The 144,179-nt window shown below is 34.5% G+C and overlaps 5 protein-coding genes and 1 pseudogene across 5 annotated transcripts; all 6 read right to left on the reverse strand.

Moving 5' to 3' along the window:
* Positions 1-13,586: 13,586 nt before the first annotated feature.
* On the reverse strand, positions 13,587-14,318 carry LOC143654991 (olfactory receptor 4K1-like). Its single transcript, XM_077126575.1, has one exon. The coding sequence runs from the start codon at positions 14,316-14,318 to the stop codon at positions 13,587-13,589; it is 732 nt and encodes a 243-aa protein (XP_076982690.1).
* Positions 14,319-29,414: 15,096 nt separating this feature from the next.
* Positions 29,415-30,350, reverse strand: LOC143654992 (olfactory receptor 4K1-like; annotated as a pseudogene).
* Positions 30,351-49,310: 18,960 nt separating this feature from the next.
* Positions 49,311-57,847, reverse strand: LOC143654993 (olfactory receptor 4K1-like). The gene is made up of 2 exons (XM_077126576.1): positions 57,837-57,847; positions 49,311-50,238 (listed from the first exon to the last, which is right to left on the reverse strand). Exons 1-2 carry the CDS (start codon positions 57,845-57,847, stop codon positions 49,311-49,313), a joined length of 939 nt encoding a protein of 312 aa, XP_076982691.1.
* A 7,950-nt stretch (positions 57,848-65,797) lies between these two features.
* LOC143654994 (olfactory receptor 4K1) lies at positions 65,798-66,733 on the reverse strand. The gene has a single exon (XM_077126577.1). It carries the CDS (start codon positions 66,731-66,733, stop codon positions 65,798-65,800), a length of 936 nt encoding a protein of 311 aa, XP_076982692.1.
* An 18,423-nt stretch (positions 66,734-85,156) lies between these two features.
* LOC143654995 (olfactory receptor 4K5) lies at positions 85,157-86,225 on the reverse strand. The gene has a single exon (XM_077126578.1). The coding sequence runs from the start codon at positions 86,126-86,128 to the stop codon at positions 85,157-85,159; it is 972 nt and encodes a 323-aa protein (XP_076982693.1). The 5' UTR covers positions 86,129-86,225.
* A 15,756-nt stretch (positions 86,226-101,981) lies between these two features.
* On the reverse strand, positions 101,982-102,893 carry LOC143654996 (olfactory receptor 4K15-like). The gene has a single exon (XM_077126579.1). It carries the CDS (start codon positions 102,891-102,893, stop codon positions 101,982-101,984), a length of 912 nt encoding a protein of 303 aa, XP_076982694.1.
* Positions 102,894-144,179: the final 41,286 nt, after the last annotated feature.

Consider the following 144,179-nt stretch of genomic DNA (forward strand, 5'->3'; position numbering starts at 1 on the left):
CTTAAGAATTATATAGATATCCCTTTACAGTTTATGGTATATTGGAGTAGCTGGGAGAAGTACCTGAAACCATTGAGCTGTGTTCCAGTACCCTTGATTCTTGAAGATGATTCAAGAATGTATAAAGATACAACTTCTACAATGTGGCTGTGTGTTTATGAAAACCTTGTGCCTGATAATCCTTTTATCCAGGGTATGGACAGATGAGTAAAAAAATATGGATAAAAAAATAAATATAATGGAGGGGTAAGGTAAGGGGTAAAATAAATTGGGTAGATGGAAATACTAGTGGTCAATGAGAGGAAGGGTTAAGGGGTATGGTATGAATGAGTTTTTTCTCTTTTCTTTTTTTATTTCTTTTTCTAGAGTGACGTAAATGTTCTAAAAAGTGATCATGGTGATGAATACACAACTATGTGATGATACTGTGAGCCATCAATTGTACACCATGTATGGAATGGATGTGTGTGAAGATTCCTCAATAAAAATATTTTAACAATAGCATGGTACTGACACAAGGACAGACATATAGACCAATAGAATCAAATTGAGAGCTCAGAAATGAACATTTATGAATGATTTTTTACAAAGGGGCAAAGACCAGTCATTTGGAAAAGAAGAAACTATCAACAAATATGCTGGGAAAACCAGATCTCCATTTGCAAAGAAAAAAGGAGAATGCCAACCTCACATCTTATAAAAAATCAACTCCATGGGAAAAATACCTAAATGTAAGAGCCTTAACTATTAAACTCCGAGAAGAAAATCCAAGGAAGTATCTTCAGGACTTTTTATTTGATGTTTCTTGGACTTTTCACCCAAAGTACAAGCAACAAAAGAAAAACTAGATAAATGGAATCTCATCAAAATAAAAAAATTTTGCACCTCAAAGGGCTTTATCACGAAAGCAAAACAAGTACACAAAGGGAGAATATATTTGGAATCCACATAACTGATAAAGTCTTAATATCCAGAACATGTAAAGAAATCTTTCAACTTAACAAAAAGACAACTCAATTTTTTAAATGAACAAAAGTCTTGAATGACAGCTCTCTGAAGAAGATAAAAAAAATGGCCAGAAACCACATGAAAAGATGCTCAACATCATTAGACATGAGGTAAATGCAAATCAAATCCACAAATGAGATATCATTTCATATATTTTGGGTATTTTAGTTGTTTTGGGAAAAAAGAGCAGATATAGAACCTGTCACTCCATTTTGTCTGGAAGTTGAAGTCCAAATTTCTTTTTAAAAAAAATGAAAATGAGAAAATAGTCTTTTGTTCCCCTTGCACATTTACCATTTCCAGTAGAGACATTACTCTTTTTTATTTTGAGTTTCCATCTGATATTTCTTCCTTCAGTCTTAAAGACTTCCTTTAATTTGCCATTTTTGTAGTAAAGTTTGCCAACCATGATTCTTCTCAGCTTTTGTTTGACTTTAAAAGTCTCTCTTTCATTCATGTTCAATTTTGAAGGATGTTTTTCTGTATCAATTTATTCTTTGTTGTCAGTTTTGGTTCCTTCTGGCCCTTTATTGACATTATTCCTCTGTCTTCTGATAAGAACTTTTCAGTTATTCTTATCTTGGTTTCTATGTACATGGTCTTTTTTTTTTTCTTTGGCAGTTGAAAGCCTTTATCTTTATCATAATTTTCCAGCAATGGGCTATGGTATATCTTGGTGTGGTTTTCTTTTGGTTTATCCATCAAGAGGTTCTTAAGGATTCTTGAATATTTATGCTAAAAAGTTTCATCAAATTTTAGAAAAAATATTCTTTGTTTCTTAAAATATTTTTTCTTTATCTCTCTTCTCTCCTCTCCTTCTGGGACTCCAATTACATGTATATTAGACCAATTGATAATGTCCTACATATCTCTGTGATTCTATTCATATTTTCCTTTTCTATTTTGACTCTTTTTCTTCTCAGATGTTTTTTTCTCTTGCTATTTCTTCAAATTATTTTACCAATCATTTCTTTCATAATATATAATCTGCTGTTAATCAAATCAAGTGAACTTTTAATTTTAAATAGCAAACTTTTCATCTCTAGAGATTCAATTTTGCTATTTTAATATTTTCTAATTATCTCTTCATTGTGTTCACATTTTCCTCTACATCATTGATCATATTTAGAATAGTTCCTTAAATGTTATTTCTTTCTAATTCCATCATCGATAGGTCATATCTGGGCCTATTTCTTTTTATTTCAATTTATTCTGATTATGTTTTATATTTTCATGATGCACATGTCTAGTAATGTTTGATTGAATAGTGGACATTATAAATTTTACACCTCCGAGTGTTAGGTTTTCTCATTCTTCAAAAGTCACTGTTCTTTTGTTCAGTCCATCAATTAACTTCTTATGGAATCAGGTTATTTATTTAAGATGTATTTTGCAATATTGTAGGGTGGGTTCAAAATAAACTTTTCTAGGCTACTCTAGTCCACATCCTAAGGAATTACCCTTCTGAGGATTAATTTCAAGAAATCATAGGTGTCACATCCCAGATTGAGCTCTTGTAGTTCAGCTTTCAGCATTACAGATTTTTTTTTTGCACAGATTCTTTGAGCCCTAGGATTTGTGTACACATTTTCTTATTCCATAAAACAAAAGATACCCTATATATATTTTGGGAGTTTTTCTTTGGAAAGCTTCCTGTTTTTTTTGGTCCTGGATGCAGATTGCACCTACCTTTCTCTACCTGAACTCTGTTTTTTTATTCTTAATACATCAAGCCAACTGCGAGTTGATTTGTATTATGCTCCCTGCACTGAGGTGAAGGAAGTACCTCCCAGAGGAAAATGGTGTTAATATTGTTCACCTTACTTTCCTTCTTATCAGAATCATGATCTTGTGTAACTTGTAGTTCAGTGTTTAAATACAGTCATTTCATATATTTTGTCCATTTTCTAGTTCATTTGTAGAGGAAATTAATTCCAGTACCAGTTACTCCATCATGGCTAGAAAAGGCAGATCTTGCTTTATTTTTTATCGTGAGTATTGCTTATTTTTTTAATGATATATTATCCATACATAAAATTCACTCTTTTCAAGTATGCAATTCACTGGGTTTTCATGTATTTACAAAATTATTTGACCCTTATCATTATCTAATTTTGGAACATTTTTCCCATCTCAAAAAGAAACCCTATACCCATTAATAGTCATTATCCATTCCCCTGCCCCTGAGCACTTGGTTACCATTCATGTACTTTTTATCCTCTATGAATTTGCCTATTCTGGACATATCATATAAATGGTAACATATAATATGTGGCTTTTTGTATCTGGCTTTTTTCACTTAAGATAACGTTTTCAAGGTTCATTCATACTATAATATGTATCAGTACTTCATTTCTTCTTAGGCTGAATAATATTCCACTGTATGGATATGCCACATTTTGTTGATCAATTCATCAATTGATAGCTATTTGAATTGTTTCCATGTTGTGGCTATTTTGAATAATGCTTCTAGGAACACTTGTGTACAAGTTTATTCATGGGTGAACACTTGTTTTCAGTTTTCTTGGGTATATACCTAGGAATGTTATTTCTGGGTCACATAGTAACTCTTATGTTTAACTTTCTGAGAAATTGCAAAACAATTTTCCACAGATACTTCACCATTTTGCATTCCTACCACCAATGTACAAAGTTTCATTTTCTCCATATCCTCACCATCGTGTTATATTTCCCTTTATTATCATAGCCACATTAATGGGTATATTGTGGTATGTTCTTATGGTTTTTATTTGTGTTTCCTTAATGGCTAATCCTGTGGAGCATCTTTTTATGTTCTTAAGTATACATATATACATACATATAACATACATATACAAGTATGGTTGTATATATGAGTACATACATAAGTACACATATATAGGTCCATATATATATATATATATATATATATATATATATATATATAGAGAGAGAGAGAGAGAGAGAGAGAGAGAGAGAGGGAGAGAGAGAGGGAGAGAGTTGTTTGTTCAAGCCCTTTGCTCATTTTTTTTTAATTGGGTTCTTTGTCTTTTGATTGTAAAGTTGTAAGTGTTTTTTAAATATATTCTGCATATTAGACCCTTATTGAGTATGTAATTTGCAAGGAATTTCTCCTAATCTATAGGATTTCTTCCACCCTTCTGGTTAGCATCATTCAAAGCACATTTTTTTTTGTAATTTTGATGAAATCCTTCTATCTAGTTTTTCTTTGGTTGCCATTATTTTAAATATCTAAGAAACCATTGCTGAATATAAGGTGTGGTAGTTAGATTTAGATGTCAACTTGGCCAAGTGAAGGCACCTAGTTTTGTTGCTGAGGACATGAGTCAATGGTACGTGAACCTCATCTGTTGCTGATTACATCTGCAGTGGCTAGGATGTGTGCCTGCTGCAATGAATGATGTTAGATTTAAGTGGCTGGTGCTTAAATGAGAGACTCAATGTAGCACAGCCCAAGCAGCTCAGTATACCTCATCTCAGCACTTGCAGCTCAGCCCAGACCTTTGGAAATGCAGAAAGGAATCACCCCAGGGAAAGTTGTTTGAACCCAGAGTCCTGGAGAGAAGGCCAGCAGAGATTTCCCTGAGCCTTCCCACATAAGAAAGAACCTCAGCTGAAAGTTAGCTGCCTTTCCTCTGAAGAACTAACAAAATAAATCCCCTTTTATTAAAAGCCAATCCATCTCTAGTGTGCTGCATTCTGGCAGCTAGCAAGCTGGAACACAAGGTTACAAAAGTTTACATCTAGGATTAGATATATTGTGTTTTTACATTTATTTTCCCAAAATATTTTCTAATTTCCCTTATAATTTATTCTTTGATGAACTGTTTGTGAGGTATGTGTTGCTTAATTTCCTTGTTTTTGTGATTCTTGATTTTCTGACTTGATTTCTAATTTCATTCCATTGTTGAACATCTTTGTATGATTTCAGTCCTTTCAAGTTTACTGATATTTGTTGTATGGCCAATTATACAGTCTATCCTTGAGAAGGTTTCATGTGCATTTGAGAAGCATGTTTATGCTGCTGTTATTGAATGGAGGGTTAATAAACGTTTGTTAAGTCTAGATGGTTAATAAAGTTGTTCAAATCTTCTATTTCCTTGGTCTTGTTCTATTATTGAATGTGCAGCATCAAAATCTCCAAATTTTATTGAGTCATGTAAGTTTTTGTTTCAAGTGTCCCATAGTTCTCTTGATAGATACATATATATGCATATATATAGATAGACACACATCTAACATATGTGTATGTATATATATATATATATATATATATATATATGTTATTTTGATGGACTGGTTCTTTTTCTCTACAAAATGTGTATTATTCGCTAGTGACAATTTTTTCCAATTTTTTTTTTTTTTTTACGTCAGGATACAACTCCAGCTTTCATTTTGATTACTGTGGCATAGTATGTGTTTTTTCCATCCATTTCCTGTCAAACTATTTGTCTTTGATTCTAAAGTAATTCTGTTGTAAACAGCAGATAGTTAAATCACATCTCATTTAATCTATTCAGCAAATGTCTGATTTTTAATTGAAGTGTTTAATTCATTTATATTCAATATATGTAGGCTGTATGTCTGCCATTTTGCTATTTGTTTTTTATGTCTTATTTTTCATGTTCTACTTCTCTGTTACTGCCTGCTTTTGTGTTACATATATATGTTCTAGTGTAGCATTTTAATTCCTTTCTTTATTTTACTCTTTATTTTGAATTATTTTCTTAGTTATATTAGGACTGTCAATTATCATCTTAACTTATAACAACTTAGTTTGGAATAAACACATTAACTTCAATACTTTGTTGACAAACATTTTTCCCCAGAATTTTGAATATAGCAACCCACTGCCTTTTCATATCATAGTTTTTTTTAGGAGATGACAGGTGTTAATTGAGTGTGGTTTATAAATATGTCATTTTTTTCTTGTTGGTTTCAAGATTCATCATTTATCTTTTGCATTCAACAGATTGATAATGATGTTTCTCAATGTGGATTTTTTTAGGTTATTTGTCCTACTTGAAGTTTGTCGAGCTTCTTTGATGTGTAGATTAATGATTTTTCATAAAATTTGGGAACTTTGGGGCCATCGGTTCTTTGAATATTATTTGTGCCTTTTTATTTCTCTTCCCTCTTCTTCTTCTGGGAGTCATGATGCATATGTCTGTATAGTTTATGGTTTCACAAAGGACACTGGGGTCCAGTTAGATTTTCTTCATTATTTTTTTTTCTTTTTCTTCTTCAGATCTGGGTAATCATAATTGGCTAATATAAAAGTTTTATGATGATTTCTTCTGCTTGCTCAAATCTTTTTCCAGGACACTACCTAATTTTCACTTCAGTTATTATAACTTTCAAACCAGAATTTCTATTTGGCACTTTTTATAATTTCTCTCTCTTCATTGATACTCTCCATTTTGTGAGACATTATTATTATATTTCCATTTAGTCCTCTAGACATTATTTCCTTTAATCTTTGAACATATTTAAAATAGCTAACTTAAGGTCTTTATTTAGTAGGACTTCTGGGCTTTCTCAGAAAGAGTTTTTATTTTCTTCCCCTGTATATGTGCCATCCTTTGCTTCCTTGCATGTGTCATTTGTTGTTAAAAACTGAATGTTTAAAATAGTATCATGTAGCAACTTTGGGACTCATTTCCCCACTTCCAGGATTTGACATTGCTGGTATTTGTTGTAGGTCTTGTTGTTTGTTTGGTGAGTTTTTAGAACTAATTATGTGACTTCCAGCCATTGTATTTTGTAGTCACTGAAGTTATCTGCTTAGTTTGCTTGCTGGTCAGCTAATGATTGAATGGAGATTTCCTTAACTTCTGGAACCAATCAGTCTCCCAATCTTCACTCTGAATATGTTTTATAGCATAACCTCAGCACTCAAACAGTTAACAAATCTGCATTAGCCCTTACTTCATTCTGAAAAGCCTTAAAATTGGCCAGAGGTTAGAGTTTAGGACTTTCTCAGATATTTCTTAAGCATTCATACAGCCTTGGACATGGTAGCCCTAGATATGATATTTGTATACTCTTCTAGACTTCAGAGAAAACATCAGATTAAAAAAAAAACAAAAAAACACTTACAGATCTGTCACTCCCAAGCTTTTCTTTTAAGTTTTTGGTTACTCTATTGTTTTCCCCAACTGTTACTCACCACTTCAAGCAACCTCAGAGTTAAACAGTGACCTATAATTGTTTTTGATAAACACCCCAAGGGAAAAGTCTTTTCTACAATGCGTGATTAAATACAGGTTTAACATTGCCTTGCAAGTAAGATCTTTATAGCAGCCACCAGACAGGTCAAATAAAGACCTTCCTGTGGAAACAGACTTGTGGAAACTCTAACCATATTCTGTCACTGACAGTGGTTGCCAGGCTACTGGTTTTTACTGTTGACATGGGATATATGTTTCAAGACAACCACAGCCCTGGAAAGCAGGGATGAGGTTATGGCAAGTTAAAACTCTGCAAAGCTTGCTGTTATTACTGAGATTTAACCATATATTGAATAAATATGCTCCTGATTTCCTCAGGTTTTAATAAATTTTCAGAGTACTGAAAAAGTTGATTCTGACAATTTTTGCCAATTTTCCTGTTGATTTCCTGGGAGAGATCATTTTCAGAGGTTCTTACTCTGTCATTTTAGCTGATGCCATTGTTTCTAAATTTCCTGATAAAATTAGAACCAAAGAAGTCCTATCATTTATTGTGAACAGCTTTTGATTTTTTCAAGTTCAAAACGAAATGGGATGTTCAGTTGAACATCTCAGTAAAGGTAGTCTCCAATATCCTTCTGGAGAGGTGGCCATAAAAGTAAATGGACAAGGGAAATTCCTTTTAAAGACAAAACTGAGGTTTACTTTTTCAACTGGTGACAGAATATAACTATTTTTCTTTTTTACATGGGCAGGCACCAGAAAAAGAACCTAGGTCTCCAACGTGGCAGGAGAGAACTCTGTCAGTTGGCCACTGTGGCCCATCCAGGATATACTTTTGAGAGGCTACAAATACCACATCATTCCTTTCTAGAACAATAGTGATATGTGACCATCATGTTTTCCATTATACTATCTTTCTCCTGCATGGGATTTTTTTTATTGTTATTAAACATACCAACATACAAACACAAATATTCTTACCATATGATCATTCCATTCTATGTACATAATCAGTAACTCACAATATCATCATATAGTTGTATATTCATCATTATGATCATTTCTTAGAACATGTACATCAATTCAGAAAGAGAAATACAAAGAAAACAGAAAAAAAATCCATAAATACCATACCCCTTACCCCTCCCTTTCATTGATCACTAGCATTTCAATCTACTAAATTTATTTTAACATTTGTTCCCCTTATTATTTTTTTTATTTTTTATCCATATGTTTTACTTATCTGTTGATCAGGAAGATAAAAGGAACATCAGACACAAGGTTTTCACAACCACACAGTCACATTGCAAAATCTATATCATTATACAATCATCTTCAAGAAACACTCTATGGGAATTTTCAGTCTAATATTTTCCTTCTTACTGATAGCATTGATAATTGTTAGTTTGGTATGTTGTTATGGATAACATCATTTTAAAGCATAGTTATCTGGGATCCAAGATCTGCATTTTCAATGACAACCAGGAGATGGGAATTTATTAAATGCAGTAAAAGGGAAAGATCTTTAGGAAGGAAATGTGTTTTTTTGTGCAACTGGGAAAATTTTTATTAGAGTGTGTATGTGGGAAAGGGCATTTGGACTTGGTTCCAGCAGTAAGAGAAGGAAGATATCTAAAAGGTATTTTTTTTTAATGATTTTCTCATTTTTAACAGCAGACATAAGGAAAAGCGATCACTCCTGCCTTTGGATATAACCCCTGGAACTCCTGCAGTATTCTTGAAACCAAGAAGGGAATCAGCCAGAATAAAACATAGCTTCAAGTTGACAGTATAGAGATGACAGAAAGCTGACTCTTTCATGACTGGTGCTATTAACTGTGATATTTCCACACTGACATTTTCTCTGGACTCTTTTTCATATGATAGGCTATAGTTATATTTATCATTTAAAACAATCTCAGCCAGAATTTTCTGATTCAGTGGCATCCTTTTGAAAATTCCACAGGATATTTTGATATTCCAATTAATTTGGGATCTAGTCAATGAATTGAACTTTAAAATCATTTTGAATCAGATATATTGTAAAACACTGCCTCTTTCTATTCCAAGTTTTCTTTTGTGTAATTTATTATTTTTTTCCCTTTGAACTGGTATTCTAGATGAGTGGAGGAGATAACTGCATCATTCCCAGGTACCTTTATATTACCTGGGCCCAAATAGTAAAGTTTTCAGGCACAGACACTTTTTCTATTCTTAGTTTGTTAAAAGTTATTTTTTTCAACAATGATTGCTAACTAATATCATTTTTTTAACTTATGGAAATAATCATATTTTTTATTTCTTTATGTTAGGGTGAATTATAATGAATCATAACCATGTTAGACCAACCATACCTTCCTGGATAATTTTTACTGGACCATGATTTTCTAACTTTCTATATAAATTACTGGATTCAGTTTCTGTTTTGTAAAGAATTTTTGTCCTTTTTTTGTGAATGTGATCAACGTATAATTTTCCCTTCTTAAACCAGTTCTATCAAAGTTTGAAATCAAAGGTTTGCATGCTTCACTAAGGGAGGGGAGGAAAGTTTCACCACAAAAGAAAATCAATATTATTTTCTATTCTCAGAGATAACTTGAACAGAAGGAATCACAAGTTTTCTTTTTCTTGAGGACTTGCTTTTAAATCCTCAAATATAATATAATATATGCACATATTATTGAATATATTATATTATATATAATATATTATATATTATCCAGATATATTATAGAATCCAGAATTTCCAATATATAAATGAATATTTGATTTTGTGCTACATGATTGAGAGATAAATTACTCAAGCTAGTTTCCCAGCAATAAAATTATTGGTTCATAAGTATGGACATATTGTAATACTATACCATGTGGCTTTCTAAAAATTGTTTAATGATTTTTGATGGAGCAGAGCCCCCATATTTCTAAAATTTCAGTACTATTGTAAATATTTCCCTTTCATATTTTTCTTTATCAATCTGATAGTGAAAAATTTCTCAATTGTTTTGATTTAAATGCTTTTTATGTTAGCTTTAAGATTTTTACTTTGTCTAGAATTTGTATACTTTTTCTTTGAAATTACTGCTCATGATATTTGGCCTTTAAAATGACAACTGTATTTCATTATTTTCAATTCAATGAATGCTCCTGTGCCTTTATCACTTATAGCTCATAAGCAACTAAACTGTTTCCTTTAAATAACCACAAAACTTCCACATTTATCAATAAGCATTGTTTATAAAAGCACACCTGTATTACATTTATAAATTATGCTGAATTTTAAAGACATAGTATACTGCAGTAGCAATGATCGGCTGAGTTTTGCTGCTCTGGCTTTGAAACAAAAAACAACATATCAGAAAATATAACTAAATTCTTAGTAAAATCATAATAGTACTCTTTACACCCTCTGTGAGAAATGTTATAGCACTTATAAGCAAATTCTCTTTATGCTTTACTATAAAACTTCCATTGGTTGAACTTCACTGCAGTATGTCTGAATAAATAGTGATTTGTTTGGTTGATTTTAGTTATAAAGTAGCCACAAAAGCACATATCAGTAATCAGAAAATATATTCCATTCACCTTTCTTTCCTCAAATTTTAAGAGAAACTTCTGAAGCACCTACCAACTTATAGGAAAAGAAAATGGAGAGGAAGGCAAACACATGATTGTTTGGTTCCTTATCAGCCACAGAATCTGTCACTGTCATCACTGGACGATTTAATTCATGCCCAGAGTAGTTTATTCTGTTTGTGCTTCTTTCAATTCAACTTCAATATAATTGTTGATATGAAGATGTGATATGAAGACGTGATATGAAGATGTGAAAATAATGAAATACAGTTGTCATTTTAAATTTAAATTCTATATTAAAGGAGAACAAATGTCAAGTCTGAATGAGAGATTTTAAAAGTTAGTAATGTTTGATTTTAGCCTTCTTAGAGGTATTGAAACACCTAAAGAAAAACTAGACCCAGTCCTGACTACATGGAGAAATAAGAGGAGTCACTAAGACAAATAACAGAGCCCATTCCAACATTGTTCAGGTGGGGTTTACTGCCAAGTAATCACTCTGATGGTCTTACACTTCTCAATTAGGTAACCAAAACTCCTAATTTTAACGCAGATTCATCAAAAACACTTACTAATAATTTGACTTCTGTTCCAATCACAGTGCTGTGATTATTTATTTTGTTGGACAATTATAATTTACAATGCAATTTGACAAATATCTTTTTAGGTTTCTTGCAATGATCGATGACTTGGAGTTTCTGAGTCTGTGATTCTGTGGCTCAAAATTTGAACTGTGGCAAATTCACTCCATTAATGTTAAGTTATAAGGTTTTCTGGTGGTTGGCCAGATAAGTGTCTTTTCCTGACAATAATCTTCTGGGACCCTTATACAAAGGAAGCCACTTTTTTATTCAAAATGTATGTGATTCCTTGATTTCTTAGTATGCAGTCATTTCCATGAGGCCATAGCTCTTCCTTACTCTCATTTACATATCCACAGTACCTGGCATAAACTAAGGATGGAAAATTGTTGAAATGCACTGACTTGCATTGAGTTGAAGAGACTGAACCTTACCACAATAAGATTATTAGCTCAATATATATGTTTAATAATAAATACAATATACTTCACTTCCCTCTATTATCTAATGATTTATGAACCTGTTTATTGCTCAGCAGACTGTTTTGAAGTCTTTTACTTAAAAGAGCACTGTGGAGCAGTGCGGTTGTGACTCAGCAGCTGCCTGCCATGACAGAGATCCGGGTTCGATTCCCAGTGCCTGTCCATGAAGAAAAAAAAAAACATAAACAAACACAAAGGGACTGTGTCTCTTTTTTTCCTCATTTTTTAAACATGTCATTGCCCAGTACAGTGATCCATGTTCAGCCCATTTTTAATTAATGACAGTTTCTTAAAGAGTAATCCAAATAAGTAACCTTACATATGGATACCTACATGTGAAAACAAGAACAGAGTTCTAAGGAACTCATTGAACCATATAAAATTCTGAGACTCAGAAATGGGCAATCTACTTTTCCATTGGCTTTTTAACCCATGACTCTATATGCCTCATTTTTAGGAAAAGACAATTTAACGTAGCTGAAATATCAATATTTAGTGTATTATATCATCCTTATCATATATACTGGATGTAATTGCTTGCAAAACTTTTGGAACATTGATAAACTGCAGTTAAAAATAGAAGAATATTTGCCTTACGAACTTATAAAACACAATCACATCTTCATATCAACAATTATATTGAAGTTGAATTGAAAGAAGCACAAACAGAATAAACTACTCTGGGCATGAATTAAATCGTCCAGTGATGACAGTGACAGATTCTGTGGCTGATAAGGAACCAAACAATCATGTGTTTGCCTTCCTCTCCATTTTTTTTCCTATAAGTTGGTAGGTGCTTCAGAAGTTTCTCTTAAAATTTGAGAAAAAAAAGGTGAATGGAATATATTTTCTGATTACTGATATATGTGCTTTTGTGGCTACTTTATAATTAAAATCAACTAAACAAATCACTATTTATTCAGACATACTGCAGTGAAGTTCAACCAATGGAAGTTTTATAGTAAAGCATAAAGAGAATTTGCTTATAAGTGCTATAACATTTCTCACAGAGGGTGTAAAGAGTACTATTATGATTTTACTAAGAATTTAGTTATATTTTCTGATATGTTGTTTTTTGTTTCAAAGCCAGAGCAGCAAAACTCAGCTGATCATTGCTACTGCAGTATTCTATGTCTTTAAAGTTCAGCATAATTTATAAATGTAATACAGGTGTGCTTTTATAAACAATGCTTATTGATAAATGTGGAAGTTTTGTGGTTATTTAAAGGAACCAGGTTAGTTGCTTATGAGCTTTAAGTGATAAAGGCACAGGAGCATTCATTTTAGAGACTTCATACAGCCTATCATGATGCTACAGATTCTGTTTTTTTAATTGAAATAATGCTAAATTGTTCTCTGTGTTACTCCAATTGAGTCAGATAGCTTAGCAAATCTGATTTAATATAGAGCCATTTAAAAATGTTACAGGAGATATTTTTTAATATTTTAATTCTTTTAGTGTATGAAGTTGCTATGTTTCAGAGAAGATAAGGAAGCCAGAAAATATAGGAATTAATATCATAATAATGAGATACCACTGTATTTACCAAAGTTAGATCACCACCTTCAAGTCTTCTAAAAGCAAAATCCTACTTGTCATACAAACAAAAGGATAACAATCATACACAGTCTCTACAAAAGACTGAGGCAGAGATTTGTGTTTCTTATTCACAGTTGTCTAAAAGAGCTGCTTAGTACCCACATGTCGGTTCCTTAAGTTCCTCATAGCTTCTTTGACATCTTTATTCCACAGTGTGTAAATGATGGGGTTAAGGAGAGGAGTAAACAGTAAAAAACATGGAGATAAATTTATCAGTTGGGAAGCTCTCAAAGGGCCAAATATATATGGAAATCAATGGAGCAAAGAACAGAATCACTGCAGTGATGTGGGCAGAGAGGGTGGAGAGTGCCTTGGACATCCCACCAGAGGCTTGGTGATAGACAGTAGCAAGGATGATAGTGTAAGAAATGAGCAAAAGAAGGAAACAGATAAGTGAGAGCAGGCCACTGTTGGTGAGCACCAGGATCTCCAAAACATAAGTGTCTAAGCAAGCAAGCTTGATGACAAGTGGGAGGTCACAAAAGAAATTGTCCACCTTGTTGGGTCCACAAAAAGGCAGATCAACTGTAAGTGCCAGGTGGCTGCCTGAGTGCACAGTGCCAATGGCCCAGGACACCCCTACCAAAATAGCACACACCTTTTGACTCATGATGGTCATATAGTGCAGAGGTTTGCAAATAGCAATGTATCTGTCATAGGCCATGACAACAAGAAGCACCATCTCAGTACCGCTGAAGACATGCAAGAAAAAGATTTGTGACATGCAGCCCTGGAAGGTGATGGTCTTGTGTTCATTGAGGAAGTCTGAAATCATCTTGGGGGTCACAAATGTGGCCTGGCACACATCAATGAAGGAGAAATTACTAAGGAGAAAGTACTTTGGGGAGTGCAAGTGAGAGTCGGTAATTACTGTGAGGATAATAAGAACGTTTCCCAGCATAGCAGCTCCATAACACAAAGGGAAGAGAAAGAAAAGGAACAGTTGGAGTTCCCGAGAGCTAGACAAGCCCAACAAAATGAATTCAGTAACAACTGACTTATTTCTTCATCCATTAGCTGAATCTGGACTGCTGAAGTTATCTGGAAGGAACAAAAATAATTGAAAAAGATAAGGATAAGCCCTTCATCTTTCATGTAAATGAAATAGATGTTTCAATTTCAAAAACTATAAAAATAATATGTGAGACTGTAAAGACAGTGTTTATTCAAATTAAATTTAGGAAATAAATATTTACCTATGATTATTTAGATAATTATGAGTTTTGCTTTTTTTTAAAAAAGTGACTTCCTTTCTTTTTTGCCTGTTTGAATAACATTACATATAAACTGTTTACTCAAACCAGAAATCTGAGAGTCACTATAGATTCTTTCCTTTCATAGCCACATACTGTCACCAAGCCCTGTGTCTCCTGTCCCATTTATCTCTCATTGTGAAACCCTTCCTTTCGCCTCAATCATTAATTTTTCTACTGGATTGATGCAACAGGATAAAAGCAGGTCTTCCTGCCTGCCTGTGCCCCTTGATTTTTTTTTACCAGACACTTTCCCATGATGAATTATTCTTTACTTTTTAATTTATGCATTGAAAAACTGCATAGATAATAAATAAGTAGATGGATAGATAGATAGAAAACTTTTCTATTTAATAAATAAGTCACTGTGGAAAGAGTGCAGATGAGAGAAAGAAGTATTTGCCATCATATTCTAAAAGTTTTCATGCACAAGCATGAAAATTATCCATAGTAGCTTGAAAGTCAAATTCTATACTTACACATTCAGACTGTGAAGGGTAGAAAATCATTCTAGTAGCTTTAAAAAATCTTAGAGGGAGAGGAAATTTATTCCAAATGTAGAGAGATGGAAATCAGCACAGTTATTTTGGTAAAAGACATCATAAAGGATGTGGCCATATATTTGAGGTACCTGCAGTGATAAGAATAGATAAATTAATTTGAAACAAATTAAGATAGCATGAGCAAGAAATTGTACTCACTTTTTCTATATTAAAACAATTTAGATTTTACAGTGGTGAATTAGATGGGTTAGAAGTGAAAGTAGTAATTTCCTAGAACCTTGGAAGCCTACATTGTTTTTAATAGGAAATGGCTCTTTTAGTTTCACAGTTGCACTTTCTACCTTTCCCAGTTATGATTTCCCTTTATAGCAGTTGTATATAATACTGTTTCATCTGTCTGGCTACCTGTTCTTCAAGATGAGACTGTATGCAAATTTTAATTAGCAACATGTATTTTCTAATTAAATTTATATTTGATCTACTTCTCTTTTCTGAGGCATTCATAATCTCTCCATTCTCTAATAGAGTTAGTTTCGTAATAGCAAAAGTGTTATCCAAAGTCTGTTGAATAGTCTCTGTTGTAACTAATTCATTCCACAAATATGTATTGAACACCTGCTCTGATCCCAGTACTATTATAAACACGAGATACAAAGCAATAAGCAAAAATACAAAACTTCCCCACCCTCAAGTAGCTTGCAGCCTAAGGAGAAGGAGTAGTACCGCAGAGGCAATCAACAAATAAATAAGTAAAATACATGTCATGTTAATGATAAGTATGATGGAGAAAAGCAGGCAAAATGGTACAGACTATATCTTGATGGTCAGAAAAAGCCTCACTAATCAGATATATTTCAGCAAAGACTGAGGAAAATGAAGGGCAAGGTGTGAGGAAATCCATTGCAGAAAAGAAAGAAGTATGAAACAAGTACAATAGCCCTGTAGCTTATTTATGTGAAATGAATGTTCCTTTGGGAAACATTGTAAAACTTGGGCAGATTTATCAGAGATTAAAAATGGATGGAAAATCTAGTGTTTAATTATATTGCAGACTTGACAGAAGTATAACCAGCTTTTCTGAACGTTAGCTTGCTTCATGGGCTTAACTATGTTAATAATGTGGAAAACCATAAATTCAGTCTTAAATAAGGACTCATAAAGAACTAACCATTTTATTTTTGGTAATGAAGTTGCTTTGAAATTTCTCTATTTCCATAAAAATGCATGATTTTACTTTGATAATTGAAAATAAATTTAAAATGATCTGCAAATCCCAGGGAAAGCTCTTTGAGATGAAGTTCATGGACAGCTCTCCCAACCTGAGAGGAATACCCTGTATGTATGCCTGGAGTAACAGTCAATCACAATAGTTGAGGTGTACTATTTAATCATGGCATAACTTAAATATTTAGGTCATTAAAAAACTGTTCATTACTCTTTATGGTATGGAAAGATATCACAGAATCTTATGCTTTTTAAAATGCTTTACTATACTATTGTTTTATGTACACAAGGGTTGACAAGAATTTGAAAAATAGTGAATACATTAAACCAAAACTTTTCTGACTGAAACTATTCTATCTTGTCTACAACTACTCTTCATTGAATTGACTTTATTTAGCTCTATCCATACAAACAGAATTTTTCTAAAATCTTTCAAAAGTCTTATTCTTATTAAGGACAAATCATCATCCTTATTTAGAGCTGTACGATCACCCAGTCTTCATGGAAATTTGCATAGGATGCTCTGATGCAAAGAGCATACAATTTGAGATCAGAAGAGCTGAGTTTAATTCTTGGCTTCACTACTTACTTTTTATGACTCTGTTCATGCATTCATTCAACTTTTTGAGAACCTTCTATGAGTATGTACCAAGCTCCTTGTAGGTCTGGGGATATAACAGTGACCATAATAAATGGTATTCATGTCCTTGTGCAAGACATCACAACTCTCTGATGTTTTGAGTCCTTAACTGTGATCAGATACATTTGAAAGAGCTGTGTAAACAATGAAGAACTATATGATTCTTTGTTGGTTAGCATACTATCAAATCTGAAAATCATATAGTGAAATTTTACTACCACACACAAATAAAACCCACCTAAATGAAAAACTAGATGCTTCTGAGCAGATTCACAATCTGTTAGACCTCAAAAGACCAAAAATAAGATTAAAATGAGATAGTATTAAAAGGATTTTTTTCTATAATAAACATAAGTTTTTTTTTAAATAAAGAGATGGTAATATGACACAAGTGAAATTAGAGAGCTAAGAAAAGCCAAGTAGAATTACTCACAATTCTCTTTGTGCCTACCTGTGGTTCCTTCTAGTCTGTAGAGTTCTTTACCTGCTATCTGTAAAAGAAGGAAAGTGGGATAAACCAAAGCTAGAATTATTTGAAATTTCATAATGAAACTACCTTAGATTTCAAATACAGAATTAAGTGGTTATTGTGCTGAGTTGGACATCAGGGAATCCTAGGGACAGTCTTTTTCAGTCACTATTTTGGAAACTAATTTCCTGTTTCTACTTAATCAAAAAAGCTAACCAGATTTTTATTTTATTCTGGTTTTTATTTTATTGAAAATCAAACCAGATTTTCAATTAAATAATAAAGTGTCATTCATATGTAGTACATACTGGACTCGGAATTGATTTGATTCAGTGAGGAGTTTCAGTTAAAAGCTTTGTAGAAAGCATTGCAAGCAAGCAAAAAGAGAGAAGCAAAATATACAAACCATTAGGGTGAATTGTAGCAGATTTTCCTTTGGGTCAAAATCTAAATTGCTCAACTCGGATTAACAAACAATAATTGGAAGTTTTTCTTGGTGATAGAGATGTGAGATATAGAAAGAATTAAAAAGATATATGGAAAAGAAGAAAGGTAGTTTGGCAAACAAGATTACATTTACATGATTAAACTGACATCTTGTCTCTGCATAATTCATCAATCTGGCTAAAGGCTTTTGTATAAAGAACTTGATTTAGTTGCCTTGCATTCATTGCATGTGTGTGTGTGTGTATATATATATGTCACTCTGATACAAGACAATGTAAAACAATAAAAGCTAGAAAAGTCCTCAAGGGAAGGAAGCAAATTACAGCATTCTATATTTATAAAATGCTGGGAAGAAAAAGCCTCTGGGATTTGTAATTTTAATGACCAGTATTTTCTGAGTTACCTTTATGCAAAGTCTGTGCTAAACCCTTCACACATTATCTCATTTATCTTTAAAAATGTTACAAATGAAGTATTATTTTCTTAAATTTACAATAAAAGAAGCTAAGTCTTGGCTATAAAGTCATTGGCACAAGGCTACATGCTGGGAAATGGAAGTTGCATTCATATACACATATTTCACGATAATGTTCTTAATTAAGAAGGACGTAATTACTGAGAAAGCTGAGGAAGTCTAACTCTTCATTAAAATGACAGTTATGCATCCTATGCTATTCTCTAACTTCACCTCAACTCTTTCTGGACTAAATATTAATATGCTCACCTTTATATGGGCCCCTCAAACAAACACTCTGGCAGTGAAATCTAAACATAGCTTGGCATTTTGTTGTAGAATTTACAATCTCACATGCAAGTTCCAAGTTCTCATAGTTAAGGACCTTGCTCATCTTAACTGGTAATAATTTTATTCCAGAATCCCTTGAACATTGTGAAGTTAAAATCTAGCTTAAATATTTTATTTAGGTGATTAAATTCCACATTCCAGTTTTGAGAAATCCCGAGAGAGAGCAACAGCCTAGAAAACAGAACACTCAAACACGAATTTAAAAAAAAAAAAAAAGAAAAAAAAACCTAAATCAAAGTACCCACAAAACAAATATTTAAATAACAAAACACATAAAAAATTACAGGTCCAAATGGAGAACTTCCTATGTGAAGCGAAGTTATTTTGCTGTGGGAGTTATTAACGCAATTTTGGTTGTTTTTCTCAAAAACGTGATGATGAGAACTTCTAAATTATTGCTTGCAATTGCTAGTGAAGACGTATATCAAGGAAAAATGGAGTGACTGAGAAACTTGCAATATCTATTTTCTCTCATTTCATAATCTATCTTCCTCCATATTCCTTGTTCCATTTGTCTAAAGTAACCATGCCAGTAAGAACTAGCTTGAAGGAAGTCAAATCAGAAGAAATATAAACCTAGCATTGGACCTAACAAAATTAGAATTCTTCTTTATTTCTCCCTTTTCATAGTGATATTTTTGATAAAGAAGTGTTAAAAATTTCTCACTAGATAATATTCTTAAAGAAAAGCATCCCATATTTTAATTGCCATAGCTCAATACTTGACCATATAGCAGAATCAAAAAGAAAGCTTAGTTGAGCATTAAATGTGTGAAGTTACAAAGACATACACATATCTTGCTTTTGGCTCAGGTGGGAAGATATCCCATGAGACTATAGTAGGCCTGAGAAGGTCTATAAAGAAAAAAGGATGACAGAAACATGGTTATGTTGAGGCACAGAGAGTACCCAGGAAATTTAGTGAGCCTAATAGAGGAGCCAGGGTGTCTCTGAGCTGCTGACTGATAGGCCTAATTCCTTCCCAACATCTTCTCTTTAATGTTTCACTGACATTTTAATTCTTCTGTTTCCAAACCTATTCTTCCTTTAGTCTGCCCCATCCCAGGTAACGACATTTTCATTGAACCAGTTGTTTCAACCGGAAACTTAGGTCTTTTCTTTCTCTTAACCATCACCTCACATCCAATCAATCGAGTCCTGTTGTGCCTATCTTCAAAATATGTGCTGATTTATCAATGTCTTCCCATTGCTGCTGCATCAACCCTGTCCAAACCTTCTTTATCTTTTTCCTTAAATGTGTCAAATCCTTCTAATGGTCTCCCACCTCTACCATTGGCTATTTCCAATCAATAACCCCAAGAGTATCAAAGAGACCTTAGAAAAAGTTAGAACTTGTTACTGACCTTTTAAACAGCAAATATCTTCCCATTTGCTCTTGTAATAAAATTCAGCCTCTCTAATAAGTCTTTCCCATTTCTAATTTTACATTTTAATCTGCAAGTTCATCTCTCATTACCCTGCTGCACAGTCACTAAACTCCCGCTTTCATTTCCTAGAATAGACCAAGCTTTTCCACCCTCAACACCCAGAATTGTTATTAGTATTTGCTTAGTGGTTAAGAGAGTGTTTAGATTATTTCATGGAGTCTATTACGTTCTACCTCCTCCTTCCTCCAACAGAGTTAAATCATTGAAGTTGCTCCTACTGGGGCCAGCAAAGTCTTTGACACAGCCACAGTCACCCTGGGATTCAGCAAGGCTCTTTTTAACTGTTTTCCATACCCCAGCCATTTGTTAAATTCCATTAGTTGCTCTTCAGGTTCCACCAGTGCCCCGAGGCTTCAGAGACTGAACCATCAAATTCAGTTTCCTGGAGGCCAGTGTGTGAGATTTGTTTTGATCCTAAGAAGTAACTCCCAGCTGCCCCCCTCCCAGATTCTTTCAGGCAAACCAGCCTGACTATAGTTTAGTATCTATGTCCAATGGCTCCATTAATCTTCTCCCACCTGCATTTCACCACAGCATCTGAAGATTTTGAGAATTCCTTGAAATTTGAACTCTGTTGCAAATGAAGAGAATTTCTCCTGGGAGAGATGAGGAGCCATCTTCATTATGGCCTGCTTCTCGCCTCAGACATAATCTCAAACCAGGCTCTGGAGCTGGAGGTGAGGAAAATGGTGCACTTATCTCTGAGTGCTATCCCTGTCCTAGGACCTGAGTGGTAGGTGAAATGGTGGGTGGGTTGGGGGGAGCAGTAGCCTCAGGTCTTCTTGGCTCCTATGTGGTGGAATCACCTCCTCCTAAGCCAGGACAATGGTGATCAGGGCCCAGTCTTCTCTGTGACCCTGAACCCAAAGCAGAGCCCTTATTCTACCAGCAAGGTGGAAGATGGGAGCACCAGCCATTTGGTTACACTAGCTCTGAACTTAACATCAGCAACCAGATGCTGGGGGCAGGATGTGAAATAAAGATATCCTGCCCTTCCCTGCAAAATAGCCCTGAGGTTGGAAGCTTTGGAAGTGTTCATTCTCTGCATTTTTCTGCTCTGAGCCCCTGTGGGCTGATACTCATAGGCCATATTACACAAGTTTCTTTGCCATCTGGCTTGTATTGGGTTGGAAAATGGAAGGTACTGATAGGAGACTTGAGAGAGGGAGGAAAGAGGTCCAGATATTTCTTCCATTTCTCCTTCCTGCCTCATCGCTAAGATTCTGGCAGTAATTTCATTCTTGACTACAAGATTTTGCAGCATCCTTCATGACTCCAGTACTCTACCTCCTCTCTCTTCTTTTGCCTCTTCAGGAGGCTAAGATGGTAATGGATCATGCTGTTAGTGGTGCCTGGGTGCTTCACTTAATCCTGACAAGATTTTTGAAAATAGGTTACCCTTTATATTGCAATCAAAATCTCTACCTAGCACTATCACTTCTTTGTCTCAACACTTTCTAAATGATTTTAGATCTCATCATACAATTACAACTATGCCCATATATCTGTTGAATTAGTTGTCTGCTAAAACTTGCAAAAAAAATATTAGAAGCTATTTCACTAAATAGGACCTTCTGGTCCTAGGTAGAATTATGTCATTATCTCATGAGAAAAAGGTAACAGAATTAGTTATGATTTTGAATAACTTGTTTACTTTCTACTATGTATTCAGTTATCTATTGAGTATCTCCACTTGGTGTCCTATACACACTTCATATCCATTATATACAAAACGAAACTCAACTTCTTCAAATATAGTGACAAATAAAGAAAACTCAAAAAATTAATGAATAAATTCCCCCTAAGTTAAGTATCATCTTATTAGCTCCCCAAGCAATAAACCTGAGAGTCAATCTTGATTCTCTCTCACTTTAAAATACAGTCAATCAATAGCCCTTAAATTATGAACAATAAAGTTCTCCAAATATGTTGTTTTTTCTATCCTTTCTACCATCATCTTCATCTAGCCCAACATCACTTCACACTGGATTCATGCAATAATAGATTTATAACTGATCACTTTTCTTCATTCTTTCATTTTTCTAATTGTTTTAGTTTCCTAGGCTACTTATAGCAATATACCATGAAATGGTTCAGCTTAAGCAATGGTAATTTATTTGCTTACAGTTGGAGTCTGGGAAAATGTCTCAATCAATGCATCATCAAGCAATGCTTTCTTCCTGAATTCCCAAAGACTGGTTGCCAGCAATCCCCAGTTCCTCTGCCACAAGGCAAGGCGAGGCATTTGCTGATTTCTTTCTCTTTCTCTGTCTCTCTCTCTCTCTCTCTTGCTCACTCACTCGCTCTTGCTGTCTCTCTCTCATTCTCTCTTCCTTTCTCTTTCTCCTCTTCATTCCATTAAAAAAAAAAAAACTCCAGTGAGAGGATTAAGACCCATCCTGAATCATGTTTTAACTGAATTAAGCTCATCATAAGGTCCTAATTATATGTTTACACTTACAAGAATAGATTAATTTTTCAAAACATCATTTTCTGAGATACCTACAGTTTCAAACCAGCACACTAATGTATTCCCTGTAATTAGATTGATCTTTCTAAACATAGAACTTACTAAATCCTCAGCTGCCTTAAATACCACAAAGTGTTTCCACTGCCCTTCCAATGAAGTCCAGATGCCTGAATGAGCTTTATAAGGGTCTTCTAAAGTTGGTTTCTCACCCCAGACTCATTTTCACTCTCTCTGTAATGAAATTTCATGTTTCCTCATGCTTAAACAATACAAAATTATTTCTCTCTTTAGCCAACTATGATTGGTGATAACTGCAGTGATTGAGCAACAAGGATCTTATTGTTTTCTTGCTCTACCATCTCTTGGGGCCACAGAACCTTCTGCATCTATTTATCACATAGGGAAATAGAGGATTAAGTCATACAATGGGCAGCAGGGAAATATCATCCCTGTCTGGGCAGCCATCTTCCAGCAACAACTATGAACTATTGAAGAGAAAGCATAAAATTTTTTGGATATTTACCCAGCTCTGCCCATTCCTTAAAATATAAACTTTGATCATACTGAACTTTTAGTTCTTTTTGTATGGTAATTATTACATTATCAAACCTTTGTAGATTAATTTCTGTAATGGGAAGAGCCTTGTTTTCCCTTTACTAACATCTTAGGTCTCGAGTTTTCTTGCTTGCTTTAGCCATGTGCTTTACAACATTTAATACTTCATCAAAACAATTTACACCCCATAGCTATTATCTGATTAAATATCTGCCTTCCCCTTATGTCTCAGATCTTGTCTATCTTGTTTATCAATGTTTTCCCAATTTTCAGCCTGGGATAAAATAGATTGCTTTGTATCCCAAGTAGTAGTGTGTGGGACATAATAGATGCTTAAAAATATTTTTAATAAATGAGTGCACTAAGTTAGTGAACTATTTATTGAACTGTAGTATACACACAATTATAAGTGTACAGCTTGATGAACTGATGAATTACCAAAACATAAAAACAACCACATGACTGTTTCACAGTTGAAGTAAATATTACCAGAACCACAGAAGCTACCTTCTTTTCATCTACTCACTAGTAACTGCCTTGGCCAAACAATGTCCAGTATCCTGACTTCCAAAACATTGAATTAATTTTGCTTATTTTTGAAATTTACATAATGGGAATAATTCAATAGGTAATATTTTTGTCTGGCTTTTTCTTCAATATTCATACATACTACTACAGACCTTATATTCTTCTTGCTGCGTATTACTCTATTATAAATATGCACACAATTTATTTATTATTATTGGTGGATACATGGCTTATTTACAGTTTGGGACTAATAAGAAGAGTACTGCTTTGAATTTCAGTAGATTTTTTCAACAATTTTTCAAAAACAGCTGTGCAAATTTTGTCCTTGCAGTACTGTTTGAGAGTCCCTGTTGTTCCACATCCTTATCAGTTCATAGGCTGATATAACTTGTATGAGTCAGTCATTCAGTGTGTTTAAAAAGGTATCATGCTATAATTTCAATTTTCAAATCCCTGATCACTAATAAAGTTAAGTAAATTTTCATGTGTTTGATCAAATATTTTGTCTATTTTTCTATTAGATATTCTGCCTATTTCTTACGGATTTGGAGGAAGATTTTAATATTCTCTGTTGACATTCTTTGTTTCATATGTGGATAGTAAATATATTCTCCCTCATTATGATTTGCATGTTCACTCTCTTGACATCTTTTGATGATGACATATTTTGGTGAAGTCTAACTTAACATGTTTTAAGTTTAAAATTATTATTGTCCTATTTAAGAAATCTCTGCCTATCTAAAAGTCATGAAAACATCCACCTACGTTGTCTTGTAAATTTTTTTATTTTTTTCTAATTTTCAAAACATATATACATTATTTTGAACAAATTATTGTGAAACGTGTGAAGTTAGGGCCCAGGCTTTTTACATTTTTTTAATGTAGCTATACAATTACCAAGCACCATCATTTCCCCTGCTCTTCAGCATCACCATTTTCATAAATTAGGTGACTGTACATATACGCTTTTGGATTTATAGATTCAAAGTCATCACAATCAAAATCCCAAGTGTGTTTTTGAGGTAATTGACAGGCTGATTCTAACATGTGTATGGAAATGCAAAGGAATAAGAAAGCCAAGGAAATATTGAAGAAGACATACACTACCATATATCAAGACACCTAATGTTAAGACTGTATTTTCCAAGTATGATGAAAATTATAAACCCAGAGATCTAAGAACCTCAATGAGCCACATCAGAAGAAATTTGAAGAGACCCACATAATAGTCACATTGCTGAGAAGTAATGAAAAACCAGAAACCAGAGAGGATGGAAAACACATTATATGCAGAACTAATGTGATCTTATTTCCATCCCATGCATTTTTTATCCCATAAAAATACCATTGCAATTTTCACCCATAAAAATTTCATGTGTATCTTAGCTCTTCTATTTCTTGCTACATTATTTTCCTGTTGTCTTGGCCATATGGAGTATATTTTGAATAGCTATTTCAAGAATATTCTCCCATATTATCATTTTTGTCATTTCCCAGTCTCTTTTACTTGGTTGTTTTTTCTCCTGGTTGTTGATTATATGTTTCTGCCTCTTTGTATGACTGGTAGTTTTTAAGTATATGCTATGCATTTTGAATTTTGCAGTGCTTCTTTCTTTCCTTTTTGTATTCCTGCAAATATTGTTGGCTTTTATTCTATGTGACAGTTAAGTATATAGAATCAGTTGAATCCTTTCCAGCCTTGCTTGCAAACTTTCATTAGTGCAGGTCCAGATTGGCTTTTAGTTTAGGGCTCATTTTTCAGCACTTCTAAAGAAATACTCTTCTATCACTCTACCAAATACCCAATATTCTACTTTGGCTGGCGGGAACATAAACTATTCCCTATATGTGTAAGTTTAGGTTTATTGTACCTCCCCATTCCCTGCTTCTTTCCTAGTGATTATTTGCTGGATTTCATAGAGCTTCCTCACACATGTGCATAGATTAATATTTAGCCAAATACTTCGAGGTACTCCTCTGCATCTCTTTGTATTTGCTTTTCTGTGCAGCTCCTTCTTCTTTAGCATTTTGTCATGCAAATTCTTGATATTTTGACATTTCTGGATTCCAAATTTTCTCTCCTTTATTCAGGGATACTATCAGGTTCATTTAAACTCCCCTCCCTCTACTGAAGCCTGGAAACTTCCTCAGACTCTAAGCTAGAAAATCAGAAGACTGCAGCTTACTTCTTTCTCATTTCTTAGGTATTACTATTCTTTACTGCCTGTTGTGCAGTGCCTAAAAATCATAATTTAATATATTTTGTCCACTTAGCAATTTATTTAACTTGGAAAGGAAAATTGTATATCTATCTTTCTACTACAGCCAAAATTGTAATTCAAGTAATATTTTAATGTGCCATTTAAGGAGTTACAAAAAAATCTTCATCTAATTCTTATGATCCACTCCAGGCACCCAATTCCTCTCCTCAAAGGCAGCATTCTTCCCCAGACTCCTAATTATTTGCAGAATTAATTCATGTGTATATAAGCAATTACCTCTAAATAATGTTTCAAATACATATATACTGGTTAACAAAAATGGTAGCATACTTTGCCCATGGTTCTGCATTTTGATTTTCTCATCTGGGTATACTTCTTTGTGATACACTTAGCACATAACTCCCTCATTCTTTTTTAATAGCTGGACAACATTGTATTTTACGGATATACCTGCATTTCATGAGTACATTAATGGACATTTGGGTTTCTATAGTGATATTTTTTCAATATTTTGTTCTTAAAAACAATGCTTGAAATAAATATTATGTATATATGTTTACATACATGTAGGTATATCTGTTAGATAAAATGCTAGAAATGGAATTACCAGTTCAAAAATTTTAAATTTTAATATATATTGAAAATTTTCCTCTGTATAGTGTTTCAAAGTAGTGATTTAGCCACAAATTTTGAAAGTCCCTATTTTCCCAGAGTCTTTCAACACAGCTTACTACTAGACTTTTGGATCTTTGCCAATCTGTAGATGAACAAAGACATATCCCTGTACTTCTCCTTGAATTTTGTTATAACTGAGTTTTAACATTTGTGTATACATTCAAGAACCACTTCCACTACAATAATAATAATAAATTCCATGTTCATAGCCAAATTTGCCATGGGGTGTTGAACTTCTGCTGTTGGTCTGTAAGAGCTTTTTATATGCAAAGACATTCATCCTTTGTCTGAGTTTTTTTTTTCACCTATTTTTTCTTTTGACTTCATTTGTGATGGGTATTTTTAAAATCTTCATAGAAAATTGTGCAGTCAAATTTATCATTTCTAAACACGTATGACTTGTAGAATTTTGTCATACATATACTGATAGGTTATAGCCATGGCTGATCACTGAAAACTCAAATATACCCAAAGCTAAAGTAAGATTTAGAAAATGGAAGACCATAACTCCAATGCTACAAAGAAAAGATCAAACCAAATGGTCTTAGGATCCTAAATTTCCCTCCTTTCTCCTCCTTTTGCTCCTCCTGCTTTCCCTCTTCTTCCACCACCACCACTGCAGCTGCCCCTCACCTCCTCCTCCTCTTCTTCCCTCTCTCCCTCCCCCTCCCCACTCCTCCTCCTTTGTTGCCACCGCAGCTGCTTCCTCCTTCTCCTTCCCCTTCACTCTCACCTTCATTCCCCTTCCCTTTCCCCTTCCCCTTTCCCTTCCTCCTTCCCCCTTCCTCCTTTCTCCTTCTCCTCTCCTTCTGTTAATGAAGAAAATATCCATGTTGGAGATTATCTAATTTGTGAAAGTGAGTACAGCAATAGCTACCATGCAGAAAAGATTTTAGTTTGTATTTATCCCTCTTTAAAGCTCCCAAAACTCTTCCCTTTCTTGTCTTCTTGAGGTCAATAACCCACTACTTATTTACATACACTGAGTCTGTGGATACCAGTGCCTACTATTGGTCATTTTCTGAACTTCACTCTCCCACCTCTATGCTTACAAATCTATCTTTTAAGGGCAGATCATGGTGGCTCAGTGGCAGAATTCTCACCTGCCATGCCAGAGACCTGGGTTCAATTCCTGGGGCTGCTAATGCAAAACAAAGAACAAACAAACAAACAAAAAAGCTATCTATTCGGAAGTAATACCAATAATGATATTTGGAACATATTCATAAAATGCTTTTATTTCTGCTATATCCACTTGCCTCACATCTTTCTTATGGAATAGTTATCATTAACAATCTCATTTAATATTAAAATACTGAGGATCAATGCAGCCAATTGTGTTCTTGATCAAGGGTATGATTCACGTCTTTCCATTTCCACCATCAGGGCAGAGTTAAAAGGAAAAAAAAATAACCCCAACCATATCACGAGTGATTTAATATTTATTATATATCTAAAATGTTTGTTGTCACTGTATAAAATATATAGAACAGGTACTTAAAGTTAAAAGATTAGTATTAATATTTAACATTGTACAAATGACACTGCCTAAAAATTGGAAGTTATTAGAAACCTGATCTAAAAATTGCAATGAATAAACAAGAAGGTGTGTTTATATATATAATTTAGCTTAAACTGAATATGTCTGCAGAGTTACTATCTATGCAAAAAATCACAAATTTGTTTTCTTGTGCAGTTAAAACACTGAATTCAGACTGATGATAATTACAGACAATGTATCTTGTATCAAGCAACCCTTTTTTCATTGTTGAAAATATTTAGCCTTTCAGTTACAATGTGTTTTTCATAAAACAATCTCAGGTGGAAAGTATAGGAAAAATTATGTATAGGGAGTGATACAATGTTTAATAGACAAATTGTTTTTGTATTTGATGTACATGCATTTTACATTCTCTTTTCAAGAAATATGAAAGAATATATGGCAAATTTGGTCATCAGTCACCAATATGTGTCAGTGTGCATTTTTCATTTTAAGTTACATTTTTCATTTTAAGTTGCTATGCATTTAAATATTCAACTCCTGACATGTTTACAAGTGATTTCAAAGCCATTTTTAATTTTCTGGGAATATTGCAGATTTCATTGTGACCCATTTTCCTCTTTAAAAACATGTTGCTAATGGCAACAAACAGAAAAACTCTTATAATGTAGAAATGCATTCTGAATAATCCAAAGAAAAACCCACAAAAATTTTATAGAAACATTTATGTGTTATTAATGATAGGTAAGGAAAAATATAAATAATTAAAATAGTCAATAAACAATGAAAAGTTAAAATAATGAAAGTACATCAGTGAGATAAAATCCATGCTGTAAAATCTGATTTTTCTACTATGCAATGTATGGAATAGTGCTGTGATAGATTGGATGAAAACATGAGAAACTTAATTTGCTTATGCATATTGATTACCATATGTGTTGAATTTCTAATATACTCCATTAAAGAAATTGCAATTTTAGTGACATCATTAGCATTTTATACTCATTAATACCCTTTTTCTGTATAAAATATTTAAAAGTATTACTAAACAATTTTAAGAAAATTTGTAATTTAGAAGTATAAAAAATTGGATAAAAATTTATTTACATAATAAACAAGGAGTAATTCCCTTATATTTCGAACAAAATAATTCTATAAATAAATAACCCACATCATTACTGGAGACAGTTGGCATGATGCTGTGATTCACTGAATTTCTTCATTTCCGTGGAGGATCATGCCCTTTCATGATAGCCCCTAGTTTTTCCAGGAGTTCACATGATGGTTTCTTAATTTTCTCATGGCTGATTTAACATCTTCATTCCTCAGAGAATAGATAATGGGGTTCAACAAAGGTGTACACACAGTATAGAACAAAGAAAAGAACTTATCTACAGAAAATCTGCTAAAAGGCCATATATAGAAATAAATGCAGGGCGCAAAGGAAAGAATCACCACTGTGATGTGAGCAGTTAATGTGGACAGAGCCTTGGAAGAACCACTGGAAGACCTGTGTCAAACAGTGATCAAAATGATGACATAAGAAGTGATTAAAGCCAGGAAACAGCACAATGAGATCAGGCCACTGTTAGTTAGTGTCAGGATTTGCATTTCATATGTATCCCTGCAAGCCAGCTCTATCACCAGCGGAAGGTCACAAAAGAAGCTGTCTACCTCATTGGAGCCACAGAACAGCAGACCCACAGCAAAAGCCAAGTGGCTCACAGAATGAAGAATACTCACAGCCCAGGAAATGGACACAAAAATTATACACAGTCTCTGGTTCACAATGGTGCTGCAGTGCAGGGGCTTACATATGGCTATAAATCTGTCATAGGCCATAGCTACAAGCAACATCATCTCACTCCCAACAAAACTGTGAAGAAGGAATATCTGGGCCATGCAATCCCCAAAGGAGATTGTCTTGTGCTCAACAAAAAAGTCCACAAGCATCTTGGGGGTGGCAAAGTTTGCTTGGCAGATATTGATGAAGGAAAGTTTACTGAGCAGGAAGTACACGGGAGAGTTCAAATGGGAGTCAGAGGAAATGACAACAATAATCATGATGTTGCCCAGCACAGATGCCACATACATGATAGAGAAGATCGCAAAGAAGAAAAGCTGAAGTTCAGAAGAACTAGAGAGTCCCAGCAGCACAAACTGAGACGCCACCAATTCATTTGTGTGAGCCATGCATCCAATCTACTGTCACATAAATCAAAGAAAATCAGGGAACTACCACAACAGTTGGCATTCTAATATATCTAGTTTACATACAAAAGATATATGATAAGCTCTCAATTAAGTCAATTTAATGAAATATGGATCACCAGTTGACTAACATTTGGCACCTAAAACTGCAGTGGAAGAAGTGTGAAACAAAGAGCATTAGATATGGCTTCAATTATAATTATAAAGGCAAGATACACATATTAAGAATAAGTAATATACAATAAAAAATGTATGAGGTGATACATTAGTAATCTAATACAGTAAGTTCTAGCAAGAAAAAACAATACTGTATGCCAAAGAGGTAAGATATCATGGTGCATGTATTATGTGAGAAAAATCTTCTATTGAAGTTGGGGATTTGTTAGCCAGAAATTAGGAAAAAGTCTAAGTTAGCAGAGGGGACAATAGGAACAAAGATACAAAAGCAAAAGTACAACGTTGAGTGGGGGTGGGGGTGGGCTGAAGTACAGAGAGTACCTGCTAAGGAGCAGTAAAATGTAACTTGGGAATGGTATATATGAGGGATTTGTAGGTGTAATTATCCTGGAATGAAAGATTAAGTGGTCTGGATTAGTGTGTTGGAAGTGAAAACCATAGAATGACCTGCCGTGCTTTGGTGTTTAATTGAAGCACTTGGCCACATAGCGGATTGAATGGAGATATTCTAGACAGAATGGTGATACTCTGAAAGTTTCTCTGAAGGTTAAGAACATTCCTTTTCATGCTTTTAATGTAGCTTATCAAAGTCTACCTTCTTTCATATAAATATCAATTAATAAAGCATGAAAGATCCATGCATTTTCAATCTTTATCATCTCACTCTCTCATCTGTCTTCCCCTAAAAGCAATGGGCACACATGGATTTATCAAAGTTATAACAGCTTTCAGAAATGGTCCTTGTGGAAATATCCCATGTAAAAAATATGCAGGGTACATTTTGAATACATACCAGTTTCCCAAAAGATAAAAGCAGTGTGTCAATTTCTTGGGATGTTTTTTGACATTTTATATAGCACACTGGACACTAGGTGGTTACTCAATACCAGAAGAAAACGCCACAATATCTCCACCTGTTAGGAAAACAATTTTGATTTTAGCTTCGAATACCCATCAATATACAATAGATATTTATTTGTACTTACACTGGCTGAATTTCTGCAAACGGATTTCTTCAGGTATTAGATATTTAAAAACTAATAAATATGTAAATTTTTAAAATAAAAAATTGTATAAGTAACCACAAAATCAACCAATAAAAAGGAAAGGGCAGACCACTGTGGCTCAGCAGGCAGGTGACTTCTCACCTGCCATGCCAGAGACCTGGGTTTGATTCCCGGTGCCTGCCCATGCAAAAAAAAAAAACAAAAAAAAAAACCTCAACACAAAAAGGAAAAAAAAGTAACTCTTTTCAAGCTTTCATTATATAGCTTAACCTGTTTGTTGACGTGTTAAATCCTACCCTTACAGGGGCTACCATATTTGCATTTGAGTTTTGGTATCTAGTTTAAGAAGAATTCAGACACATAAGTTATTCAAGTATATAAACGGATCAATGAGGCCAAAACTGACCTGATGATGATCTTTCTGCATAGAAATTTATCTCATTGCAGAAAACCTGGGGCCAGGCTGACCTGTCTTCACAAGGAGAGGAGACAAGCAAGCCTTGGAAAGGAAGGAGATGTCCACTTCAAAGATTATGAAATGGGCCCTAAAGAGCTAAAACTTTTATTTTAAAAAGACAAAATCTGATACCATAAGAGACCTCTCTTAGCATCCAATCCACTGTGTAAGTCTGCTAAATATTATGATAATTTAATGGGATAATATTGTAGGGGAGGAAACTCAGAGAAATTTGAGGCTAGTGAAGCAAACATTGTTCTTATTACAAGCATGCAGATACAGCATTAATATAAACCATTAAAGAAATAGTGTAGAATGGAGGTTTTCTTTTATTTTCTAGTAGCATTTGTCACCTAAATGAATCATCTATCTGGTGCATCCTTTTTATCATAACAAAAGAGGCTTTTTTTTTTGCTTGGGTGGGCACCAGAAATCAAACCTGGGTCTCTGGCATGGCAGAACTCAGCTTCCCGAGCCATCTAGCCTGTGCAGAAAATATGCTTGTATTAGTAGTGTAATATTAACATTTACCATCCTCTATATAGCAGGCACTCTGTTCAGAACATTGCATTCATTAACTCACCTAATCCTTCCAATTATCCTGCAAGGTAGGGCTACCTACTCACATAGCCATTTACAGACGTGAAAAGTGAGACAACGGTAAGACAAAAAAATTGCCTAAGATTATAAGTTGTTTACTTATAGTAATGACTCCCATAGTTGTTTACTTATAGTAATAAGTTGTTTACTTATAGTAATGACTCCCATAGTAGACTGGGAGATGATTTTGGACAAATCATGAAAGCTGTATCAGATGATCTGAGAGGCAGAGCAGAATACGGGGACTCTGAAACTGGACAGATTATGTTTACATCCCAGCTTCCCTATCTTGTAACAGAATGATTTAAGAAGTCCCTCAAATAATTCCCTAAAATGTGAAATGGTGATATTACTTGTCCTACTTCATGGAAACCAGAATGACTACAGTGATGATGTATGTTGCCTGATACAGAATAGGTTGGCAGGTTGGGGTGAGGTTGGCAAGAGAGAGAAAGCATCAGGCTTAATATCATGTTAAGTAGTTAATGGTGCCATACACCATCCATCTTATTTCTGAAAAATTTTCAATTGCATCCATCTCATTTTTGAAAAACAAGATTTTTCTAAATAATTCAAATTCCTTGCAGAGCCCATCTTTCCAATATCCTAATGAATGATACGATTTGTCCATCTTCATTTTACAAAATATAGGAAATACCTAAAAAATCCTCTCCAAACTAATTTCCCCATATTTCTTAATGCAAGTAGAATAGATCAGGCTCAATGCTCTATCTCATTTTCTTCTTAATAATTAAGGCAGGAAAGAACTAGTAGAGATGAACAACATTTTTCCACTCCCTAGCTGTGTAACCAATTTTAGAAGATAGAACTAGATTATCTTGTAGATATTTTCATCTCTGACCTTCTAAGTGAGAGGGAGTTATGTAATGGGAACATAGGAATTTGAAAAAGTCACTCAGAATTCCCTGGACTATGCTTAGAACACCCAGCTCCGTTGAGGCTGGATAATAGGCTCTCTCTTTGCCAGTGCACCATTGCAGTAAAAGATTTTTCAGATTTCAAAATACACAATGAGAAAATGTCTTCTTCCTGGCTTCAGATGAAGTCTGATATATAGGAAATTTACATTATATTAATATTCATCTTAAAATGTGTCAATAGATCCCTGAAACATAAGCATATTAAAATGTGCTTTTAATAAGACTTGAAACAAAAGGTAGTAGAGCATCCTTATTGATTATTATACTGCTTTCAGTGGAAACTCATAGCCTCTGAATAGGAAATGTAAGAGGAAGAGAGTAGTATATACCATGGTTGCAGCACAATTCCTTCCATTCATCAGATTCTGATCCTATTCTTATCAGAGCTGCACTGAAACCACTGCAGTGAACTCATATAGACAGAAAAGGAAAATAGGAGTTGACCTCTTCTAGACAGTTTCCAGATTTAATGAGACATCAGTGATGTTCCCTTTGCTGAATTCTAGTTACTGCTTTTGCCCCTACAAGATGGTTTACCTGTTATTTCTCTGGTCTAAAACACATGTTCAAAATACAAAATAATACTTACACTTTTAATAACACCCTTCTGTCCTTAAGCTTTTCCTTGTTTTCCATAATTTGGTGTCTTTCAATTTGTTTGTGAACTCCTTATTTTCTGTTTTGAGTTTTCATGCTGAAAATACATGCAATGCATTCTTGACTTGATGCATTTTAATCTGGCCCCCTGCCCTGTGCTAAAGGAAGCGCCTCATGCCCTACTTGGAGGCTGTGCTCCTCTGGCACACAGCCATAGAAATAACTGCAGTATCTTAAGATAAAGCAATATAAAGGCTTGCATACTGATCCCAAGGAACTGATCTCATTGAAGAAGTGAGACATCACCCTTCAGAGATCTGTGATGTCACCATGCAGTGGGAGCAATTACATTTTACAAAATAATTTTTCCAGAGACAGAGAAGAAAAGAAAAACTTTTAGCAACTTGTTGGTACATCTAAAAATAAAAGATTATTTGATTTCTACTTGGAACTCCTACTCATCTAAGTAATTTTTCTACTCTTTAACTTTCTAACAGGAAGACATTCATGCAGTCTTACAAAAATGATCTCCTAGCCTCATGCATGGTTTCTTCTAATAATGAAGAACCCACTACTTTACCAGAGAGTTTAATCTATCAATGTGCTTACATGGTTGTGCCAACTGATGTCTCATAGAGCAAATCTACTACCACTTCAGTATGATTATCCTTTAAACATTTGAAGGTGCTCTCATTTCTTCTCCATGCCATACCTTATCTTTATTTCCTCAAAATACAAGTTTTTCAACTATAGTTCATGTAAACTTTCTTACTCTCTCCAGAAATCTGAAGCCAGTTTGTAAAAAAATACTTTTATTTAAAATAAAACAACTTCTTATTCCTCCCACCCTCCTCTTATACCTCTACTCTACTCTCTGTCTATCAATTTGCTACTTTTTGATATTTCATGTAAATGAAATTGTACAGCATTTCTCCTCAAGAGTCTTGCCTATTTCACTCAACGTAATGTCTTCAACGTTCATCTACATTGCAGCATAGCTCCAAAACTCATACTTCTTATGGCTAGATAAGAGTTGATTGTGTGTATGAACCATGTTTTGTATATCTGTTAATCTTGTGACAGACACCTGGATTGATTCTACAGTTTGGCTATTATAAATGATGCCACTATGGATATTGGCTTGCAAATACCTGTTTGACTTCCTATCTTCAATTTATTTGGGTATATACCTAAGTGTGACATTGTGAGGTCATATGATAATCCTATTTCCTTTTTGGGAATTGCTATACTGCTTTACACAGTGGTTGTACCCATGATGTAAGTTTTAAATGGTCATTTATAAGAATGAAAATGAAGACAATAATCCCTACCACTTAGCTGTTATATTTTTATGCGTACATGTACAAGAATGTATGAATATATGTATGTATGTATGTATATATGTTCAAAACATAAGTATGCATATCAGCATTACAGCATTGGATAAAAGAGAGAGTAAATGACAAAAACCTGTGTCAAAGTGCTAAATATTGTATGACTCCATTGATAAAAAATGTAAGTGTGAATAAATTTATCGAGATGGAATTAGATTAGTGATTATGTGAGAGCAGTGAAGAATAGATGGATAGAGAGGTGTATGCCAGAGGTATGTTGTTTTCTTTCTAGGGTAATGAAAATATTCTAAAATCGATAGTAGTGATGAATGCACAATTCTGTGATTACATTAAAAGCTATTGATTCTATATTTTGGATGAATAGTATGATATGTGAACATATCTCAATAAAGGTGATTTTAAGAAACTTGTGTCTATAAATTTGAGAATAAAAAAATAATTATCCGTTGTATGAAATAATGCATCAGTGATTAAAAATTAATAGATCATCTAAACATATATGAGATTCAAAAAGATAATGTTAAGAAAAAAGAAAATTGAAGTTTGATAAAATTGTTAGGATCGTATTTTTATAAACCAAAATAATGTGGATAAATTCATGAAAATTTTTTTTAAATAGCCAGAGGAATAATAAGCCTTTGTGGAAGAAAAGGGAAGTGGACAAGAGGTATTTGAAGGAGACCTCAAGTGAATCAATAATATTGCAAATATTTTCAAAGATCTAATGCAGCTAAAGAAAAAATATCATGATTTGCTATATATGGCGTTGAGTTTAGGACAGATTATTTTAAATTTTTATCCCTATGCTTCTCTTTGTATCTCAGATATTTTACATGAAAACTAATCTTAAGTATTAAAATGTACTATTTTAGGTACATTTTAAGGAACACAACTTTATAACAATACCAGGAAAATACAATGGGAGAACAGGTTCCATTCACAACGGAAAGAAAAAAAGATGAAATGAAATGTATTTGGAAAATGTTAAGCATACATCCACAGGTCCCATAGAATGAAAATTTTAAAATTTGATGAAAATATTTAAAAGGACTGAAATATATACTGAATCATGTGTTTTTATTGTTTAGAGAGACCCATTTTGTAAAGAAAATTTGAATTTAAATTTCCCTAAATTATAATAAAAGTTTCATGTAATCTATTTCAGAAACTATGAGGATTATTCTTCAACGTTGGCAAAATTATGCTTTGGTATTTATATATATCGATTATAATTTGGTATATATATTTATCGATATATTTTTGGTTACCTGCTGATACGGTTTCTATTTGGGGGAAATCCTATCTGCATTGTGAGAGTCTGGGTCGGGAGGTGGGCTTCCCTTGCTGAAGCAAATGAACTTGAGACTCGCCCTCGACCCCTCCTGAATAGAATGGGCATTTATGGACAACTGATCTTCCAGTGTCATGCAGAACTTTGAATTGTGAAGGAGTTTGCGGTGACAAAGGGACAGTTAAGAAGATATCACAGCAGAAACATAGTGCTGGATTTCAGCAGCAGTGGTACAAGGAATATGCTGCATCGATGAACATTCTTGTTAACTGGTCAGCCATGCTCTTGGTTGCATTTCATGCTGGCTGGCTCTGGTTTCTGCTCAGTTTCTGAGACAGCCTCTCCAAAATTACCGTCAAATATGTGACTAACCCTAAGTACTTCCGGTAACTGATGCTGAGAACTTTTTATGTTGCCATTCCCCACAGAGACCACATCCATTTGGTGGCCACAGGAAGCACTGGGCAGCATGCCTTTCGTGACTTTTCTTTGCCACATCTTTGCCAGTTTAACCAACTGACAGTGAAAAGCTCCATCTTTTATTTCTCTTCTTGTGTTTATTTTTCATTTCCTTAAATACTAAAAAGAATTTTTTGGTAATCAGATATTTTGACATTTAAAAATAATTTTTATATGTGCTTTAAATAATATCCAACAATACATAAAATATATACTTCTAATTAGAGTCTCATTTACAATGAATAAAAGCGTTTTTTCACCAAATCCTACCAAATTATTCTGAAGCTTTGCCAATATGAAACAAAGCAGTCTCATGATTGTTTCTGCTAAAAAGACCTTATTATATTAATGAATTAGTCGAGAATCTTTATATGTCTGGATCATTTGTAGGTAATTTCTGTAGAATATGATCTGCAAGTGTTTGTCTTTGCTTGATTTTTATGTATTTATTGATGTTACTACATTTTAATTTCTAATAGTATTTTGATATATAAGGAATTAGTCTTTTCTTGTTAATGTGTGTTGTACATATTTTGTAGTTTGCCATTTTATTTAATGTTCCCTATTTTTTATATACTAAATCTAAGAAAACATTATACAATAAAATCAGTCAGTTCCATCCATTATGTTTCCTTTAAAATTATGCTTACAAAGGACTTATCATGTACAATATTTAAAACAAATATTTCACCTACAATTTTTCTAGTCCTCTTATAAATGCATTTTGTTTAATCTTCAACCCAACTGAAATATATGTTGCTGTTAAAACCAATATACAGGGTGTTGCGATGGTGGCTCAGTAGCAGAATTCTAGCCTGCCATGCCAAAGACCCAGGTTCACATTCCCAGTGCCTACCCATGCAAAAAATATATATAAAAGCACAAATAGCAATTTATCTTTTCACACTGATTCCATTTATTTAATAATTAATAATTTTTATTTCCTTAAGTCAGTACAAATAACTTCATTATTACAAACATATTTTATATATAGTTTCTATTTCTAGATGTTATTCTTTTTCATTTATTGTTCTATCCATATTTATTTTTGTACAGAAATATATCAATTCTATACTTTATAATATTTTTTATAACTTAATAAAGTTAATTCTCTCTAACGCTTCACTTTCAAGTATTTCCTGTCTATTCTCACACATTCATTTTCCTAATAGCCTTTACTATCTATTTTATAATCATTTTTACAAGTAAAATAAAATGATTTCTAATATTGAATAATTTTAAGAACTGATGTGAGATATGAAAATCCACACATTTTGTGCTTACACACAAAGTTACATTCTCATTCTTGCATCACCAAAACTCTCTGATATTTTAATTTTGTTCTTTCAGGGCCCCTAACAAACCAGCAAGACCATTTTTCACTGTTTAGAAATCCACTTTTATTTTCACCACTGACTAACTTTCCATCCAAATTTAATAACTAAGTGGCTCTGATCAGTGATAGACTTTCCCTCACCGTGGTCCACTAGGGTCTCTGAGCAGGCTGTCATGTAACAGTTACCCATTTGTGGCATGCAAGACCTAGAACTGGGCTGCCCATAGATACTCACGTGAGACACCAGAATTGAGCTAAAAGAAAAGTATCAATGCAGCAGAAGAAGGTGACATGGAACCCTGGACTACCTACTGATGTTGATTATTTGTGCCTTTGGAAAGCTTCAGCCTGATATCAGATGTAGGAGTTCCAACATATGGTACCACACTGCTGTGACAGCTAGAAATTGTTACTTGTTAAATCTCATAATATTTAGTTCATGAAGAGATATCACAATCTTACATATAAATTATGAGAAGTTAAAAAAAGTCTATACAAAGTGCTGATGAAAAACCTGACAAAAGCATTGTAAAAAATGAAAATTATAGGGCAGTTTCACTTATGAATATAGATATAAAATTCCTAATCAATATGTGAGGAAGATAAGTATTTAATAATTATAGTACCTAATGGCAAAATGGGGTTTGTCCTAGAAATGCTATTTTGTGTATCATTCAAAATTAAGCACTGTAACTCACCACATTACAAAATAAAAGGAATATTTTATATATTCCTTTCAATTAAGATATAAACACATTAAAAACTAAAAAACTCATGAAAACATTAAAAACAATAATTTATGAAAACTTTCTTAAACTGTTAAAAGGTTTCTATTGAAAAAATTCCATGAGATATCATATTCACTATGAAATGTTGAGAGTTTTCCTTCTGAAAGTGTAGAAGTGAAAAGATGTGATTTATCATTATTTCTATTCATAAATAGAAAGACACAGGTCTTTCTGTAGGGGAAGGGAAATACAAGTTGGTCAAGTTCAAATTGCAAGGCAGAGAAACCCCAGTGTCACCAAACTTCAATGCCCTTAATCTTCAGTAGAGCTGAGCTCAGGTTTATGGCCCAAGCTTCTCTGGTTTGGAAGAGTTGACTACATCTGCAGCTCTTGCAAGAGTGTGTTAATTCTGCTCCTCATGATGAAAAAAATATGTATGAATATGCAGTTAGTTTCCACTCCATTGATTTTCTAATTCAGGAGACATTGTAATATATTTAGAAATGAAGCTCCGGAAATTCACACTGGGAGCACAAATCTAAGATGATGTTAAATGAAATATTTCTTTTACTTATGAGATTTTATGGTTCTGTAGAAATCATAGAGCAGGTAAACTGGGTCAAATGTTGCCTGCTTCAAAACTGATCATCTGCCCTGAGGTGAAATGTTTTATAATTTACTAAAATGTTATCCTTAGAATTCAGATGTTTCAGAAGGTTAGGGGGTAAATGTGATTTTTTTTTTTAATTGTAAAAATTTCACCACAAGCTGGAATTGAGAAGCTTTCTTCACAGCAGCTGTTTTAGTTTGCTAATGCTGCAGAAATGCAATATACCAGGAATGGATTGGGTATAAAAGCAAAAGTAAATTTATTAAATTACTAGTTTACAGTTCTAAGTCCATAAGAATATTCAACTAAGGAAATCCTGAGTATGATGACGACTCAAGAAACTTCAATCTGGAAAGGTATGTAGTTTGCTTCTGTTGGTCTTTGGCTTCTGGTTTCAAATGCTTCCCTGGAGACATTTTCTTTCTGTATCTCTAGTCTCTGTTTGTTTCAGCTCTGAAGCTTTCTCCAATGCGATTCCTTCTTAAAGGAGTCCAGTAAATGACCCACCTTGAATGGGCAGAGATGCATCTTCATGGAAACCATCTATTCAACTGGTCAAACCCATAACTGGGAGGGTCACATTTCCATGGAAACAACTTAATAAAAATGATACCCCCCTACAATATCAAATTAAGATTAAAGAACATGGCTCTTCTAAGGTACACAGCAGTTTCAAACCAGCACATTCCACACTCTGGACCCCAAAAGACAAGTTCTTTCCAAATGCAAAATATATTCATTCTATCATAATATCACAAAGCCTTAAACCATTTCAGTAACAATACAAATACAGTATAAAGTCAAAACAGTACAAAATCTCATCAAAGTCAGTTACAGACATGATCTGTCCTAAGGCAAAAATTGTTCTCTGGCTGTTGACCTGTGAAAACTCAGAACAAGTTATCTGCTGCCAATACATAAAGGAATGACAGTCATAGGATAAATACTTCTATTTACATAGGGAGAAATTGAAGGAACACAGGGGTCACTGGGCCCAAACAATTTTAAAAACCTACAAGACAATCTGCACTAGATTTCAAATCAAGTAATTCATCCTCAGAACTATAGAAGGCTGCAGTCCCACCCTTTCCAAGGGCTTACACAGTGGCTCTGCTTTCTGCAAATGCTAGGGTGATGGTTGTAGCCTTTGGGAACCTTGGGGAGGATGTATTTTTCTCAACTCCATCCTCTTCTCCAAGCATCCTCTTCTCCAACTCCATCCTCTTCTCCAAGCATCAGTATTTTGGCTCTCTGCTACCTCTAGGGCACATATTCTACCCCCTCAGAACAATGGGTTGGCTGCTAGGCTCCCCCCAATTATCGAGGAAAGTGTTCCACCCCCTCTGAGGCCTGTGGAACCAAAACTCTTCCTCAATATTGAAATGGAATGCCCGCCCTCTGCCTTGGGGCAAACTCACCCTTGCCAAATGCATGAGTGAGTACACTCTCCTGGCATGAGGTGTCTTGGCTTCAGACCTTAGCTTCCATGATTCTGCCTTTGAAGTTATTTTTCCTTCAATTTGTCCATTTTATAGAAAGGAAGTGGTTCCATTCATACAGATCTCACAAGAAATTTGTTGGTTTGCCATGTAATATACAGGGATTATAGCCATCAGACAATAGGACTTTTGACAAATCCTTTCTGGATAACTCCATCTCCAATCTTCACTTGTCCTGAATGGTGACTGCTTCCATGTTTTGATAAATCCTCACATGAGGCACTATTCTCTGGGTCTTATTTTCTGGAAGCCCAGAAATTTCCAAACCATCAATTTCAGTTTTCTTTATACCCAAGTGTTCAGTTTTTAGCTTATCTCTTTCTTGTTGTATTTTACTATAAGCTTCAAGGAGACACCAGGTTGCATTTTCCACATTTAGTTTAGATATTGCTTCTGATAAATATTCTAGCCCTTGTTTTTTAAATTGTGCCTTCCCCCCCAATATCAGTAGTCATATATTTTACCAAATTATCTGCCACTTTACAGCACGGATCCACCTCCTAACAGTTTGTAATACACAGAGATCATTGTCTAAGGCCTCATTAGAAGTATATTTAGAGTTCCCATTTCTACCAACATTCTCTTTAAAGCAGTCTAGGCTTTCCCTATGTAGCTCCTTTCACTTCTTCCAGGATCTTCCCTTATCCAATTAATAAGCTCTTCCAACATGTTTGGTATTTGCAAACCACAGCACCCCACTTCTTTGATGCCAAAATCTGTTTTAGTTTGCTGATGCTGCCAGAAATGAATATACCAGAAATGAGTTGGTTTTTATAAAGGGAATTTATCAAGTTACAAGTTTATAGTCCTAAGATTTTGGAAAGAAAACTTGACACAAGAAAGGCTGATGTGGAAAGACACATGACTGGCATCTGCTGGTCCTTTGGCTTCTGGTTTCAAACAGTTTCCCCAAGGTTTTTTCTTTTTACCCTTCAAATGTTTCTCTCTGTGTCAGCTCTGAAGCTTTTTCCCAAATGGTTCCCTCTTAAAAGACTCCAATAAGTGAACCACCTTGAATGGGTGGAGAGAGATCTCCATAAAAGCCACCTAATCAAAAGGTCCCACCCACAACTGTGTGGGTCACAGCTCCATGGAAACAACTTAATCAAAGAGATCTCACACTACACTATTAAATCAAGAATAAAGAACATGGTTTTTATGGGGTACACAACAGTTTCTTACTGGCACAGTAACTTTCAAGTTTTTGATCCTGAGTTAAGATATACTGGAATTTTAAGATGTTACAAATATAGCACATATTGTGACAAGAATCTTTGTATGTCAAGAAAGAAAAACACTAAGGTGAATTATTGAATCTACACTCTAATGTCATATTTGCTTTCCATTCCTGACCCTCTAAAGACCATCACAAGTTCCAGTGCAATCATCTTTTTCCTGGATGTTTCTGTTACTCTGCATTCTTGGGAATTGTATTTCCTCTGAGTCCTTTGGCTCATATTATTGCCAAATGTTTAACTCATTGGAAAAAACTTTGTTTACTGTTTATCATAAGTTGGTATTTTAGGCAAACTTTCACTAAACATGTCACTCTCTCTCTGTAGATTCTGGTACATCACATCAACTTCTTCGAACAGTCTCTGAGCTCTGCAGTGTCTGTTCCTTGTCAGATGTACTGCTCATTCACTCATTCACAAATGTAGTAGAACTAACACATTCTGAGAGCTGAAACAAAGAAAAATATTTTCTGACTTTGTTAGCATTTCTTCTTTCCTTTTTTTAATATTCAGGTAATTAAAAACCACTTTAGGAATATATTTACCTTCAATAGACAAAGCCTTTGCTCTCAGGAAATTTATGGTTCAGTCAGGGAGAAATACGTTAATCAAGAGATGTTGTGGGAGTGAGATAATGTAGATAGATAAACTTAGGCAAGACCTTATTAATGAGATTAGAGAGGTTTTTTCTTTCTTTTTTTTAATATCCTAAGAGTAATGGATAGACATTGAAAGACTCTAAAGAGATTGGTGACCTGATCAAAAGTCAAGTAATAACCCAACATCACAAATATAGTAATAAAGTCAATATTCAAATCCAAGTCTTAGTATACCCACTGTCAGACACTTCACACTGTTTCCTATTAACTATGGTTATATTCACATTTATTAAAGTTTAAATTCTTCTTTAATGATTTGGATACAGCTAAATATTTTTCTGTTGGTTTTGAGCTTTCCTGTGGAGAGCTATGAACCCAATCTGAAAAAAAACAACTCTGGATATTGTCATACTATTTAAAAATGTGTGTGAAAAAATTCTATTACCAAATTATATTAAAATTATTTGTTATTTTAAACACAAATATTAACTGCATATAACATTTCAAATCTAATAAAAATTTGAAGATTATGAACCTTGACTATTTTTTCCATAGAGAAATTAATTAAAAACTCCATTATTATTATTATTATTATTATTATTATGGCTATAGTAAGTTTCAATATTTCAAGAAAAAGAAGTTTATGTATTGTTGACTTTGTTTCTATCATTATATGATGCACAAATGCAATGATATAAAGCTGTGCTGCTTCTGAATTTGTGTCTTGACAGTGGCAGAGTAAAGCTTTATCTTTTCCAAAGGGTGGAAAAAACAAGATGGATCTTTTATATGAAAAGCAGATTCAATTATTAATAATTAAAACTTTTATATAAATTAATGATTAAAATGTCACAAATTTGAATTTGCTCCCATTACAGAAGCATGCTACAATGCTTCTTATTATACACTCTCCAAAAAAAAGTAAACAAAACAGTATGAGACAAACAAACAAAAACAGAGCATTAATTAAGCTATGGAAATCAAGTTGACTTGGAGCAGAGAAAGAAAATTAAATAGCACTTCGTATATGCTAGATTTTCTTGTGTTTTGAAGCATGTCAGGTAAAATTCACTTCAGCATGTAAGTATATTAAACATTAGGCATATTTTGGTTCTGTCAACTCATGATGTTCCTCATTATATGTATTGCACTTTATGAGTCACTTTTGGATACTTCTGTGTTTTCAGTATCTTCAACGTACTTCAAAGTCTGTATCAGTCAGAGTCCAGCCAGGAAATGGAAATTATTCCCATTTAAGGCAGGTCTTAATTAGTTTACTAGAGTCCTTTGAAAGAGGAAACATTTTGGAGAAACCTCAGATGCAGATGCTTGGAGAAGAGCTACTTCAAAGCTGACAGAGACACAGACGTTTGGAGATACAGCCATGGGCATGCTCATGGCCCTACATATTTGCATGGTCTTCTAGATTCCCAGGAAAATATTGGACTTTTATAAAACACTTATAGATATCTCACTCCTCAGCTTTTTCTTTTAAGTATTTTGGTTACTTTATTGTTTTCTCCAACTGTTACCACTTCAAGCAGCCTCAGAGTTAAACAGTGACCTATAATTCTTTTTGATAAATGTCCCAAGGAAAAGGCTTTTCTACAGTGGGTGATTAAAAACAGTCTGAATGTGCCTTGCAGGTAGGAACTTTGTAACAACCACCAGACAGGTCAAATAATGACCTTCCTGTGGGAATGGACTTCAGAAAACTACTCTGTCACTGACAGCAGCTGCCAGGTAACTAGTTTTTACTGTGAATGTGGGATGTATGTTTTCAAGACAAACACAGACCTGGAAAGCAGGGATGAGGTTAGGACAAATTAAAACTCCACAAAGCCCACTGTTATTAACAAGATTTAACCATTTTTTAAAAAATAAATATGTCCCTGATTTACTCAAGCTTTTAGTTAATTTCCAGAGTTATGAAAAAATTGATTCTGACAATTGTTGACAATTTTCCTGTTGATTTCAAGGAAGAGAGAATTTTCAGAGGTCCTTGCTCTGTCATTTTTACTGATTTCATTCTTTCTGAAGTTCTTTATAAAATTAACACTAAAAAAGTCATGCTTTATTGATAACAGCTTATGCTTTCTCAAGTTCAAAATGAAGTGAGATTTAAGTTTGAACATCTCAGTCAAGTTATGCTCCAATATCATTTTGGGGAGGTGGCCATGGAAGGCAATAGACAAGGGAAATTCCCTTTAAAGACAAAACGGAAGAATATACTTTCAACTGAACATAGAATTTACTCTTTTAAGAGGCTACAAATGTCAATTTCTCCTATCTAGGACAAGAGAACAATAAACATGACTACCATGTTTTCCATTATACTATCTTTCTCTTGCATGGGAATTTTTTGTCTAATATTTTCTTTCTCAGTGATGACATTGATAATTGTTAGTTTGGTGTGTTGTGATGAATAACATAATTTTAAGGTATAGTTATCTGGGCTCCAAAATTTGTAACTTCAGTGACAACCAAGAGATGAGAATTTGTTGAATGCAATAACAAAGGAAGATCTTTTGGAGAGATTTTTTTTTTCCATGAAAGTGCTGAAAGTTTTAGTAGATTAGTATGTGAGAAAAGGCATTCTGACCTGGTTCTGGCAATAAAAAGAGAGGAAAGTTACCCAAAAAGTGTTTCTTTGGAATGACTTTTTCATTTTTAACAACAGACAAAAGGAGCATTGATCCTCCTGCCTTTGGATAAAACTCCTGGAACTGCTGCAGTATTCTTGAAATTAGGAAGGGAATCAACCAGAATAAAACAGAACTTGAGGTTAGCAGAGTAGAGATGACAGGAAGCTGACTCCTTCATGAAATATTATTAACTGTGAAACTTCCACAATGACACTTTCTCTGGACTCTTCTTCATATTTATCATTTAAAGCAATTTGATTCAGGATTTTCTAACTAAACGGCACACTTTAAAAAATTTCCCTGGAGATTTTGATGATCATATCGATTAGGGATCCACTCAACGAGTTGAACTTTAAAGTCCTTTTGAATCATATATGTTATAAACCACTGCCTCCCCTAATGAAAGTTTAACATTATGTTTATTGTTATTACTTATTTTCCTTTTGGACTGGACTTCCAGATAAGTAGAGTGGATCTTTCTGCTACCTGTGCCCTGATAGTGAAGTTTTCAGGCAAAGACACTTTTTTTTTATTCTTAGTTGGCTAAATGTTTTTATTTTTCCAACAATGATTGTTGATTGCTATCCATTTATTTTTACTCATTGAAATACTTATATATTTTTCTTTCTTTAAATTAATCAGGTGAATTATATTGAATGGTTAACATGTGTACCCATTTGAAATTAAGTACCCCAGAAAAGTATAAAATAATTTTTGACAGAGCAGAGCCCCTGTATTTCTAACACTTCAGTACCATTTAATACTTTCTTTTCATTTTATTCATTATCAATTTGAAAGTGAAAAATAACATTTCTTTATTGATTAGATTTAAATGCTTATTTTCTGTTGGCATTAATTGCTTGTTTTTTTTTACTTTTAGTATTTGTATATTTTTTCTTTGAATTTACTTCTCATGATAGTTCACATTAGACTTAAGAAATAATGAAATTACATTGTCAATTGAAGGCTAAATTCTATAGCCAATAGGAGAACAAATGTCAGCTCTGGATTAGAGATTTCAACATCAGTAAGATTTGATTTTTCTTGATTAGGGATATTAAAACACAAAAAGTAAGAGAAGACTCAGTCCTGAATATATGGAAAAATAAGAGAGAGAGTCACTAAGACAAATACAGAGCCCATCCCCAAATTGTTCAGGTGGGGATTTCCTCTCAGGTTACCAGCTTGATGATCTTACACATGTCAATTAGTTAATCAAAACTTTTAATTTTAACACAGATTCACCAAAAATACTTACAAATAATTTGGTTTCTTTTCTAAGCACAATGCTATGATCATTTGTTTTTATTTCACAATTATAATATTCACTGTAATTTGAAAAAAATCTTTTTCAGGTTTCTTGCAATTATAAACAAGCTGGAGTTTCTTTAGGTATATACCTCAGCCAGAATTTGAACTGCAGCAAATTCATTCAGATACTGTCAAGTTATGACATATCCTGTTGGTTGGCCAAAAAAGTGTCCTCTCCTGGAAATAACTTTCTAGAACCCTCATACAGAGGAAGCCCCTTTTCATTAGAAATTTACATTGATTTCGATTCCTTAATATGGGCTGTCATTTTCATGAAGCCATAGCTCTTCCTTGCACTCTTTCATGTATTCACAGTGTCTGGCATAAATTAAGGAAGGAAAAAAAATTGCTGAAATACATTGAGCTGCATTGTGTTGAAGAGATTGAACTTTATCACAATGAGATTATTAACATATATGTTTAAGAATTAATATAATATACTTCATTACCTAATTACTTATGAACTTGTTTATTAGTCAACTAATCAGTTTGAAATCTTTTCCTTAACAGGGCACTATGATTTTTGCCTCTTTATGTAAAACCTGTCATTGCCCAGTACAGTGTTATTTGTATAGCACATTTTTAATTAATGAGTTTATTAAAGTGTAATCCAAGAAAGAAACCTTACATATGGATATCTAAATGTGAAAACAAGATCAAAATTCTATGGAACCCATTGAACAACATAAAATTCTGAGAATCAGTGATGGACAATCTAGTTTTCCATTGGCTTTCTAACCCATTACATGCCTCATTTATATGAAAAGACAACTTAACTTACCTGAAAATCAATGTTTTGGGTATTATATCATCTTTATGGCACTTACTAGATGTAATTGCTTGTTAAACTTTTGGAACATTGACAAACCATAGTTAGAAATAGAAGAATATTTGCCTTAGGAACTTATAATAATACACAATCACATCTTCATTTCAACAACTATATTGAAGTTGAATTGAAATTAGCACAAACAAAATTTTTTGCATGAATCAAATCATCCAGTGATGAGAGTGACAGATTTTGTGGTTGATAAGGAATCAAACAATCGTGTGCTTGTCCTTCTTCTCTTATTCTTCCCAATATTTGGTGGGTGCTTCTGAAGTTTCACTTTTTTGAGAAAAAGAAAGAATGGGATATATTTTCTAATTCTAAGGTATACACTTTTGCAACTAATTTAAAATTACCCTCCCAAATAAAATTAACCAAACAAAATCACTGACAATTTGGATTTACTTCAGTGAAGTGCAACTAACAGAAGGTTTATTACAAAGAATAAAGAGAATTTTCATATCAGTGCTATAACATGTATCTCAGAGGGTGTAAGAGTACTATCATAATTTTACTAAGAATTATATTTTCTGATGTCATGTACTGTTTCAAAGCCAGAACAACAGTTCTCAGCCTCATGATTGCTATTACCACATCTTATATCTTTAAAATTAAGCACAAATGGTAAATGTAATAAGGGTTTGATTTTATAAACATAATGCATATTTATGAATGTGAAAATTTTGGAGTTATTTGTAGAACCCAAATTAGTTGCTTATGAGCTATAAGTGATAAATGCAGAGAAGCATTCATTTTTAAAGACTTCATATCACCTATCATGAAAATGCAGATTCTGATTTTAATTCAAATAATGTAAATTTGTTCTCTGTGCTACTCCAGTTGAGTCAGATAAGTTAGCAAATCTGCTTAATGGGAGCTCATTTGAAAATGCTTCTAGAGGGGTAGGCCACTGTGACTCAGCAGGCAGAGTTCTTTCCTGTCATGCTGGAGATCTGAGTTCAATTTCTGGTGCCTGCCCATGCAAAAAAATAAAAATAATAAAAACGATGCCTATATGAGGGGGAAAAAATCCTTAGATGTTTAATATATGTAGTTGCCATGTTTCAGAGAAGATAAGGAAGCCAAAAAATATAGGAATTGGTATCATAATAATGAGATACCACTGTATTTAGCAAAGCTAGATCACCACTTTCAAGTCTTCTAAAAGCAAAAAAAACTAATTGTGATAGAAAAACAGGGATAACAATCACACATGGTCTCTACAAAAGACTGAGGCAGAGATTTGTGTTTCTTATTCACAGTTGTTTAAAAGAGCTGCTTGGAACCCACATGTCGGTTCCTTAACTTCCTCATAGCTTCCTTGACATCTTTATTCCGCAGTGTGTAAATGATGGGGTTAAGGAGAGGAGTGAACACAGTAAAAAACACAGAGATGAATTTATCAATTGGGAAGCTCTCAAAGGGCCAAATATATATGAAAATCAATTGGCCAAAGAACAGAACCACCACAGTGATGTGGGCAGAGAGGGTGGAGAGTGCCTTGGACATCTCACCAGAGGCTTGGTGATGGACAGTAGCAAGGATGATAGTGTAAGAAATGAGCAAAAGAAGGAAACAGATAAGTGAGAGCAGGCTACTGTTGGTGAGCACCAGGATCTCCAAAACATAAGTGTCTAAGCAAGCAAGCTTGATGACAAGCAGGAGGTCACAAAAGAAATTGTCCACCTTGTTGGGTCCACAAAAAAGCAGATCCACTGTGAATGCCAGGTGGCTGCCTGAGTGCACAATGCCAATGGCCCAGGACACCCCTACCAAAATAGCACACACCTTTTGACTCATGATGGTCATATAGTGCAGAGGTTTGCAAATAGCAATGTATCTGTCATAAGCCATGACAACAAGAAGCACCATCTCAGTACCACCGAAGACATGCAAGAAAAAGATTTGTGACATGCAGCCCTGGAAGGTGATGGTCTTGTGTTCATTGAGGAAGTCTGAAATCATCTTGGGAGTCACAAATGTGGCCTGACACACATCAATGAAGGAGAGATTACTAAGGAGAAAGTACATTGGGGAGCGCAAGTGAGAGTCGGTAATTACTGTGAGGATGATAAGAATGTTTCCCAGCACGGCAGCTCCATAACACAAAGAGAAGAGAAAGAAAAGGAACAGTTGGAGTTCCCGAGAGCTAGACAAGCCCAACAAAATGAATTCAGTAACAACGGACTTATTTCTCCATCCGTTAGCTGAATCTGGACTGCTGAAGTTATCTGGAGGGAACAAAAATAATTGAAAAGGATAAGGATAAGCCCTTCATCTTTTATGCAAATGAAATAGATGTTTCAATTTCAAAAACTATAAAAATAACATGTAAAATTTTATTAGACAATATGTACATGCATTAATGTTAGGAAATAGATATTTCTCTATGGTTATTTGGATAGTAACATGAATTACTGAATTGAATAACATTACATATAAAGTGGTTACTTAACCAGAAAGCTGAAAGTCATTCAGATGCTTTCCCTTCACAGCCACACACAATCATCAAGCCCTGTGGATTCCACCTCATTTATCTCTCATTGTTAGACTCTTTCTTTTTTTCCCTCTTTTGCTGCCATCATCAACTCTTCTACTGGATGGATGCAATAGGTTAAAAGCTGGTCCTTCTGTCCTACTATACCCCTGATCTTTTTAAACAAAAAACACTCCTCTTTCTCCATGATGAATTCTTTTTACTTTTTGACTTATGTATTGACAAACTAGATAGAGGTAGATAGACAGATAGAAAGATAGATAGAGAGATGGATAAGTGGATAGACAGATAGATACATTTATGCATTTAATACATAAGTCAATATAGAAAGAGAGAAGATGATGGAAAGCTGTATTTGTTATATGTTCTAAAAATTTTAATGCATAAGTGTGAAAATTTAATGCATAAGTTCAAAAGTCTCAAATTCGGTACTTGCACATTCAGATTGTGAACAGTAAAAATTGATTCTAGTGACTTTTAAAAATCTTGGAAGGAGAGAAAATTTAGTCCGAGTGCAAAGAAATGGAAATCAGCACAGTTATTTTGGTAAAAGACATGATAAAGAAGTGGGATAAGGCCATGTATTTGAGGTACCTGCAGTGATAAAAATAGAGGGAAATTAATTTGAAACAAGTTAAGCTAGCACAAGCAAGAGATTGCACTCACTTTTTCTATATTAGAACAATTTAGATATTACAGTAGTGAGTTAGATGGCTTAGAAGCAAAAGAAGTAGTTTCATAGAACCTTGGATGCCTACATTCTTTTTAATAAGAAACAGCTCTTTTAGTTTCATAGCTGCAATTTCTACCTTTCTCAGTATGATTTCCCTTTTTAGAAGTTGTATATAATACTGTTTCATCTGTCCAGCTACCTGTTTTTCAAAGATGAGACTGCATACAAATTTCAATTAGCATCATGTATTTTCTAATTAAATTCATATTTGATCTACTTATCTTTGCTTAGGCCCTCATGAACTCTTCATTCTCTGATTAGAATTAGTGCCATAATAACAATATTATTGGCAATATTATTTTCCAAAGCCTACTGAATAGTCACTGATGTAACTAATTTATTATAGAAATATATATTGTACACCTGCTCTGCTCCCAGCACTATTATAGGCCCTAGATACAAAACAATTAGCAAGAGTGGAGAACTTCTCAACGGTCGCGTAGCTTACAATCTAAGAAGGGGAAGCAGGCTGGCAATGGCAATTAACAAATAAATAAGTAAAATATATAAATATCTTATATATATATATATATATATATACTATGTTAATGATAAGTACGAGGGAGAAAATAAAGCAAGCAAAAGGGTATAGTCTATACCTGGGTGGTCAGAAAAAGCCTCAATAAGCAGATATATTTCAGCAAAGATGGAGGAAAATGAAGAATAATGCATGAGGATATCCATTTCAGAAAAAGGAATATCAGGCAAATTCAATAGCCCTGTAGCTTATTTATGTGAAATAAATGTTCTTTTGGGAAATATCATAATATTGGGGCGGGTTTATTGGAGATTAAATGGATAGAAAATCTAGCTTTTAATTTTATTACAGAGTTGACAGATGTATAATTGACATTTCTGAATATTATTTTGCTACATGGGCTTAGCTATGTTGATAATGTAGAAAACTATAAATTCAGTCTTAAAACAAGGACTCATAAGGTACTAAACATTTTTTTTGGAATGAAATATGCATACAAAATTGCTTTGAAAGTCCTGTATTTTCATGAAAATATATGATTTTACTTTGATAATTTAACATAAAGTTGAAATGATCTACAATTTCCAGGAAGAGTCCTTTGAAATGAAATATATGGCCAGTTCTCCCAAGCTGAGAGATCAATAGTGACAGTGTGTCTATAGTGACAGTCAATGACAATTAGTTGAGGTATGTTATTTATCCATGGCATAATTTTAAATATTGAGGCCTTTAAAAAAACTTGTTCACTACTTTTTATGGTAAGATCTCGTAGAATATTATGCTTTTTAAACTGCCATGCTTTGTTGTAGTTTTGTGCATACAACCTGAAAAGAATTAGAAAAGTAGTAAATGCATAAAACCAAAAGTTTTCTGTCTGAAACTTATCTGCCTTGTCTACAATTATTTTTCATTGAATTGACTTTTTTGTTCTATTCAGAATTACTCTAAAACCATTCAAAAATCAGTTTTCCTTATTAGGACAAACTATGAGCCTTATTCAAAGTTGTGATCGCCCAGTCTTCATGGAAAGGTGATGACTAAAAATTTTCACAGGATACTGCAATGAAAACAGCATACTACTGGAGATCAGAAGAGCTGAATTTCTTTGCTTCACTACTCACTTTTTATGATACTGTTTTTCTTTCATTTATTCAGCTTTTTTAGCACCTCCTATGACTATGTTCCAAGCACTTTGTAGGTCTGGGGATGTAACAGTGACCAAAATCAACAGTATTCCCGTCCTTGTTCAATTCATCACGACTCTCTGTTCTTCGGATTCCTTATCTGTAATACATTTAAACATCAAAGAAGGCTTTCCTTTCTCACAATTATAAATACTAGGAGCATAATTCTAGCTTTGGTTCCCCGTTTCCCATAATGGCACACATTTGAAAGAGCTGTGAAAATAAATAGTGTTATATGAATTTTTGTTGCCTTAGCACACTGTCACAACTGAAAATCACATAATAATAAAGTTTTTTCACCACACAGGTAAAGCCAATCTAATTGGAAAACTATATGCTTCTGAATAGATTCACAATCTGTAGAACTTAAAAGATGAAAATTGAGATTAAAATGAGGTAATAGTAAAGGAATTTTTTCTATAATAAATTAAATTGTGTTGAAATAATGAGATGGTATTTGACAAAAATAAAATTAAGACAAGTAGGATTACTGACAACTACCTGAATGAACTTCTAGTCTTTAAAATTTTTTACCTGTCATCTGTAAAAGAAGGAAACTGTGAACCAAAGCTATAATTATGCTCCTAGTAGTTATAATTGTGACAGAGGAAGCTTTCTTTGATGTTTCATAATGGAAATCTACCTCAGATTTCAAACACGGAGTTAAATGGTTATTGCCCTGAGTTGGACATCAGGGAATCCTAGGAATAGTCATTTTTGGTCTCTATTTTGGAAAGCAATTTCCTGTTTCTACCTAACCCAGAAAGCTAACCCTGAATATGAAACTATCCTTTCAATTAAAGCATAAAATATCTTTCCTATGTTGTACTTTCTGGACTTGGAAATTGATCTGTGGAAGTGTGCAGCATGAAAAGAATCAATAAGAGATATAGAGGAGAAGAGAAATAGTTTGGCAATAAAGATAACTATATTTATATGATGAAACTGACCTCTTGTCTCTTCATAATTCATCAGACTGGGTAAAGGCTTTTGTATATGAAGGACTTGATTTAGTTGCCTTGCATTAATTACATGAATATATATATATATACACATCTGTCTATCTATATATATGTCTGCAGATAGATAGAAAATCACATACATATATCACTGTGATGAAAGAGAATGTAAAAGAATGAAAGCTAGAAAAGCTCCTCAAGGGGAAGAAAAGGTCAAATTACATTAGTCTATATTTGTAAAACGCTGGATGGAAAAGGCTTCTGCTACTCATAATTAAAAAGCCAGCATTTTCTGATACGCTTTTATGCAAAGCCTGTGCTAAACATTTCAGGCATTATCTCATTTATCTTTAAAAATACTATGAAGGAGGTATTATTATCTTAAATTTACAGTAAAAAAAACTAAGCCTTAGTTGTAAAGTCATTGTCACAAAGCCACACTGCCAGTAAATGGAAGTTTGCATGCATAAACACATATTTCATTATAATCTTCTTAACTGAGAACGTATATCTTAGCTGAAGAAATCTACTCATTCATTAAAATGACAATTTCGTGTCTTATGCTAACCTCTAGCATCATCTCAGGTTTTTCTGGACTAAATAATATGCTCACCTTTATCTGAGTCTCTCAATCAATCACTTTTGTTGGTGATGATAAAGTCTAGACATAGCTTGACATTATTTTTGCAGATTTTAGAATCTCACACACAAGTTCCAGGTTCTCATATTTAAGAACATTGCTCATCTTAAACGTGGCAACAATTTTAACATTGTGAAAAATTTTAACAGCATTCCTTTAACATTGGGGAGGTAACATCCCTTTTAAATATTTTCTTGAGGTGATAAATTCTGTGTACCTGTTCTAAGAAATCCCAAGAGAGAGGCACAGCCTAGAATACAGAATCCTCCAATATCCAATTAAAAAAAACATTGAGTCCAAAGCCCACAAAACGAATACTTAAATAACATATCACATCCCTCAAAACCCCAGGTAACCAATCTGATAAACTGCAAGAACCAAATAAAGAACTTCCTTTATGAAGTGAAGTCATCTTGCTATGGGAGTTGTTAATGCAATTTTGGTTGCTTTTTCTAAAAACATGATGATAAGAACTTTAAATTATTGGTTTGAAATTGCAAGTGAATGTATATATCACAAGGGGAAATTTAGTGACTCAGAAGCTTGCAACATCTATATTTTCTCTCATTTAGTAATCTGTTTTCCTCCACGTTCCTTGTTCCATTATTCTAAAATAACCATGCCAGTAAGTACTAGCCTGAAGGAAATCAAATCAGAAGAAATAAAAACCTTGCATTGGGCCTAACAAAATTAGAACTCTTCTTTATGTCTTCCTTTTCATAGTGATATTTATGATTTTAAACAGTGTTTAAAATTCCTCACTAGATAATATACTCATAAAAGCATCCCACATTTTAATGGTATCAACCTCATTACCTTTAATCTGGATTCTTTCCACTTTCTTCGTTTTAAGACCTTTGATTTCTTTTTTTCTCTAATGTAAACTAAACTCTGCCTCATTTACACCCAAATTTCTTATAGAGATAATTGCAGCACTGTCCTCGCCTCCTCACCCCATTCACGTTTTTTGCTGTTTTTTCTCCACTTTCTCCATTTTCAAGACATTTCTTTTTATATGTGTGTTCCTGAAAAGCTATAAATAAACTAAAATCTACCTTAAGAAAATGCAAATTTTCAGCTACTGTTTCTTTGAAAATTTATTCTGCTCCTCTCTCTCTCCCCTCTCCTTCTGGCATTCCTTTCACAAAAATGTCAGTGGACTGTACAAAGTCCCTCATATCATTGAGGATTTGTCCACTTTAATTTGTTCTTTGTCTCTTCGTTCTTTGTTCTTCATTCAATTTTCTTCATTCTTCAATCCTGTTCTTAGGACTAAATTATCTCTAACTATCTGTCTTCAAATTCACTGATTCTTTCTTCTACCAGCTAATAAATCTGCTGTAGAGCCCCTCTGGTGAAATTTTCATTTCAGCAATTGTAATTTCCAAATCCAAAATTTTAGTATGCTACTTTAAAAATAATGTCTCTCTTTATAGATATTCTCTGTTGGATGTGATATTATATTCCTTACTTATTTAACAATGATTGCCTTTAGTTCTTTGAACATATTTATAATCACTATTTTGAAGACCTTGTCTATTAAATCTGACATCTGATGGCTACACAGGCAGTTTTGTTTTCTGCTTTTTTCCCTAATGTATTGGTCATAAATTGGTTCTTTGCATGCCTTATCATTTCTGTTGGAAAGTGCATATTTCAGATAATATGTTGAAACAATTCTGAGTGCTGATCTCTACCCACACCCCATGGTTTGTTATTATTTGCTTAACGGTTAAGGGAGTGTTTAGATTATTTTAATGGAGTCTATTATGTTCTCCCTTATCCCTTCCCCACCACAGTTAAGTCACTGAAGTTGCTCCAGGAAAGTCTTTGACATGGCACAGTCACCCTGGGATTTGACAAGACTCTTTTTAACTGTCTGTTTTCCAGACCCCACCCATTTGTCAATGTTCAGTAATTGCCAGAATATTACTCTGCTCTTTCCATCAATGCCCTGAAGCTTCAGAGACTGAACTATCAAATTCAGGCTTCTGGAGGCCAGTGTGTGAGATTTGTTTTGATCCCAAGAAGTAACTCCCAGGTGTCCCCCTTCCAGATTCTCTCAGGCAAACCAGCCTGACTACAGTTTAGTATCTATGTTCAATGGCTCCATTAATCTTCTCCCACCTGCATTTCACTACAACCTCCACTGGTTTTCAGAATTCCCTGAAACTTGAACTCTGCTGCAAATGAAGACAAATTCTCCTGGAAGAGATTAGGAGCCATCTGCATTATGGCCTGCTTCTCCCCTCAGACATAATCTCAAACCAGGCTCTGGAGCTGGGGATGAGGATAACGGTACACTTATCTCTGAGTGCTATCCCTGTTCTAGGACCTGAGTGCTAGGTGAAATGGTAAGGGGGGGGGCAGTAGCCTCAGGTCTTCTTGGCTCCTATGTGGTGGAATCACCTCTTTCTAAGCCAGGACAATGGGGATCAGGGCCCAGTTTTCTCTGTGACCCTGAACCCAAAGCAGAGCCCCTATTCCACCAGCAAAGTGGAAGAAGGGAGCACCAGCCACTTGGTTACATTAGCTCTGAACTTAACATCAGCAGCCAGATGCTGGGTGCAGGATGTGAAATAAAGATGTCCTGCCTTTCCCTACAAGATAGCCTTGAGACAGAAACTTTGGGAGAGTTCATTCTCTGCCTGCTTCTGCTCTGAGTCCCTGTTGGCTTATCCCCATAGGCCATATTACACAGGCCTCTTTGCCATCTGCCTTGTCCTGGGTTGGAAAATGGAAGATACTGATATGAGATGTGAGAGAAGGAGGAGAGAGGTCCAGATATTTCTTCCATTTCTCCTCCCTGTCTCATCACTAAGATTCTGGCAGTAATTTCATTCTTGACTACAAGATTTTGCAGCATCCTTCATGACTCCAGTGCTTTACCTCCTTTCTCTTCTTTTGACTTTTCAGAAGGCTAAGATGGTAATGGATCCTGCTCTTGGTGGTGCCTGGGTACCTCACTGAAATCTGACAAGATTGCAGTTTCCTTTTATATTATAATCAAAATCTCTGCCTAACACTATCACTTCTATACCTTTCTCAATCCTTTCTAATTTTATTTTAGATCTAATCATTCAATTACAACTATACCAATATATCTGTTGAATTTGTGGTTTGATAAAACTTGCAAAAATATATTCCAAGTTACTTCACTAAATAGGACCTTCTGGTCTTAGGCAGAATTATGTCATTATCTCATGAGAAGAAGGAAATAGAGTTAGTTATGATTTTGAATATAGTTTGTTTTCTTTCTACTATATATCCAATTTTTTACTGAACAGCTCCTTATACACACTTCAAGTCCATTATATACAAAACTAAACTTTTCTTCCCCATATTTGATTCATAATGAATATTCAATAAATTAATGAATGAATTCCCCCTGAATTAGGTATCATCCTGTTAGTTCCCCAAGCAACAAAAGTGAGAGTCAATCATGAGTCTCCCTCACTTTTAAATGCAGTCAATCAATAGGCCTTAACTCATGGACATTTAATTTCTCCAAATCTGTTCAGTTCTTTCTATCCTGTCTGCCATCATCTTCATCTACCCCAAAATCATTTCACACTGGATTCACGCAATAATATATTTATAACTGATCACCTTTCTTCACTCTTTCACATTTCTAATTGTGTTAGTTTCCCAGGCGTTTAAAGCAATATACCATGAAATGTTTCAACTTAAGCAATGGTAATTTATTTGCTTATAGTTGGAGTCTGGGAAAATGTCTCAATCAAGACATGATCAAAGAAATGCTTTCTCTCCCAGTTCTTCCCCAAAGATTGGCTGCCAGCAATCCTTAGCTCCCCTGCCACATGGCAATGAAGCTATTTGTTGGCCTCTCTCTCTTTCTTTCTTTCTCTCTCTCTCTCTTTCTCTTTCTTCCTATCCCTCTCCCTCTCCCACTCTCTCCCCTCTTCTACCATTTATAAAAGACTCCAGTAAGAGAATTAAGACCCATCCTGAATCATGCACTAACTGAAGCAAGCACATCAAAAGGCCCTAATTATAGTATGTTTGCACCCACAAGAACAGATCACCTTTAAAAACATCATTTTCTGAGGTACTTACAGTTCCAAACCACCACACTAATGTACTTCCTGTAATCAGATGGATCTTTCTAAATGTAAAACTTACTGAATCCTCAGCTGCCTTAAATAACTCAAGGTGTTTCTACTGCTCTTCCAATGAAGTCTAAATGCCTGAATGAGTTTTATAAGGTCTTTCTAAATTTGGTTCTCTTCAGGCTTATTTTCTATGAGTTTCCTGGTGCTTAAACAACGCAAAATTATTTCTCTATTCAGCCAACTATGACTGGTGATCCCTGCAGTGATTGAGCAACAAAGTTCTTTCTGTTTTCTTGATCTACCATCCCTTGGGGCAACAGAACCTTCTGCATCTATTTATCAGATAGGAAAAGAGAGGATTAAGTCATACAACGGGCAGCAGGGAAATGTAGTCCCTGCTTGGGCAGCCATTTTCCAGCAACAACCCTAAACCACAGAAGAGGAAGCTTAAAATGTGTTGGGTATTTAGCCATCTCTGATTTTTCCCTAAAATATAAACTTGGATCACACTGAATTTTTAGTTCTTCCCATGTGGCAATTATTGCATCAGGAAGCCTTTGCAGGTTAATTTTTGTGATGGGAGGATCCTTGTTTTCCCTTTACTGACATGTGTTAGGTCTCAGAGTTTTCTTGCCTCTTCTTGGACACGATGAAGTGATTTAGCCATGTGTCTTCCAACATTTAACTCTCCATCAAAACAATTTACACCCCATAACTATTATCTGATTAAATATCTGTCTTTTCCATGATGTCTCAGGTCTTGCCTATCTTGTTCATCAACGTACTCCCAATGGCCAGCCAGGGACCTAATAGGTGCTGTATTGCATGCATTGTATACCAAGTAATAGTGCCTAGGACACAATAGATGCTTTAAAAGCATTTTTTGATAAATTAGCACCTCACTTAAGCCTGCATTTAGTATTTTAAATTTCAAGGAACTATTTACTGAAGTGTAGCATACACACGATTATAAGTGCACAGCTTGATGAACTGATGACTGCCGACAGCATGAACACCGCCACTATTTCACAGTTGAAGAAAGAAAATATTACCAGAACCACAGAAGTTACCCTCTTTTCATCTTCCCACCAGTAACTGCCTTGGCCCAATGACCCAGTATCCTGACTTCTAATACAAATTCATTTTGCCTATTTTTGAAATTTCCATGATGGAATAATTCAATAGATAATATATTTGTCTGGCTTTTTCCTCGATATTATACATGCTATTATAGACCTTGTATTCTCATTGCTGTATATTATTATATTATAAATATTTCACAATTTATTTGTTAGTATTGGTGGGCATATGGCTTATTTATAGTTTGGGACTGATAAGAAGAGTATTGCTATGAATTTCAGTAGATATTTCCAACGATTTTTCAAAAGCAGCTGTACAAATTTATGTCCTTGCAGTAGTGTTTGAGAGTCCCTATTGTTCCACATCGATAATCAATTCATGGGATGATATAAGTTATTCAAGTCAGTCATTCTGGTGTGTTTAAAGAGTTATCATGTTGTAATTTCAATTTTCAAACCCCTGATCACTAATGAAGCTAAGAAAATTTTCATGTGCTTTTTGACCACTTCTTTTGTAAAGTGCCTGATCAAATTGTCTGCCCATTTTTCTATTAGATTATCCACCTTTTTCTAATGGATTTGGAGGCAGTTTTTTAATATTCTATGTTCACGTTCTTTGTTTCATATGTGTATAGTAAATATATTTCCCCTCATTATGATTTGCATTTTCACTCTCTTGAAGTCTTTTGATGATGAAATATATTTTGTGAAGTTTAACTTAACGTATATTAAGTTTAAAATAACTTCTGTCCTATTTAAGAAATCTCTGTCTATCTAGTAGTCATGACAACATTCATCTAAATTGTTTTACAAATGTTCTAATTTTTCTAATTTTCAAAACATACATACATTATCTGGAATGAATTTTTGTGAAATGTGTAGAGTTAGGGCTCAGTTATCTTTTTATTATTTTGTAATGTAGTTATACAATTGGCAAGCACCATCATTTCCCCTGATCTTCAGCATCACCTTTTTTCATAAATTAGGTAACTGTATGTATATATATACATATATATTATGCTTTTCTGATTTATAGATTCAATGTCATCACAATCAAAATCCCAAGTATGTTTTGCAGATAATTGACAGGCTGATTCTAAAATGTATATAGAAATGCAAAAGAATAAGAATTACCAAGGAAATCTTGAAGAATAGCATACACTATCATATATCAAGATTACTAATATTATGACTACCTTAATTCTATTAAGACAGTATTTTCCAAATATGATGAAAATTAAAAACCCAGAGATCTAAGAAGCTCAGTAAACCACATCAGAAGGAATTTGAAGAGACTCACATAGTCAAATTATTAAAAATTTTTGAAAAACCAGAAACCAGAGAGGATGGAAAGCACACTATGCACAGTCTAATGTGATCTTAATCTCATCCTGTGTTTTTTTATCTCAGCCATTACAATTTTCATCTATAAAAAATCCATATGCATCTTATCTCTTTCAATTCTTGCCTCATTATGCCCATGTTTTTCTCTATTGTCTTGTCCATGTAGAGTATATTTTGAATAGCTGTTACAAGAATATTCCCTGATATTATCATCTCTGTCATTTCTCAGTTTCTTTTACTAGGTTGTTTTTTTCTCCTGGTTATTGTTACTGCTTCTTTGTATGTCGTGTAGGTTTTAATTATATGCTACACATTGTGAATTTTGCAGTGCTTCTTTCTTTATTTCTTTTTTGTATTCCTGCAAATATTGTTGTCTTTTGTTCTATGTGACAGTTAAGTACATAGAATTAGTTGGATCCTTTCCAACCTTGCTTGTAAACCTTGTTAGTTCAGGTCCAGATTGGCTTTTAGTCTAGGGCTCATTTTTCAGCATTTCTAGAGAAATACTCTCCTATCACTCTAACAAATACCCAATATTCCACTCTTGCTGTTGGGAATGTAAACTATTTCTGGTATATGTGAGTTTAGGATTACTGTGTCTCCCCATCCCCTATATCTTTCCTAGTGGTTGCTGGCTGGATTTCCTAGGGCTTCCTCACCCATATGCGTAGATTAATAATTAGTCAAATACTTGGAGGTGTTCTTCTGCATCTCTTTGTATTTATCTCTCTGTGCATCTACTTCTTTAGTATTTTGTCGTGCATATTCTTGATATTTTGGCATCTCTAGATTCCAAATTTTCTATCCTTTATTCAGGAAGACTATCAGGTTCATTTAAGCTCCCCTCCTTCTACTGAAACCTGGAAACTTCCTCAGACACTATGCTAGAAAATCAGAAGAGTGAACCTTGCTTTTTTTTTCTTTTAGAATTTCTGTTCTTTATTGTTGTTGTCCAGTGCCTAAAATTGATCATTTGATATATTTTTTCACTTTGCAATTTATTTAACTTTGGATGGAAAATAATACATCTGTTTTTCCACCATGGTTGCAAAGTGCAATCCAACTAATATTTTAATGTGCTGTTTAATGTATTTAAAAATAAGTTTTCATCTAATTCTTATTATCCACTCCAGGCACCCAATTCCTCTCTTCAAAGTAAGCATTTTTCCCCAGACTCTTAGTTATTTCCACAATTAATTTATGTGTATATAAGCAATTGCATCTAAGTAATATCTCTATGCATTTATACTGGTTGTATTACCTAGAGTTCTCTATAGAAACAAAATCAGCAGGAGATATCTATAGATATAAATTTATAAAAGTGTCTCACATAACTATGGGAATGTAGAGTTCAAGGTCTGTAGGCAAGACCAAAGCTGGCAACTCCAAAGAAGGTGCTCAATGAACTCTCAGAAGAGTCTAGCTGGGCAACTGTGGGAATGTAGGGGACAAGGCCTCTAGGGGAGACTGCAAGCTGGCAACTCTGATGAAGGTTCTCAATAATTCTACGAAGAGGCTGGCTGAACAACCTTGGGAATGGAAGACTCCAAAATCCAAATGCAGGCTGTGAAGCTGGGGTTCCAGTGAAGATTCTGGATGAACTCCATAGGAGAGGCTCACCAGCTGAAGCAGGAAGAGTGACTGTCTCTTTGAATCTTTTGTAAAAGCCTTCTACTGATTAGATTAAGCATCACTCATTGCAGAAGACACTCCCCTTAGCTGATTACAAATGCAATCAGCTGTGGGTACAGTCAATGTGATCATGATTTAAGTCCATAAAATGTCCTCATAGAACAGACAGGCCAGTGCTTGCCTGACCACACAACCAGGCACCATCCCCTGGCTAAGTTGACACCTGAACTTAACCATGACACTGGTAAACAAAAATATTAGCATACTTTGCATATGGTTCTGCATTTTGGTTTTCTCCTCTGGGAATACTTCACTGTGATACTCTCAGAACATAACCCCTTTATTCTTTTTTAATAGCTGCACAACACTGTATTTTATAGATATACCTATATTTCAGGTGTATCTTGATGGACATTTAGTTTTTATACTGATATTTTTTCAAAATTTTGTTCTCAAAAGCAATGATTGCAATAAATATTATGTAGAAATTTTTACATATATGTAGTATACTGTTAGATAAAATACTAGAAGTAGAAATACTAGTTCAAAAATTTAAATTTTAATAGATATTGAAAACTGCCCTCCATACATTGCTTCAAAGTAGCAATTTAGCCAACAATTTTGGAAATCCCTATTTTCCCACAGTCTTATCAGCACAATGTATTACTAGGCTTTTTGATCTACCTCAACCTGTAGATGAACAAAGACATATTGATATACTTCTCCTTGAATTTTGCTATAATTGAGTTTTAGCATTTAGGTATACATTCAAGAACTACTTTCACTACAATAATAATAAATTGCACATTCATAGCCAAATTTTCTATAGACTTGCTGAAATTTTGCTGTTGGTCTGTAAGAATTCTTTATATGCACAGACATTTATCCTTCATCTATAAGTTCCATTATTTTCACCTAGATTTTCTTTTACTACATTTCTGATGGAAAGTTTATAAAATTCGAGAAAATTATATAGTCAAATGTATCATTTTAAAAAGTATTATGACTTGTATAATTTTGTCATACTTAATGTGATAAGTTATAGATATGGCTGATCACTGAAAACTCAAATATATCCAAAGGTCAAGTAAGAATTAGAGAATGGAAAACTGTAACTCCAATGTTACAAAGAATAGGTAAAATCAAATGGCCTTGGGAACCGAAATGTCCCTCCATTTCTCCTCCTTCTGCTTCTCTGTTTTCCCTCACCCTTCCACCACCACGCTGCAGCTGCTACTCCTTACACCCTTCCTCCTCCTTCTCTGCTGCCACCATTGCCACTGCCTTCTTTTTCTTCTTCATCTCTCCTTTCCCTTTTAATGAAGATAATATCCACACTGAAGATTATTTTATCTGTGGAAGTGAGTACTGCAATAGTTATCATGCAAAAAATATTTTAGCTTGTGTTTATCTCTTTTTAAAGCTCCCAAAACTCTTGCTTCTCTTGTCTTCTTGAGGTCAATAACCCATTACCAATTTACATACATTGAGTTTGTGAAAACCACAGTCTACTACTGTTCATTCCCTGAACTTCACTCCTCCACCTCTGTGTCTACAAAAGTAACTATCCAGAAGTAATAACAATAACACTATTTGTTTAATGTTAGGTATCCATTAATGCTTTAGTTCCATTATAGCCTCTTGCCTCATGTCTTCCTTGTGAAATGGTTATTATGAACATCCTATTTTACATATTAAAATACTGAGGATCAGAGCAGTCAAATCAGTGTTCGTTTTAAGGGTATGATTCATGCCTTTCCATTTTCACCATCAAGGCAGTGTTAAAAGGAAAAAAAAATACACCAACAATATCATGAGTGATTTAATGATTACTGCATATCTAAAATGTGTTTTGGCACTGTATAAAATATATATAATGTGTATTCCCAAGTTAGAAGATCTTTATTCATGTTTGACATTGCGCAAATAACACTGCCTTAAATTCAGAATTTATTAGAAAACATATCTAAAAAACTGTGGTTCAACAAGACTGTGTGTTTATATCTAAAATTTAGCTTGAACTGAATGCATCTACAGAGTTAATACCTATGCAGAAAATCACTCATTCATTTTTTTGTACAGTTAAAATACTGAATCCAGACTGATGACAATTGCAGACAATGTATCTTGTATCAAGCAATTCTTTTTTTCATTGTTAGAATATACTTAGTCTTTAAGTTACAAAGTATTTTTCATAACAATCTCAAGTGGAACAAATATAGAAAAAATAAGATAGGAAATGTAACAATATTTTAAAGACAAGCAATTTTTATTTTTGATGTACATGAAATTTGCCTTCTTCTGTTTCCAAGAAATGTGAAATAATATTCTTTAGTCACTAGTAATTATTTTCAGTGTGCATTCCTCATTTTGTGTACATATGGAATTATTTTGCTTTGCATTTAAATATTGAACACCTGCCATGTTTGCAAATGACGTCAAAGGCATTTTAATTTTCTGGAAATATTGAAGAATTCATTGTAACCCATATATCCTATTTCAAAAACATGTTGCTGATGGCACCAAATAGAAAACCTTTTGTAATGAGCAGAAATACCTACCAAATAATAAAAAAAAACCCGCAAAATGTTACGGGAATATTTATGTATCATTAATGATAGGTAAGGATAAACATAAATAACCAAAGCCATCAATAAACAATAAAAAGACATGATAACATATGTACAGCAGTAAGGTGAAATCTATGCTGTAAAATATGATTTTTCTTCTATGACAATATATGGAATAATGCTGTGAATAGATTGAATGAAGACATCAGAAACTTAATTTGCTTGTACATATCAATTTCCCTGTGTAAATCTGGCATGCACTCTATTAAAGAAATTACATTTTTAGTGACATTATTAGCATTTTATGCACCTTAGTACCCTTTTTCTGCATGAAATATTTAAACATATGACTAAACAATTTTAAGAAAATTCATAATTTAGAATTATAGAAAATTAGATAAAAATGTATTTACATAATAAATCAGGAGCAATTCCCTTACATTTAGAATAAAACAATTCTATAAATAAATAACCCACATCATTAGTGGAGACAGTTGGCATGATGCTGTGCTTCACTGAAATCTCTTCATTTCCATGGAGTATTGTGCCCCTTCATGATGGCCCCTAGCTTTTCCAAGAGTTCACATGATGGCTCCTTAATTTTCTCATGGCTGACTTAACATCTTCATTCCTCAGAGAATAGATGATGGGGTTCAACAAGGGTGTACAAACAGTGTAGAATACAGAAAGGAACTTATCCACAGAAAATCTGCTAAAAGGCCATATATAGAAATAAATACAGGGCCCAAAGAAAAGAATCACCACCGTGATGTGAGCAGTTAATGTGGACAGTGCCTTGGAAGACCCACTGGAGGACCTGTGCCAAACAGTGATCAAAATGATGGTATAAGAAATAATTAAAGCCAGGAAACAGCTCAATGAGATGAGGCCACTGTTAGTTAGTGTCAGTATTTCCATTTCATATGTATCCCTGCAAGCCAGCTCTATCACCAGGGGAAGGTCACAAAAGAAGCTGTCTACCTCATTGGGGCCACAGAATGGCAGATCCACAGTAAAAGCCAAGTGGCTCACAGAATGAAGAATACCCACAGCCCAGGAAATAGACACAAAAAGTATGCATAGCTTCCGGTTCATAATGGTGCTGTAGTGCAGGGGCTTACATATGGCTATAAATCTGTCATAGGCCATAGCCACAAGCAACATCATTTCACTCCCAACAAAACTGTGAAGAAGGAATATCTGGGCCATGCAACCCCCAAAGGAGATTGTCTTGTGCTCAACAAAAAAGTCCACAAGCATCTTGGGGGTGGCAAAGTTCGACTGGCAGATATCGATGAAGGAAAGGTTACTGAGCAGGAAGTACATGGGAGAATTCAAATGGGAGTCAGAGGAAATGACAACAATAATCATGATGTTGCCCAGCACAGATGCCACATACACAATAGAGAAGATTGCAAAGAAGAAAAGCTGAAGCTCACAAGAACTAGAGAGTCCCAGCAGCACAAACTGAGACACCACCGATTCATTTGTGTGAGCCATGCATCCAATCTACTGTCACATAAATAAAAGAAAATCAGGGAACTGCCACAACAATTGGCATTCTAATATATCTAATTTACATACAAAAGATACATGATAAGCTCTCAACTGCATCATTTAATGAAATATAGATCACCAGTTGACTAATAACACTAATATTTAACACTTAAAGTGGTAATTGGAAATGGAAGAGGTGTGAAGCAAAGAAGATCAGATATGGCTCCAATTACAATTATAAAGATAAGATACACATATTAAAAATAAATAATACATAATCAGAAATAGGCAAATATGAAGTGACACATTAATACATTAATACATTAAATACTAAGGAGAAGAAGAGAGTAATCTATGCCATCAAGTTAAGAAATCATGTTACAGGTATTATCTGGGATAAAACTTTTAAAAAAAAAGTTTGGAATTTGCTAGCCAGAAAGGAGCAGAAAGACTGTTTTAGACAGAGGGGATAATAGGAAGAAAGGTATAAAAGCAAAATACAAAGTTGAGTGCGAGGGCTGGAGTCCAGAGACTACACGCTAAGGAGAAATAAAATGTAACTTGGGAATGGTATACAGGAGGGATTTGTGGGTGTAATTACCGTGGAATGAAAGGCTAAGTGGTCTGGATTGATGTCTTCAAAGTGAAAACCATAGAATTGCCTGCCATGCTTTAGTGTTTAGTAGAAGCCCTTTGCCAGATAGTGGATTGAATGGAGATGTTCTAGAGAAAATGGAGATATTCTGAAAGTTTCTGGGAAGATTAAGAACATTCCTTTTCATCTTTTTAATATAGCTTAACAAAGTCTGCCTTCTCTCATATAAGTCTCAATTAATTAGGCATGAAAGAGCCATGCATTTTCAGTCTTAATCATTTTAATCGGCCATTTGTCTTCTAAACACAACTGGCACGCATGGATTTGTCAAAGTTGTAACAGCTTTCAGGAGTAGTTCTTGTGGAAATATCACATGTAAAAATATACATGATACACTGTGAATACCTAACAGATCTTCAAAAGATAAACAGTGTGTCAATTTCCTTAAGTGTTTTGTGACATTTTCCATAACACAATGGACACTATGTGGTCACTCAATACCAGAAGAAAAACCCGAAAATCTCCACCTGTTAGGGAAACAATTTTGGTTTTAGATTTGAATACCCACCAATACACAATAGATAGCTATTTATCCTTGGTTATGTTCTGCACCCAAAGTTCTTCAGGTTATTTAGATACAACAAAAATAGTAAATACATAAGATTTTAAAAGCAAAAATCATATAAAGAACCATAAAATCAACCAATAAAAAAGAAAAAAAATTAAACTCTTTTCAAATTTTTGTTATGTAATTTAACCTGTTTGTTGAAGTGTTAAATCCTACCCTTACAGGGGCTACCATATTTGCATTTGGGTTATGGTATCTAGTTTAAGAAGAATTCAAAAACATAAGTTACTCAAGTATATAAACGGATCAATGAAGCCAAAACTGACCTGATTGTGACCTTTCTGCATAGAAACCCATCTCTTTGCAGAAGAACTGGGGCAAGGCTGGCCTGTGTTCATATGGACCTGGGAGAGGAGGAGACAACTAATGGCCCCCATAGGGATTGAGAGATGCTTTTGGACAGATCATGAAATCTGTATCAGATGATCTGAGAGGCAGAACAAAGTACTGGGATGCTGAAGCTGGGCAGATTAGGTGTACATTCCTGTGTCCCCATTTTGTAATGGAACGATTTAAGAAGTTCCTTAACTTCTCTCAACCTATTTCCTAAAATGTGAAATGGTAATATGACTTGTCCCATTTCGTAGAAACCAGAAGGATCACAAAGTGTCGAGGTGTGTACAGTGCCTGATACAGAATAGATTGGCAGATTGGAGTGAAGTTGGTGAGAGAGAGAAGAACTCATTCTGTTTAATATTATGTTAGGTAGTTAGGGGTGCTATACATTTTCAATTGCACTCATCTTATTTTTGAGAGACAAAATTTTCCTGAAAATATCCCAATTCCTTACAGAGTCTATCTTTCCAACACCCTAATGAATTATATGATTTTTCAGTCTTCATTTTCCAAAATACAGGAAATACCTAAAAAAATCCTTTCCAACTAACTTCGTGGATTTCTCAATGCAAATATAATAGATCAGTCAATGCTTCAACTCATTTTTTTCTGAATAGTTAAGGCAAGAAAGAACTAGTAGAGATGGATGATGTTTTTCCCCCTTCCAGCTGTGTAACCAATTTTAGAAGATAGAACTAGATTATCATCAAGACTATTTTCATCTCAAAGTGAGAGAGAGTTATGTAATGGCAGCACAGGAATTTGAAAAGTCACTCAGAATTCTATGTACTATATTTAGAACATCCAGTTCCTTTGAGGCTGGATAATAGGTTCTGTCGTTGCCAGTGTACCTTTGAGGTAAAAGAGTTTTCAGACCTCAAAATACACCATTAGAAAATTTCTCCCTCCTGGTTTAAGATCAAATTTGATATATAAGAAATTTATCTTACACTAATATCTATCTTAAAATGTGTCAACAGAACCCTGAAACATGAGTGTGCATAATGTGTCTTGTCCTTAATTTATCTTTGAAAACTTGCTTCTAATAAGACTAAAAACAAAAGGTACAGAGCATACTTACTGATTATTATATTACTTTCCATAGAAACCCCTTTCTTAATTTGATATTCTCTAAATATCTGTCTTAAGAGTTGGCTAAATATACTCCAAATAGAAAACATAAGAGAAAAATTGTGTTGTAGCACAATTCCCTTTATTCATCGGATTCTGATCCTATCAGAGCTTCCCTGAAACCAGTGCAGTGAACTCACATAGACAGAAAAGGAGAACAGAAATTGACTTCTTCTTGATGGTTTCCAGACTTACTGAGACATCAATGCCTTTTCCGTTGCTGAATTTTAGTTACTGCTTTTGCATCTACAAGATAGTTTACCTATTATTCCTCTAGTCTAAAATATATGTTCAAAATGCATACATAGTACTTACACTTTTAATAATTCCCTTCTGTCCTTAAGCTTTTCCTTATTTTCCTCAATTTGGTATCTTTTGATTTGATTGTGAACTCCTTATTTTCTGTTTAGAGTTTTCATGCTGAAAATATGTGCAATGCATTCTTGACTTGATGCATTTTAATCTGGCCCCTTGCACTGTGCTAAAGTAAATGGCTCATGCCCTGCCTGGAGACTGTGCTCCTCTGGCACAAAACCATAGAAATAATTGCAGTATCTTAAGATAAAGCAATATAAAGGCTTGCATACTGATCCCAAGAAACTGATCTCATTGGAGAAGTGAGAAATCACCCTTCAGAGATCTGTGAGGTCACCATGCAGTGGGAATAATTACCTTTTACAAAATGGTTTTCCCAGGGCCAGAAAAAAAAATGTTTACCAACTAGTTGTACATATGAAAATAATAAAAGATTTTTTTAAATTTCTATTTGGAAGTCCCAGTCATCAAAGTAATTTTCTAACCCTTTAACTTTCTGACAGGAAAACACTCATACAGTCTTACAAAAATGATCTTCTAATAATGAAGAACAAGCTACTACACTGGAGAGTTTAATCTATTGATGTGCTTACATGGTTATGCCATCTGTTGTCTCATAGAGCAAATCTACTACCTCTTCAGTATGATTATTCTTTAAATATTTGAAGGTGCTCTCATTTCTTCTCCATGCCATGGCTTATCTTTATCCCCCAAAATACAAGTTTTTCAACTATGGTTCATCTAAGTTTTCTTGCTCTCTCCAGAGATCTGAAGTCAGTTTATAAAAAAAAAAATTTACTTAAAATAAAACAACTCCTTCTTATTCCTCCCCACCATCCTCTTATACTTCTAATCTACTCTGTGTCCATCAATTTACTGCTTTTCAAAATCTCATATAAGTGAAATCATGCAGTATTTTTCCTCATGTGTTTTGCTTATTTCATTCAGTGTAATGTCTTTAGTGTTCATCCATAGTGCAGCATATCTCCAAAACATGTTACTTCTTATGGCTGGATAAGAGCCTGTTTGTGTGTATGAACCATGTTTTGTATATTTGTTAATATCTTGATAGGCACCTGGATTGCTTCTACGTTTTGGCTATTGTAAATGATACTACTATGAATATTGGTTTGCAAATATCTGTTTGACTCCCTATCTTCAATTTTTGGGGGTATATAACTAGGAGTGGCCTTGTTAGGTAATATGATAATCTATTCATTTTTTGAGTAATTGCCAATTTCCACAGTGACTTGTACCATTTCAGATTCTCATGATGTAAGTTTTAAATGGTCATCTACAAGAATGAAAATGAAGACAATAATCACTACCACTTAGCAGGTATATTTTTATGTGTGTGTGTGTAAGTATGTATAAATGTATATGTGTATATATATTCAAAACATAAGTATGCATATCAGCATTGCAGCATTGGGTAAAACAGAGAGTATCTGGCAAAAACTTAAGTGCAAAAGTACTACAAATTGTATTGTACCAAAAAGAAAACAATTGCATGGTTCCATTTGTATAAGATATAAGTGTAAATAAATGTATAGAGATGGAATTAGATTAGTGATTATGGAGGGCAGGCGAACAATAGAAGTATTAAAGGTGACTACTATGAGGTGTGGATCTTTATTTTGGAGTAATGAAAATGTTCTAAAATTGAATGTAGTGATGAATGCACAATTCTGTGATTATACTAAAAGCTATTGATTCTACACTTTAGATGGATTGTATGACGGCATGTGAATATATCTCAATAACACTGATTTTTAAAAAAAACTTGTCTATAAATTTGATAATAAAAAATGATTTTTGTAGTGTGATGTGCGATTAATGAATTAGATTATATAAGCATATATGAGATTCAAAAAGAGTGCTAAGGAAAGAAGAACACTGAAGATTGATAAAATTGGTGAGATCATTTTATAATTTGGTTTATATTTTTATAAACCAAAATATGTTTTTATAAAACAAAATAATGTGGATGAACTTATGAAATATAATTTTTTAAATAACCAGAGAATAATATGAATTTTAAGCCATGTTGGAAGAAAAGGGAAGTAATCAGAGGTATATGTAGGAGACCTCAAGTGAATCAATAATATTGCAAATATTTTTAAAGATCTAATACAGCTAAAGTAAAATATCAATGTTTAGTATATATGGTGTTAAGTTTAGGACAGATTGTTTGAAATGTTTATTCCTATGCTTTTCTTTATGTTTCAAAGGTTTTACATGAAAAGTAATCTTTACAAAAACCCTAAAGTAGTACATTTTAAAGAACAAAATTTTATAAAAGTATCAAGAAAATATAATGGGAGAACAGGTTCCATTCACAATAGAAGCAAAGAAAGATGACATAAAATGTATTTGGAAAAAGTTAAATCATACATCCACAGGTCCCATAGGATGAAGATATTAAAAAATTGTTGAAAATATTTACAAAGACTAAATATACACTGACATATATATATATATATATTATTTTTTTTGTTTAGAGAGACTCAGTTATGTAAAAAAAAATACAAATTCAAATTTCCCTAAATTATACTATAAATATAAGTATTATGTAATCTAAGTCAGAAAACATAAGGATTATTCTTCAAAGTTGACAAAGTTATAATTTGGATATATATATAGATTATAATTTGGTTTATCTATATATTGATATCTATTTTTGGTTACCTGCTGATACGGTTTCTATTTGGGGAAATTCCCACTGCATTGTGAGAGTCTGGGTGGGGAGACGGGCTTCCCTTGTTGAAGCAAATGTACTTGAGACTCTCCCTCGGCCTCTCCCAGATAGAGCGGGTGTTTATGGACAACTGATCTTCCAGTGTTACGCAGGACTTTTTATCATTTAGGAGTTTGCTGTTACAAAGAGACAGTTAAGAAGATATCACAGCAGAAACATAGTGCTGGATTTCAGCAGCAGTGGTACAAGGAATACACCGCTTGGATAACCATTCCTGTTAACTGGTAAGACGTGCTCTTGGCTGCATTTCCTGCTGGCTGGCTCTGGTTTCTGCTCAGTTTCTGAGATGGCCTCTCCAAAATTACCATCAAATAAGTGACTAATCCTAAATTCTTCTGGTAACTGATGCTGAGAACGTTATATGTTGCCATTCCTCACAGAGACCACATCCATTTGGTGGCAGTTTAATTATATTCCACCCCTTGGTGGCCACATGAAGCACTGGGCAGCACGCCTTTCGTGGCTTTTCTTTACCACATCTTTGCCAATTTAACTGACAATGAAAAGCTCCCTTTTTCATTTCTCCTTTTTTTAAATTTTGCATTTCTTTAAATATTAAAAGGAAGTATTTTTTGTAATTGTATACTTTTAATGTTTTTAAAATTAAGAATATTGCTTTTATGTCACATGTGTCTTAAATATACCCAGTAATACATGAAATATATACTTCTAATTAGACTCTCATTTACAATGAATAAAAGCATTTTTTCACCAAATTCTACCAAATTGAAATTTTGAACATTTCCTAACCATGAAACAAAGCAGTCTCATGATTATTTCAGTTAAAATGGACTTAGTTGTGAGTGAGTTGAGAATGTTTATATTATCTGATCCTTTGGAGGCTATTTCTATTCCTATAGGATCTGCTTGTGTTGTCTTTGCTTGTTTTTATGTGTTTATTGATATTACTTCATTTTAATTTCTAACAATATTTTCATTTATAAGACAATCTTTTCTTGGTAATATAGGTTGCATATATTTTCCAGTTTGCCATTTTTATTTAATGTTGTTTATTTTTTTGATATATCATATGTAAGAAAATATTATGCAGTAAAATCAATCAGTTCCATGCATTATATTTTCCTTCTTATTATGCTTAAAAGACACTTATCATCTCCAATATTTAAAACAAATATTTCACCCAGTTTTTTTCTAGTTCTCTTATAAATGCTTTTTATTTAATCTTCAACCCAACTAAAATGTATCTTGCTGTGAGAACAGTATGTAAAAAGCATTTCTTCTTTTCTTACCAATTCCATTTATTTAATAATTAATAATTTGTATTTTCTTAAGTCAGTATGAATAACTCCATTATTACAAGCATATTATGTATATATATTTGTTTCTATTTCTAGATATTATTCTGTTTCATTTATTGTTCTATCCATATTTATTTTAGTACAGAAATATTTCAATTCTATACTTTATAATATTTTTCATAACTTAGTAAAGCTAATTCTCTCTGATAACTCTTCACTGTCAAGTGTTTACTATCTATTCTCACACACACATCTTCTTAATAGCTTTTATTATCTATGATTTTTTTTGCAGGTAAAACAAAATGATTCATATTATTGAATTATTTTAAGAACTATTGTGAGATATGAAAATCCACACATTTTGTACCTACTCAAAAAATTCCTCATTCTATTTCCCCAAAATACCTCTCTCTGATATTCTAATTTTATTATTTTAAGGCCCCTAACAAACCAGCAAGGCCATTTTTCCCTGTTCAGGAATCCACTTTTATTTTTACCACTGACTAGCTTTCCATCCAAATTTAATAACTAAGTGTTTCTGATCAGTAATAGACTTCCCCCTCATCATGGTCCATTAGGGTCTCTGAGCTGGCTGTAATGTAACAGTTACCCATTTGTGGCATGCAAGATCTAGAATTGAACCATCCATAGATACTCTCCTATGAGAATAAAAAATTGAGTTAAAAGAAAAGTATCAGTGCAACAGAAGAAGGTGACAAGGAGCCCTGGACTACCTATTGATGCTGATTATTTGTGTCTTTAGAAAGATGCAGCCTGATATCAGATGTAATAGTTCCAACATATGATGGCTTACTGTTGTGATAGCTAGAAATATTTACTTGTTAAATCTGATAATATTTAGTTCATGAAAAGGTATCACCAATCTTTCATAGAAATTACACGTTAAAAAAAACTACAGTATGTAGACTGGAGGAACCGAGTGTGGGGACATCTGCACACTGGTGTTTCTGGCAGCAATGTTTGTAATCCGCAATGAATGGAGGTGGTCTAAGAGTACAAGGACTGAAGAATGGAAAGGGGAACTATGATGTATACATACAGTGGACTACTGAGCAGCCACCAGAAGGAATGAAGTTGTGACAACTAGAAGAATGAACCTTAAGAGCTGTATGATGAATGAAATGACAGGAACAAAAAGATAAATATTATCATGCCTCAATCATGCCTCAATCCATAGGATGAACTATAATATAAAAAATTCAGTGAACTAAAGCTGAGAGCATGGGTTATCAGGTTGTGACTTATTGTAAAGGGTCCTAGATTGTAAGCTCTTACAGTAGTTACATATATTCAGGAGGTGTAACTGTTAATGCTAAATTCTGATATACTGAGCTGCTTGCATATAAATATGGTCTTTCCCAGAAACTTTGGGTATTTGTGTGATGCCTGAGACTCAGAGTTAGAGCTCTAAAGCTATGAAACTCAGCAGTACCACATACAGGAACTGTTTAAAACCTTGAAAGAGTGACCAGACATCGAGTAGAGATATTAATGAAGCTGATCTGGAAAGGACTAAGCTGTACCAGAAGACTGGATAAAGGATGATATTGTCCATATTTTAAAACTTCAATTTATGTGTGAGACTAAAGGGAGAGATGTTTATTTGGTGAATAATTTATATTTTGGGTAGAGCATTTCCTACTTTAACTTGTATGATCAGTTTAGTTGAACACTATAAGTACAGGGAATCTTGAAAGGGCATGGGATTTTGTTGGTTTGTCCAAGTTAGTACGATGCCCTAATAAACCCCAAAGTGATTTGGGCAGTGAATAAAGAAGTATTTCCAGAGTCTCCTTGGGGGGATGAGGAGAAAGGGGAAAATATTCAATTTCCCCATTTGGAGAATTTCTGATATACTCTCAAGCAGTGGGGACAACCAAATCAATAGGTTGAGCCCTCAACCTTGGGATTCGCCCCAATGAAACATTCCTGCAAAGGATAGGCTAAGCTGACTTAAAATTAGGCCTAAGAGTCACCCCCAGAGAACCTCTCTTGTGGCTCAGATGTGGCCTCTCTCTCTAAGTCCACATGGCAAATGAACTCACTGCCCTGCCTGCCCTCCACACACGCATGTGGGACCTGACTCCCAAGGGTGTAAATCTCCCTGGCAACATGGGACAGAAATCCTGGGATGAGCCAGGACCCAGCAATAAAGGATTGAGAAAACCTTCTTGACCGACAGGGGAAAGAGAGAAATGAGGAAAAATAAAGAGTTGGTGGCTGAGGGATAAAAGCAGAGTCAAGAGTAACATTATCCTGGAGGTTATTCTTACACATTATATAGAAGCCCCTTTTTAATTTATGGTGTACTGGAGTGGCTAGAGGGAAGTTCCTGAAACTGTAGAGCTGTATTCCACTAACCTTGTTTCTTGAAGATGATTATATGATGCGATAGGTCTTACAATATGACTGCATGATTGTGAAAACATTGTGTCTGATGCTCCTTTTATCTAGAGAATGGACAGGTGAGTAAAAAATATGGATAAAAATAAGCAAATAATAGGGGGGACAAAGGTTAAAATGAATTGGGTAGATGGAAATACCAGTGGTCAATGAGAGGGAGAGGTAAGGAGTATGGAATGTTTGAGTTTTTTGTTTCCTATTTCTTTTTCTGGAGTGATGCAAATGTCAAAAAATGACCATGGTGATGAATACACAACTATGTGAAAATATTGTGAGCCATTGACTGTAAACCACATATGAAATGTTTATATGTTAAGACTATTTGTATGTTTGTATGTTGTTTTATCAATAAAAATATTTTTAGAAAATTTAAAATTTTTTTCTATACAAAGTCCTGATTAAAAAGCAGGCAAAAACATGATATAAAAGGAAAACTGTAGGCCAATTTCACTTATGAATATAAATTTAAAACTCCTAATCAATATATTAGCAAAATAAATATCAAATAATTACAGTACCTAATGTCACAATGGAGTTTGTTCTAAAATGATATTCCTTTTAACATTCAAAATTAAACATTATAATTCACCACATTTCAAAATAAAGGGAAAATAGATATTGACTTCAATTGAGGCATAAAAACATTAAAAACTCAAAAATTCAAAAACATTAAAAACAATAATTTTTGAAAACTTCCTTAAACTTTTAAGAGGTTTCTAATGAAAAAAATTACACGGGATATCATATTCATCATGAAATTTTGAGTTTTCCTTCTGAGGTTGCAAAAACAAGGTTTTGTGATTTATCCTTATTTCTATTCATCCTTTTCTATCACCCTCAGGTCTTTCTGTAGGGGAAGGGAAATACAAGTTTGTCAAGCTCAAACTGTCCCACTGTGCCACCAAACTTGGATACTCATAATCTTCAGTAGAACTGAGCTCAGGCTTATGAGCCAACAGTCTCTGCTTTGGAAGAGGTGACTACATCTGCTACTCTTGCAAGAATATATGAATTCTGCTCCTCATGGTGGAAAAAAATATGAAGATGCAGTGAGTTTCATTCCATTGCAATTTCCAACTCAGGAGACATTGTAATATGTTCTAGAAATGAAGCTCTAGAAATTGACACTGGGAGAACAAATCTAAAATGAAGTTAAATGAAATATCTCTTTTACTTATGAAATTTTATGGTTCTGTAGAAATCATAGAGCAGGTAAGCTGGATTAAATACCGCCTGCTTCAAAACTGATCATCTGCATTAAGGTGAAATGTTTTATAATTCACTAAAATGTTATCATAAGAATTCAGATGTTTTGGAAGTTTAGGGGGTTAATGATGTGATTTGTTTTATTATTGTAAAAACTTTACCACAAGCTGGAATTGAGAGATTTTCTTCAACTTTCTTTACTGTAGCTGTTTTAGTTTGCTAATGCTGCCAGAAATGCAATATACCAGAAATGGGTTGGCTATAAAAGCGAAGGTGAATTTTTCAAATTGCTAGTTTACCATTCTAAGGACATAAAAATGTCCAACTAAGGCATCCAGAGAAAGATACCTCAACTCAAGAAACTCCAGTCTGGAAAGGCAGACAGTTGGCTTTTGTTATTCTTTTGACCTCTGGTTTTAAATGCTTCCCAGAGGCACTTTCTTTCTCCATCTCCAGTCTTTGTCTGTGTCAGCTCTGAAGCTTTATCCAAAATGGTTCATTCTTAAAGGACTCCAGTAAGCCACCCACCTTGTGTGGGCAGAGACACATCTTCATGGAAGCCACCTAATTGACAGGTCAAACCCATAATTGGGTGGTTCACATTTCCATGGAAACAATTTAATAAAAATGATACCCCCTACAATATCAAATCAGGATTAAAGAACATGGTTCTTCTAAGATATGTAACAGTTTCAAATCAGCACACTTCACCCTCTGAATCCCAGAAGACATGTTCCTTCCAAATGCAAAATATATTCATTCTATCACAATATCACAAAGCCTTAAACCATTTCAGTGACAAAACAAATAGAATACAAAGTCAAAAGAGTACACAAATCTCATTGAAGTCAGTTACAGGCATGATTTGTCCTAAGGTAAAAATTCTTATCTGGCTGTTAAGCTGTGAAACCTTAGAGCAAGTTATCTGTGCCAATACATAAAAGTGGGACAGTCACAAGATAAACATTCCCATTTCCATAGGGAGAAATTGGAAGGAACACAGGGGTCACTGGACCCAAATAATCCTGAAAACCTGTAGGGTAAACTCCATTAGATTTCAAAGTCTGATAGTCATTCAACCTCAGGGTTTTAGAAAGCAGCAGTCCCACCCTTGACAAGAGTTTATACAGTGGCCCTGTTCTCTCCAAACACTGGGATTGAGAGTTGCAACCTTGGAAAACTTTTATTTGCTCCACTCTCTTATCCAAGCATCAGGGAAGCACTTGGACACTCTGCTATCTCTGGTGCACATGCTCAACACCTTCAGAAGAATGTATCGGCAGCCAGGCAACCCCAAAACACTAAAGAATGTGCTCCACCCTCTTTGAAGCCTGGGCACCAAAACTCTTACTGAACATTGAGATGGAAAGTGGCTCTACCTCTGGGACAAACTCACCCTCTCCAAGTGCCTGAGTGGGTCCACTCTCCTGAACTGAGATCATTTGGCTTCAGACTTTAGCATCCTTGGTTATGTCTTTGAAGTTATTTTCCCCTCACTTTTAGTCCAGACTGGCAGTGGTTCCATTTATACAGCTTCTGCAAGAAATTTATTGGTTTTCCATATAGTATACAGGGTTCATAGCCATCAGACAATAGGACTTTCCACAAATCCTTTCTGTATAACTCCATCTTTAGTCCTCACTTGTTCTGTTATGGCTGACCGTTTTCATGTTTGGGTAAACCCTCACATGGGGCACTATTCTCTGGGGTCTCACTTTCCAGAAGCCCAGAATTTAGTTTAGATATCACTTCTGCTAAATGTTCTGGTTCATGGCTTTTAAATTCTGCCTTCCGTCCAATATCAGTAGTCAGTTTTTCCAAAATCTCTGGTACTTCAAAATAAGGATCACCTTCCTTACCATTTAGAACACATGTATCATTTCTGTCTAAAGTCTCATCAGAATTATCTTTAGAGTCCTCATTTCTACCAACGGTCTCTTCAAAGCAGTCTAGGCTTTCTTTATGTAGTTCCTTACAATTCTTCCAGAATCTTCCCCTTATCCAGTTAATAAGCTGTTTCAACGTGTTTCTTATCAGCAAATCACAGCACCCCACTTCTCTGTTTTAGTTTACTAATGCTGACAGAAATGCAATATACAAGACATGAGTTGGTTTTTATAAAGAGAATTTATTAAGTTAAAAGTTTATAGTTGTAAAGCTATTAAAATGTCCAACTAAGGCATCCAGATAAAGATACCTTGACTTAAGAAAGACTGATCTGATAAGGCACATGGCTGGCATCTGCTGGTCCTTTGGCTCCTGGTTTCAAACAGCTTCCCCAGGGGCATTTTCTTTCTGCACTTCCAAATGGCTCTGAAGCTTTTTCTAACATGGTTCCCCCTTAAAGGACTCCAGTAAGTGGCCCACCTTCAATGGGTGGGTATAGATCTCCATGAAAACCACATAATCAAAAAGTCTCACCCATAATTGAGTGGGTCACATCTCCATGGAAACAACTTAATCAGAAAGATTTTACACTACAATATTAAATTAGGATTAAAGAAAATGTTTTTTCTGGAGTTCACAACAGTTTCCTACTGGCACAGTAGGCTTCAAGTTTTTTATCCTGAGTTAATATATACTGGAATTTTAAGATATTGAAAATATAGCACATATTGTGGCAAGAATCTTCTTCAATGAAAAGCTTTTATGTTGAAATATATTTGCAGGTCAAGAAAGTAAAACACTAAGGTGAATTATTGAGTCTCCACTCTAATGTTAGATTTGATTTTTTTCTTCCTGACCCTCTAAACACCATCAGAAGTGCCTGTGCAATCCTCTACTTTTTCCTGGATGTTTCTGTTACTCTGCATTCCTGGGAATTGCATTTCCTCTGAGTCCATTGTTTACTTTGAATCATATTATTGCCAGTTGTTTAACTTAATAGAACTACAGCTTGTTTACCTTTTATCATAAGTTAGTATCTTGAGGCATATTCTCCACTAAACATTTCACCCTCTCTCTCTCTAAACCCTGGTATATCACATCAATTTCTTCAAATAGCCTCTGAGCTCTGCAGTGAAGCTGTTTTCCTTGTCTGATTTATTGCTCTTTTACTTAATTCATAAACATAACAGAACTAACACATTCTGGAAACTGAAACAAACAAAAATCTCCCCTGATCTTTGGTAGCATTTCTTCTTTCCTTTTTTTTTTATATTCAGGTGATCAAAACCACTTTAGGAATATATTTATCTTCCATAGACAAAATCCTTATTCTCAGGAAGTTTGCAGTTTAGTCAGGGAGAATTATGTTTATCAACTGATGGTGTTGGAGTGAAATAAAGTAGAGGACCAAATCTTGCAGAGCCTTATTAACAAGGGTAGAAAGTATTTCTTTTAAAAAAAATTTTATCCTAAGAGAAATGGATAGATACTGAAAGACTCTGAAGAGATCAGTGATCTGATCAAAAGTCAAGTATTAGCTCAAAGTCACAAACATAGTAATAGAGTCAATATTCAAGTTCAAGTTTTAGCACACCCTCTTTCAGGCACTTCACACTGTTTCCTATTAGCTTTAGTTATTTTCACTTTTACTAAAATTTCAGCTCTTCTTTCATGATTTGGATATAGCTAAATATTTTTTGGTTTATTTTCTAGCTTTCCTTTGGAGAGTTATGAATCTTACCAGAAAAAAAGAATTCTGGATATTGTTATATTACTTAAAAATGTGTCTAAAGAATTATCACCAAATTATATTAAAATTATTTTTTATTTTAAACAGAAATATAAACTGCATATAACATCTCAAATCTAATCAAAACTGTGAGATTGTGAACCTAAACTATTTTGATTCCCTAGACAGAAATTAACTTAAAACCACATTGTTATTATTATTAATATTGGAACTAGAGTAAGCTTCAATATTTCAAGGTAAAAAAAGTCTATTGTTGACTTTGTTTCTATCATTGTATGATGCACAACTGCAGTAATACTAAGTTGTGCTGTTTCTGGTTTTGGTATCTTGACAGTGGAAGAGTAAAGGGGCAGCTTTATCTTTGTCAAGTAAAAGCTCATCAGTACAGATCTTTTAATGTAAAGCAGACTCAATTTTTGATAATTAAAACTTTTATATAAACATCGATGATTAAAATGATATAAATTTGAATTTGCTTCTATTACAGAAACATGTTGCAATGTTTCCTATCACACTCCTCCCCCCAAAAAAAGTAAACAAAACAGTATTAGACAAGCAAACAACCTTTAATTAAGCTATGGGAAACATCAAGATGACTTGGAGCAGAGAAAGAAAATTAAACAGCAGATTTATGAGATGTCATCTACTTCCTATATGCTGGATTTTCTTATATTTTGAAGCATGTCAAAGCTGAATTTCACTTCAGCATATAAGTAGGTTCAACAACAGGCATATTTTAGTTCTGGTCAACTCATGATTTCCCTCATAATATGTATTACATTTTATGAGTCACTTTTGGATACTTCTGGTTTTACAGTATTTTCAAAAAGTTTCCAAGTCTGTATCAGTCAAAGTTAGGCAGGAAATGGAAACCATACGGGTAATTTGAACATGGAACATTTGATAAAAATAATTAGCAACAAATAATAAAATATTAATCACTAAAAGGGGATAAAAGAGAATGCTAGAGAATACCATGGGGCTGAGGAAGACTACCCAAGGAAGGAAGGAATGTGCAAGTGGGGATTGCATTCCCGAGGGTGGGTCTCAGAGTTTCAGGCCTCTTTGGAGAGGGTAGAGGTGAGGGCCAACACAGGGAGAAGATCTCTGGATTGCCTTGGGCTAGAGCTGATATAGAGGGGGTAGGCCACATCTGGTGAGGAGGGAACTTCAGGCTGAGCTTGGCAACAAAAGTTGCAGAAGGTGAACACCTCCAGGTATCCTGAACATACGCCACAGGTAGCTGCAAAGCAGGAGCAAGAGGAGAAGAAGCACATTGCAATAAGGGAGACAAGCCCCTTCTTTCTGGAATACTCATCTACCAACTTCTTCTGACAGTTGGAAAGAACAGAGGTTTACAATGTGCCACTCGGGTATAATAAAGCAGGCAGATGAAGGGTGGATTTGAGGTCAGGAGGCAATACATTGAAACTGACAAAGATTCTCTGTCAAGAAATTATCCAGATTAAAAAATATGATACTCTTTATTAAATGAAGTAATTTAATAAGTTTTCTGCAGCGTGTCTGCTCTTAGTACTTATTGAAGAAAAGAAATGCCACACATTATCATAACCATTGTTTTTTCTCTCGGCATATATTGGCATAAAAATCTGTTCCAAAAACCCTGAAAATTTTATCTACTTCTATGAAAATAGTCAATTTTATCAGCCTTTAAAACATGCCCTTGAAACCACATCATCAAGTGTTTCTAATCAAGAATTAGTAATAGGATGTGTAAAATTCTCCACTATGCAGAAATTTGCTGACTTCCCTGGTATTCTCTCGAAGAACTTAACTGAAATTCAGATAGTACTTTATTTTTTCTTGAAAGAGGCCTTGAAAAGTTACTCTTATTCATTTGTAAGCTACGTATATGAGAGCATGTGAAAAATCAAAGAATCTGGGAGAAATTGTGCCTCTTTGACTCTGGCTTTCTTTTCTCTGCCAATACTAGCTATGGGAGTTCTGACTCATTTCTTACAACCTATCTTTATGCCTCAGGATATTTAATTTTAATTTAATTTTAATTCCATTAAAATAAAAATGCAAGATTTATTGACTATCATAGATAGTATGTGCATTGCTATGTCAAAAATCATGCCATTAATTTTCCTTATTCCTACTAAAAATGAACTGCTTTCATGTTAAAATGCACAACTGAATAGAAATAAAATTTATTTTTTACATGGAAAATTTGCATTTATACAATTTTTCAGAAAGATTCTATTAAGTTTACATAAAAGCTAAAATAAGATACAATTTTTAAATGTTTATACTTGATTCAAATTAGTGAAATAAATAAACTGTATAACACTCTGGTGTGTTTATGCTGTTTCTTTGAAAGGAGAACTATAGCATGTATCATGTTTTCAAAGAAGTTTCTGAGGCAACAAATGTCATGAATATCTGAGTAGTTGATAAACAGTTCAGTTATGCAGTTTACATAATTTCTGAATTTATTATCATGCAGAATCTCATTTTTACTAGATTTAATATAAACTTTTTATATAAAACATGTAAAAAGGGGGCTTAATCTCAAATTAGAGCAATTAATTCACCTAGCTATGAGAAAAGAGAAGATAAAATGAAAAGGCATTTTAGCTAATAGCACCTTTCTAGCACTTTGGTGAACCAGGTTGACTAGGAGAAAATTGTGTGGTTGAGAGTCTTTAATTCAAGAAAGAAAATTTTCCTAAGGCCAGATCAGGATACAAAGCAACCTGCATGGTATAAAGTCAGGATATCGGTAAGATCTCTTCCTCCTGCCCCTGTTCTGGATCCAGTTTCCCAACTCCCTTCTCTCACTATTGATGGAGCTGCATTCTAAATTAGAAAGAGAGATGGAGATGTGCAAGTTACTGGGAAGGTAACTAATGGATTTAAGTTTACACTAAGTGGTAAATTATTCTTATGTTACCCTTACTCTAAAGTAGATTTTGAAAGTAGAAAACAGCAAAAAAAAAAAAAAAAAATACCAGGTGTCAGAAGAACAAGGATGGTATAGAGAGAGAGAGAGGAAAAAGAAAACGGGAGACATGGGAGAAAAGTAGATACCCAAGGCTTCTTCAGTTTTGCTTAATAATGGTTCTCTTAGGGATGAATTCAGAAAAGATTAGCTGGAGTTGGGAGCTTTGTACAACAAAGTACAATCTAGTGTTCCCATCCTCGGCAGGAAGGAAAGATTAATGTTTACATTAGTCTATTAGCTTTTTATGAATTGAGGACTTTGGGAAAGTAAACTTGAAGTCTCTAATCAATACTAACACATCTCTGACAGTCTCTGGAATCCAGGATAGAAATTCAGCTGACAGGCTTTCCAGATAGCTAATTAGGATGTATATTTTAACAATGATTCTTTATCACTGAGCCCTTCATATTTTGGTCCAAATTCAGGATGCTGCACAGCTGCCCACAGCACTGAAAATTTGGTGATGGTTGGCTCAGTTTTCTAGATTCTCAACAGTCTTCTACAATTCATAATTCCAAAGGTAATTTGAGTTATCCTAACTGATTAGTAAAGTCCATTAAATGGAATGTTCAAAATGGAATCTCATGATTATCTATAATTTCATATTCTAACATTTTACCATATGGGGTATGTGTGAGTGGAGAGAGGTTGGTAACTTAATGATCTCCATTTGAGCCACGCATTTATATTAAATAGGAATTGGCTAGCCCTTGAATTTGAAAAAAATCAGTTTTGGATTCTTAAATACTATTTGTCTATATAGATTTTTCAGGCAGGCTAGTTAGGGGACTCGTAAAACCAGAGAAATGTATAAATTTATGCCCCACCAAAAAAACTGTAGTACTCATTCCTTTTCTCTATATATTCATATTTACCTGGAACTAAAGCAATGAATGCATGCATACTACCCATGTGAAATAATTCCACATTTTATTTCTATAACAGGTAATCATTTGAACAGCAATATAATTTTTCATATTTTTTGAGATTTAACTTTTACTTAGGTGATACCCAGCAATACTGGTGAGTACCCAGACTTGTGAGTATCCATTAAATGCTCTTTATGTCAATTTCTTCATTATTTTCTCCACAGTAGAGTTGTGTCCCAAGAATACAATGAAAATCTTGAAGACAGAGTAGTGACTTGAGGAATAGGAAGGAATTGTCTCCTAAAAAAGGGAATTCCTCACTGCTGGTGGCATTTCAGAAACTTTCTGAGACCTGAGGTAATGGGTCACAATTTTTCTCATGGCATCCTTCATATCTCTGTTTCTCAGTGTATAAATAATGGGGTTCAATATAGGGGTGAAAATGGTATAAAATATGGCAAGGACTTTGTCCACAGGGTAGGTGGTGAAAGGCCACACATAAATAAAGATGCAAGGCCCAAAGAATAGTATCACCACTGTGATATGGGCAGTCAGCGTGGACAATGCCTTGGCCATTGCAGCAGAAGACTTAAACCAGACAGTGACAAGAATAATGACATAAGAGCAAATCAAGGCAGAGAAAGTGCTCAGGGAAAGAATTCCACTATTGGCCACAATTAGTATTTCGATGATGTAAGAGTCCAAGCAGGCAAGCTTGGTCACTCGAGGAAGGTCACAAAAAAAGCTATCTACCACATTGGGTCCACAAAAAGGTAGGTTCACAGTAAATGACAACTGACTTAAGGTGTGTACCAAGCCCACAGCCCAGGAAATCATTACCAGAACAGTGCATGTCCGCCAGCTCATGATGACCACATAGTGCAGGGGTTTGCATATGGCCACATACCTGTCATAAGCCATGGAGACAAGTAATACCATTTCTCCCCCAGTAAAAAGGTGAATAAAGAAAATCTGGGCTATGCAGCCTGTGTAGGAGATGGTCTTGTATTCACTCAGAAAATCTGCAATCATCTTTGGGGTAGCAAACGAAGCCTGACAGATGTCGACAAAGGAAAGGTTTCCCAGGAGGAAGTACATGGGGGAGTGCAGGCTGGCATCACAGGTCACAGTGATGATAATCAGAAGGTTGCCCAGCACAATAACCACATACAACACAGAGAAGAAAATGAAAAAGAAAAGCTGGAGTTCCTGAGAATCAGAGAGTCCCAGCAATACGAACTCAGATACCACTGAAGAGTTGACCTTATCCATGGATCCAGTTTGCAGATGTGCAGTGAAACAACCCTAAGGGAGAGGTAATAGAGAGATCAGAAACATAACTTTCACCACGAAGGATTCCAACATCCCAGATAAAGTATGTGTTGACTGAACACAAATGTTTTGAAGACCATATAATAGATCTGAAGAATAGAAAGAATGTCAAAATAATGCTTAATAATTTAATCTTACTCAATACAGCCCCATGAGCTTTGGATATTTTCAATAATCTGTTAAACAGTATTAAACCAGCTCAGCCATGCACTGATTGGTTGTGATCAGAGGAATAATTTAAAGCCCAGTCCATAGGCTTTCTGTGTGGGCAAAAACAATTTAAATGTGTTGGTCTTGTGATCATTTTCCATCGTTAATTATAACACATCTTTAGGTACAACATTCTCTTTAGCTCCCCAAGAGATATTCATGGTTTGATATTCACTGGTTGTGTGACTTTAGGACAATTATTTTTTCTGATCTTTAAATCTCACATCTTTAAAAGGTAGGAGGAGTTAATAAACATACTTTACAAAAGGTTTTAAAGTTTAAACGTGTGAACTGATAACATTTTCCTATTAAGGTAATTGTCACATAATAGATGTTCTTACATTAAATATCCAATATTAACAAAAATCTCTCTTACTCTGGCTGGTGCAACAGACATATATACAATTTTAACAATTCTTTCTCAGCAGATATTGCTGGATCTACATCATCTAGTTCTACAGTAGCAGCCCAGTTTGACAATTATTCACCTGTAAAATTTTGTAAAAGACATATTATGTTTTTACCTTAAGTCCCTAAAACACATTTTTGCCTGACTAGCCCAGAGAAGTACCTAAATTTTCCATTTTCTGTGCTGTCAGAATTAGATATGCATTTATTCATGCCTCCACACCCTTGGGTTCTCCATGACTTAATTAACACTTCTTTATAGATGATGAAAGAATAGATGAGTTGTTGGGGGCTTTTTTTCCCCATAGCTGACTAAAAAAAATGATACAATTATAAACTACCCACATTCCTCAAATGTTTGTCTGAAATCTGATTAACAGTAATAATTACTTCAAATTTGCATATATGTGTTTTCCTGTACAGATATAGCTTTTCTACATAAATCTAGTTTGGTCGAATTTGAAAAACTGTCAGGTGTTCCTATTTTAGGAAACTGTGCTAGTTCTGACAATTAGTTGTTGACCACAACACAGTAAGGAACTTAAGCGGGTGATTCTAGTCTCACTTAGGTAGCAAAATATTCAACCACCTGTTTACTTCATACCAAAACCAAAGTTTTTCCTATTTCCCTAGGATACAAGCATAGCCCCTCATGTAGACAGATGCAACACATTAGGTAAGCCTCGAGTGATTACTGATCATTGCATATACTATTTTTGCAAGAATAGTCTGAGAAGCATTTCAGTTGTGCACACTATAGATGGGACATTGTTATGGACACTGGAGCTAGAGTAAAGATGACCCATAATGATTGCATAAATAGAATTAGCAACAATGACAAAAATGGAACTAGGGTTTATAATATCACATAAGAGAACACTAAATTAAAGGGACTCTGAAATAAAGTGTGAATTATTTTATCACCTTATCCCACATCTGAGTCATTTTCTCTGTTTCTCCATTTCTAAAATAAAGTTGATTTTGCTCAGGTTCATTACACACTTTGCAAGTGTGTAACTTGCAAAGAATTACACAGCTAGAAAGTCATTGAACTAGAATTCAAACCCAGGCCTTTGAGTCTATAGCTAGCTCTCTTCAATACTACATCATGCTGTCTTAAATCTGAATGATGTAAATCCCATACCACTTGCAATATGCTATAATTGTAAAGCTTCTTAATCTGTGTGCTCCCTTCTAATTTTCCAGGAGACATTTGTCCTTCAGTTAAACCAGAGTTTCTCAAACTTGGCACTGTTGACATTTGGGACCAGATCATTTATTTTTGTGAAGGGTTGCCCTGTTCATTGTTAGATGTTCAGCAGATTCCCTGGCCTTTACCCACAGGATATCAGTAGTGCCTTCTCCCAAGTTGTGACAACTAAAAGTGTTTTCAGGCAGTGCCTCCAGCCTAGAATCACTGAGGTAAGACATCTTTAACTTGTATTTGTAGTCTTGTTCACTTTCCTTAACCTTCCCATCTATTGACAATTGCATTCAGTCTCACTCATGAGAGAAACAAGCAAAAGTTCCTCTAAATTCTTCTATTAATTCTAAATTCTTCATTAGTTGTTTTGCTTTTTTAATTTCTCCTCTTTTTGTAAGAATTTTCTTGAAGGAACATCTAAATATTCCCTTGCCATTTCTTTTCCACATATTCAGACCTTACACTTTCAATTATGCCTTTTCCTGCCATAGTCAGGGAAAGTAATTAAGTACCCTCAAAGACCAAGTTACAAAAGCTAATTGACAACTGTTTTTTTTCCTGTCTGAATTTTTACATTGGTTTCCTTCAGCCAGCTACTGTCCCTTACAAACAGATTTCCACCAAGGTTTTAACCTTTCCCCAATTTTTCTTCTCTTCTTTTCCCTCTACTCTTCTACTCCCCTTTTTCTCTTACATTATACTATTATTAGCCTCTTCCCCAACCTCTTCCCCATTCCCCTAGTTGTCTCTCTTCTTTGGCCATTTCCTCATTTCCCTGGCATCTATTATTAGCACTGCATGATGCCACCAATTTTGCAGCACCATTTACTACAGATCTAATGTGTTTTGGACAGTTTTATGGATGTAAATATCACATGGTCATCTCAGATCTTGGCTTAAATTTCTTTCCTGAATCCAGCTCTTTTTTCCTTTAAACTTTTCTTAATCATTCTTCCAGGTTGTATATCTCAAAGTTATCCTGATGCTTCTTTTTTCCTGGAGCTTACTTAAAATCCTTAAGGAGCTAAAATCATTCATATTTTAAAAGATTGAGATTTAAAGTCCTTAGCATGAGAACCAAACATATCTGATATGATTTCATGTGTGTGTGTGTGTGTGTATCATCAGATATGACTATCCAGCAAAAAATAGACTATCCTATACTAATTAAACTTGTGAACACTTCCCATTCCTTTTCTCATGTTCATCACAGAAGATCTATTCCAACTCAAATGCCATCTCCTTCAAAAATCCTTTCCAGAGACTAAAGCTGAAATTTCTCTTTTCTTGTAACATTTCTGTAGCACTTTGCTTGCACATGTATTATATTATATCCTGAGGAATGTTTTTGTGCAGATATTTCCCTACCACACTGAGAATTATTTGAACTCATAAGCTTCTATATGTATAACTCATGTTATTTGCTGTAGAGAATTACATGTCGAGATGTATGCTCTCAATAAAGGTGTATTAGCATTAACTAAACTATGTATCAAATCAGATTTATCATTCACTCAGTATTTCTACTTTGTAATTTTTCTGTACAATGAGACCCTCCAAGTGAAAGGTCTTGAACTCTGACACATAAAGCAACTCAATGAATGAAAAAATTTTACCTCATTAATAATAGAAGCTCATTATTAAGTTATTAAAACAAGTGCAAATTAATCAATCCAGAAAATTCAAAGGGAATAAATTTATAATTTTGAATTATAGCATAGAGTAAATAGTTTACTTCTTTTCTAATCAGTATTTGGTTGCCAAAATTTTAAAAAGTGATAGAAATATTCATTAGATACTTCAAAAAGAAATTGAAATTGTATACTACTTAACTACTCATAGAGTTAATAAATCCTTCCTGCTTTACTTTTTGTTTATTTTTTGGGGGGAGGGGGAGTGCATGGTCCAGACACCTGATCTACTTTTAAGTACAAAGTTACCAAAATAAATTATTAATGCAAAAGTACTCTAACACTATTGCTCTCTGGATGACAGCTAAGAGTGTTATAATGGATTTTTCTGAATACAGAGTTTGCCATAATCTTCCAGAGAACACTTCATGTTATATAACTTCTCACAAATTGTAAGGCATGCTAAGACATATGAATCTTCTTTTTGATTCCCTTTCCTTTACTTGCAAACAATTTTTCTCTCTATTTGTTAAGTCCTCTCTAAGGCACAATTCAATAACTGAATAAAATAAGTAAATGGAAGCAATCTATTTTTTAAGTTTGTTAGGTAAATCCTACCTGATATGATGCATATCAGAGAATTTAACTGAATTCTTCACTTTTTCTATTGTAGGATTAATCTGCTTGGAGTAGTGATATTTATACTTGCTTCTTCTGTTGTCAAACTGGAAAAGTACCATGGTTGTATGTAATGACCAACTGGTAATCCCAATGGAGATTATTAATACCTTCCACGAGATTTTCCCCTTGGAACAAAGTAAATAACACCCCACATTCTCGATATGTATTACAATGTGGACCACAGTACCATAGGAAAAAAAAGGGACTTTAGCCCTTGGGCAGTGGAATGAAGTATCTTCTGTGAATTCTATACAACTGATAATAACACTTTAGCATAAATGAGATATGCTCTGATTTGGTGATGAAGGTGTCCTTGCCACTTGAGCATGTAGTGATTATGGAAGTTAATTAGAACTTAAATGAAAGGGGTTCTTGTTCCCAGTTTTACCAATAACTAAGAATAAGTTATCAAACAAGTCACTAACCCTCTGATCCTCAGTTTGCTTTTGTGTAAAATGACTTTTAAAATTTCAACCATGTAGAAAATAAGGACAACTATTAAATGAATACCATTATATAAAATATTCACATTTTCCAGATCTTACTATTATGGTGTATTTCCTGTATTTTCATCAGAAATAAGACAATGTCATTTGAAGCATTATAATATACCACCTCAAACTCAGCTTCACAAGTTAACTATTTTAGCAGTTTTAGGACAGAGAGATAAATTCACAAAAATATAGAGTCTTGATTTTCACATTCATTTAATTGTACACAAGTGGCATAATCCTCTATGCATTATTTTGTAACATCCCAGTTTACACTCAGTAATTTGTTTTGAACAGTTATCTACATTGATATCATAGTTTTATTTCAATCATTTTAATGCTGTGGCTTTTTCCACTATACATAGGTATGTCCATTCCATTCCATATATTTGTCTGGATTTTTGGTGAATGCACATCTAGATTCTCTCTGACGAACATTTATGTGAAGATCTTCTAATAAATATGTATCAGAGGTTCTTCAAAGTGTCTTCCTAGGAGAGGACTGAGTGGTCAAATCTGACTTATGTTAATCTGATATCTGACCCGGTATCATGATTTACTAGTATTTTCAAAGCCATGAGCCATCAGGAGGCACAGGCAAAGAAGAGAGTTCTGAGACATCCTTCATGGTTTCCCAATTTTTTTTCCATCTCGTTTCTGTATTCCCCAAATTTTTCATATTATCATTATTTTTTAAACAATCAATGTTTGTCTAGATTTATACAAATATACAAATTCTTTGCTCAGCATTTCTTTCCTCATCTAACATTTTCCTTCCAACTTCTATTTCCTTGATGAGAAATAACATTTTAAATTTATTTTTACTATTTTAATAAATTTTTTTTATTTTAGAGATGTTGTAGATTTACAGAAAAATCACGCAGAAAGTTCAGAGTTCCCATATTAAATGCCTCCATTATTAACACACTGAATCAGCATGGTATCTTTGCTACAACTGATAAAAGAATATTGTCATATTTGCACTATTAGCTATAAGTGTTTCTAAGTTAATTCATTCAGCCATGATCCATAAGTAGTTAATTTTTGGGCTTTACATGAAAATGTATTATTTCCCTTACCTTGAGTGTTTGCATAAATGGATATAGAAATACAGATTACTCATTATTTTCTGTCAAGTAATGACAATATTGTTCTATTACCTTCTTGCTTCTAGTCTTTCTGTAGATAAATCATGGTTTGACTGTTAATCACTATTTTGTTGAAAACTGCATTTTCTCTATAGCTGTTTTTATAATATTTTCTTTTTGTTTAGTGTTATATCTTTTCACCACAATTATTTGAGATCTGTATTTATTTTAATTTATTCAGCTCAACATTATTTATGTATCATAGATTTCAAATTCATAATTTACATAAATTTTGATAAATTATCAGCTATTTATTTTCTGAGAATTCCCTTATGCCTATTCTCACCTCCTTTTACTTGTTTACTTGTGTTGGAGCATTTAATCATATCTTCAATATCTTTCATTTCTCTTTGCTAGTTTCCTTCCCTTTAGTTATCAGTGATGCTTTCTATAGAAATACCTCAGATCTATTTTTCAGGCCACTGGTTCTCTCTTAAATTATGTTTACTATGTTCTTTAGCTCATATGTTATTTAGTTATTTCAATAAATAAGATATTTATTTATGTATTTATGCATGTCCAATTTGTTGTTATTTTTTAATTAAACTTTTTTTATTCTGAGACAATTGTAGAGTTACAAGAAGTTGAAAGAAATCACACAAAGGAATGCTGTATCTCATTTGTCCTGTCTTCCCCAAATTGAAAATCTATAGTATCAAAACATAGTACAATATAGTATAGTCTATAGTACAATATAGTACATAAGTAGGATATTGACATTAATGCAGTCAAGGGTGAAACATTTCCATTATCACAAGTTTCCTTTGTGTTGCTGTTTGACAACCAATCCAACATCCCTTTGATCCCACTACCTCCTTAACTCCTGGCAACCACTAAACTGCTTTGCATTTCTGTATTTCATTTAAAAAATGTTATATAACATAGCAACACCATGAAGGTGGTTGAATAAGAAGCTCAAAAAAAGCACTCCTTTCTCCATAGAAACGCTGAAAATAAAGCAGAACAGCCACAACTAACATTCCACCAGCTCTGGAAAATACTCAAGTAAACAGCTACCCAGTGAATGCAGAAACAAGGTGAAACAACTTAAAAATGCTAGGAAAACTGCATGATGCTTATTTGTCCTGGCCCCCCAACCTTATCCAGAGTGGACATTACTATGGGACTGACTACAGCCTGTGTTCCCAGCCAGGCACTCCACATTCCTTTTATGTGTTCCTGGTATCTGTCTCTGGTGGAGGCAGAGTACACCTAACATGCACATTTAGTGCAGTTGTAGGTTGGTCTCAGCCCATTCCCTGAAAATGTAACTCAAGGCAATTGTGTATTTCACCTAAACCAGAACTCACTTGAGGCAGAGAAGCAGTGTGAAGTAGCATGGAAAAGTGACATGGAACAGAGCAAATTGTAACCACCTAGGTGAAAGATTGCAGCTGACACAAAGCACAGTGCCTGGAGCCTAGAAGGAGAGGTTACGGGGAGAGTTTCTTTGGAGGGAGGAGGAAGGGGGCATGAGGACACACAAGAGCATTTTTGATTACTTGGGGAATTATTGAAGGATACTATGCTTGCTAGGGCAAGGCATCCCCTGAAAGACCTGAGAAGATTCTTCTGTTTACCTGGGGCTAATCTACAGGCTCAGTAAAAGCTGGACTAAGGATTGAAGGAGAGCCTCCACACAGAGTCAGTTTATACTGCAGACTTCAAAAAATAATAAATCAGAGGACTATGGAAAGAGAGCAGAGTAGAGAATTCCAGGACTCAGTCCTTCCACCAGAACAACTATTAAACAGACAAGAACCATCTGAGAAAACTATTTGGAAATACTGGAGATCAAAAGAATACTACCCAGAACCCAAGGAAGAACAGTGAATTACTCTTCTGTAAGGCAGCTACCAGCAGCCATTCCCATTCTCAAAGCAGGCTACTGTGTGGTCCAGACTTTTGCTAGCTTACTGGTGACATAAATATCCTCTTCACCAAGACCAGGGATGGGTATGGTCAATCACTGATGAGGGTTTTTGACTAAACCATCATTTTGTACTGATAGCTGGGGACCCAGCTCTAAGAGTGGCCATTGTTTCAAGCCATCTGGGACAAAGTCTATGGTGGAGGAGACTTAACAATGTTCCACTTCCTCATGAAAATGAGGGGACAGTTAGTTGAAGAGCTGCATATTCCAGGCAGGCCAAGAAAGCTTTAGGGAGCCTGGAAGAAGCATTGGCAAGCTTCTTGATGCCTTCCCCAGGGCAATTTAGAGTCAGTCTGCACCACCTTTGCAGGTGGTCCCTGGTCTTGTTTGGATAGGGAAGACAGACTTGGGAAATTCTTACCTGGTATGCTCCTACCAGAATTTTCCCACCAAACAAAAGCAGATTAAGACAATGCAAGGAGTGTAAGAAACTACAGAGGCAGAGAGTCTGGGACAAAGGCTTGCTGGCTTCAAACATCCAGGAGAGGGAGTTCTGTCTCCTGAGAAGAGGGAACAATCAAATTCTTGAAAACAGGGAAACTCCAAAACAACTAAAAAGCAAAAGCCCAAGAAAAGACATAGGTTTAGGAAGGCAGGAAAAACCCTGCAAACTGCATTCACCTTTGGCAGACCTTCCTGATAAGAGGGCTGCAGCTCAAAAAAATCTATCTTATCACCAGTCTGTTGCAAAATGCTGTAACAGACATCTCATGGAATAAATCCCAGAGTTAATGTCTTAAAATATTAAAATATGCAGTCTGAAAGAGGAGAATTCAAGAAAGGCAAAGACACAGGAAACAATGGCCCATCCAAAGGAAGGGGATAAAATTCAGAAAGCTCCTACAAAAATGTGGACATACACAGTGTTTAGTTTGCTAGCTGTCAGAATGCAGTATACCAGAAACAGAATGGTTTTTAAAAAGGGGAATTTAACAAGGTGCTAGTTTATAGTTCTAAGGCCAAGAAAATGTCCCAATTAAAGCAAGTCTATAGAAATGTCCAATCTAAGGCATCCAGAGAAAGATACCTTGGTTCAAGAAGGCCAATGAGGTTCTGGGGTTCTCTTTTAGCTGCAAAGGCACATGTTGAGCATGGTGACATCTTCTAGCTTCCTCTCCAGGTCTCTTGGCACATGAAGCTCCTGGGCAGCATTCTCCTTCTTCATCTCTAAAGATTGCTGGCTGATGGACTCTGTGGTTTTCTCATCATTCCATCATGGTTCTGCGGCTTTCTTCTCATTCTCAGAAGGAACTCTCTCCAAAATGTTTCCCCTTTATAGGATTCCAATAAGCTAATCAAGACCTGTGTTGAAGGGATGGAGTCACATCTTAATCTAATCAAGCTTAATATCCACAATGGATTGAGTTACATCCCCATGGAAACAACCCAAACAAGTTTTCAATCTATAGTACTGAATAGGGATTAGAAGAAACTGTTGCTCCCACAAGGTTGACCAGGATCAAAACACGGCTTTTCTAGGGTACAAAAATCCTTTAAAACCAACACACCCACTCAAGCCTCTAAAAAAATGAACTGAGAAAACAATGCTTAAGGTGATGAAGGAAAATACAGAGAAAGAACTAAAGGATATCAGAAAAATAATGAATGAGCAATATGAGAGCCTTAGTAAAGAAGTAGAAATTTTAAAAAGGAGCCACACAGAACTAGTGGAGATGAAGATCACAATAATTGAAATGAAAAATTGCTAGAGCAAAAATTTCAAGAGCAAATTGGAAATGGCAGAAGAAAGAATTTGTAAACTCGAAGACAAGACAATTGAAATGAGTGAGGCTGAGGAGCAGAAAGGAAAAATAATTATAAAGAGAAAAAACAGCATAAGAACCCTCTTGTACATTCATCATACATACAAGTACATACATTATGGGAGTCCCAAAAGGAGAAGAAAGAAAGAAAGGGGAAGAAGGTATATTCAAAGAAATAACATTGGGGAATGTCCAAACTTAGCAAAAGATGTGAGTATGCATATCCAAGAAGCCCAGAGAATGCCAAACAGTATGAGCTTGAAGAAAAATATGCCCTGACATACAGTGATCACACTACAAAAATGCAAAGAACAAGCAGAGAACTTTGAAAGCTGCCAGAGAAAAGCAGCATGTTATATACAAAAGATTCCCAATTAGATTGAGTGCCTATTGCTCACCAAAATCCATGGAGTAAAGAAGGCAATGGATTTGAATACTTAAAGTTCTAAAAGACAGCAACTGCCAGCCATGAATTGTATTACTATGGATACTTACTTTAAAAAATGAGGAAGACATTAAATATTCTCAGATAAATAAAAGCTGAAGGAATTCATTACCACTAGATCTGTCCTACAACCAATGATAAAGGAAAATTCTTCAGACCAAAAAGAATAGACACTAGATAGTGGTTCAAATAAGCACAAAGAAATAAAGATCTACAGTGAAGGGAATCATTGGAGCAATTATATATACCAGTATTATTGTAGTGCATTGTTTGATATGTAATTCCATTACATATTTCCTACAGGTGCTAGAATGAAATGCATAAAAAGGAATGATAAATCTGTGGTATTGAACATACAAAATATGAATATGTAAGTGATAATTAGTGATAATAAGTACAATGTGGTTTAGAAAAAGTATAAACATATGACAATTGAAGTTAAGTTGGTATCAAACCAATATGAATATTTTATATTGAGAACAGTAATTTTAAGCCCACGTTAACTACAAGAAAAGTATATTCAGAAAAGAGAAGACATTCAATATGACACAACATAGAAAAATAAAATAATTATAAAAGTAAGCATTAAGAGGTATAAGATATACAGAGGCTAAATAGCAAAATTCTAGAAGCTAATCCTGCATTGTCAGTTGTGATTTTAAATGTAAATGGATTAAACTCTCCAGTCAAAAGGCAGAGATTGAAAGAATGGATAAAAAAAAAATGACCCAAACTATATGTTATCTGTAAAAGACTGACCTTAAATTCAAAGGTACAAGTAGATTGAAAGTGAAATGATGAAAAAATAAATAGTGTACAAGTATTTTGCTTACTGCAAAAGATAGCTGGGTAATTCTGACAATATAAGATAAAATATGCCTGAGGTTAAGAACAGTTATGAGGGACAAAGATGATCATTATACACTGATAGAGGGAACAATTCAACCAGAAGACACAACAATTACAAATATATAGGCACCTAACAGCAGAGCCTCAAAAGATGCGAGCCAAGTGTTGACAGATTTGAAGAAATGGATGGTTCTACATCAATAGTAGGACACTCTGATACCACTTAAACTAATGGTAGGACATCTAATCACAGCAATAGAGAAATACAAGAGTTGAATGATACTTTAAACAAACTATTTTTTACATACATATATAGAAATCTACACCCAAGAAAAACACAATATACATTTTCGTGAGTTCACTTGGATTATTTTCCAGGATATACAATATGTTAGGTCACAAAGAAAGTTTCATTAAATCCAAAAATATTGAAATCATACAATGTATATAATCTCCAACCAAACAGAATGAAGCTAGAAATCAAAAACAAAGAAAGAAATGGAAAATTCACAAATATGTAATTAGTTCAAGGAGGGTTTTATTGTCAATTTCTCTAGAATTTCTACATAGACAATTATGTAACTGAAAATACGGATTTTTAAAAATATTTTCCTTTCCCACAAGTATGTCCTTTTGACTTGCTTTATTTTTTTGCTTTACTTTAACTGGCTAGAATTTCCACTGGTATGTGGAATAATACCAGGGAATTATTCATCCTTAAATTTTCCTTCATCTTATATTCTCATCATTAAGAATGATAATAGTTATGAATTTCCATAAAACACTCTTCACAACTGGAAAAAAATTCCCACTATTCCTAATTATCTGAGTATTTTTGTCATGGATGGGTGTGAAATTTTGTCAAATGCTTGGACATTTCCATTGTTTCTACCTTTTTAGCTATTATGGATAGTGCTGCTATGAACATTGTGTGTAAAAGATTTCTCTTGAGTACCTCTTTTCACTTGTTCTGGATGTAAAACTAGGAGAGGAATCCCTGTGTCAGGTGGCATGTCTATGTTTAACTATCTGAGGAACTGTAAAGCATTTTCCACAGTGGCTGCACCATTTTAGATTCCTACCCACAATGTTTAAAGGTTCCAATTTCTCCACATCCTTGCAAACACTTGTAATTTTCTGTATATTTTTTTATTGTAACAATCCTAGTGGATGAGAAATGATATCACAGTAAGATTTATATCTTGCTGATGATTAATGATGTGGAACATCTTTTCATGTTTTTTTTGCCATCTAAATATCTTCTTCAACACTTTGATCATTTTTAAATTGAGTTTTTTGCCATTGGTTGTTGAATTCTTGCAATTCTTTGTAGATTCTGGATATTCTACCCTTATCAGTTATATGGTTTGCAAAAATTTTCTCCCATTCTGTGTGATATCATTAAACTTTCTTGATGTTGTCCTTTGAAACACAAACAATTTAGATTTTGCAGAAACCCAACTCAGTTACTTTTTTTTTCTTTTGTTGCTCGTGTTTTGGTAACATATCTGAGAAATCATTGACAACTAAAAGGTCATGAAAATTTATCTCTGTGGTTTCTTCTCAGAGTTTTATGGTTTAAAATCCTTTGTTTAGATATTTATCCATTTTGAATTAATTTTTGATATGGTGTGATATAACGTTCCAACATCAGTCTTTCACAGATGGATATCCAGTTTTCCCAGCATCATTTCTTGAAGAGATTTTTCTTTCCACATTTAATATTCTCAGCATTCTTATTGAAAATCAGTTAGCCATAATCATATGAGCTTATGCTAGATTTTCTGTTTTATTCCATTGATCTGTCTACCCTTATGCCAATACCAAAGTGTTGTGTTTATTGTAGTTTTATAACAAGCTTTGAAATCAAAAGATGCAAGCTCCAAACTTTGTTCTTCTTTTTTATATTATTTTGTCTCCCTGGGGTCCTTTGATTATGTTGCTTGGCTGTTCCATTTGTGAAATATGGCAGTTGAAATTTTGATTATATTTCTATGTAATCTGTAGTTTGTTTTAGGTGGTAATATTGACATCTTACCTATCTCTTCTTCCAATTTATGAACATGAGATATATTTCTATTTATTTAGGTCTTCTTTAATTTCTCTGACCATGTGTTATAGTTTTCAGTGCACAAGTCTTTCATGGACTTGGTTAAATTTATTCCTAGATGTTTTATAATATTGCATGCCATTTCTGTTTGAAATGCTTCCTCAATTTATTTTTTTGGGGGGTGCTCATAGGTACTGTATGGAACTACAATAACTTTTTTTTTTTCGGAATGGGCAGGCACCAGGAATTGATCCTGGGTCTCTGGCATGGCAACCAAGAATTCTGCCACTGAACTACTGTTGCACCATCCTACAATAGCTTTTTAAGTGTTGATATTATATCCTCCACTTCTGAGGAATTTGTATATGAACTCTAATAGTTTTTGTGGGTATGTTTCCTTCAAGTTTTCTTTATATAAAATCTTGTAATCTGTGAATACAAATATTGTCTAGTTCCAGTACAGGAGAATTTTATTTCTTTTACTTTCTTATCTGTTCTGTTTATAATTTCAAGAAAATATGAAGAGAAAATGGAAAAGCACACATTGTTGTCTTGATCTTCATCTTAGAGGGAAGTTTTCAGTCTTTGACCATTGGGTATGATGTTAGGTATGGGTGTTATCTTTGAAGGAATTCCTTTCTATTTCAAGTTTGTTAAGTGATTTTACTATAAATGAATGTCCAATTTCATCAAATGCTTTTACTGCATCACTTGAGCATCAGTAACTTTTCCTTCAATCTATTAATGTGGTGAGTTATATTGATTGCTTTTTGTTTTTAACCATATTGTATTCCTGTTATAAATCCCCACTAGCATGGAGTTTATTTTTTCATATGCTTCTGGATTTGTATTTTTTGCTTTTTGGGATTGATGTTCATGTGATATGTCTCTTTTACTTTTTTTTTTTAACATGGACAGGCACCTGGAATCGAACCAGGTCTCCAGCATGGAAAGTGAGGACTCTGCCACTGAGCCACCGTGGCCCTGTGTGATGGATATGTTTTTAACGTCCTTTTTCTTTCTACCTGCCTTTTTGGTTGTATGGCTCATGAACACTGTGGTTAGGCTGCATTTGTGTTTTGTGAATTTAATTGTAAATTCAAATTTAGCAGGATTTCATTATGGAAAGTTTTAAGTATGTGGACCCTGCAGAGAGATTTCCATTTTCCTTTGCCACATGCCCTAAGTTTTCATCAATTGCTGAGATGGAACATCTTTCATGTTGATTTTTCACTGTAAAACTCATCTGACTATGAAGGAATGAAAATTTAAAATCAGTCTTCTTTGTGAGCAAAGCCATCATTATAATTTCCATGAGGAAATATTTTTTTTCTAATTATAGATGAGGGCTGTGAGGAAATATTTTTGGCCTTTTCTTTTTTACTCGTCAGCACATTCTTCAGGTACACACCTTCACTGAAGGAATAGGCTTTATGGGTTCAGGCACAAAGGATCTAATTCTACTCCACACACTTGCACAGATGAATTTTTCCCAATGGCCCTGCATTGTCCATCATTTACATGATCTGAAATCACTTCCCAACACCTTACTTCTCCCACAGAATCCCATAAAATTATTGGTTTCTTTTTAAAATGCACCCAGAACTTACAGACTTAATTATGTTAGAATTTCAGATTACCTGTATTTCAATTGTCTCAGAAATAGAAGCATAATCTTCTTTTCTTGATGAACAGGTATCTTATGGGAGTCAAGAAATACTATAGTGCAAGTATAATTTTAAAAGTATTTAGTGATAATTGAATATGTTTGGCTTTATTATCATCATAATCATATTATAAATCTACTTATTGGATTATTTTTAATTCTATATGTCAGAGAGAAATCAAAGGATATTGCAGAATGGTGACATTATGAATGAAAAAACATAACTGGTATTAAATATTAATGTCTTAATTAACATTTAAACTTGAATGTGTGTATATAGGCTTCATTTGAGAAATCAAAAACAATATTCTTATACTTTTGGAGAGCATTAAAAAACATGTATTGTAAGTTATGCTTTCTTCAATTGGGTAGATTAGAAACCATGACCTAGCTAGGCATGGGAATATATAGACAAAAAAAGATATATTTAGCCGTGTTCATGAAATCATCTATTTATATGTGAGAGATTTCTGTTTTTATGTGTAGTCATCAACCCACTAACTTTGACTGGCAATTTTTAACTATGATTTAATACATTGACAATGAAATATTACCTGGGTCTCCAGGTTTGTTGTTTGTCCATTGTCTACGGAAAATATAAGTGCATTTTGTTTTTGAGTTCAGATAATGAGCTCAGACAAAAATATGCTCAGTATTTGATCCCTAAGCTTGGATACTTTGCAGTGAGAGTTTGGCTTGCAAGAAATGACATTTCTACATGCACACACACAAAATACTTGCTATTCAAACTGTTTGAATAGCAACTGTTTCAGACAGAAACAGTTTGAATAGCAAGCATTACAGATACATATATTTCTAAATATACAGGGACAAATGGAAATGATTGGATTCTGTAATTGGATTTATTTTCCCACCTAAAAAAGATAAGAATGGTTCAACAGCATCCTCATCTATAAAATTAAAAACTGTATCTGCCTCTAATTTTTGGCATTAAATGAGATGCTGAGTAGAAATATCTGTAAATTAAACACTATCCTGAATTTTTTTAAAATATGATTTAAACATCCTACATTAGTATTAGGTACATTTTCACATTTTTCAACATGGGTAGAAGGAGCATAAATTTGATAGAACAATGAATTTAATAGAAAACAAAGACTTTGACCATTACAAATAATTTTAGTCTGAATCAAATAAGAATTATTTCATAAGAAAAAGATAAAGAGTCCCATTCTCCTGGTAGGACATTTCAAATTTAACAGTAATTCACAGAAAAGGTGCAGTAACCTGGCTTTTATTATGAGCTATTATTTAACACAAGGGAAAACTGGGAGACTGTCAAGAACTGATCTGTCAACTCCTCAGTTTTCGCATTGCTGATATTACTTCCTTATTTCTTAAAGCATAGATCAAAGGGTTTAAGAGAGGGGTGAAAATGGTATAGAATATTGAGAGCACCTTATCTGCTGGGAGGTTCCTGAATGGCCAGCCATAAATGAAAATGCAGGGCCCAAAGAAGAGGATCACCACTGTGACATGGGCAGTCAGGGTGCCCCGTGCCTTGGCCATGCCAGCTGAGGAATGACGTTGCACGGTGACCAGGATTGCTGAGTAGGAGATCAACAAGAGCACAAAGGAGCTCATGGCCATTAGATCACTGCCTGCAAGCATCAGAATCTGGAGGACATATGTGTCAGTGCAGGCAAGTTTGACAACTAGGTGAAGGTCACAGAAAAAGCTGTCCACTTTGTTGGGGCCACAGAATGGGAGGTTTTCTATGAAGACCAGCTGACTTCCTGAGTGCAAAACCCCAATGACCCAGGAGCCCACCACGAGGCCTGTGCACTTCTGTACACTCATGATGGCCACATAGTGCAGGGGTCGACATATGGTTACATATCTATCATATGCCATGGCCACCAGCAGCATCATTTCTCCCCCAGCAAAGACTTGCAGAAAGAATATCTGGGCCATGCAGCCCTCAAAAGTGATGGTCTTGTGCTCCATGAGGAAGTCAACAATCATTGTGGGGGTGGCAATGGTGGACAGACACATGACAATGAGGGAGAGGTTACTGAGGAGGAAGTACATGGGTGTGTGTAGCACAGGGTCAGAGATGATTGTGAGCACAATGAGGAGGTTCCCCAGCACAATGGATAAATAGAAAAATGTGAAAAAAGCAAAGTAAAAAAGTTGAAGCTCTCGAGGACCTGAAAGACCACGCAATTCAAATTCAGTCACTCCTGACTTAGTTTCTTGTTCCATGATTTCCAATTTCTGTTCCTGATTCAGAAATTTTCCTGTAAAGTGAAATGGAATTGGAAATAAGATCAGAGGTTGTGAGAATAAATGGGCTAAGCTAGTTAGTGACTCATGAAATTCCACTCAATATGCTTATATTCTTTACCTTCTTAAGCCCACAAAAACACATTGCATGCAATAATTTATTTTGTAGTTACTGTTGTATCTTTGGCCTTCATATCTGAATGAAAGCATTACAGCTGTTGTCTAAAACTGTAATTTTACACTTCACCTCTAACACGTAAAAAGTTTAGTAAAAAAGACAATTTAGCTCTAGAGTCAGACTGACAAGTTTCAAATTCTATGTTTTAAATCCTGGAAGGATGACCTTAAGTAAGTTAATTAAATTTCAGTGCTTCAGTTTTGGCATCTTTAAATTGGGGAAAATAACAGTACATACCTAATAGGATTGTTGTAACTATTAAAGAATTATAAAACGTGAAATACTGGCCCTCAGTTGGTGTCTGATGATGTTTGAATACTAAATATTATGCCTTTGTTCCCTCTTCAGTTAAATATTTGCATTTGTAAATTAGCATGATTTACAATATATCAAAGTCTGCACTTATTCTACTTAAAAGAGCACATGCACCACATATTGTTTATAATTTATTCAACAATATATTCAGAAATATTTTATTTTTTATTATAGGGTGATTTAATTTTTTCCTAATAATAATAGATGAATGTTAAATTCACTTTTAGCTAAAATGTTATCATATACAAAATTATCTATTTAAGATATAACAGTATAATTTTGCACTTCAGAAATGTTTGTTTCATTACACCAAAGCTCATCTCACTGAAATGAGGCATGAGTATGCCCATTTTTCACCTCAGCCTTGCTTGACAATATGTTACATTGCTTCTTTGCTATGTGAAAATGCATGTTACTGATTTTTTAATGCATTCCATACAGATTAATGAGGTTGACTATTTATATACTCATATATGAGATGGCCATTTCTATTTTTCCCCTCCGCAATTGCCTTCCCATGAGCTTTGCCCAGTTTTTTATTCGGCTTTTTATAATTTTTTATTTACTCTAAAACACTTTACATATAAGGTATTACCCTTTTTGTACTTTGCTGTTTTCTTCTTAATTTTATTTATATTTTCTATGAAATTGCTTAAGATATTTTAAAGAATTCAGATGTATAATTTTCCCAAGTGGTTTCTGCTTTTGTTGTCCTACATTAAAAGTCTTTTGTACAAGCAACATGTTTACATTTTTTCAAAAGAATGTAGTGAAAGGTTTATTAATTAATAAATTAAGTAGACAAAAATTTTACACAATGATGTCTATGAAAAAATATATTAAATGATTTCTTAGGAGTGAAAATTTGAGAAGTTTCATCTCCAAATGTTACTCTATTGGAAAAGGGGGATGTTGGGGAGATGGTAATTTTTTAAATTTTAAAGATGGAATTTCTTTGAAAGTCGATAGTTGATGCTAAAGAAAAAGAAATTCTCTCACAGTTATTAAAACTCCACCTTAGGGTTGAAAAAGAGGTTTTGCAGCACACCTCTGTCCTCTGAAACTACACCACAAAATTCCATTCCTTTTAGCTGTTCATTTTGCCTAATACCATGAGAAAGAATCTGTTAAGTAGGCTAATATCTCTTGCATAATCCTTGAAACCGGACACATTTTATCCCTTATATTAATGTTCTAATATAAGCATCTTCAGACTGATTGTATTACTTATTCATATTTCTACTAATTTACTGAGAAATTGGTGAAGTTCTCCATGTTCTAACATAAAACTCTCCATTGATTTGCTTCTTTAATGTTCATTAGGTTATTTTTCCAGTTTTGAATTTAAGAAAAAAAGTAACTAAATATAAAATATAAACATAGTAAAAATCAGAAAAGAGATATTGAAAATCAAGACCTAGAGCTCTTTACTTAAGAATTCACTTAAAGGTATTTCTCAAAAATACTGACTATTAAATTTTAAATAACTCCATACACTCTGAAGCCTATAAACATAATAGGAATTATGGAGAAACAAATAAGTATGTTATCCTGTCCCAAAATCTATATGGAGGTGCATTATTGGTACAAGGAACAAAAATAAATAAATGAAACATGAAGGGAAAAAACTTCACAAGAGGCAAGTTCAAAGGCATGGCAAAATTGAAGATGGACTCTTAAATTTATCCTGATAAAGATGAAGGAAGGTTGAGATTTTTTACATATGTGACACTATCTGAGTACTAAATTATGGACATATCAGCCACCAAATAATGGGAGCTAGGCATTTGTGAAGCCCATAGAAAAATAACAGGGAGAATCTCAAAGTATGAAAACAATAATTATGTTTCCAAATCAGTATAAACTAAAAATGACATAGTGAATCTTAACTGTTGGTAAATTGGCCATCAAATATTTTATTAGAATAATCTGAAAGGTCATTAAAACAACTAAAATAACTTAATAGGATAATTTTTTATCCTATTAAGTTTTATCTTTTACCTAGAAGTGATCACTTAAATGTGCATGTGCATGTGTGTGTCTAATCTAGAATGTCATTGGTGACCTTAAAGTATAGAATTAACCTTATAGTATCTCAGTGAAGTTAAATAATCAGCCCAAGCCATATGGTAAGTAAATGACAAAGCTATACCTTCCTCATAGAACACATATGCTAAGCATTCTAAAATACCAGGTTGGCATAACAGGAGTATGGAGGTCAATGTACAACAACTGAAAAAATATGCATGTATACATTTCTAAAGAAGCAAATAGTTCAAGCAAATACGTCAGCCATTCAAGTGCTGCATAACTGGAAATAGAAACTCAAACATCAAGTGACTGAGTCTGCATGAGAGAAATGCATTTTTGCAGGCTTGAAGTTTAGTGGCATATGGAAAATAAAATACCTTTTTTCAGAACTGAAAAGCACTTTTGGAATTCAAAAGCACTGAGATTAGTTCTACCTCATTAACTTAATTGGAGTAATAGGGCATTAAATCAATATAGTTTATTTACAGAAAACTATCTGAAATGGTGCAAGTATTAAAACTTGCACGAGTCATTGCTGGGATGCCATGTAAAATAACTTAAGGAAATACAATTTGTCAGCTGCTTTTATTTCAGGAATTCCACATGAATAACCTAATGTATCATGATAATATCTCAAGTATATTCTTCTTATATTGCTTGCAGTTTGCTTCTCCTTGTACTTTACACTTTATATACAAGGAAGCAGAACTGGATGTATTTCTTATTGCTGGTAAATGTTGTCCCAGTGGGGCCATTACTAACAAGCACTTTAAGTCATAACTTAGAAGTTATTATTTCTATTCAAGGAAAAAGCAGGCTTCCAATCTATCTATACATTTTTAACAGTCTCTTGTAATGACTGTGGAATTCATTTTCTATGAATATTTACTCAAAGGTAAGATTTCTGACCATTTTCTAGAATTGTAATTAAATTCTCATGAAGCAAGTCTTATTCTCCCTGCAAAATCAGTTCAGTCCCAATAACTAACATTAATATTCTTGTGAAAAATATTGTTTCATGCCACATTATATACATTGTAATGTTAGGCATAGGAAAATGTTATGCTATAGCAAATTATAAATCACTTAGCAAAGCAGAAAATCATCCTAGTTTTTCTACATCTTCCAAATTAAATTTAATTCAAGAAACTTTAAAAATTGAGCATCTATAACATGCAGTAGCAAAGAATGAGAATTCAGCAATGCTAAGACCGAGTGCTTATCTGTAAGTAGTGTGTAATTTAGAAAGACCAATTAATGAAAATAAACTGAAACACAATGCAAAATAGAATAATATTTGCATTATGAGAAGTACATATTAAATGATGTGGTTTTCAAATGATATATGTTAGGAAAGATAATATTTGTTGATAAAATCAGCAAAATGGAAGAACAATGAAGAAGGAAGTAAATAGAAAGGGAAGGAAGAGATAAAATATAGTATTTGGGATGAGGACAAAATGAGACCCAAAGTTTTCAAAGGCAGAAAGGGTGACTGAAGGAAGTTTACAAAATCAAAAATGTATGAGTAAAGAAAATTGAAAGTGATCCAACAATAACTACTCCAGCTTTGCTAGAGATAACATATGCCAGAGAGTTTTATTGGACTGTGATTTAGAAGACCTCAAGAAACAGGCTTGGAATTTTTTTGTTGAAAAAAATGGAACACTATTCATGGTTTCAGTGCAGAAGAATATGCTTTAGGATTATGTAACTGACAGTGATTGAGGAATTGATTGGAGCAGAGAAAGTCTGTAGGTGAATGTAAAATTGGAGACTCCTGCAGAAGTTCTCTATATGCCTACTGAAGTCCTGACATCGGCAGAGAAAAAGCAAGGATCAAAGTAAGAGACACCTCAAGGATAGTCAAATCAGATTTACCTGACTCTAAGCAAGGGCCAAAAACAGGCAAGAAAGCCAGAATATAAAATACATAGGAAGGAACAGAGGGAATTTCAAATCCAGGAAATGTCAATCCTTGACCTGTGAAACTCTGGAGGTGTTGTGCAGGTATCCCTTATACTCCTAAGAATAAAGGGGCTCCAAATCTTCACCCACGTCCAACCTGCTGTCATCAGGGCAGCTTTCCACTTATCTAGTCATATAGTTAGCTTAGGCAGTTTCACATTCTAAAAAGTGTTCCACTGATTATTTTTATTTTGATTGACAAAGAACTGATTTAGCTCAGGCTCCTTCTTCTATGCATGTATGGAAGTTGAGTAAATTACTCAACATTCTGAAAAATATGGAGCAGGTACACATAGGGTCTCTTGACTGAACATCCAACCCTCTCACCATAGTGGACTGATTTATACAACCAACAGCAGTATAAAAAAAAACCAAAAAGGGTGGCCCCTTTTTAATATAATTAATACACTTCCAAAAAAGAACAAGTTTTTAAAATAGTTTTCCTTCATAAATTTAAAAATCTTTAATCATTGATAAGGGCTGTAAACAAATGTTGCAGATAAGATCAGAGAATAAAGCTGTATTTGAAGATACTATGAGCTTGTAGGCCATTGTATCAAGTTTAGTTTATGGTGATTATAATAGATGAAGTATATGGAAGGGTTTGGGCAATGAGACCTATTAAGAGGCTGTTGTAATAATCCATGCAGATGGCTTGGATAGAGATCATTACAGTAGAGATCATGATGAGTGGTCAGACTCTGAGGGCATTTTCAAGATAAAGCCAGTGGGATTTGCTGAAATGTTTAATGAGTGGTGTAAGAAAAAGCATCAATTTTGACTCCAAAGTTTTTGACCTGAACAATTGGGAAGATGAAAATTCCATTAACTGAGAAAGATCCCATTAACCTGAGGAACATTTTTAAAAGACCTCTCAAGAGTTCAATTTTGGACATGTTAAGTAGGAAATGAGTAACAAATTTGAGTGATGATAGGTATTGAATTTGGAATTCAAAGGAAAGGTCCAGTTGAAAACAGAAATCTACATCTCAATACTATTGAAATATAAATAGTATTTAAAGCTTTGCAGTTAAGTGAGATCACCAGTGAAGTAGGAAAAATAATAAGAGTCCCAAGGACTGAGTCTTGGGGACTCTCTAATATTAAGAGGTCAGAAAGAGGAGGCAGAACTACAAAAGAGATTGAGGAGGAATCACCAGAATGATATAAACAAAGCCAGAACCAACCAGTGTTCTAAAAACAAAATGAACAAGAGTGCTTCAGGAAGGAGCATGTGATAAGCAGTAACATAGTTACTACTGGCAGTTAAGCAGCAAGAGGACTGAGAAATGACTTCAGGATATAACAATATGGAGGCCACCGGTGGCTGTGAAATTTGTTCTTTTCATGTAAGCTACTGAGAAAGATTCTGAGAAAGAGTAAAATTGATTACATGGGGGGAGGGAAATACTTGAAACCTTGAAGTACATGAAGATAGCAAAAGTAAATGAAACATAAAAATCTGCTGGGCTGTTCTTATACAAGCATGGTAAGATATTGTACTGATTTTCATCCATTAATCAATTTAAAATTCATCATCAATACCATGAAGTAACTAGATCAAGTATTTAACATACATAATTTAATAAAAATCTTTGATCACTTTGGAGAAAGTTGATAAGGAAAATATAGTTCAATAGTCTTGGATCTCCTTCAGGAATGGGCTATCTAAATCAACTTTTTAACTCTGGTGTATGGGACACCAGACTAATTATAACAAGTTTTGGTGAAGATATGGAAGACTTTGAATTCTTATGGTAATGAGGGAATGTAAAATGATAAAAGCTTTGGAAAATAGTTTGACACTTCCCTAAAAAGTTAAACATGCAGTTATAATACAATCTAGTCCTCCATTCCTAGTTTTTTGCCTAAAAAGATAAGAAAGTAACAAATACTTGTACACAAATATTTGTAACAACCATATTTGCAATAGCCAAAAATTAGGCAAATTAAATATCGATCAAGAGAAGAATGAATAAATAAATTATATATATTCTTACAATGGAATACTATGCAGCAACAAAAAGGAACACTATAGATATATTCAAAAACACAGATGAAACTCAAATACTTACACTACGTAAAAGAAATCAGAAGAAAAAAGAATACAAACAGTGTGTTGGGGAGGGGTGGGAGAGAACTTATAGGGCAATGGACATGCTCATTATTTTGATTATGGTGATAGTATCATCAATATATTCATAAACATGTCTCTATTTCAAAGTTTATTAAACTATGGGCTTTAAATACATTCAGTTTACTGTATATCAATTATAACTTAATAAAGCAGATTTAAAAATACAACTACAATAACACTCAGGAATCTTACTTTTAGTTATCTACTGAAAAGAAATGAAAACTTACATTCACACAAAAACCTGTACACTATTGTCTATAGCAACTTCATTCATAATCAAAAATGAGAAACCAATCAAATATCCAGAAGTCTGTAAGTGAATAAATAAAATGTGGTATACCCTTAAGATGGGACACTATTCATCCAAAAAAGGAATGTACTACTGATTCATTCAATAGCATGGATGATTTTTTTTTTTTGAGTTTTTGCCCGGAATATCCTTTCATTTTCAACACATCAGTATCCTTGCATTTATGTATATCTCTTATAAACAGCGTAAAGCTGGATTTAAAAAAAAAATCCTCCGAACCATCCCTGTTTTAATTGGAATATATGCACCATTTACATTTAATACAATTTTTTCCACTTATTCTTTGTTACTTTGGCCCTTCCATTCTACCTTCGTTTGGATTAAGTTTAAATATTCCATTTTATCATTTCCTATTGGCTTTTTAGCTATATCCTTTTTTTTTCAAAGGTTGCTCCATGAACTACAATATGCATTCTTAACTTATTATAGTCTATGTTGAATTACTATTATATGAATTGTACATATAAACTGCAAAATTCAATATTATAATTCTATTATCCTCCTCCAGTTCTATGTGATATTTTATCATATATGTAACTATTACATACTTTACAAACTCTATACTGTAACATTTTAATCTTTGCTTTCAACAGTCAAATATTATAAAAATTAGAAAAAAACATTATTTTTATTTACCTTTTTTTTTGACCCATTTCTACTACTCTTCATTACTTCCTGTAGATCTAAGTTTCTATTTCGCATCATTTTCTTTCAGCCCGAAGAACTTCTTTTTGTATTGTTATAATGTAGGTTTTCTGGTGAAAGATTATCTCAGCACTTGTTTATCAGGCAATATATTTAATTATCTGCATTTTGAAGGATATTTTCACTGGATTTAGAACTAACAATTTCTGTCATTCAGGACTTTTAAAATGTCATTTCATTTTCTCCTTGTTTCCACTGTTTCCTATGAGAAGTTAGCCATAATTTTTATTGTTCCCTTGCTGAAACTTCAATTACATATGCATTAGACTGCTTGATATTATTCCACAGGACACTGATCCTCTGTTCAGTTTTTCTTTTTTAATCTTTTTCTTTTGCTTCAGTATGGATTATTTCTGTTAACTCATCTTCAAATTCCCTCATCCTTTCTTTCTCAGTGTCCACTCTCAGATTGAACCCATTATGTTAACTGCTGTAACAGATTACCACAAAGTAAAGGATTTAAAACAACAGAAATTTATTCTCTTACAGGTCTGGAGGCTAGAATTGTGAAATTAAGGTGTCAGCTGTGCCATGTTCTCTCTGAAAGCTCTAGGGAAGAATACCTCCTTGCCTCTTTTAGTTTTGAATAATTGCCTGAAATCCTTGACATTGCTTGGCTTGTGGCAACATAACTCCAATCTCTGCCTCATTATTCATATAAGCATCTTCCCTCCATATTTTTTGTACTCTGTGTCTTCCCATGGAATTCTCCTCTGTGTGTGGCGTGGATGGATTTTAAATGTAGTTTGCTAAGTGAAAGAACTGGAACCTTATAAACCACACACTGCATGATTCCATTTACATGATAGTTTACAAAAGGCAGAACCACAGAAGGGAAAACAGATGAGTGATTGCCAGGGATTGTGAGAAGGGGGAGAATTTCATTGTATATGGATATAATCAGGAACTTTTTGGGGGATGGAACTGTTCTGTATAAAACTTTGTCATGGTGGACATATTACTGATCATTTTCAAAACCCAAAGAAATGCACACCACAAAAAGTGAATTTGTTCTTTGTTTTTAAAAAAATCATAGATAATTATAAAAAAACCTTTACTCTCTTAACCCAGTGAAAGTCAAATAAGTTGATAGAATACTAAGTGTTCAATGTGCATAGCATGTTAGGACAATTAAAAAAAGAAAAAAAAACTTTATTAGAGATAAAGAAAAATCAAAATAGAACAATGAGAAATATTTATTTAATCATTAAATGAGGTGATTAGAATTGCTTACAAATGTAAAAATCTACTCAGTATGTAGGGAAACACTATGAAAAGCAATTTAGCAAAATAAATCAAGAGACTTCAAAATATTCATATATTTTGTCTTCCTAATTTAACTGAGAACTTAATGGAAGAAAAGAATGGTGAACTTGCAGAAAATACTTAGTAAATATATGTAAATGATAATTTTTATTTATTCTATAATTATCTGCATTTTTTCCAACAGATTAAAATTCACACATTTCTAGGCATTGTGACAAATGCATAGACGTTTGTCCACCATCACAATTACATGCAGAGCTGTTCCAAAAGTTCCCTGATGCTATCCCAGTATAGACAATTTCTGCCCCCTCACCACAAGCCCTTCCCACAAGCCACTTGCATGTTTTCCTTCCAACAGTCTTTATTAAATTCATGGTTATTAAAAGTCAACACATTTAGGAAAATGTTTAAGGCATAACTTATGAAATAGATAAGTTTATTTACAGTATGAAGCCCAAGTGACCGCCCAAATCCATGTTTCGCTTTGCACTCCAGGACGTGCCATCACAGGAGGTGGGTGCCGCCCTCTGTCATCTTAGGGCTGCGCAGCCTAGCCAGAGACTCCCCTTGGTTCCTCCAACCACCCGCGCTGCCTCTGACCAACCATGCTGCTGCAGACCCCGCCAAGACTGCAGCCGTCCCCTCTGTCATTCAGTTCACTGCTTGCATGCACCCTGTGATGAAGAAAGAGAAAAACCTTCATCCAGACCCAGGCAGAGTGGACCTCTTCAGCCACATCCTGACCAGCAGAGAGAACCCGGAGCTCACCCTCAAGAGCTGGGGTCCCTCAAGAGCCATTTTCTCAGAATCACCAGCTCCTATTCTGGGTCATGCCTCAGTAAATGTTCTACCTGGAAGATGAGACAGCGTCCATCTGGATGTCTGACTATTAGTGAGAAAACTATAAATTAAAGTCAAAGGTCAGCCAGTGAATCCATGGCAGAAGCAGAGCGCCTAATGAGCAATCACCCGGCTGGAGACAGTTTCTCTAGCTCTTTGACTGGAAGTGGAAGGGAGGGAAAGAAGTTTGGTCTTGCACTTCTTAGTCTACTCAGGGTTCTGAGTGACTGCACTCTTCTTTCATATGTGGGCTGTGCTTTAGACTGTGAACAATGAGGTTCCATAACATCAATAACAGATTCCTAGTCCAGTACTTAAGGTTTTGCTAAAACCAATTGTTGGGGCCCAGAAGCAGGCCTCTGACAGTTGGCAGAGCTGCATCAGAATAACTTTGGAGGCACGACCCCTTGACCTCATGTGAAATGAGGTCCAGCTTGTACATACCTTACCTAATCTGGCCTTATATGAGAAAGTTCTGCCTCTGCAGTTTCAGGCAAGTTAGTCAATGCTCACTGTGCTCTCAAGGACACTGACTCTGGAGCCTGAAGAGAGTGGTATGGAAAACTTTCTGATAAGCAACAAATGGTTCCTGGGACAGAAACTGTGAACCAAACTTTGTGCTTTGCAGGCATGACAGATGTTAAAAATAATCTTGCTTTCTTATACTCCCTAAAACAGTTCCCATGTAAGAGCACAATAAATATGTGGACGTCAGTGTGTCTGGTACTCCTGCTCCTGATGAGTCCTCAGACCCCACTTAACTAACTTCTTGCATCTGTCATTTCTTAATCCTGCGTGGTACCCCTTCTTCTCCCTGGTCCCTAGGGAAATCCCTGCAACCAGTAACAGTGTAGCACTTACTACATTGGAATATACATTCGGTGTGCCTGATTTTGTTCCCTTAACAAGTAACTTTTTGATCTTAATCATTTTCTAAAGCCATGTTAGTTGAACAGAAGGCCTTGTCTGTCTTAAGGAGTACTCTTTGAAGAAGGGCCCAGTTATCAATGAGTCAGTTTCCCACCACCTTACTTTGGCATGCAGTGTGGACCATCCTGATTTTGATGAATTTAAAGGGAATCCTGTGTTCCTTTAACAATGCATTAAAGACTCAAGAAGACTGTATTAGTTAGGGTTCTCTAGAGAAACAGAATCAACAGGAAACACTCGCAAATATAAAATCTATAAAACTGTCTCAAATAACCATGGGAATGCAAAGTCCAAAATCCACAGGGCAGGCTGTGAAGTTAATGATTCCGATGAAGGGTCTGGACAAACTCCACAGGAGAGGCTCACCATCCAAAGCAGGAAGAGAGCCAATCTCTTCTGAATCCTCCTTAAAATGCTTCCAGGGATTAGATTAAGCATCACTCATTGCAGAAGACACTCCCCTTGGCTGATTACAAATGGAATCAGCTGTGGATGCAGCTGACGTGATCATAATTTAATTCTTTGAAATGTCCTCATTGCAACAGACAGTCCAGCACTTGCCTAACCAGAGAAACAGGAACCACCACCTGGTCATGAACCTGACCATGAATAAGACCTAAGGATAGTGTGTGTTTTTTAAAGGAGGAACACAGGCAGTGCTGATAAAATATTTCCACAAAAGAATTGTAGACTTAAAATATTTTCCATATTAAAATAAAAACTGCTTCTTGGGCTTCTATTTCCAGTTTTTGGTGTCCAAATTATCTTCGTCACAACACTGATTCCAGGAAAGAAGGCTACAGTGGAGTGTAGGATTAATAGACCTCCCAGCCTAAAATTCCAGGACAATGGTGAGAAGTTCCTGGGGTAAATTACATTCAAAATCACATTGAGCACATACTGTGAGTAGAGTGTCTGTACAGAATTAATGTTACATTTTTTCTTCATTTTGTATCAGTTAGATTTGCCATTCTAAAATGAGACTACCTTGGAGAAAGTCGGGGTTCTACACAACACTAGGATAATGCCATACCATTATTTCAGATACTAATGTTCAATGTCTTCTGAAACAATAATCTGTTCACTCTGCAGCCCTTTGAACCAGTGTGCAGGCACCATGTCATGGACTCATAAATAAATGGTTCAGAACCCCTATACTGGAGGACTTGTCCTATTTCTATGAGTTTAATTGCCAAATGTCTAAAGCTTAATGTGTTTTGTGAATGCAAATATTTTATGGGTATAAAACTGCTTAACTATTGTATTGTGATAACAACACAAATTTAGAGCTAGAATGATGAAAGAATAAATTATATTTGCTTTAGTTTTCATGCTGCCAGAAAGTGATATACCAGAAACAGATCAGCTTTTACAGGGGGGAATTTGTTAAGTTGCAAATTCACAGTTCTATGGCCTTGAAAATGTCCAAATTAAAGTAAGGCTATAGAAATGTCCAAATTAATGCACCAACAAGAGGTAACTTCACTCAAGAAAGGCCAATGAATTCAGGGTTTCTATCACAGCTGGAAAGGCACATGGTGAACCAGTTGATGTCTGCTAGCTTTCTCTCTAGGATTCTTATTTCATGAAGCTCCCCCAGGGGCATATTCCTTCTTCATCTCTGAAAATCCCTGGCTGCCTGCTTTCTGTGGCTCTGAAGCTTTTTCCAAAATGTTTCCTCTTTTAAAAGATTACAGTAAACTAATCAAGACCCACCTGGAATGGGTAGAGTCACATCTCCCACCAATCAAAAGTTAATATCCACAATTGGGTGTATCACATCGCTGTGGGTATAATCTAATAAGGTTTGCAACATACCTACTCAATACAGATTAAAAGAAATAGCTGCCTCCACCAGATGGATCAGGATTAAAACATGGCTTTTCTAGGGTGCATAATTCTTTCAAACTCGCACAGTACATAACAAAATTCAAGTGATTTTACAAAGCTACAAAAATAATGTGGTTTGTGGAGACCGCTGAAGTTCTGAATGTGAGAAAGAAAAAAACATAAAGACAGATGTGGAATGTTTGCAAATTATTTTTTACATGGTGATTTAGGCTATGATCTTTTTTATTGAGAGCACAAATCTTTGAATGTAAAACATGAAAAAATGTCATTGGGATTATTTTTAATGCGGAAGTAAATCTCACATGTTACTTCGAGCATTTTGCACCATGAATAGAAATTTCATTCTTAGTTTGGCTTGATGAATATTCACCTGTTTTTTATGAAATAAAATGTATAGAATCTAGGTTAAACAGTAGTCTGTAAAACATGCCTTTACTGCTTTTGTGTGGCAGGCAAAGGACTCTAATATAAATATAAATTGTTAAATATTTTTAAAATACTGTAGCATAGATATATGTATAGTTAGAGAATGTATATTTGTGTGCAGCCTTCTTTAATAAAAGAATTTAATGAAGATAGTATAGCAGATTTGTATTTTAATCAAATTAAGTAACTTTTAAAAGCAATGTTGGTCACAAGGCAAAAAGCAGAGTCCCATTTCTCAAGTCTCCTGTCTACTCAGTTCATCAAAACTAGTCCTGTGAGAGACAGCTGGATAGACGGCTGGTAGTTACATATCGGGTCTTCAGTTTATGCATTGCTGATTTCACCTCTTTGTTTCTCAATGTATAGATAATGGAGTTCAATATAGGTGTGAAAACTGTAGAAAACACAGAAAAGACCTTATCCACTGGGGAGTTGCTGAAAGGCCAGGCATAGATAAAGATACAAGGCCCAAAGAAGAGGGTCACCACGGTGATGTGGGCAACCAGGGTGTTGTGGGCCTTGGCCAGGCCTGCTGAGGAATGACGTCTCACAGCGACCAGGATGACCATGTAGGAGACCAGCAAGAACAAGAATGAGATCATCCCCATGAGACCACTGTCCAAAAGCATCAACAATTCAGGAACATAAGTATCCATGCAGGCAAGTTTGAAAACCAATGTGAGGTCACAGTAATGGTTGTCCACTATATTTGGGTCACAGAAGGGGAAGTTTAGGGTGAAAGCCAACTGGGTCAGAGAGTGCATGGCACCAGTGACCGAAGAGCCTACAACCAGGCCCATGCACTTGCACAAGTTCATGATGGTTGCATAATGGAGAGGTTTGCATATGGCTACCCTACCTGTCATAAACCGTGACTACAAGGAGTACCATCTTACCACCGCTAAAGACATGGGGCAAGAATATCTGGGCCATGCATCCTTTAAAGGTTATGGTCTTGGGTTCATGAAGGAAATCATGGGTCATCTTGGGGGAGGCATGAGTTGCTAGAAACACATCAAGGATAGAAAGGTTACTGAGCCTGATGTAAATGGGTGCGTGCAAGGCAGGTTCAGAAATCACCATTAGAAAAATGAGAAGATTTTGCAGGACACTGTCAATGTACAAGAAGTTAAAAAACACACAAAAGAAACACTGGAGTTTCCAGAAATTGGAGAGTCCCAGAACACAAACTCAGCCACCCTACAGTAATTTCCTTGGTCCATGGTCTCAGGTCACAAGAAAAGTACTTGCAAAGACATAAATTAATAGATTATTGTTAAGAGTAAAATGAATATACCACAATCTTAAAGCATCCTTATCAATATTAATTTTAAATATTCTCTAGTTATTCCAATTTGGTAATTTTTCATCTGTAATTTTCACAAATATATTCTTTGAATTATCGTTTCTAAGGAATGATATCCATGAGCTGCAAATGAAGTAAATAAACAGCTCCATGTTGTAAAATTGTCACTTAAATCTTACCATCTGGAAGGTAACAATGTTAAACAAATGACAATCAACATTGCAAGGACTTCAATCATATGGAGATGCTAAGGTATCCAGATTATTGTACTGCATCCCAGGCCATGCAGTCTTTCCTTAACCACTCATCTACAAGCAGCTTCAGTTCTTAGAGAATATCCCAGGAGGTTGCATTTACAAGGGTAAGATCTAATTTTTCCCCAGAGTTGTTTTTTTTTTACTATGTTCTCTCTCTCTCAACTCTTGCCTCTGTCTTAGTCTGTTACTTAACCACACAACTACAACCATTATAACTGTTTAATCCAGATTGTCTCTGAAATTGTGAAGGCTGTTTTGACATTGAACTATATGAGAATTAGTAAACTGAAATGGCCAGTGTGACATTATAGAATATCTATTATGAGGTGATAATAGCCACAAGAGGCAGAGACCTTGTGCTGGCTTGAAAGGATGTATGTACCCTAGAAAAGTCATGTTTTAATCCTAATCCCATTTTGTGAGGGCAGCTCATTCTTCTAATTCTTATTGAGTACTATATGTTTGAAACTTTAATTAGATCATCCCACTGGAGATGTGACTCAATCAAGAGTGGTTATTAAGTTAGATTATGTGGAGATGTGTCACCACCCATTCTAGGTTGGTCTTGATTAATTTACTGGAATCCTATAAAAGGGAAATGCAGAGAGAGCAGAAAATGCTGCAGCACCACAAAGGAGGGAGTCCACCAGCCAGTGATCCTTGGGGATGAAAAGGAAAATGCCTCCTGGGGAACTTCATGAAACAAGAAGCAAGGAGAGAAAGCTAGTAGATGATGCCATATTCACTGTATACCATTCCAGATGAGAAAAATGCTGACCATGTTCATCATATGCTTTTCCACTTGAGAGAGAGAAACCCTGAACTTCATTGGCCTTCTTGAATCAAGGTATCTTTCTCTGGGTGCCTTTGATTGGACATTTTTATAGACTTGTTTTAATTGGGTCATTTTTCTCAGCCTTAGAACTATAAATTAGCAAGTTATTAAATCCCCCTTTTGAAAAGCCATTCCGTTTCTGGTATATTGCATTCTAACAGCTAGTAAACTAGAACAGATTTTCTTTAAATATAATATAGTTGAGAAGCAGATCATTTGAAGACTGACTGTAACATTTTATGGTAAATGAATGGTTAATGAAAGACAGCAAGGCATGGAATACAGTACAAGAATCTGGATACCTTAGCATCTCCTTATGATTGAATTCCTTGCAATGTTGATTTGTGATTTGTTTTAGGACTCTTAAAAAAGAATTATATCCAAGATATAGAACCTGTAGGTTTTGACTAGGATTTCTGTGGCAGAATAAAATAGGGCACAGTCTTTGAAATTATCTAACAACATGATGCATTCTCTTAAGTAAGATTGTTATTAAAAAAGAATTTGTCAATAGATGCAAAATAATTCATTATTCCCTGTGTTTTCTGTGCTGCTTCTTTGGAATAGTACAGAAAAACTTTCTATGGAAGCACATTTTGATTTGAGTATTCATCAGAAAGGTGTTCAAAGTGTAAGAATCTCTTAACTGAAAAGAAGACAGTTTGCTTCTGTTTTGTTTCTTAATGAAGAAGACTGGCACACTTCATTTCCTATGGTATAATTAACAGTATCACCCTGTAAAAGTTCATGGAAAAAAAAAGAATTGTGTAGGGTGGGCAATGATGGCTCAGTAGCAGAGTTCTCACTTGCCATGCAAGAGACCCAGCTTCAATTCCCAGTACCTGCCCAAGTAATAAAAAAATTAAAAATTAAACAATAAAAAGGAAATTGTATTGGTGTGCAAAACTTGACCTTGAAGTGCGTTTACACTTAAACTTTTTTACAACATTCTGATGAAGAAGAGATTATTGTCTCCATTTTGCATATAAGGAAATTGAGACTCAGAAAGATTAATAAATTCAAGTTTATGCAACCAGCAATAACAGATCCAAAACTCTCCCCAGTCTTCAGGGTTCTTTCTCTCTAAGTTGAACTTGATAGTTGAGTCCCTAAAGGAAACTTTTAGGTATGGCTTAATAGAGCATAACACCAAAGGATTCACCCAGATTGGAAAAATGACAGTTTAGCTCAGGGAGTTAATGTAAAATCCTATTAAATATTCTAAGGATGCTCATTTAGGATCAGTATTTGTAGATGAACTTCATAATAATCGCTATCTCTGTTTTGAAAGGTATGGTGTGGTGAATGTTTTGTTTTCCAAAATGGTTAAATATTTTTGCTTAAAATAAATTTTAGCTTATGACTTCTTAGGTTGGAAAATTTTATTCTTTGATAATATCCACTAAATGGGTTTTTGCTACATTAAACTTTTCCAATATATTTCCAAATCTTGACTGTAAAAAAGGATCGAGTAAGTGAGCAATTCATACCTTGAAAAAATAAAGGACATTTAAAACTATCCTTGTCACTTGGAGTAAGAGGTGGAATCATGCCTGGAGCATTCTCTTGTAGGGTCAGATGTTTTCATCCAATAGGAGCAAGGATAGATTTTAAAACATTGAGAATAGAACTGTTCTTGGCCTGATCAGTCAGTTATGAAATGGTGACTGTCTTTTAGTGAAGGGAAAAGTGAGATTAGTGGGGTGTAGGTGGAGGAGAAAGAAAAATTTCAGAAATCTTCACAGTGAGTGCCATTCACATATCAGCTGAAAACCATTTTTTTCCGAGTACTGGGCTGGGCTGGAATAAACATTAGTGTGCTTTGGTATAGTCCCCTCTACTCAGCATATCTGAATGAAAACCTTAGAATAAAAAAGTATCAGTTCAAATATAATAGAAAATTCTGCTGAAATTATTTTACCTCAAATGTCACTGTCAAATTTTATTCACTACTAACATGAGTGTAAGTATTTTGTTGTTGACACAAAGGAATGTGTGAAAAATGATATATAACAATCCATTTCTCCAATTTTTCTTTCTCTAAAGTTCTAATAAAAATTTTTCAAGAGAAAATCTCAAAAAATGGATGAAGCAAACGGTTGTCATAAAAAAATACCAGATTTTTGCTGCTTCCTTCAAATGAAGTTTTGAGCTCAGAGATCAAAGCTAAAATAAATTTTGTATTCTGTTTTGTTTTTTATGGAAAAATATTGGCACACTTCATTATCTTCTTTAATTCACTCTTTTCTCCTGTATCATTCATTCACTTCTTTCAAGAATGGGGATTGAAATTGGACCATAGGATGATGGACGTGTTTCAGGAGACTTCTTGCCTTTAGATATTTGCTGGCTTTTTGAATAAGGAATGGCTTACATTCAGAAGGGCAAGTCACTTCCAGCTTTCCCTCAGCTCCCAGAGATGCACCCTGTGTTTCACCCAGTACCAGGAACATGATCTGTGCATCTCATAGTTTGGGGAACTTTTGTACATGGAAGGATTCTTGAAATACTCCATGAAATATTGAATTGAAGCTTTAGTGATATTTACTACCTTAATAGGAATATTTGAAAAATTCAGCAGGCAACATCTGATCCTCTGCAAATAATATATTTTAAATTCCTCTCAGTATAAATGTTAAACATTGTTCCTAGTTCAACAAATGCAAACATATTTGCATTCTTAGAATAAACCCTACTCAATTATGGTGTGTTATAAGAAAATATCATAATCTGGATTGATGAACTAATTTTATTTATGATTTTTGCACATAGTTTTGAAAGTGAAATGGACTTTTAGTTTTTTTCAGTACTTGTACTGGTATTATAGGTTCTTTGGTGGTTTGGAAGAAGATGTACATAAAAATGAATGTGACTTTATGACTTTTATAGGGTTAACCTCTGAGTTCTCTTCCGATGAATTTCATAGATATTGGCATCTTTAGTTTTTTACCTCTTAGGGAAATTTGATAATTTACACTTTCTTAAGAAATCAAGAGAAGAGAGAATTCCAAGATGGAGGCTTAATGAAGTATGGGATTTAGTTCTTCCTGCAAACCAGCCAGTAGATGGCCAAGACAGTACAGAACAACTGCTGGTGCCACATCAGTGACCAGACACACAGCATATGTCCAGTCTGGACAAGCTGGACCAGCTACAATCCCAACTAGAACCACTTCTCAAGCTTCAACTCCCCACACAAGGTGGAATTAAGCTTCTTTGAAAGGGAAAGAGACTGGTCAGGTAAAACAAAATAATTCCCTGGAGGCTGTGTCTTCTCCAGGAAAGGGGTGGGGTCCAGCTCATGTGGAATCCCTTCCTCAAGGAATTAAGATGCAAAGGTCTGGAAAACTGAAGTGATTAAAGCCAGACTACAACTTTTCCTCTGCTCAACCATGCCCCACCAGGGAGAGTCTGCTAAAGTTAAAGGAACCACATCACTTTATGCTGGTAGGGCCCACTGGCACACATGTACCACATACTGAGCAGGGTAGGAAAAACACAGAGTTTGATGCCAGTGACTCTTTCCTTCTGAGAGGAAACCATTCTGGTCTGGGAAAATCTGACTGGGGTCTATAATACCTAAGTAGACCCTAGTAAGGAAAAAAAAGGACAATATACAGGCAGGGCAAGAAACAAAAAATCAAGAATTGAAAAAGCCTGAACTGTTAAACAAAATCTAAGCTACAGTTCTAGAGTAAGCTGAACTGAATGTCAAAGAACAGATAAACAACAAAGTCAGGCAACAAGAAAATCCTATAGAAAAGTAAAAACAATCTCCAGAATAAACTAATTAAGGAAATTAAATTTCTAGACACCAGGAAAAATAATGAATCATACTAGGAAAATTGAAGGTATGGGCCAAAGTAAAAAACATCAATTCAAGTGAGATACAGAAGTTGAAACAATTAATTCAGGATGCTCAAACAGACATGGAAAATCTCATCAAAAATAAAATCAGTGACTTGAGGATGGATATAAAGAAGGCAAGGCACAAACAAAGAGAAGAAATCAAAAGACTGAAAAAACAAATCAAAAAACTTATGGGAATGAAAAGCACAATAGAAGAAATTAAAAGAAGCAATGGAAACCTGCAATGTTAGATTTCAAGAGGCAGAAGTTAGGATTAGTGAACTGGATGATGTGCCATCTGAAATCTGACATCAAAAGAAAATATAGGGAAAAAAATAGAAAAATATGAGCAGGGACTCAGGGAATTGAATGAAAATATGAAGTGCATGAATATATGTGTTGTGGGTGTCCCAGAAGGAGAAGAGAAAGGAAAAGGAGAAGAACAACTAATGGAGGAAATCATCACTGAAAATTTCCCAACTCTCATGAAAGACTTAAAATTAGAGATCCAAGAAGCACCGTGAATCCCAAGCAGAATAGATCCAAACAGACGTGCTCCATGATACTTACTAATCAGAATGTCAGATGTCAAAGAGAAAGAAAGAATTTTGAAAGCAGCAAGAGAAAAGCAATCTTTCACATACAAGGAAGGCCAAATAAGACTATGCATAGATTTCTCAGCAGAAACCATGGAAGTGAGAAGACAGTGGTATGATATATTTAAGATACTAAAAGCAAAAAATTGCCAACCAAGAATTCTATATCCAGCAAAATTTTCCTTCAAAAATGAGGGGAAATTAAAACATTTTCAGACAAAAAAATCATTGAGAGAATTTGTGACCAAGAGACAGGCTCTGCAAGGAATACTAAAGGGAGAACTGGAGGTGGATAGGATAAGACAACAGAGAGAGGTGTGGAGAAGAGTGTAGAAATGAAGACTATCAGTAAAGGTAAAAGGAAGAAAAATTAGATGTGACATATAAAATTCAAAAGGCAAAATGATAGAAGAAAGTACTACCTTTGTAGTAATAACACTAAATGTTAATGAACTAACTTTGAGAACATGAAAATAATTGAGAAAATCAATGAAACAGAACTTGGCTCTAGGAGAAAATTAATAAGATTGATGGACCCTTAGCAAGGTTGAGAAAAAGATGGGGAGAGAGGATGCAGATAAATAAATGAAATGAAATAACCACTGACCCTGGAGAAATAAAAGAGGTAATTAGAGGATACTATGACAACTTTATGTGAATAAACAAGACAATGTAGATGAAATGGACAACTTCCTAGAAAGACATTAACAACCAACACTGACTTGAGAAGAAATGGATGACTTCAACAAACCAATCACAAGTAAAGAAATTGAATTAGTCATTAAGAACCTCCCCAAAAAGAAAAATCTAGGACCAGATTTCTTCAATGTGAATTCTACCAATCATTCAAGAAAAAATTAGTACCAATCCTGTGCAAACTCTTCAAAAATATTGAAGAGGAGGGAAGGTTATGTAGTTCAATCTATGAAGCCAAAATCACCTTTATACCAAAGCCAGTCAAAGATACTACAAGAAAAGAAAATTTCAGACCAATCTCTCTTACGAATATAGTGCAAATACCCTCAACAAAATTCTTGCAAATTGAATCCATCAGCACATTAAAACAATCATACACCATTACCAAGTAGGATTCATCCCAGGTATACAAGGATGGTTCAACATAAGAAAATCAATGTAATATACCATATCAACAAATCAAAGCAGAAAAGCTACATGGTCATCTCAATTGATGCAGAAAAGGCATTTGACAAAATTCAACATCCTTTCTTGCTGAAAACACTTCAAAGGATAGGAATAGAAGGGAACTTCCTCAACATAATAAAGGGAATATATTAAAAGCCCACAGCTAACATCATACTCAATAGGGAGAAGCTGAAAACTTTCCCCCTAGGATCAGGAACAAGACAAGGAGGTCCATGTCACCTTTGATATTCAATATTGTGTTGGAAGTTCTAGCCAGAGCAATTAGACAAGAAAAAGAAATACAAAGCATCAATATTGGAAAAGAAGAAGTAAAACTCTCACTGTCTGCAGATGATATGATGCAATATGTTGAAAACCATGAAAAATCCTCAGCAAAACTACTAGAGCTAATTGAATGAGTACAGCAGAGTGTCAGATTACAAGGTCAATATTAAAAAATCTGCAGTGTTTCTATGCACTAGTAATGAGCAATGTGAGGGGGAAATTAAGAAAAAAATTCTGCTTACAATTGCAACCAAAAGAATAAAATATTTAGGAATAAATTTAACTAAGGATACAAAAGACCTATACAAAGAAAACTACAAGAAATTGCCTTAAAAAAATTACAGAAGACCTAAATGAATGGAAGCACATATTGTATTCATGGACCGGAAGATGAAATATAGTTAAGATGTCAATTCTACCTAAATTGATTTATAGATTCAGTGCAATACCAATTAAAATCCAAAAACTTACTTTTCAGTAATAGAAAACCCAATAATCAAATTTATCTGGAAGGGTAGGGTGCCCCAAATGGCTAAAAATACCCTGAGAAAGAAAATTAAGTCGGAGGTCTCCCACTACCTGATTTTAAGGTGTATTATGAAGCTACAGTGGTCAATACACCATGGAACTGGTGTAAAGATAGATGTACTGACCAAGAGAATCAGATAAAGACCCTCTTATCTACGGACAATTGATCTTTGATAAGGCAGTCAAGCCAACTCATCTGGGTCAGAATAGTTTTTTCAATAAATGGTGCCTGGAGAACTGGTTATTCACATGCAAAAGAATGAAAGAGGACCCATATCTCATACCCTATACAAAAATTAACTCAAAATGGATCAAAGGCCTAAACATTAGATCTAAGACCATAAAACTTTTAGAAGAAAATATAGGGAAATGTCTTATAAATCTTTTAATAAGAGGTGGTTTCCTAGATCTTGCACCCAAAGCACAAGCATTGAAGAAAGAAGTAGATAAATGGGAGCGCCTCAAAACTGACCACTTTTGTGCATCAAAGAACTTTGTCAAGGAAGAAAAAAGAGAGCCTACACAATGGAAGACAATATTTGGAAATGACATCAGACAAGGGTCTACTATATAGAATATGTAAAGAGATTGTTCAACTCAACAACAAAAAGAAAAATATCCCAATTACAAAATGGGCAAAAGACATGAACAGACACTTCTCAGAAGAGAAAAACAAATTGCTAAAAGACACATGAAAAGATGCTCAATTTCATTGGCTATTAGGAAAATGGAAATCAAAACCACAGTGCGATATCATCTCACACCCACCAGAATAGCCATTATCAATAAAATGATAAACAACAAGTGCTGGAGAGGATGTGAAGAAAGAGGCACACTTATCTACTGTTGGTGGGAATGTAAAATGTTACAAACACTGTGGAAGGCAGTTTGGTGGTTCCTCAGGAAGCTAAGTGTAGAATTGACAATAACATAACAAGGGATCTATTCAGAGGACATGAGGGCAAGAACATAAACGGATATTTGCACACCAATGTTTATAGCAGCTTTCTTTACAATTGCCAAGAGAAGGAAACACCCAAATGTCCATCAACAGATGAGTGGCTAAACAAGCTGTGGTATATACTTATGATGGAATATTACACAACTATAAGACAGAATAAAGTCATGATGCATTTAACAATATGGATGAACTTTGAGGACATTATGCTGAGTGAGATTAGTCAGAAACAAAAGGACAAAGACTATATGGTCTCACTGATATGACCTAACCTTAATGAATGACCTTGGAGAATTTCAGTTAGGAACAGAGACCATCAAGAGATAGTAATAAGGCAGATTTTCAGTAATTGGACCTGAAGGGATATAGATTGTACAAAGGACTGATTGTAAAAATTCAGAAATGAATAGCACAATACTACCTAATTGAAGCACAATAATGTTAGTACACTGAATGAAACTGAATGTGAGAATGATAGAGGGAGGAGGGCTGTGGGCACACATGAAACCAGAAGAAAAAATAGACGATAAAGACTGAGATGATATAATCTAGGAATGCCTAAAAGGTGCAATGATAGTGACTAAATATACAAATTTAAAAATGTTTTTGCATGAGGAAGAACAAAGGAATGTCAATATTACAAGGTGTTGAAAATGGATGGTAATTCATATTTTAAAACTTTACCTTATATGTGAGACTAAAGCAAAAAAATGTTTATTTGGTACAAAGTTTATATTTTGACTAGTGCATTTCCTAAAATAACTTATATGGACAATTTAATTGAATACCATAAGAAAATGGAACCTTGAATAGGGCATGAGATTTTTTAGGTTTGTCCAGAGTGATACCCCAATAAATCCCAGAGTGATTTGAACAGTGAATAAAAAATTATTTTCAAAGTCCTCTTGGGGGAATGGTGAGAATGGGGGAAAATTCAACTTCCCCAAGTGTAGAATTCTTGATATTCTCACAAGCAGTGGGGACAACCAAAGCAATAGGCTGAGCCCCCAATCTTGGGATTTGTCCTTAGCTCTGCAAAGGATAGGCTAAGCCTACTTAAATTTAGGCCTAAGAGTCACCCCCAGAGAACCATTTTTGTTGCTCAGATGTGGCCTATCTATCAGCCAACATGGCAAACAAACTCACCGACCTCCCACTCTCTATGTAGAACATGACTTCCAGGGGTACAAAGTTCCCTGGCAATGTGGGACAGAAATCCTAGAATAAGCTGGGACTCAGCATCAAGGGATTGAGAAACCTTCCTCACTGAAAGGGGGAAGAGCAAAATGAGACAAAATAAAGTGTCAGTGGCTGAGAGATTTCAAACAGAGTCGAGGGGTTATTCTGGAGGTTATTCGTATGCATTTTGTAGATATTCCCTTTTTAGTTTGAGATGCATAAGAGAGGCTAGAGGGAAGTGCTTGAAACTGTATAACTGTGTTCCAGTAGCCATGTTTCTTGAAGATGAATGTATAATGATATAGCATTCACAACATGACTATGTGATTGTGAAAGTTTTGTGTCTGATGCTCCTTTTATCTAAGATATTGACAGATGAGTAAAAAATATGAATTAAAAATAAATAAATAATAGGGGGAACAAATGTTAAAATAAATTAAGTAGATTGAAATGCTAGTGAACATTGAAAGGGTGTGGTAAGGGGTACAGAAACAAGATAGGGGAAATACTAGTCATCAATGAGAGAGAAGAGTAAGGAGTATGGTATGTGTAAGATTTTTCTTTTTATTTCTTTTTCTGGAGTGATGCACATGTTCTAAAAAATGATCATAGTGAGGACTTCCTGGAAGATGGCGGCTTAGTAAGACGCGCGGATCTTAGTTTCTTCTCCAGGACACCTACTAGGGGAGTAGAAACGATACAGAAAGTGCCCAAAGCCACAACAGAGATAAAAAAGACAGCGTACCCCATCCTGGAACGGCTGGCTGGCTGAGAGAAGCAGCTCGGGTGAGATCGCCGAGGCGCGCGGGCCTTACCGGGCGGGGTGGCAAGCGGCCGGAGTTACTCCCTTCCCCCTTCCCGGGGCGGCTGGGAGAATTGGAGAGGCGGTCCCCTGAAACCAAGGCAACTGGCGCCCACACCACGCGCAGCCCCCGGACCAACTGAGAGAATTGGATCGGAAACCCCCAGGCCGCGGAGAACGGTGACCCTGTGACTCCCAGGGAACGTGCACTCTCTCGGGCGGGCCGCTGCCGCTGGCGCCCTCCCGCCACGCTTGTTGCCCAAGGCCGACTAGGAAATTCGGACGGGCTCTTTCCCTGGCTGCGGCGACCAGCAACCCTCCCTGCGTTCGGACACCCTCCCTGCGTTCGGACCCCGGGCCGGCTCAAGCCGCTTCGGCTAGCGAACCCCCAGGACAGCGAGAGTTTTCCAAAGTTTAAGGTCCCACAGCACCTTTTACTGGTGGGACCCGCAGACAAACGTGTGCCACGAGCGCCACCTACTGGGCAGGATAAGAAAAACAGAACCCAGAGATTTCACAGAAAAATATTACAACCTTGCTGGGTCCAACACCAAGAGAAATCTGAATAAATGCCCAGACGCCAGCAGCAGAAGATAACTGTCCACGCTCAAAAGATTGAGAATATGGCTCAGTCAAAGGAACAAACCAATAGCTCAAATGAGACACAAGAGCTGAGACAACTAATGCTGAATATACGAACAGAAATGGAAAACCTCTTCAAAAATGAAATCGATAAATTGAGGGAGGACATGAAGAGGACATGGGCTGAACATAAAGAAGAAATAGAAAAACTGAAAAAACAAATCACAGAACTTATGGAAGTGAAGGATAAAGTAGCAAACATAGAAAAAATAATGGATAGCTACAATGATAGATTTAAAGAGACAGAAGATAGAATTAGTGATTTGGAGGATGGAACATCTGAATTCCAAAAAGAAACAGAAACTATAGGGAAAAGAATGGAAAAATTTGAACAGGGTATCAGGGAACTCAAGGACAATATGAACCGCACAAATATACGTGTTGTGGGTGTCCCAGAAGGAGAAGAGAAGGGAAAAGGAGGAGAAAAACTAATGGAAGAAATTATCACTGAAAATTTCCCAACTCTTATGAAAGACCTAAAATTACAGATCCAAGAAGTGCAGCGCACCCTAAAGAGATTAGACCCAAATAGGCGTTCTCCAAGACACTTACTAGTTAGAATGTCAGAGGTCAAAGAGAAAGAGAAGATCTTGAAAGCAGCAAGAGAAAAACAATCCATTACATACAAGGAAACCCAATAAGACTTTGTGTAGATTTCTCAGCAGAAACCATGGAAGCTAGAAGACAGTGGGATGATATATTTAAAATACTAAAAGAGAAAAACTGCCAACCAAGACTCCTATATCCAGCAAAATTATCCTTCAAAAATGAGGGAGAAATTAAAACATTCTCAGACAAAAAGTCACTGAAAGAATTTGTGACCAAGAGACCAGCTCTGCAAGAAATACTAAAGGGAGCACTAGAGTCAGATACAAAAAGACAGAAGAGAGAGATATGGAAAAGAGTGTAGAAAGAAGGAAAATCAGATATGATATATATAATACAAAAGGCAAAATGTTAGAGGAAAATATTATCCAAACAGTAATAACACTAAATGTCAATGGACTGAATTCCCCAATCAAAAGACATAGATTGGCAGAATGGATTAAAAAACAGGATCCTTCGATATGCTGTCTACAGGAAACACATCTTAGACCCAAAGATAAACATAGGTTGAAAGTGAAAGGTTGGGAAAAGATATTTCATGCAAATAACAACCAGAAAAGAGCAGGAGTGGCTATACTAATATCCAACAAATTAGACTTCAAATGTAAAACAGTTAAAAGAGACAAAGAAGGACACTATATACTAATAAAAGGAATAATTAAACAAGAAGACATAACAATCATAAATATTTATGCACCGAATCAGAATGCCCCAAAATACGTGAGGAATATACTGCAAACACTGAAAAGGGAAATAGACTCATATACCATAATAGTTGGAGACTTCAACTCACCACTCTCATCAAGGGACAGAACATCTAGACAGAGGATCAACAAAGAAATAGAGAATCTGAATATTATTATAAATGAACTAGACTTAATAGACATTTATAGGACATTACATCCCACAACAGCAGGATACACCTTTTTCTCAAGTGCTCATGGATCATTCTCAAAGATAGACAATATGCTGGGTCACAAAGCAAGTCTCAACAATTTAAAAAGATTGAAATCTTACACAATACTTTCTCGGACCATAAAGGAATGATGTTGGAAATCAATAATAGGCAGAGTGCCAGAAAATTCACAAATACGTGGAGCCTCAACAACACACTCCTAAACAACGACTGGGTCAAAGAAGAAATTGCAAGAGAAATTAGCAAATACCTCGAGGCGAATGAAAATGAAAACACAACATATCAAAACTTATGGGACGCAGCAAAGGCAGTGCTAAGAGGGAAATTTATTGCTCTAAATGCCTATATCAGAAAAGAAGAAAAGGCAAAAATTCAGGAATTAACTATACATTTGGAAGAACTGGAGAAAGAACAGCAAGCTAACCCCAAAGCAAGCAAAAGGAAAGAAATAACAAAGATTAGAGCACAAATAAATGAAATTGAAAACATGAAAACAATAGAGAAAATCAATAAGGCCAGAAGTTGGTTCTATGAGAAAATCAATAAGATTGATGGGCCCTTAGCAAGATTGACAAAAAGAAGAAGAGAGAGGATACAAATAAATAAGATCAGAAATGGAAGAGGAGACATAACTACTGACCTCACAGAAATAAAGGAGGTAATAACAGGATACTATGAACAACTTTACGCTAATAAATACAACAATTTAGAGGAAATGGACGGGTTCCTGGAAAGACATGAACAACCAACTTTGACTCAAGAAGACATAGATGACCTCAACAAAACAATCACAAGTAAAGAAATTGAATTAGTCATTCAAAAGCTTCCTAAAAAGAAAAGTCCAGGACCAGATGGCTTCACATGTGAATTCTCCCAAACGTTCCAGAAAGAATTAGTACCAATTCTCTTCAAACTCTTCAAAAAAATCGAAGTGGAGGGAAAACTACCTAATTCATTCTATGAAGCCAACATCACCCTCATACCAAAACCAGGCAAAGATATTACAAAAAAAGAAAACTACAGACCAATCTCTCTAATGAATACAGATGCAAAAATCCTCAATAAAATTCTAGCAAATCGAATCAACAACACATTAAAAGAATTATACATCATGACCAAGTAGGATTCATCCCAGGTATGCAAGGATGGTTCAACATAAGAAAATCAATTAATGTAATACACCATATCAACAAATCAAAGCAGAAAAATCACATGATCATCTCAATTGATGCAGAGAAGGCATTTGACAAGAGTCAACATCATTTCCTGTTGAAAACACTTCAAAAGATAGGAATACAAGGGAACTTCCTTAAAATGATAGAGGGAATATATGAAAAACCCACAGCTAATATCATCCTCAATGGGGAAAAATTGAAAACTTTCCCCCTAAGATCAGGAACAAGACAAGGATGTCCACTATCACCACTATTATTCAACATTGTGTTGGAGGTTCTAGCCAGAGCAATTAGACAAGAAAAAGAAATACAAGGCATCAAAATTGGAAAGGAAGAAGTAAAACTATCACTGTTTGCAGACGATATGATACTATAAGTCAAAAACCCGGAAAAATCCACAACAAAACTACTAGAGCTAATAAATGAGTACAGCAAAGTAGCAGGTTACAAGATCAACATTCAAAAATCTGTAGCATTTCTATACACTAGTAATGAACAAGCTGAGGGGGAAATCAAGAAACGAATCCCATTTACAATTGCAACTAAAAGAATAAAATACCTAGGAATAAATTTAACTAAAGAGACAAAAAACCTATATAAAGAAAACTACAAAAAACTGCTAAAAGAAATCACAGAAGACCTAAATAGATGGAAGGGCATACCGTGTTCATGGATTGGAAGACTAAATATAGTTAAGATGTCAATCCTACCTAAATTGATTTACAGATTCAATGCAATACCAATCAAAATCCCAACAACTTATTTTTCAGAAATAGAAAAACCAATAAGCAAATTTATCTGGAAGGGCAGGGTGCCCCGAATTGCTAAAAACATCTTGAGGAAAAAAAACGAAGCTGGAGGTCTCGCGCTGCCTGACTTTAAGGCATATTATGAAGCCACAGTGGTCAAAACAGCATGGTATTGGCATAAAGATAGATATATTGACCAATGGAATCGAATAGAGTGCTCAGATATAGACCCTCTCATCTATGGACATTTGATCTTTGATAAGGCAGTCAAGCCAACTCACCTGGGACAGAGCAGTCTCTTCAATAAATGGTGCCTAGAGAACTGGATATCTATATGCAAAAGAATGAAAGAAGACCCATCTCTCACACCCTATACAAAAGTTAACTCAAAATGGATCAAAGATCTAAACATTAGGTCTAAGACCATAAAACAGTTAGAGGAAAATGTTGGGAGATATCTTATGGATCTTACAACTGGAGGCGGTTTTATGGACCTTAAACCTAAAGCAAGAGCACTGAAGAAGGAAATAAATAAATGGGAACTCCTCAAAATTAAACACTTTTGTGCATCAAAGAACTTCATCAAGAAAGTAGAAAGACAGCCTTCACAATGGGAGACAATATTTGGAAATGATATATCAGATAAAGGTCTAGTATCCAGAATTTATAAAGAGATTGTTCATCTCAACAACAAAAAGACAGCCAACCCAATTACAAAATGGGAAAAAGACTTGAACAGACACCTCTCAGAAGAGGAAATACGGATGGCCAAGAGGCACATGAAGAGATGCTCAATGTCCCTGGCCATTAGAGAAATGCAAATCAAAACCACAATGAGATATCATCTCACACCCACCAGAATGGCCATTATCAACAAAACAGAAAATGACAAGTGCTGGAGAGGATGCGGAGAAAGAGGCACACTTATCCACTGTTGGTGGGAATGTCAAAGGGTGCAACCACTGTGGAAGGCAGTTTGGCGGTTCCTCAAAAAGCTGAATATAGAATTGCCATACGACCCAGCAATACCATTGCTGGGTATCTACTCAAAGGACTTAAGGGCAAAGACACAAACGGACATTTGCACACCAATGTTTATAGCAGCATTATTTACAATTGCAAAGAGATGGAAACAGCCAAAATGTCCATCAACAGAAGAGTGGCTAAACAAACTGTGGTATATACATATGATGGAATATTATGCAGCTTTAAGACAAGATAAACTTATGAACCATGTAATAACATGGATGGACCTAGAGAATATTATGCTGAGTGAATCCAGCCAAAAACTAAAGAACAAATACTGTATGGTCCCACTGATGTGAACGGACATTCGAGAATAAACTTGAAATATGTCATTGGTAACAGAGTTCAGCAGGAGTTAGAAACAGGGTAAGACAATGGGTAATTGAAGCTGAAGGGATACAGACTGTGCAACAGGACTAGATACAAAAACTCAAAAATGGACAGCACAATAATACCTAATTGTAAAGTAATCATGTTAAAACACTGAATGAAGCTGCATCTGAGCTATAGGTTTTTGTTTTGTTTTGTTTTGTTTTGTTTTGATTTTACTATTATTACTTTTATTTTTTTCTCTATATTAACATTCTATATCTTTTTCGGTTATGTTGCTAGTTCTTCTAAACCAATGCAAATGTACTAAGAAATGATGATCATGCATCTATGTGATGATGTTAAGAATTAATGACTGCATGTGTAGAATGGTATGATCTCTAAATGTTGGGTTAATTTCTTTTTTTCCGTTAATTAAAAAAAAAAAATGAGAAGGGATAATTGGAGATGAAGGGATACAGACTGTACAACGGGACTGGATATAAAAACTCAGAAATGGACAGCACAATACTACCCAATTGTAATGCAATTATGTTAAAACACTGAATGAAGCTGCATGTGAGGTATAGGTTTTTTGTTTTTGTTTTTTTTGTTTTTTTTCTTTCTATTATTGTTTTAATTCTTATTCTGTTGTCTTTTTATTTCTTTTTCTAAATCGATGCAAATGTACTAAGAAATGATGAATATGCAACTATGTGATGTTATTAAGAATTACTGATTGTACATGTAGATTGGAATGATTTCTAATTGTTTTGTTAATTCTATTTTTATTTAATAAAAAAAAATGATCATAGTAATCAATATACTACTATGTGTTGATATTGTTAGCCATTGATTGTACATCTTACATGGGATGTTTGTATGTTAAGAATGTTCCAGTTTGTATGTTGTTTTGGTTTGATAATACAAAATAAATTTTAGAAAAATAATAAAATAAATAAATAAATAAAAGAAATCAACAGATTCATTTGGAGGAACCTGTTGTGTTCTGATTTTACATGACATTGTTTAGTGGCTGTTTAATCTCCTCAATATCTATGGTCTTTTTTCTAGTCTTCAATTATTAATTATGAAATTCCTTTTTATTTTAAGAAACTATTAATCTATTATTTTTGTCTCACCAAGAAACAGAATTTTTCTTTCACTGGCAACTGCCTTAGATTATTCTTTTTTGTTTTAAGAACTTCCCTTTTAAAAAATTAATATTAACTTCTATTTACATCTTTTTTAGAATTTCCAGATTTTATTTAGACATAAGCACATACCATATATTCTATCCAAAATATACTATGTCTCACAGTATCATCCCTCAATTTTAGACAATTTTCATGGCTCCAAAGAGAAAAATAACAGATACCAAAAAGGAAAACACAAAACACCTTATATTCCTTCTCTCCCCAATTATTCACCCATATGATTGCTGTGGTACATCTGTTTCTATTGATGAAAGAAGATTCAGGTATTACCAACTGTAGTCTGTAGCTTGCAATAGATAATTCTTCCCACATTCCACTCTAAAATTAACTCTTTGTACAAGTTTCATACATTTGTAGTAGTTCATACAATATTTGTAGTGTTAATAACTGACATACATGACTTTAAACAATTCCTTTCAATCAAATTCACCTAGAATACAGCAGTATTACTTATAATCCCAATAAAAACTACCATCACCTCTATCCATTCCCAAAATATTTAAGTTCAATCTCATTAACAATTCTTAGATATCAGGTGAGCACTTCCCCTCTCTAGCATCTGTCTATCTCTGGGTACCCTATATGCAACAGAACTTCCATTTTTAAAATAGAAATACATTGAAATATTATCTCTCATTTAGTATTTTGGAAAAAAATGAAAATATCACAGTATTTTCTCGACAGGGCTACGTGGCACTTCATATACTGAAAGTGGGAATATAACATGGAATAGTCATTACAAAAGGGAATTTAGTGATCTCCAGCAAACTCTTGACATCAGTAGGAGAAAATCAACTCAGCAGAATAAGAGAACCTCAATTGGATTATGAGCTGACTTCTTATCTGAATTCAGGATGATGACATACTTACTGGAATTAAGCTAATAGTAATCTGAAATAGGTGATGATAAATTACTATGCATGCTATAATCCCCCATCAACCACAAAGAAAACAAATCTGAAAACCTATTTAAAAAATAAAAAAGGAATTAGAATGGTGCACTAGAAGATATCCACTTAACAACAACCAAAAATCATATTGTGGGAAAACAAAGGCACAAAAATAATACAGGACATGTAGAAATTAAATCACAGACATGTAGATTTAAACCAAACCACACCAGTAATTAAAACACATGCAAATAAATAAAACACCACAAGCAAAAGTTTACTAGACTGGTTAAAAATAAAACAATCTTCTATATGCTGTCTACAGGACATATGTTCTCGATCAAAGACACAAATAGTAAAAGAATTATAAAAGAATGGAAAAAAGACACTTTTCAAAGAGTGGCAATAAAAGAGTTGGAATATCAAAAGTAATATCAGATAAAATGCACTTGAGAAAAATTTTATGAGTAGTCATTTTGAAATAAGTAAATTGGCCAAGAATATATGAAAGTTTAGACAAATACACAACAAACAGAGGAGTCTCAGATACAAAATCTGACAGAATCGAAAGGAAAGCCAGTTGATTTGACAAGCATTTTTGGATACTTTAATACTCCTCTCTTAATAATTGATGCAACAATTAGGAAGAAAATCAGCAAGGATATTGAAGATTTAAACAACACTATCAAAAAATATGACTGACACATTGAAAAATTCTACCCAACTACAAAAGGATAAACATTATTCTTGAGACATATATAACATTTCTCAGCCACAGAAAGTATGTGCTCCAATCACAATGGAATTATATTACAAATCAACATCAGAAAGAAATTTGGACAACCAAGCAACACCCTTCTAAATAGCATATAACAAAGGAGAAATCACAAGGAATATTAGAACATTATTTTTAACTGAATGAAAATATGGCATATCAAACCCTGGGATTCAGGTAAATCAGAACTTTAAAAACGTATTAGTCAGGGCAGAAACAGAAGTGTCTCATGTAACTGTGGGTTGCAAGAGCCCAAAATCTGTAGGACAGGCCGTTAAGGTAACAACTCCAATGAAAGGTCTAGATGAACTCCACAGAATAGTCTCCCTGACCAAGGAAGCCATGAAAATTCCCTTGTCCCTTAAAAATTCTTAGATTGATTGGATCAAATCCAACTAAATGGATTCTTTTGTTTTTGGAAGACTCACTCTTAGTTGAATGTAGATATGACCAGTCATAGAGCCAATCAACTGACTAATGATTTAATAAATCAGTCTATTGGTTTACCAACAAGCCATGAAATGTCCTTGCATTGGTGCATTGGCACCATCACCTGGCCAAGTTGACAAGTACAGCAAACTATCACAGAGGGAAATGCTGTGGCTCTAAACACATGTATTAAATATAAGAAATTTCTTGAATCAGTGATCTAATTTTTCAACACAAGAAACTACAAAAAATAACAATAAATTAAACCTTACAGTAAAAAAGGGATAATAGGGGGGGTTCCAAGATGGCGGCTTAGTAAGGTACATGCGTCTTAGTTCCCCCTCCTCCAAAGCAACTACTAGGTGAACTGAAACAGTGCAGAACAGCTCCCGGGGCTACGGCAGGGAATGGACACACAGTGTACCCCAGTCTGGACTGGCTAGTCTGACTGCGAGACTCGGCTGCGGTGAGATCCCCGAGCGGCGCATGATTTCCTGAGCAGCAGCAGCTGCGACGGTCGGAGCTACTCCCTCCCTCCTTCCTGAGCCGGCTGAGAGTCTAGGAGAGGCAAGTTTCCCAAGCCGAGGTGGCTGTCGCCCCTCTGTTGCGGACGGCTTCGAGTCTCGGCTTCGAGTCCGCGGCTACAAGTCTCGGATCAGAGGGCTATCCAAGGCCTGATGGCCCCCACCCACGGGTGGCTTCCTGGTACGGTGAGGAATATACAAACAGTAATAACACTAAATGTCAATGGACTGAATTCCCCAATCAAAAGACATAGATTGGCAGAATGGATTAAAAACCAGGATCCTTCTATATGCTGTCTACAGGAAACACATCTTAGACCCAAAGATAAACATAGGTTGAAAGTGAAAGGTTGGGAAAAGATATTTCATGCAAATAACAACCCGAAAAGAGCAGGAGTGGCTATACTAATATCCAACAAATTAGACTTCAAATGTAAAACAGTTAAAAGAGACAAAGAAGGAAACTATATACTAATAAAAGGAACATTTAAACAAGAAGACATAACAATCATAAATATTTATGCACCGAACAAGAATACCCCAAAATATGTGAGGAATACACTGCAAACACTGAAAAGGGAAATAGACACATATACCATAATAGTTGGAGACTTCAATTCACCACTCTCATCAATGGACAGAACATCTAGACAGAGGATCAATAAAGAAATAGAGAATACGAATATTACTATAAATGAGCTAGACTTAACAGGCATTTATAGGACATTACATCCCACAAAAGCAGGATACACCTTTTTCTCAAGTGCTCATGGATCATTCTCAAAGATAGACCATATGCTGGGTCACAAAGCAAGTCTTAACAAATTTAAAATTATTGAAATCATACACAACACTTTCTCGGACCATAAGGGAATGAAGTTGGAAATCAATAAGAGGCGGAGTGCCAGAAAATTCACAAATACGTGGAGGCTCAACAACACACTCCTAAACAACGACTGGGTCAAAGAAGAAATTGCTAGAGAAATTACCAAATACCTCAAGGCGAATGAAAATGAAAACACAACATATCAAAACTTATGGGACGCAGCAAAGACAGTGCTAAGAGGGAAATTTATTGCCTTAAATGCCTATATCAGAAAAGAAGAAAAGGCCAAATTCAGGAATTAACTATCCGTTTGGAAGAACTGGAGAAAGAACAGCAAACTAATCCCAAAGCAAGCAAAAGGAAAGAAATAACAAAGATTAGAGCACAAATAAATGAAATTGAGAACATAAAAACAATAGAGAAAATCAATAAGGCCAGAGGTTGGTTCTATGAGAAAATCAATAAGATTGATGGGCCCTTAACAAGATTGACAAAAAGAAGAAGAGAGAGGATGCAAATAAATAAGATCAGAAATGGAAGAGGAGACATAACTACTGACCTCACAGAAATAAAGGAGGTAATAACAGGATACTATGAACAACTTTACGCTAATAAATACAACAATTTAGAGGAAATGGATGGGTTCCTGGAAAGACATGAACAACCAACTTTGACTCAAGAAGACATAGATGACCTCAACAAATCACAAGTTAGGAAATTGAATCAGTCATTCAAAAGCTTCCTAAAAACTAAAGTCCAGGACCAGACGGTTTCACATCTGAATTCTATCAAGCATTCCAGAAAGAATTAGTACCAATTCTCCTCAAACTCTTCAAAAAACTCAAAGCAGAGGGAAAACTAACTAATTCATTCTATGAAGCCAACATCACCCTCATACCAAAACCAGGCAAAGATATTACAAAAAAAGAAAACTACAGGCCAATCTCTCTAATGAATATAGATGCAAAAATCCTCAATAAAATTCTAGCGTATCGTATCCAACAACACATTAAAAGAATTATACATCATGACCAAGTAGGATTCATCCCAGGTATGCAAGGATGGTTCAACATAAGAAAATCAATTAATGTAATACACCATATCAACAAATCAAAGCAGAAAAATCCATAATCATCTCAATTGATGCAGAGAAGGCATTTGACAAGATTCAGCATCCTTTCCTGTTGAAAACACTTCAAAGTATAGGAATACAAGGGAACTTCCTTAAAATGATAGAGGGAATATATGAAAAACCCACAGCTAATATCATCCTCAATGGGGAAAAATTGAAAACGTTCCCCCTAAGATCAGGAACAAGACAAGGATGTCCACTATCACCACTATTATTCAACATTGTGTTGGAGGTTCTAGCCAGAGCAATTAGACAAGAAAAAGAAATACAAGGCATCAAAATTGGAAAGGAAGAAGTAAAACTATCACTGTTTGCAGACGATATGATACTATAAGTCAAAAACCCGGAAAAATCCACAACAAAACTACTAGAGCTAATAAATGAGTACAGCAAAGTAGCAGGATACAAGATCAACATTCAAAAATCTGTGGCATTTCTATACACTAGCAATGAACAAGCCGAGGGGGAAATCAAGAAACGAATCCCATTTACAATTGCAACTAAAAGAATAAAATACCTAGGAATAAATTTAACTAAAGAGACAAAAAACCTATATAAAGAAAACTACAAAAAACTGCTAAAAGAAATCACAGAAGACCTAAACAGATGGAAGGGCATACCGTGTTCATGGATTGGAAGACTAAATATAGTTAAGATGTCAATCCTACCTAAATTGATTTACAGATTCAATGCAATACCAATCAAAACCCCAACAACTTATTTCTCAGAAATAGAAAAACCAATAAGCAAATTTATCTGGAAGGGCAGGGTGCCCCGAATTGCTAAAAACATCTTGAGGAAAAAAAACGAAGCTGGAGGTCTTGCACTGCCTGACTTTAAGGCATATTATGAAGCCACAGTGGCCAAAACAGCATGGTATTGGCATAAAGATAGATATATCGACCAATGGAATCGAATAGATTGCTCAGATATAGACCCTCTCATCTATGGACATTTGATCTTTGATAAGGCAGTCAAGCCAACTCACCTGGGACAGAACAGTCTCTTCAATAAATGGTGCCTAGAGAACTGGATATCCATATGCAAAAGAATGAAAGAAGACCCATATCTCACACCCTACACAAAAGTTAACTCAAAATGGATCAAAGATCTAAACATTAGGTCTAAGACCATAAAACAGTTAGAGGAAAATGTAGGGAGACATCTTATGAATGTTACAATTGGAGGCAGTTTTATGGACCTTAAACCTAAAGCAAGAGCACTGAAGAAAGAAATAAATAAATGGGAACTTCTCAAATTTAAATACTTTTGTGCATCAAAGAACTTCATCAAGAAAGTAGAAAGACAGACTACACAATGGGAAACAATATTTGGAAACGACATATCAGATAAAGGTCTAGTATCCAGAATTTATAAAGAGATTGTTCAACTCAACAACAAAAAGACAGCCAACCCAATTACAAAATGGGAAAAAGACTTGAATAGACACCTCTCAGGGGAGGAAATACAAATGGCCAAAAGGCACATGAAGAGATGCTCAGTGTCCCTGGCCATTAGAGAAATGCAAATCAAAACCACAATGAAATATTATCTCACACCCACCAGAATGGCCATTATCAACAAAACAGAAAATGACAAGTGCTGGAGAGGATGCAGTGAAAGAGGCACACTTATCCACTCTTGGTGGGAATGTCAAATGGTGCAAGCACTGTGGAAGGCAGTTTGGCGGTTCCTCAAAAAGCTGAATATAGAATTGCCATACGACCCAGCAATGCCATTGCTGGGAATCTACTCAAAGGAATTAAGGGCAAAAACTCAAACGGACATTTGCACACCAATGTTTCCAGCAGCGTTATTTACAATTGCAAAGAGATGGAAACAGCCAAAATGTCCATCAACAGAAGAATGGCTAAACAAACTGTGGTATATACATACGATGGAATATTATGCAGCTTTAAGACAAGATAAACTTATGAAGCATGTAATAACATGGATGGACCTAGAGAACATTATGCTGAGTGAGTCTAGCCAAAAACTAAAGGACAAATACTGTAAGGTCCCACTGATGTGAACCGACATTCGAGAATCAGCTTGGAATATATCATTGGTAACAGAGTTCAGCAGGAGTTAGAAACAGGGTAAGATAATGGGTAATTGGAGCTGATGGGATACAGAATGTGCAACAGGACTAGATACAAGAACTCAAAAATGGACAGCACAATAATACCTAATTGTAAAGTAATCATGTTAAAACACTGAATGAAGCTGCATCCGAGCTATAGGTTTTTGTTTTGTTTTGTTTTGTTTTGTTCTTACTATTATACTTTTATTTTTTTCTCTATATTAACATTCTATATCTTTTTCAGTTATATTGCTAGTTCTTCTAAACCGATGCAAATGTACTAAGAAACGATGATCATGCATCTATGTGATGATGTTAAGAATTACTGATTGCATATGTAGAATGGTATGATTTCTAAAAAAAAAAATGGACAGCACAATACTACCTAATTGTAATGTAATTATGTTAAAACACTGAATGAAGCTGCATCTGAGCTATAGTTTTTTTTTTATTTATTTTATTTTTTTATTTTATTTTTTTTCTTATATATTTTTGTATTTTTTCTCTATATTATCATTTTATTTATTTTTCTGTTGTCTTGCTATTTCTTTTTCTAAATCGATGCATATGTACTAAGAAATGATTATCATATATCTATGTGATGATATTAAGAATTACTGATTGCATATGTAGAATGGAATGATTTCTAAATGTTGTGTTAGTTAATTTTTTTAATTAATAAAAAGGAGATAATAAATATAATAATGCAAAACAATGAAATGGAACACAGAAAAATGATAAAGTAAATCAATGAAAACAAAGGTTGGTTATTTGAAAAGCTCAATAAAATTGACAAACTGTTAGACTGAGGAAAAGAGGGATGTATGTTACAAAAATAAGGAATGAAAAAAGATCAATATAAACATTGCATAAAATAAAATGTGTATAATATTATGAGGAACTTTATGCCTACAAATGAAAAACTTGTTTCATACTTTTAAAAAATGCCAGAAAGGAGCACATACTAAATTGAGTCAGAAGAAATAGAAACTTTAAATAGAGTTTTAATGATTAAAGAAATTGAGTTTGTAATTTAAAATATTCCTACAAAGTAAAGTGCAGGCCATATAGCTTCAATGACAAATTCCACAAAATATTTTAAAAAGAAATAATACACATTCTTCAAAAACTGATCCAGAAATTTGAAAAGAATGGAATTCATCCCAACCTTTTCTTTGAAGGCAGTATTTCCCTAAGGCCCAAACAAACACATCACAAGAACGCAAAACTATAGACCATTCACCAAAAAAATCTCAGCAAACCAAATCCAACAAAATATAGAAAGGAGTATACACTATGCCCATTATCAATTGAACTTGTGTCCCCCACAAAAGATATGTTGCTGTCTTAATTCCACTAGCTCAGAATGTGACCTTAGTTTGAAATAGGTTCTTTAGAGATGGAATTAAGAAAGTTCAAAGCAGATCATACTGGAATAGGAAAGGCCTTTACCTTAGAACAGTCAATCTTAAAAAGACAATTGTGGATATATATGGATACATGTTCCTCCACATGGGCAGTGTAAATTTTAGAGTAAAAAAATTAATAATGCAAGCATAATATTTAGTCCATTAGGCATTGAGTTAATGAATCTATTTATTTCCTTAACAAAAAACCTGGGAGAAAAATATAAATTGTCAACTGAGTTATACTGACAAACATACAGACAGAACACATCAATACATTATCACAGTTCTAATCTTATGTCACTGCTAGTCCTAACTCCAACATAACTGGTGCTTATTTGAATCACAGATATAACCAGTTGTGCTATAAATAATTCATAACAACAATGTAACCTGATCTTTGAAAAATCTATCATCACAGAAGCTTATAAACTGAAAGACTATCAAATTCCTCTGTCGATTCCACAGAAGGCTGAGCAAACATGCAGGGAATTCACATGAATTATATTTTTAGGTCAATTTTTCTCTCATTTGTTGAACTAGATATCTGTACCCAAAAATCATCATGCTAATAAGCATCAAGTTAAATATTTGCTATGCTATGTGAAGGCATGATTTTCCATGGGAATTGCCAATAACTGCAAAAGATTAAATAATTGATCATTTTGTCCAAATGACAGACATATTCACATATTTGAATATGTCAAACCTGAGTTTTTAATTTAAAAACATTTAAATGAAGATTTATCTTTAATCCTTTTAAAATCAAATTTAGCAAAATTGAACCTCTCAGATAGTAGTTTTCTTTTTTTTTTTACAGCAAAATGTTAAGCAACCTAGAATTTTTAAGAAGAAACAGGGAAAAAAGAGGATTACTCCACCTCCTTCTTTTCATCTGAAGAAACTTTGTATTGTTTTGTTAAAAGCTCATTTGAAATGTAGGATTCACTGATATTTTGTTTGTTCATTTGTTTGTTTGGAAAGACTTCTACACAGAGTCTGAATATTCTCAAGTGATAATATTTGCCAAGAGCTTCTTCTATTTCACAGCAGAGTCCTGTGATCACACTATACCAGTACATATCATTATGAAAGATACCTCACATAACAGAATTCACACAATACAAGCCTTTACATATCTCTCTAAGTATCTATTAACCTATCCATCTATCTGTATATTCACCTTTTAATATAGAGGGCTAAATATCATAATTCTTATATTGAACAAAATTGCAGTGAAAATCTACCCTCAAATCAACAAGTCAATTTGATAATAATTACTTGTAAAGAAACAATCACATCCTGATTCAAAAGCAGTTTGAAATCTCTCTTGATTCACAAAAATTGAGGGTTATTGCTTCAAGGAAAAAGTTTCCAGAACCTTGAGTTACTGTGAGATATGACATAAAATATAATTTTCCATTGGAAAACATTCAATTTTCTAAATTAATCCTGATAACTGGTAAATTTATGTCCACATATACAGATATGAATATTCAAAATTTATAAGATTGATATTTACCTTTCAAATTAAAGAAAAAAATAAATAATGGGGGAACAAATGTTAAAATAAATTTAGTAGATTGAAATGCTAGTGATCAATGAAAGGGAAAGGTAAGGGATATGGTATGTATGAATGTATTTCTGTTTTCTTTTTAGTTCTTTTTCTGAACTGATGCAAATGTTCTGAGAAATGATTATGATGATGAATATACAACTATGTGATGATATTGTGAATTACTGACTATATATGTAAAATGGAATGATCATATGTAAGAATGTTTGTGCTTGTTGTTATATTTTTAAAAAATTAAACAAAAAAAGAACCAATGAGGTACATAGAAATAATTAAGTGCAGTGGCATT

Source organism: Tamandua tetradactyla, chromosome 14 (assembly GCF_023851605.1).
Source record: "Tamandua tetradactyla isolate mTamTet1 chromosome 14, mTamTet1.pri, whole genome shotgun sequence".
NCBI lineage: Eukaryota > Metazoa > Chordata > Mammalia > Pilosa > Myrmecophagidae > Tamandua > Tamandua tetradactyla.

What these genes read in the sequence shown, in the direction of transcription:
- LOC143654996 (XM_077126579.1), bottom strand. Translation starts at nt 102,893, where the DNA reads ATGGAACAAGAAACTAAGTCAGGAGTGACTGAATTTGAATTGCGTGGT.
- LOC143654995 (XM_077126578.1), bottom strand. Translation starts at nt 86,128, where the DNA reads ATGGATAAGGTCAACTCTTCAGTGGTATCTGAGTTCGTATTGCTGGGA.
- LOC143654991 (XM_077126575.1), bottom strand. Translation starts at nt 14,318, where the DNA reads ATGCTGGGAAACGTTCTTATTATCCTCACAGTAATTACCGACTCTCAC.
- LOC143654994 (XM_077126577.1), bottom strand. Translation starts at nt 66,733, where the DNA reads ATGGCTCACACAAATGAATCGGTGGTGTCTCAGTTTGTGCTGCTGGGA.